At 51.2% G+C, this 128,282-nt stretch overlaps 1 protein-coding gene across 2 annotated transcripts; it reads right to left on the reverse strand.

Moving 5' to 3' along the window:
* Window positions 1–11,896: 11,896 nt before the first annotated feature.
* Window positions 11,897–104,857, reverse strand: ATXN10 (ataxin 10). 2 transcript variants are annotated; one of them, XM_036759150.1, is made up of 12 exons: window positions 104,453–104,857; window positions 92,444–92,635; window positions 86,935–87,017; window positions 72,368–72,464; window positions 71,466–71,627; window positions 61,648–61,728; window positions 51,240–51,405; window positions 46,403–46,511; window positions 44,721–44,890; window positions 29,277–29,340; window positions 13,428–13,614; window positions 11,897–12,168 (listed from the first exon to the last, which is right to left on the reverse strand). In XM_036759150.1, exons 1-12 carry the CDS (start codon window positions 104,602–104,604, stop codon window positions 12,162–12,164), a joined length of 1,470 nt encoding a protein of 489 aa, XP_036615045.1. In that variant the 5' UTR covers window positions 104,605–104,857; the 3' UTR covers window positions 11,897–12,161. The 2 variants fall into 2 exon arrangements, with proteins under 2 accessions (XP_036615045.1, XP_036615046.1); XM_036759151.1 differs by having other exon boundaries at window positions 11,897–12,108; window positions 104,453–104,710.
* Window positions 104,858–128,282: the final 23,425 nt, after the last annotated feature.

Below are 128,282 nucleotides of genomic sequence, written 5' to 3' on the forward strand. Positions count from 1 at the left end.
TGCCTCTCTCCCCCTGTTCCTCCCTCTCCTCCTCCCCTTCCCTCTCCCCTCCTCCCCCTTTCCCCCCTCCTCTTCCCCTCCTCCCTTCCTCCCCCTCCTTCTTCAACTGCTCCTCCCCCTCCTCTCCTCCCTGCCCAATCAATCACCCCCATATTCAGGACCCCAGGCCAAATACCACCAGGTGAGCTTGGAGTTACCATGCCACAGTGAGCAATTGTCAGAGGGTGCCATGGAGAAATCTAGTAGCCATACAATCTTCAGTTCTGTGGTGGGTTCCTGGGGTCATCACTTTAGAGCTGGAAGGACCTATCAAGGCCATGGAGTCCTCACTCTGCTCTAATTGGGAAAGAATCTGTTGCCTCCAGGATAAAATACACAAGCCCCTATTTGGCATTCAAAGCCCCCTCCTACCTCTGCTCCCTGCCCTGGCCCTGACACTCAGGTCTTACACCCCATCACACACACACACACACACACACACACACACACCTCAATCCCCTGCCTTCTGGCTGTTGCACCAACAGGACTCTCCATCTCTCAGCTCTGGGCTTCTCTCTGGCTGTCCCCCAGGCCTGGAAACCTTTCCCTCCTCCTCTCTGACAACTCACCTCCGCAACTTCCTTTAAGACCAAACCAAAATCCCAGCCCTGCTTAATTCCAGTGCCCTCCCTCTGTTAATTATCCCCTATTTACCCTGTATCTGGTTTGTTTTGTATATGTTTCCATGTCCCCCTCCCTCGCCATTAGCCTTCAAGCTCCTTGAGGGCAGGGACTGTCATCTGCCTTGGTATCCCCAGTGCCCAGTGCAGTGCCTGGCACACAGTAGGCACTTAGTGTTGTTTGATTGATTGATTGAAGCCAGAGGGGGGAAGTGCCCTGGCTAGTATACCACAGGGCCAGGAGCACTGGGACCTGGGCCTTCTGGCCCCAAACTGAGCGCTCCCTACCCACTGCTGAGAAGGCCCCGGGTCAGAGCCAGAGCCTCCTCCCTATGGGACAGTCCCATCCTGAGGTTCCAGGCCATGGGCTCCTCAGGCTCCTCCAGCCCCAGCATTTGGAGTCAGATGTGAAACCTGAATCCTGCTTTGGGTTATTTAAACATCACGCTCGCCTCTATGACAGTGGAATGTTTGCTTATGGCCCGTGAATCATCCGTGGTATTACCTAGGAAAACAGCTCCATCAGCCCGGTTACAGCATTATCCACTATGGCCAGACCCTGTAATCCACCCAAGGGAGGTGCAGTAGATGCCAGCCAGGACAGACCCTTACTTTTCTGCCCTCCATGCAAGGGCCTGCCCATGCCTCCAGTCTTATGGCAAGCATGGAGGCTACCAGACTGCCCCTCCTCACTTTGCCCCAGGTTAGTCCTGGGTACTGTGGTATCTCTGGAGGTCCTGGGGAGCAGGCAGCCTGAGCAAGTGCACCTCCCACACAAAGCAGGAGGACACTTCAGGGGTCACTGAGTCCCTGTAAGGTATCCCCTTCCAGAGGACACCTAGCCTCCTTGAACACCTCCAGGAATGGGGAGCTCAGTACCTGTCCGCCCCCCATGTCTACACCAGCCTCTGGTCCCCTGGATTCTATGGAAGCTTTTTTGTGACCCAGCCAATGGAGGAGACCTGAGCTAACTGGCCCACCCACGTGTTCCAAACTAGGATGGGATGTTTCTGGGATAAAACCCACACCAGCATTTGATTTTTCAAGTTCAGACAAGGTCTATTCCTGCCCCCCCCATGGGTGAGGCTAATCCTTTCTCACTGACTGACATGCCCTTAGTGAGGTGCAGAATCAATGTTAACATCTAGGAGGCAGGTGGGATGTGGGGGGGGGGAGCGGGCGCTATGGAGGACCCAGCAAACTCCCCAAAGGAGACCCCAAACTTGGGTACAAGAGTTCATTCATTATCTCCCCCCTTTCTACCTAGAGTACTTCCTCAGATCCCAATCTTCAACCAACACTATTCCAATCACCTCTGGAAAAGGTGGGTCAGCCTCCTCTCCATGGCCTCCTGACCCGCCCCGCCCAGACGGAGCTGCCTGTCTGTCTGTGCATCTGGCTAAACTGCCCTGGCCCTGGGCCTCACCATTCTCTTCCTCCCCCTAGGGAATGTTATTAACATGGCGTTGCCATGCCCATCTCTTTCCTATCCGTGATTTCTTTAAGTGTCTCTACCTTGTAGTTCATCCAAGTCCTAGATAAATAATAATAATAGGCTGCATTTATTGTGTTTAGGCATACACACACACACGCACGCACGCACGCACGCACGCACGCGCGCGCGCGAGCTCGAGAGAGAGAGAGAGAGAGAGAGAGAGAGAGAGAGAAAAGAGACAGACAGACAGACACAAAGAGAGAGACAGAGACAGAGAGAGAGAAGACACAGACAAAGAGAGGACACAGACAAAGAGGAGAGACAGAGACAGAGACAGAGACAGAGAGACAGAGACAGAGAGAGACAGAGAGACTGAGAGAGAGAGGACACAGAGACAAAGAGAGGAGAGAGAAAGAGAGACACTGAGAAAGAGAGAGAGAAAGACAGACACTGAGAGAGAGAGACACACAGAGAGAGAGGAGAGAGACAGAAAGAGACAGACAGAGAGAGAGAGAGAGAGAGAGAGAGGACACGGAGACAAAGAGGAGAGGGGGGAGGAGAGAGAGAGAGAGAGGACACGGAGACAAAGAGGAGAGGGGGGAGGAGAGAGAGACAGAGAGAGACAGAAAGAGAGAGAGAGGAGAGACACAGGGTGGGGGGAGGGAGAGGGGAGAGAGGGGGAAGGAGAGACAGAGAGAGAGAGACAGAGAGACATTCACTCAATCATCACACATGACCCTGGGAGGAGATTAATAAATGTTTGTGGAATTAAATGTGCTCTGACCCAGGACTGGGAGATGGAGAGCAGAGTCAGGTGTTTGGAGCTCCCTGAAGTCTCTTGAAGCCTCCAAATGGAATCATGGAATCTCATGGTGAGAAGGGGCTCAGACATCCTTCCCAGCATCCTGGTCTTCATGGCATGATGTCATGGGAAAACCACTGGAGTTGAAGCCACAACTTTCCTCCTAGCATATGGTGCCTTGAGCTGAACACTGCTCTGCCATTGTGGTCTGTCCATGTGTCCAGTGCATTGTACAGCCAGGCCACATGTGACTCCAATTGAGCTGGTGGTCAGTAAACTCATCTTCTCCAGATAGGCTGTCCCTCCCTGTTCTTCCTTCCCTCCTCTCCCCTCTTGTCCTCCTCCTCTTCCCCCTCCTCCTCCCCATCCCCCTCCTCCTCCTCCTCCTCCTCCTCTCTCTCTCTCTCTCTCTGTCTGTCTCTTTCTGTCTCTCTCTCTCTCTCTCTCTCTCTATTTCTCTCTCTCTCTCCCCTGTCTTTCTCTGTCTCTTCCTCTCTCTCTGTCACTTACTCATTCTCTCCCTCCCCCTCTCTTTCTCTCTTTCAGGCAGGCTTTGGTCCTGGGCAGTCTTTAAGAGGTCATTTCCATCATCAATAACATTTCCAATATTTTCAGGAAAGGCTTCTGGAGGCCAAAGGAAGGTACAATGCTCTCCAAATTTGACAAATGGTGCCTGTCCAAAATATGGCAAGTCTGGGAAGTCTGGGAGTGAGAATTAGCAGGGTCTGATGAATCACCAGTTTCTTTGTGAACTCCATCCCAGCTTGGGCCTCCAAATTCTGAGCCATTGGGTGATAAATTAGACCTCCTGCAGTCACCACTTCCTGAAGTGCTGCCATTATGTTTCCCCTGAAAGATCATTTTTCTCTCTCTTATGAACACGCCTGTCCACCATCCACAGACAAGTCCTGGTTGAGCTCCACCTTCCAAGTGTTCAGTAGACATGCACTGAGGGACTGTCGCCAGGAAGAAGGATAAATCTCATTCTGCTTAGCCTGGAGGATACAGGGCTGAAAGTCCCAGGGAGGCTGCCCCTGGTTGTCACCATCACAACTGACCCAGCCACATGTCCAGGCTGAGCAGGGCTGGACGACCTTCTTCCAGGGACCTGGCAGAATGCACTATGGGGTATACTCATGGGTTGGCTGCTGAGATTCTGAGCTGCCTGGGCTCCGTGGCTGCATTTGTGGCAGTGGCTGGTGGGCACACTTAAAAAAGGATATGTGACCAATGCAGTTGACAGCCACTGGGCCTCTTCCCTACTCTGACTCTTAGTGTGAACACAGTCCTTCCGTGTGTGTCCATTGAATCTTTGGAAGACAGAGCTCAGCTCTGGCTGCAGAGTGGAGATTGCCGTCCTCTGAGTTGGGAGGAACTGGCTTCTGAGCCTCACAGGTCACTTAATCTCTCAGAGCCCCAGGCTACCCTGTCTCTAACTTTGCCCAAAGGCAGCTGGTGGTGCAGCAGATGGAGTCTAGAAAACCTGAGTTCAAATCCAGCGAAAGATCCTTGCTAGCCAGGTGTCTCTGGGCAAGTCACTGAACCTCTGTCTCCCTGAGTTTCCCTATCCATCAAATGTTCTCACCCCAAGGTTGTTGTAAGGATCAAGTGAGTACATTTGTCGAGTGCTTGGCACGGTGTCTGGCACATAGAGCCTCCCAACAATGAGGAGGAAGGAAGCGTTAGTGAGATTATCCCAAGTTCCCTCCAAGGGGATCGAATTTGGCTTTGAGAGTAGAGGTCAAGGAGACTGTGTGGCCTTGTGGGAAGGGCCCTGGATGATCAAGAGGCAGAATTTGCTGATTTGAATCCTATCTTAAGCTGTATGTCCTTGAACGAGTCACATATCACAAAAGACAAGACAGACAATTTCATGGCATAAAACTTAAAAACCTTTTACAACAACAAAGTCAACAGAAAATTGCAGGAGAATTGCAGCAGCACACAGAATTTGCAGGATGGAGAAGCTCCAGTGCATGGAGGAATCTCCATTTTAATAAACCCAATAAGTGGTTGTCTAGCTTTTGTTTCAAGGCTTCCCTCCAAGGAGAGAGAGCCTGCCACTGTCATGTTGGGAGAGTTCAAACAGATTGGAAATATGTCCTGAAATGCAGCCTAAATTTGCCTCTGCAATTCCTACTCACTCCTCCTGGTTCTGTCGTTTCAGGCCAAGCAGAATGGGGTGAATCCCTTCTGCACATGGCAAATGCTTGAAGACGGCATTTTCCCCCTTCCCACCCCACTCTACCCCATCCCTCTCCTCTGTAGGCTAAAAATGCCCAGTGTCATCAGCCAATTCTCCTAAGACATAGTGGACTCAAGTTCTTCCACCAGCCCAGCTGCCATCCTTGGAACACTTCAGCTTACTTAAACTGCAGTGCTCAGAATGACCCTAGATGAGGTCTGATGAGGGCAGAGTAACTATGGCACTCTCTCTTCCTCCCTCTTCCTGGAAACTCTATCCCTCTTAATGTAGGCTGTTGGCCACCATACCCCAGTACTGATGCTAATTGGGTTTGCAGGTCATTCAAACCCCTAGAACCTTTCAGGACAATTGCTGTCTATCCATGCCCTTCCTCAGCTTATATTTCTGCAGTTTATTTTTCTATACCCAAGTACAAGACTTCAACAGTTTGAAGACTTTCATCTTCAACAGTTCAGGCCAGTGCTCTAGCCTGTCCAGAACCTCTTGGACCCCAAACCTTTCGACTACTGGTTCAGTTCTCCTGCCTTCCCAACTTTGTCTTCTGCAAATTTGACAAGCATGCCATCTATGCCTTTATCCAGTGATGACATGTAAAAGATCCATGTGGCACTCCACTAAAGACATGCCATAATGCCATGGAACCATTATCACTTTATTTTGGAGTCTGGCCATCCAACTAGCTTTGAATGTGTCTGATTCTATTATGGCCAAACCCACATCTCTCTATCTTCTCCATAACCATACTGTGGGGCAAAATCTAGGAAAATTATGTCCATAGCATTCCCTGCAACTATTTTTTAGTAATAAGAAAGAGTGAAAGAAGGAAGGAAGGAAGGAAGGAAGGAAGGGAGGGAGGGAGGGAGGGAGGAAAGAAAGAAAGAAAGAAAGAAAGGAAGGAAGGAAGGAAGGAAGGAAGAAAGGAAGAAAGGAAGGAAGAAAGAAAGAAAGAAAGAAAGAAAGAAAGAGAAAAATAAAATGATGTAAGGATTATTCTGCTTCCAGCTTCCATCTGAGAAATTTGTGGGAGAGAATGAGAGAAGGACTAGAGCTGAAAAAGAAGAAAAACATCTTGGTGACTTGGACAGGTTTGGATTAATGAAAGTCAGAGAGTGAATTTGGGGAGGAGAAATTTGGCAACATTTGGGGTAAACTGAGAAGAATTTGAAGGAAAACAACCCCCAGTCCTGGATACCCATCGATATTCTACTTCTGAATTGCAAGAGAAGCAGGAGCTTGGGTGACTTAGGAAGCTCCATAAGAGGCATAAGGAGAATTAAACAGGATTAGGGAGTAGAACCTGAAGAGGTGAACACAAAAAGAAAAAGGTAGTTGGCAAGGCAAGGCGACATTGCAGGGGAACCAAAGGATAAAGTGCATTGGTGGATGGTCAGAGAGGACAGAGGTGTTGGGCTGAAGGGGAGGCAGCGAATTTGAGTGGGGTTGTAAAGTGATCAGGATGTGGTTGGTTGGTTGTTGTCCTTCGGTCTCAGAGGACCAAAATGACATCACTATGCTAGAGTCAAGTTACATGTATCCGACTGTGGCTGATCAGACCAACATGAGCTCCAAATGCTCTACCACAGGTCAGGCACAAATAGTCTGTGTGAACATTTGGGATGGACTCTCTAAATTTGTGCATCTCTTGTTTCTTTTAAGCTACTTCAATTTTGCTTTGCTCATAGGGCACAGCACCTTCTCTGATGAGGGAACACCGTGTAGGCAGTCCTGTGCCAGTGTCTCCAATGTCGCACGATCAATTCCAAAGTTCTTCAGAGAGACCTTGAGAGTGTCCTTTTATTGCTTCTTCTGACCACCATGTGAGAGCGTGCCCTCTGTGAATTCTCCATAAAATAGTCTTTTGGGCAAGCATACGTTTTGCATTCAAAAAACATGGCCACCCCATCAGATTTGCACCTCCACACCCCCTTTGCCAGTGGGCAGCCCCCCTTCCCATGGGTTGGTCAGAGTGTCTGTAGGGGCTGGTGCCACCATGGTTATCAGGATGTGCTAGAAAACTGTAAGAGGAGTTTTGAGGCTGAAATGAGAAGAAAAGCTATCATCTGATAAAGTACTACTGAATCAAATATCTCTGATAGAGGTTTGATATACAACATGTTCAGGGATTTGGTACGAAAACATGAAACAAAGAGCCATTCCCCAGTTGTAAAACCATATGAAGTTTTCCGAAAAGGGAGTGCAAACTACTAACAACTATAAGAAAAACACTTCAAATCATTAACAGTAAATGAAAATTAAAACAATTCTGAGCTTTCCTCTGACACCCAGAAAAGATGATTAAAAAAGTAGAAGTAGCTGGTGTTGGAGAGCCTGTAGGAAAACAGATTGTTTCAACAATCTGGCTAGCAGCTTCTGTTGGGGGTGTAAGATCCACCCAAAGCCAGCACCCAGAAAGCTGCCAACGGCACAGGTTCTTTTGATCTGCTTAACTAAGGAAAGCAAGGTCAAGGGGTTGACAAGCTTACTTTAATTCAGCATACAAATATCATTCACTTAGTTCAGGGGGAAAAGCCAGCACACTGAACTTTCTGAGCAAAATACAAACAAATTACAAACATCAACAGACAGACCCAATCCAATTCATAGTTACCAACATCTAGGTTCAGCCCGGGAGTTCAGAACAAGGGCTGGCCCAGAGTCACGAGAGCCACCACTGCTGAGGCAAAGAGCTCCAGAGAAGAGGAGGCCAACCCCTTTTTTTATATCTTTTTCAGCGTCAGGGGTGAGTCACACATGCGACTCACCCACGTGACCTAGAATTGTCACAAAGAGGCGGACTTAAACCCACGTGGTCTAAAAGCCTCTGCTGTCCCAGACATGTAAACCAGGCCCTCCCTGGAGTTAGCCCCACCTTGGGCCCCTCCTTAGTTGCCAATCCACACCCACATAGGTTTTACACCTAATAGGGATTTGGGCCTGGGGCTTAGCACTTAGTAAGACTCAATGAAATACACTGAATTACTCAAAGCAAACAAAAGCCAAACTCTTCGCGGGCACTTGTTGAACTAAGTGCTAAGGAGCCCATTTTGCTTACCAACACACAGATGCACTATTACATTGTTAGTGGAGCTGTGAAGTGGTTCAACTATTCAAGAAAACAATGTGGAACTGTGATACCCTTTAACAGCGATGCTATGATGGGGAATCTACTTCAAGGAGGTATGGATGGATATATACCAAAATATTCCTAACAACACCATTTATGATGGCAAAAACTCGGAAACAAAGTGGGTTCCTGTCACTCGGTAAGTGGTTAAACAAGCTGTGGACATTAGTGTAATGTAATATGACTTCTCTGTAAGAAAAGACAAACAGGAGAAATTCAGAGGAACTTGGGAAGGCTTTCATGAAGTAACAACCAAGAGAATGGATACAATGGCCTCAGTGATGTAATGGAAGTACTATTAACACTAAAAGACATCTCAGACCAAAAGAACTCAAATCAATGCATTGACTACTCTTGATTCTGGAGAAAACATACTTCTCTCTTGACAGAGATGTGGTGGCTGACAGCTGTGGTTTGAAGCATATGCCATCAAGCATAGTACATCAGTTTGTGTTGCTTATCTGTATGGTTCTAAGGGACAGCAATAGCTCCCCCTCCCCCTTAAATAGGATATTAAAAAACTAAGTCCTATAACTTCTCTGGGTCTCAGTTTCCCTATATGTAAAATAAGTGGGCTGGTAGAGACATCTAATGTCTCCTCCATTCTAAATCCTGGGATGTGTAACTTTGTGAGCCTATAGAATGATCAGGACCTTGGACAGCACCCAGGGGACCCTATACAAGACAAGAACAGTGCTTGGATTCAGAAGCTAGTGGTGCCCCTACTCAATCTGGATCCGTTTGTCAGATTTTACCTTTACTCCACTGTCCCATACCTAAGCAAGTGCTATTTTCATGAACTTTACTTTCTAGGAACAGGGTAAAAGGGTAAAAGGAACACCTCCCCTACTGCCTCAACTGTAGAATGCATCCCAATGATGGTTCTCCCCCCAAGCCCTCATTTCTGGTCTGTTTTCTTTTTTTCCAGTAGTCTAAAGGGAGGGGCAGGGGACTCACAATCCATTTTCCTACGGTCTGACTGGGTGCTGGGTTTTTGAAAACAGCCTGGGCCTGGATCTGTGCAGGTCTGACCTTGCAGAAGGGGCCAATGGCAGACTGAGTTTTCCAAGGTAAACATGAATTCACAGTAATCAGCAACATCTTCCTTCCTCACTTGCCTGTGTATGTATTACATGTTCCCCCACCCCTGTTAACTCCAGGAAGCAGGGGCTGCCTCAGTGGAAAGAGGCCCCTTCTCCCTCTGAACTCATGTTCTCATACTTCAATGGTGGCTACTACCTAGTGGGCATGAGTGTTGGGAGAAAGTTGCTTTTAGGCACAAGCCAAGAATGAATTATTACAGGTTCTTTGTTAACTTTTGTGATGTTCCTCACACGCATCTAACTCACTAGCAAAGGGCTCTGTTTGCTGGATTACGTAAGAGACTTCCCCCCACCCCGGAATTCAACCACTAGGACACTGTCTCCTCCCTGTGTCCAAAATCCTGAAGTTGCTCTTCCCCAGCAGCTTTTGCACATGCTAAGTGCTTGATAAATGACTTTTCATTCGTTCATTCATTCATTCACTTATTCACTCATTCATTCACTCATTCATTCAGAGGACACATGCTGGTGGCCACTCTCCCTAAAGGACTGAAAGAAACCAAATCCTTCTGGAAATTCTTCCCCTCAGTAGAGCTATGGGATGCAGAGGTTAGTATGTACCTACTGTATGCTAGGCCCGGGGTAAGGTGGAAGGGGGCAGAGAGAGGAGAGGTCCCGGTTCTTGCTCTCAGAGAGCTCACAGCCTATTAGGGATGATATGACGTGATGGGATGGAGGCGAAGTGACAACGGAATATGGGGAGAGAGAAGACTATCGGCTGAGGCGAGGGGCAGCGCGAGGGAAGCAGGGGGAGTTTCGTTAGCAGGAAGACAATCCGTCTTCCCTGTTGCTTTCAAAATCAAAGAGGTTCCAAAATGGAGCTTGTTTGTCCGTGAGCTCTTGAAAGCAATAAGGCGGTCACAAGACTTGCTGAGGCAGCCCTGACCCTTCGCAAACTCTCCCAGGCTGCTCCCCCCTCGCCCCCTCCCCATTTTCTTGTTGGCGCATTAATCCCTCCCGGCGTGTAAGACAAGGGTCTCGGGGCTCCGGCTGCACCGCGGAGGCCCGGGCAGCTGTTGTCTCCGAAGAATTCATCTCTCCTAGGGAATCAAAAGCCGCTCACAATAGAGTCATCAGCATGTTTTCGCTCTGAAAGCCCCCCATTTCCTATTTAGAAAACACATAACTATTACCCCCCTCGTCCATTCCCAGAGGATTCGCTTTTGGCTATTTGTGCCGGCCATTATGTGGTTTATGTCCATGTTCGCGTGATTCTATTGGTGGCCAGACAACCATTGAGGCTAAAAAAAAAAAAGTGTCTATTGCAAACTCGTTAAAAAGGGAAAAAAAGAGACCCCCTCCGTCCCCCCTACTGTTTTTTTCCTCAGGCCAGGCTTCCATTTCGATTTGTTTTGTGGGTAGGATATTAACTCTCTGTGCCCTCAGAACAGAAGGGAATTCTTTGCGTTTTTATTTGCCTTGGTTTCTATCCTGAAAGAATGTCCTGGAGGTGATGAAAACGCTACTCTCAGTCTTTGGAGGAACCCCGCGGACTTGAAAGTGCTTCCTAAGCGTTAATACCCTGGGGCCATCACTTAGCGCCTCTGAAAGCTTTCACTGGATTCTTCCAAGTCTCCGGGTTTGTGAAAAAGCAATTTAGACATGGCTGCAAGGAGCCAGGGGCTATTCTGCTCCGAACAGCCGGGAGAGGGGTGTCTAACCTGTGGCCAGGGTTGGGTGGCTGGCTCGTTTCAAGATCAGCGACTGGCGTGGGAAAGAAGGAGCGGGACTAGGCACTGACTCCTAGGCTTCCTTTCGGTGACAACGTCGGAGAGGAGGCTTCTCCTATAGCTACCAGGCCCAGCCCTGGGAGGGAAGAGAGAGCGCTAGCGCAAGGATGATTGTTATTCCCCGTAAACAGACGAGGAAACAGCCTGAGAGGTGAAGGAACTTGCTCGGCATCTCTCGCAGCTAGAATGGCAGAGGGCCAAGGTCCTTTGGGTTTAAAACTGGAAGACCTGGGTTCGAATCTCAGCTCTCTTACTTGTTGCTGCGTGGCCTTGTGCCAGTCCCTTCCTCTCGGCTTACATTTCCTTATGCATAAAACAAAGAGGCTAAATGGTCTCTAAGGGCACTTCCAGATCTGATGCCTGGAATGACCGTTGCTGGAGACGGGATTCGAACCTCTGATTTCCCTGAGGACAAAGCTCAGTCCTTACACCTTGCTGTTCCCTCCTCTGCCAGACTGCCTGGAAGCAACGAGTCGAAGAGGTTGCCCTCTTGGTATTTGGAGTTTTAAAAGACAGCATGTATAGGTATTCTGTCCCAGCTCAGTAGAGCAGAACAGATGACCGGTGGCTAAGTTGGAGTGAGCTCTTAACTATCCAGGAAATGGACTCCAAGGGCCTCATTTCTCTGAAGCCCATTAAGGGTCAGAGGCATGAATCCCGCCCCTTGAATCTCTGGGCCCCATCATTCACCGCCAGCAAGGACAATAGAACTGGCTGCTTCCATTCGGCATCTCGCTGGAAGTGAGTCTTGTGCAGGTTTTGGAGAGGCAGGAACACTCAGGGAGTTCGGAACACCCAGCAGTGGAACCCCAAAGGGGGCAAACAAACATCCAGATCTTAGAGCACAAGAGGGCTGTGCCTCCCCAAACAGAAAACTTTATTATCTGAAGATGCAGTAAGTCTAGCTACCCATAAGGCACAAGCTGCCCAAAGTCCTCTGCAGGCATAGTTCCACTGGGGCCTGGGTGCATCTCATTCTGTTTTCCCCAAACTTCAGATGTTCTTGGCTTTGAGCTGGTTGGATATTCTTCACACCCTCCTTTCATGTCCTGCAGGAATGGCAAATCCCAGGAACCCATGAGCCAAGAGTCAGGTGGTGGTATTATTCACTAAGTGGTGGTGAGAGAAGAAATCCTGTTATCGCCAATGGCTCAGGCCCATTCCCAACTAAAAAACCCAACTACAGCTTCATCCCTACTGATAGTAAGTATACTTCCTACCTCACAGTTCTGAGGAAAATGTACCCCCAAATATTCACAGGAAAACTCTCTGGTAGCCAAACTGAGTGCCCCTTGATTGGGGAATGGCTGAATAAATTAATAATGTGATAAAAAGGATTCAGAGAAACTTGGGATAACTTGCATGAATAGATACAGATATGTGAACAGAAAACTCTACAATAATCAATGGAAGTAAATCCCGCGGAAGGATCAGATTGTTGCGATGACCAACTGTGCCAATGCCTTCAGACTTGGCCTGAGGCATGCCCCTACTCCTCAGCAGAGAGAGGGCAGACTACAGGTGAGGAGGGAGGTCAGCATGTCAGGGTGCTTCTTTGGTCTAAGGGAGAGAGTCCTATGGGGCTGGGGAATTTACTAGAAAAGATGTCAACTAAAATACTCATGAAGAAATATCAATGAAACACTGAAAAAAGTAAAACAAATTTCTATAAAGTTGGAATGATTTCTTTTCCTGAAAGTGGCAAACTTTCAGAAAGGTATTTGTTAAGGTGGCTTAACAAACTCCAGGTTGCATAACTGACAATTACTTTTGATGGTCAACCTTTTCTTCTCAAGGTGATATGGATAATTCTCCCTCTCACAGAAAAGATGGCAACCACCACCTAATCGATGCCCTGTCCTCCTGTTGACCCTCCATAGACAAGAAGCCCACCCAAGATTTGGGAAGCCTTCCTCTATGTTAGAGCAGATGGACTATCCATTTTCTATCCTTCAGTCAGGCCTCCAGACCAGCCCCACCCTGTGCTGGTCATACACCTTTTAGGCCCCTACTATGAGCAGATATTGGTGGGTAACAGTAGGCTACATCCATTACCTACTAAATTCTAGCTCTTCAGCACTGAGCAAAGTCATTTGTTCTTGGTAGATACCTAATCAATATCAGCTCAGTTTAATTAAACAGGCCACCTTTCCAATGCTGGGAGCTGGCTTGCTCCGGTGGAGGAAGGTGGGATTCTGAGCTCCTTCCACTGCTCCCAATCTTACCTGGACCTTCCTTTTTCCACCTCTCTTCTTCCTCTTTGCCCTGATGAGGTTTGGTCCAGGCGGGCTCAGCATCTTGCAATCTTAAGAGGGCTCAAGTTTCCCATTACTGCAGGTGCTGGAAGATTTTAGTTTGGTTAACTTACCAACTAGGACCTTTTCTTGTGGATCTCAAAGTAAGTTTCCCGTCTCGTTTTTCAACCTCAAGACCCATTTTCTTAAGCACTGCTGTATCTGCCAGCCCATGGTTCTCCATTTTTGCAATGAGCTCTTGGTTTCTTTTGTTGTGCTCAGTCAGATTTCGTATAGTGTATACTGCCCACTGATTCAGAACTAGAGCCCAGTTAAGGAATCATCCATGACTCTATGTCGCCATTGTACCCCAGGAAGACACGAAAGCACAGGAAAGGATATTCAGGAGGGTGCCCAATCCGATGGGAATTTACAATGAGCTGGGCTCCTGCTAACTAGAAATGCAGGCCTCTATGAACTAACTAGTATCTATTTACTGAGCATCCACATGCAACCGACACCTAGAAGCCCTCCCCATCTCTCTTTGTCTACACACACACACACACACACACACACACACACACACACACACACAAGACTATTGGCTACTTTTCTCCAACATTCTGATCTCTTTCCCTCCTTCACTCTCCCCTCGACCCCCCCACCCCCCCCACCCCCCCCCCCCCCCCCCCTCCCCCCGCCACTCCCCAGGTGAGTCAAAAGCTGCTAGAGGCCAGGACTGTTTGTTGATTGCCGCTCACAGTAGATGTTCATCAAACTACTGATTTCTGTAGACTTTCGCTGTTTTTTAATGTGTACCCAGAGAGATGAGTTGGCTTTTTAAAATCAGAAACAAAATCTTTTCCTAGCTAAGTGGCAAATGGATAGAGCCCTGGCCCTGGATTCAGGAAGACCCGAGTTTAAATGCAGTCTCAGACATGTCTTAGTTATGTGACCCTGGGCAAGTCACTGAATCTCTGCCTGCCTCAGTTTCTTCATCTGTAAAGTGGGGATTATAACAGTACTTCCCTCGCAGGGTTATTGTGAGGATCAAAGGAGGTATTTGTCAGTGGTCAGCACAGTGCCCGGCACACAGTAGGTTCTAAGTATATGTTTATTTCCATCCCTTCCCCTTTCCCTAGCAGGACAACTGCAAGGTGAGATTTTGTAACCACATCTTAAATCCTGAAGATCTGGTCCAATCAAGAAGTGCTTGATGGTGCAGTGAACACACCATTGAGCTTGGATTGGAGCCTGGCCTCCAATCCCAGTTCAGCCACTTTCCATCCACGTGCCTCAGTCTCCTCTAATGTAAAATGAGAGGTCAGACTCTACGGGTCTTGAAACCGATCTTGGGAGCCTTTCAAATGGTCTTTGTACTTCCTTCCCATTAAGAGTTCCTGTGGGTCCTAGTCCAGTGTTCTCTTAGCTGGTATTTATAGAGCATTTTATGGTTTCCAAAGCATTTTCCTCAGGAGACATTCCTCCCCCAAGCCCTCAATCACTTCATATCCATGTTGTGTCCCCCAATACTAATAATAACTAACACTTAAAGTCTGCAAAGATCATTACATATGTGCATATGGGTCAGCCAGTCAATAAGCATCTATTAAGCACCTACTACGTGCCAGGCACTAAGACTGGGGATATAAAGAAAGGCAAAAGACAGCGCCTGTGCTCACGGAGCTGACAATCTAATGGGGGAGACACCTTGCACAACTCTACACAAACAATTCGTATACAGGATCAACTGGCAGTAATAAACAGAGAAAGCACCAGAGGGGATGGGAAAAGGTACCTTGTAGAAGGTAGGATTTTAGGTGGGACTTGAAGGAAGCCTGGGAAGCCTGGAGGCAGAGATGAAGAGGGAGAGCACTCCAGGAAGGGAGGATGGCCCAAGAAAAGGCTTGTCAAGTGGGTGTTTGATTATCCCCTTTTCACAGAGGAAGAAAATGAGGATTGGTTAAGTGACTTGCCCAGGGTCACACAGCTAGGAAGCATCTGAGGAGGGATTTGAGTGACTCCAAGTTCACTGCTCTAGCCACTAAGCAATACTGCCTCCTAATATTATAGAATGCAAGTTCCTTAACAGCATGAATAATTTTGTTTTTGTCTTATGCCCCCAGGGCCTGGCACAAAGTAGGTGCTTAATAACTGCTGGTTGTTGAGGCAGGTGGGTTGCTGGGGGGGAGGGGAGGAGGGCTGGACTTGGAGTCAGGAGGTCCAGATGTAACCCTGGGAAAGTCGCAGAACCTTTTCCAGACACAGTTTCCTCATGTGTAAAATGCGAAAAATAATAGCCCCTACTTTGTGGAGCTCGACTGAGATAACGTGTATGTGAAGGGCGCTGGATCAAGGTCAGGGAGAGAGCCAGCACCTCCACTGTACAGAGAGGTAGACTGAGACGACTCTGTGGACCACCTCCCGAGGGTATACGGGCCAATAAGAGGCTTGCCCCACTAGCCCATACCCCGCTTTTCATCGTGGCCATCTCAGCAGCCACAGCCCAGATCCTGGGTTTCCAAGGTGGTTGTCATTTTAAAATGTCAGACCCGCAGGGAAAAAGAAAATGGAGATCGGGTGCTGCTCTAAGTGGCCACTCTCCAGGCCCCAGTGTGCAGCCCACGGCCACCAAGGGCCTCTGCAGCGCCACGTGCAGACCCCGCCAGGCCTACGGGTCACAGGAGATTAAGCGTGTCCCAGTTCACATTCACAGGGCCCCCTTGTTCCCTCCCTCTCCAAAGAGGCGGAGAGAGCAAGGAAGAAAGGAAGGAGAGAGGGAGAAAACGAAACATTTTCTCCATTCTCTAATCCTACCAAGACTAGAAGGGCTGCGTTGTCTGCTCCAGGGAGCTTCTGAGGTTGCTATGGCGACGACAGCTGGGCGGGCAACCTCGGGGCGGAGCTGCTCTGTTCACCCCGGAGGCCTAGTGAGGGACCGAAGTTAGCCGGCCAAGATGCCCCGGCACTGAGCGCCCCCCGCCCCGGAGGTGGAGGACCAAAGGGGTCATGTGGGGGGCTGGCATTTGTTCAAATATCAAAGTCCGGCTCATAACCGGAGCTAAGGCTCCTAAGGCCTGAAAAGTAGAACCCACGGCGTCTTTGGGGCTGAATGTTTAAGTAGTAGCAATTGGTGTTTTCACTTGAGAGCTCACAAAGCCTTCCACCGTCTCCGGGGATCTCTATAACCTTGGGCAGGGGCAATTACAGGTATTATGTGTAACCCCCACTTTACCGATGAAGAAACTGACCCTCAGAGAGAAGCGACTTGTCCAGGTAGGGCTTGAACCGAGGTCCCTCTCGACGCCAGACCCATATCAGTGACACCACGTGCCTCAGTCTTATGCTGTTGGGTGAGCTTGGAGAAATGCTCGCCAGGCTTGGGGCGGAGAAAGGGAAGTCGGGGACTTGTGGTCTATAGGGGCTGCCTGGTGGTGTGACCGGGACAGTGCCATTGCCCTTACCCTGATGTTTCCTACTCTGTAAAGCGAGGGGAGTGGATCATCACGGGTGTCTAAGGCCCCTCCCAGCTCGGACCCAGAGACAAGACTGCAATCAAGTCACGAGCCTTAGGAGAACTGACTCTTCTGAAGAGATCTGTTAACGGAGGAGAGACCAGCGAGGAGAGAGGGGAAGGATCGTGAACAAAGAAGAAATCCCTGAGACAACAGAGACTGATGGAAACAAAAGACTCTTCTCCGAGGAGTGGAAGCGCTGAGTCATCAAAATTCGCTCTGGGCTTCAATCCTGGCTATCGAAAATGTCTAAAGCCCTGTCTCACAAAATTTCATTGGCTTCAGGGAACCTCCGATGGCCTCAGAGCCAACACATCCAATCCTTTCCCTCTCAAGCTGAGAAGACGGTGGCGCCATGGATAAAGTTGACAGTAAAACTGGGAGAGCAGAACCTTGCGCCTGGATTCTTTGCCCTCACGTTCTAGGCTCTTTATCTGAGGGCTAGTACACTCCTCAAAGAAGCATTCGTGAGTTTCATCAACGCATTTGGGATCCAAAGTGGATCATCCGAAGGATGGTCAATAACACTGGATTAGAGGAGCCCCACAAGCTTGTGAAGTAACATCCCTCTCCATTTGGCATCATGGAGCTGCGTCATCATTTGCTGCATATCTTTCCGCTGCACTATGCTGCACTATGAGAGCAATGGTATTCATCCGCCGACGCCACAGGATTCTTGGGAAGATGGGGCTGACGAGATGCTTATTTCAGCGTGTTTCTGTCCCCTTCTGTCTGCCTGCCATGTTTCCCGTGCCCTCTGGAGGAAATGTGGAAGGAAGAAAGTGGGAGAGGTCATCCAGTCCTTCCAGAGGTGATTGCCCTGGGCTGGTCACTTTAGGACCTCCCACTCAGGTGGAAAAAGAAAGGGAGAGCGCCTGAACTTTTTTACGAGGACCACCGCCCTTTTCCTGGGCAGGGGGAAGCTGCTTCCGGAAAGTCTGACAGGTCCTTTTCTGCAGACGTTCTCTTTCTGCCTTCAACTGCAATCATGCTGTCTTCCCTGGACTTCCCTACGAAGGTCACTGAAAATGTGGACATAAGGAAAGCGACCTTTTCATTCCGAGGGGCAGCCCTCGACTGCATACTCACGATCTCCTTGGAGCCCCATCTATGTTAAAGAAACACCTCCGGCCAAGCCCCTTGGCTCTCTCTTCCTCCCTCAAACTGGTGGTTTATCTCGAGACCAAGTTTCCAAGGGAGGGAGGGATCGAGCACGTGGAGCCGAATATCGTCCTTTCACCTTGTGCAGGATAAGATGCTGGAGGCATTTCTTGGAGGGCTGCGGCTAGGCCGATTTAGAGCTAATTTGTAACAGAAGTGGCAAACAAACAAAACACTACAAGAGGGCAAACCCCCCTCGTATGCATCTACGAATTACCAAGGTTCTGAGAAGCTCCAAGAGCCTCAATGTTCCTAGATGTGCTGCAAGGGGCAAAAACTACGGAGATTCAGTTCAAAAGACTCCGGGTCTAGGAGAGTGCTGGGTCCCAGGAGCCTGAATCCCACCTCAAACTTCTACTGAGTTGGCTGGCCCTGGTTAAGTCACTGAACTTTTCTGAGACTCAGTTTCCTCATCTGTATGAGGGGATAATAATAGCACCTACTTCCTATGGTCCTTGTGAGGATCAAATGAGTTGATATGTGTAAAGTGCTTTGTCAGCCTGAAAAGTCTCTCTCCATACTGGCTCTTGCTACTATTATGATTGCCAGGGAAGTCTTTTCTAATTTATAAAATCTGGAGGCCAGATTCTGTGGATCTTTGAGGCCCCCTCTACCTCTAACATTTTAAATCTCAAGGCCCTTTCCAGCATCAGATTAATTTGGTGAGGAATTAGCTTAAGGAAATTGACACAGATAATCAATAAGAGAAATATTTCCAAATTAGGACAGATTTGCTCTAAATGAAGTTGCAACAGGTGGTCCCCTGAACACAAGCTGCACAAGCTTTCCTTCAGCTCACATGGCAGCCCACACAGCACAGTAAGCAGAGAGGCTAGGCATCAAAGCCAGGTCTTTGGGCTCCAACACCAGGGAGTTTTCTGTTTACGTGACAGACTATTTTTCCATTTGGTGATACCTATCCCAGCAGCAGGCACGGATGCTGGCTCTCCCTTGGATGTAGAGTTCCGTTGGCATTCCTAAACATGATCTTCTGAACTCAATCTCTTCAGCCTCAGCTCTGGAAAGTCTGTGTGGGAATACTCTTGGTGGAAGGGAAGCCTGGGGCAGTGACTTTGTCCCTGTTGTTCCAATGGTGAAGAATGACAGGGACTCTCTATTCTGCACTGGATCAATAAGTCCTCTTCTTTCCTCCCCATGGCCCTGGTCATTCCCCAGCATCGTCAAACATCAGCCTGTCACCTGAGCAGTGACCTGAGAGGGAAGGTATGATGTTTTCAGTTCCCAGCCAAGAGGTGGGCACCTCACATACACCATAGGTCAAGTCGCCCAGCTTGCAGCCATCTTGAAGGATCCCAAAGCACCCTTTCTGTCCACTCCATGTGCTGGAACCATTTTACCAACCACCTGAAAGCATCCCTTGGTGTATGAGTAACCATTAGGGCCTTGTATCAGCAGGACGCAAAAGGTTTTAGGGCTAAAAACAAATGCCACTTCTAATTTAAATGACTGGGCAGAACTTTAGGAACCAGGAAACAGTTTTGCATGCAATCTGGAGGGTGACCATTCCTATTTCAAACCCTCCTTGTTCATCAAACACCCAGACCCCCAGGTCATGGGACTGGCTGGAGTTCTGGGCTTGAAGCTCCAAATGGCCAGTTTGTGAAACTCCAAGCTTGCTTGTCAACTCCTGAACACCAGGAAAGGGAGCATGGACAGTGGACACTGGTCTCAGCATCACAAAACCTTGGTTAGAGTCTTGATCCTGAGCCTCACCTTGGACACATCACTTCTTCTTCTATGAACTGAGGGTGTTATCATTTGCACCATTGGCCACACATGGCCATAATGAAGGAAGGGCTTTATAGACATTCAAGGGAGATGGATAAGGAGATCTGGGAAACCCCTCCTCCCCTTCATTCAAAGCCTAGGTTGGTGCTGTCTTCTGTCCTGATGGCTTCCCCCATCTCAGAGCACTTGCTTCTTTGATGCTTATCCCATGGCATGATTGTCAGAGCTAGAAAGAGTCATGTGTGAGTTTGTGTCTTTGTTCTAGAGAACTCTTGCTCTTTCGTGTGTGTGCATGTGCATATGTGTGTGTTGCAGGTCTGTTGTTTTCTGAAGCAGTAGTATGGAAGCCATGCTCTTCTCTGTAGGCAGGTAGTATATTCATCCTCTTTCCAAATCAGTTCTGCTCATCTGTATTTCTTAGTGACTTTCCTTCTGTTCTTCCATGCATTTTAAAATGTTTCAAAGATCCTTTTTCCCTTTCTTTTTTATTATTTGAGTAGATCTGCCATTATTGACTACCCTTCCTAACTCTTTCCACCCCCAAATTGGAAGGGAGAAAAGCCATCCCCTTGTACTGTATGCACAGCCAAGGAAAACTAATTCCCCAAAGCTTCTGCCTCATTAGGCACCTTGTGTTCCTCACTTCTTGGCTGGGGGCGGGAAGCAGGTTTTCTCCTCAGTCCTCTGGAGTTCATTATGAACTCTTAAGTCTCCCAAAGTATAAGATGTTCCTGGTTCTGTTCACTTCACTACTTTGCTCTGCATCAGTTCACCCAAGTCTTCACAGGTTTCTCTTTAAACAATCCCTTTCATCATCTCTTATGATACAACGTTTCATGACACTTACATCCCACACTTTTCCTCAGCTGTTCTCCAATAGATGGGCACCCTATTCATTTCCAGTTCTTTGCCACCACAGAAAGAACTGCTATAAATCATTTCCTTTCTTCGACCTCTTTAGGGCGGAAGCCTCATACTGGTATCACTGGGTCAAGGGGGATACACAGTTTAGTAACACTTTAGATATCATCTCAAATTCCAAATGGGCCGATTCCCAGCTCCACCAGCAGTGCAGGGCAGTGTCTGTTTTCCTGAAGGCCGTTCAACAACAGTCTTTTGGGGTCATTTTTGCCAATCTGATGGGAGCAAGGTTGAACTCGAGTTGTTTGGAATTACTTTCTCTCATTATTAATGACATGGAGTATTTTCCACATGGCTGTTGATAGCTTGATGTTCTTCCTCTGGAAGCTATTTGATCAACATTTATCGGTTAGAACAAGAGGCTGTTAAAATGAGCCCACAGACTCAGTGACCCTGGCTGTCTCATTGCTCCCTTACAGCTCGATTCACACACCACCTCCTTTAGGAAATCCTCACTGATCCCTGGCATTGTCAAGGACCATTTAGCCCTCTGTACTTCAGCAATGAGTTCGCTCTCTGGGTTGGCTCTGACTAGACTGTGAGCTTCGTGAGGATAGGAAATCCTGCCCTCTCTCCCCCAGAGCCTATTGTAGGCCTTGGGGTAGCAGTGACAGAATGCCGGTACAGCCACTATGTCAGTTAAAAGGTTAACCAGGAAGCAGAATCCACAGGCCAATATGGACACTCTCCAATGTCAATTTGCCTTTTAGGGGAAGATAATCTGGAGGCCAGAAACCTCTCAGGATCTGGAACGGAAAGGGCCTCAGAGACCTCCTTTCCTCTTCTACCCATGAGCTAAGGACCCACCAGAGAGGGTCTGCCCAAGGCCACCCAGGTGTTGAGAAGCTGGTCCCCACCTCCAGGCTCCTGCAGACCACCCTATGACTGCATCTCCTGAGGTCTCAAATCACAGTGTTAGGAGCCCACAAGCAGTGGTTGGGCTGGAGCGCCAAGATGGGGGCAGGAGGGGGCCGAGATGTAATCTTTCAGGCAACTGAGTCCAAACCATATAGGAATTCAGAAATTGGAGCTGGGGCCTTGAAGTGCCCTGGAAGGAAGCACACAGGAAGCTCGTGGCGATGTTCACCCAAGGCCAAGTTGGCTCCTATGAAAGTCATTCTGTAGGGCTGGGGATTGGCTGCTGCTTCTCAGCAGACTGGATGGAGCAGACGTGTTTGTTTTTCAGGGCCAAGACTGATGACTGAATTGGTCCGATTTCCTGCTTGGTAGGTTCCCTGAACCTCACCACAACTGGCCCCCAAAAGCCAGTGCCCCTCCTTGCCCTTCACGGCATCTGAAGCTGAGGCTGCAGATAAACAGAAGTGGGGTGACTGCTGAACAAGCTCGAAGAGAGGCCTCATTCTTTTTCTTTTCAAAGGCATTCCAAATGATAAAACAAGCCAGTGATGACCATCTGTGGACCAGTAAGCGAATGGCTCAAAGTTCTGAGTTGGGATGCAAAGGGGAGCCCTAATATTGTTTTACAATTAAGCCATGAATTGTGGTGGGGGGAAGGGGGAGGAGCTGTAGCAGACACATGGCCCCAAGAACTGCCCTGGAATCCAGTTACTAGAACCAGAGGGACCTTACCCCTTCCCCACCAGTCTCCCAATGGGGTGAGAAGACAAAGACAAGAGTCATTGGGGAGGAAAAGGGTCAGAGGAAGACAGGGATGAGCAGGGATGTTGGGAACATCAGGTACTCAAGGATATTGAGGCAGCTAGCCCAAAAACAGCTGCAGAGACCTCTGCCGTCTTCCTGGGGTGTGGATCCAAGACATAACAGAGATCCTTTCAAGACTTGTTAAAAATGGAACCAAGAAAACATAACTGAAGACAATGAGGTCCTGGGCAGGCAAGTAAGGATCAGGGGATACTGGGCATATCTTCATCCCTGATATCCATGGAAGTCATAGGGTGCAGAAGAGAAAATTTGATCTGGTAATTAAGATTGATTTGGTAAGGTGGTAGCACCTGAGCTTGAGCCTGGGGCCCCTGAAAGGCCAGAGCAGGTCACCCGTAGAGGAATTCAGAGGACGATGGTAAAGCCCTGTGCAAATGTCAGGGGCACCAGGCCTCATAAGGAGGTGAGGCTGCCAGTGACAGTCTGGTGTTTTACCAGCTGTATTAGGAGAAGAGAGGGGCACAGATAAAGGGACATAGCCCCTACTTCAGGTAGATGGGCTAGTGATAACTAAACACAGGAAAGCAAAACTGTCCAAGACAGACTGAGCTTTTGTTTTCTCTGCTCATGAGAGTGATCTCCAGCTTTGAAATGACAGGATAAAAATCTTGAACAAGGAGTGACTACCTCAATTAAGTGAGGAGAGCATCAGGGGGTCCTTGGCTGCCTTGGCTCCTGAAGCACTGGTGGGACCATCACTCACAAGATCACGGAGCTGGGACAGAGACCTGGGGGTGGCCCAAAATGATCTGGACAAGGGCACTGAGGAGGCATGGTCAGCAGCCAGGAGAACCATGGGAGCAGCAAAGAGTGTGAGACATGAAGAAAGAGCAGTAACCAACAGGGATGGCCAATTTGGGGAGTCTGACTCAGAAAATGATGAATGCTGGATCTGCATTGGATCTCTCCAGGCTGTAGCTAAGTCAGCAATAAGAGGGGCTCCCAATCCGGGGTCCAAGAACTTTCAAAACCTCCATTTCACTGTAATTGCTTTTCTCTGTACTTCTCTGTATTTTAGTCTAAGCATTTAAAAATCTTATCCCAAGAAGAAGTCGGACAGCCAGAGAGACTTTCGTGCAGACAACAGAAGACCGGCCGGGTTAAGGGAAGTGGGGTCTGTGGTTAAAAGGAAGGACTCAAAGAAAGGACCTGAGCAGAGAAGTCGATGAAAGGAGAGTGAGAAAAGGCCCTGGAGGAACAAGGACCAGGGAAGGTCAGAGACCTGCCTGGTGGTGTCCCTTTCCTCAGGGGTGCTCAAGGGGCCCCAGGGCAGCTCTTCAGGGGAAAGCCAATGTGCCACGGGCTCAAGATCATGCAGGCAGGAAAAGGGAGGCCAGGGCAGGAATGGAGGGACAGGGAGACAAGGGCCTCTAGTGAGGCTGCAGAAACAGTGGAAGGGTGACAGCTTAGGATCCTGAAGGAATGTCAGCCTTCAGGATCAACATCTCCCCAGCATCATCAAAGAGGTCTTCAATTTACCCTTTTGCCCACATTCCACTGTCAGAAAACAGCTGGACTCATCTCCTCCGTTTGTCGTTCAGCAGTGAGCTCTCTGGGGATAGTGCCCACCACCCTTTTTTGGTTTCATGAAGGAGGCAACATTGCTCTTCCTCTCCCAACATCCTTCAATAATATCTTACAAAGGAATTTGTACTTAAACAAACGTCTCCTTAGCTGCCTCATTAGCCACATCACGGCCCCCAACTTTTGCGGCTCCCCAAGTGGGCCCTCTTCTCTTCTCCCCCTTTCTCTTAGTAACCCCTTCAGCTCCCAGGGGTTTAGCAATCATTTCTCCGCTGATGGCTCCAGATCTGGACCACCAGCTCCAAGCTTGTCCCTGTGATGTAGGCCTGTATCACCAACTGCTGGCCGGTAATTCCAGAGACACCGTCAACTCCATGTCCAAACGTAATTGACGTGGTTATCTTTGCTCCTTTTTTTAAAGGTTTCATTGCACATCAATCCCTGCCCTGCACTCTATGGTTGGTCTCTTCTTCCAAGCACTGCCTCCTCCAGGAAGCCTTTCTGATTTCCCCAAGCAGCCAGTGCCCTCCCTCCCAGACTGCCGTCTATTTCTGATGCTTTCTATTTCTCCGTCCAAATGGAGGGTTTCATTCTTTGTGCTCCTGCGTCCAGTACCTGCCACAGCACCTGGAACACCATAGGTGTCTAACAAATGCTTGCTTGATTAGCTGATTCCCTGCTGCATAAAGGAGGCATGACATGTGCATCACCTGCAGGTGCCACCTTCCACTGCGTTTTTCACTGTCCTTCTTTATGGCCACTCTGAGGGTCACCAGACACGGCCTCATCTGGATCCATGAGTTCTTGAGTCCCCTGTGGGCTTCACTCTCTCATCCTCTGCCCAATGGCTGTGGGTGTTTGGGATGCAAGACTCCCCGGGGCCTAATGCTGGCATTAGGCACAGACACCCCATGGTGACAACCGTCCCAGGAAGGGCCATCAGCCTCTCAGGCTTGGCCTGTCACCAGGAGCACATTCAAGGCCTTTCCAATGTGGTGGAAACTCCGTGACACAGCCTTCAAGGACCCCGCCAGGGGCCTCGGAGCAAGGGGTGTTGCTCCCACCTGCAGCTGTACTGGAATCCCCAGGGCACGTGTCCAGGTGTCAGCCCATGTCCTTTCTCAAGACAGCTGTGAGGATAAGCAAGCTTCTGCTGCGGCCCTGGGGAAGTCACCTTCTGAATCTTGCTGGGATGCAGAGTCTTATGCTGAAAAGAGGGGAGCTGCACAGGAGGGTCACGGAAGGCCCTTTCTGCTCTGCCCCCACAAGGGAAGGACCCTCCATTTGTCTTCCTCCCTGTTCGCTCTTTGGGGCCAAGTCATACAAATAAGACAAAGAGTAACTGCAACCTTTAAGATTTACACACATCACCCGCTGGATCTTCACAACAGTCTTGCAACATCAGGGCTGTTGTTATTTTCATCTTACACATGAGGGAACTGAGGCAAGCAGAGATGAGCCCCTGACTGGCCTAGGGTCACCCAGAGGCCAGATCTGAGTCTTCCTGCCACAGGAGGGGATCCCCTTCACAGATGGGAGGGCTGTTATTTTCATCTTACAGATGAGGGAACTGAAGCAAGCAGAGATGATCATTTCTTGATTTCTCATACAGTCACTAGCTTCCACTTGCTCCAGTCTAATTTTTAAGGTAGTATTTTCTTCAGTGGTCTTTTGGACCTCCTTTTCCATTTGGCTAATTCTGCCTTTCGAGGCATTCTTCTCCTCATTGGCTTTTTGGAGCTCTTTTGCCATTGGAGTTAGTCTATTTTTTAAGGTGTTGTTTTCTTCAGTATTTTTTGGGGTCTCCTTTAGCCAGTCATTGACTTGTTTTTCATGGTTTTCTCGCATCATTCTCATTTCTCTTCCCAATTTTTCCTCTACTTCTCTAACTTGCTTTTCCAAATCCTTTTTGAACTCTTCCATGGCCTGAGACCAGTTCACGTTTTTCTTGAAGGCTTTTGGTGTAGGCTCTTTGACTTTGACTTCTTCTGGCTGTGTGTTTTGGTCCTCTTTGTCACCAAAGAAAGATTCTAAAGTCTGAGTCTGAATCTGAGAGTGTTTTTGCTGCCTGGCCATGTTCCCAGCCAACTACTTGACCCTTGAGTTTTTCCTTGGGGTATAACTGCTTGTAGAGTAGAGAGTACTTTGTTCCAAGCTTGAGGGGATGCGTTGTTGTTTTCAGAGCTATTTCTATACAGCCAGCTCTGCCACCCCAGCCCTCCTCCTCCCCCAAGAACCACCAAAGTGGACCTGACTCAGATCTTAAGCAGTCTCTGCACTCCCGCTCTGCACTCGCCACTTAATTCCTCCCACCAGGTGGGCCTGGGGCTGGAAGCAACTGCAGCTGTAGTTCTGTAGCTGCACCTCCCTCACTGCCCCCGGGGTGGTGGCCGAACCCCAAACTCCAGCAAGCAGAGATGAACCCCTGACTGGCCTAGGGTCGTCCAGAGGCCAGATCTGAGTCTTTCTGCCTCCAGGTCCTGCCATAGGAGGGGGTCCCCTTCAGAGAAGGGAGGGCAGCAGCCTTCCTGCCCCCAGGTCAGTCATGTCCTAAGCCCTTGTCAAGCAAGGTCACCAGGCCTGTCTTGGGGGCCCCCTGCCCTCTTTAGTGTCTTCCCAACACACAGCACCCCGACCCAAGCAACTGCAGTGCTCGAGAGGTTTTCTGAGGAGGGCAGAGACCAAGATGGGAGGACCGGATGCAGTTGTTCAGGCCACTAACAGCTTCACTCTGTGGAGAATTCCTCCGAGAGGTTCTCCAAACCACATCAAGCCCATCCAGTTATATAATCCTGAGTTGTTTGACAATAGTTGTACCTGATCTGTCTTGGTCTGGCTGCTGCTGGGAGCCAAGTGCACATGCCTGGCTTCCCCTTAAGACAATTCCCTGTCTTGTTCCAGATGTCTCACAGGCTGATGGTCCCGGAAGGTACGAGAGTCTGCTTCCAAGGAAACTCCAAGGGGGCCAGGAACAGGCTTCACTCTGACTCTCCATGAAGGCTGTCCCTGTGCCCATGTCCACGGCCCAAACATGAGCCCTTTGCCCAGTCATGCTTGGACAGGCTGCTGCAAAGCCACACCACGTTCACATTGTTGGGGGGAAGCCAGAGCTGTAGCTAATTGTAAGGGTAGCTCCCCGAAGAGGGGGTGGAGGACTCAGTTTTCCCTTGTGTCCAAACAGCACAGGAGGCTCGATCCCCTGGCCCAAGGTGCTCTGATGTGCCTGCCTCCTCTGCCGACCCAGAGTCCAGGCGCAGGGGGCCACACGAGACAATTTAAGGCACCGCTGCTGCCATAGAAAACATTCACCTTCCCGTGATGGGGGGAACTGGCCCTCAAGCTGCAGATCCTGGGCCCAGCTCTGCATCCCTACAAGAAGCCTTTCCCACCCGGCCACCTCAGATGCATCTCAGACTCCACACACGCAAATGCTTTTCTTCTTCCACACTTGCTGATTTCTGTCAAAGGCACTGTCTCCACACCTCTCTCTCCCGCAGCCCCCAAATCTAATCAGTCACCTTAGCTCCCTTCATAGCCCCACCAGCACCCACACCATTCTCCCCATTCTCATAGTCAGTGGGGTGCTGGGCTCCACAATGCCTCTCACCTCGATCACTGCTAACTCTGCTTCCAGTCTTCCTCCATCCCAGAGCATTTCCTATGGAGCCGCCAAAGTGTTTCCTCACATGTGGGTCTGACCACATCACTCCCCTGGTTTGCCCGAGCTAGCCGCAAGCCACCTTTCCAGCCTCAGTGGACATTACCCTCATTCCCAACTCGGATACATCCAAACTGGCTTTCTTTTCACTTTGCACCCCATAGCCACCCCCATGTCGGAACACACCTCCCTCACTTCCCACTTCCTTAAGACTAAGCTGGGATGCCATCTTCTGCGTGAAGCCTTCTCCTCACCTGCTCAGGCCCTCTCACCATGGGCTGGGGCTAAGGGGAAGCCAGAGCCATGAGCAATTTGTGCACGGTGCCAGGCACAGTGCATGATTTCGGATCGATTGACTCATTAACAAAGGCTCAAAGAACAGACAAATTAGAAAAGGGTTAACTGGCCTTGCTATCAAGTGAACCTCTCCTCTTGTAAATGGTGCCTTCATTGCCACCACCACCCCCCTCCAATAAAAGAAAAGGAAAAGGAAAAACCACCTTCTTTTCTGTTCTCATGCTCATTCACCAAACAAAGCAAAACATCAAACCCACATCAAGGCCCACTGATCAAAACGAAGATCAAAAAGGGAAGAAAGGACAAACATTCCAAATAAAGTTCAGCTGGTTTCTGTTTGGAAACAACAAGCCGGATCCCACTCGCCACAATAAAACTGACAAATAAGAAATCGCCCGGGTGATGGTGGGTTGGGAAGGTTCCCATGGCACCAACAATTCTCGTTACCCAGCATCTGAAGGCCAGGCTGGCAAGTGAGCCATCTGTCACCTTGTGGAAAAGGCAGCTTTGCCTCCTGCTGCTGGCTGGCCACTACCTCTACGGGGCAGCTCATGAACAGCAGTACTCTTGCCCCCTCCCTCCTCCCCAGCAGATGCTCATTGGGTCACCTGTGCACATCCCCACCCTGACTAAGCCCCCTGGTCAAGGGGGCCAAGAGCCGAGTGGTAGGGGGTAGATTTGACTGCCAAGAGCTTTGAGGTCTTGGGATCATCGCTGGCAATAGCAATATGGCCAAGAACTCGTGAAGGAGGCCCAAATTTGTGTCCACACCCACTAGCCAAGCCTAATAATTCCCAACCTGTGAGAGTGACCTGGGTCCTGGAATGTCTTAGGTCCCTTCATTTCATAGACTTTAGCAAACATGGAAGAAGGAATGACAACCAAGGAATATCCAGTGGCACCTTCCTCTGCTCCCTCTACCTCCAAAGATGCCCCAGAGTTCTCAAGTCTCTACTGGCACAGAAAGCAGGCTCTGGGAAGAAGGCCTTAGCAGTTCACCAAAGTGTAGCATAGAGCATAGGCCTAGCTAGAAACTTGAGCTCTAACACTTAGGCCTCACTAACAGAAGGCTGGCTAAAGTCCTGACTCTTGGATACTTTAGTAAAGGACCTATCAGGTGGTAGAAAGCACTGGCTTTGGGATCCAAGGACGTGGATTCGGATCCTGGCTGTGCCCCTTTCTATCTGTGTTATCCTGGGCAAACCACTTACCTCCTATTTTCCCATCTATAAAATAAATGAATTAGACTAGATTTTTCTCTAAGATTCATTGTAAATCTATGATCCTATGGAAAGGCAGGGGGGTGGCCATTTTTCATGTATTCAGCTAATAAACATTTCTTGAAAGCCTAATAAACAAGCAGGGGAGATGAGCTAGGAACAGAAATCACAAATGGGCAGCACACACCCGGGTCATGACCCACCCCCACCCAGGGAGAACCACAGACGGACTTCCTCCTCAGCCAGTAAGGATACAGGGATTGTTGTCATCCACGCTGCAGTTGTCGAGAATCAAGGGAATGCCGTCCAATTCGTATACCTAACCAAGCGGACAGACAGAACAACATATTGTTAAAATCACTCCAGGAATGTTGAAGCCTTACACCCCACATGGAAACAGTTTTGATTCTTTTCTGTCAGTCTGATGCCTGGTGCTGTCTGTATGACAGGGGCACACGCAGTACATAAGCGGACATTTTCATGAAATTCAGTGACTGAACAAAGACATGGAAACCTAATTTCAGACTGAAATCCCATTGGCTATGAGAAGGAAGAGGGAGGCAGATTCCATGAAGCCATTTCCAATTGGGTTTACTCTAAGCCCGTGGGGATAGAAGCAGTGTATCTCACTATGAGGCGCTGAAGATAACAGTTGAAAAGTTTTACCCAAACTTTCTGAGGTGCCTCATTTCAGGTGGGGCCTAACCTAACCCAAAGTCCTACCAAAAGAGGCTGGTGGCTTCACAGCTTCATTAGCCTCCCCCCAGCCTCACTCCCACCCTCAGGGAGGCTGCCACCCAGACAAAACGCATTTTCAGGTGTGGCAACAACAAAAGAATTGGTGAGAATCAGCCCAGAAGGCCTGGAGAACCTAGGGCAGCCCAAGGCCTGTTCTGGGAGTTCCACTGTTTCTATGACTTCTGTTATCATTGGCCTGGATGAAAGCAGAAATGGTTGGCTTGCCAAACTAGACGATACTGCAGAGAGGGGTGGGATAACAGACATCACAGGATGCAAAACCCTAGACATGAAAAGATCTTGACAGGCTGGAAGGACAAATGGAATCTGATGAGACACAAGCCAAGAGGGCCAAATGCAAAGCCCCACCCTTGGGTCTGAGATATCCACGTGGCAAGGATAGGAGGGGTGAGGGGATGACCTGGCTAAATGACAGCCCCTGGCTTCTTCCCAGGGCTCTTCCTGGACCACTAGGTGACTACGGGTCTGCCAAAAGAGGGAACGCTGCTCAGCTGCATCAAGTCGGGCTGCCCTGAGCAGCCTCATCTAAAAGGGCCCATTCCATTCTGGCCACTACCTTTTAGTAAAGATGCAGACAAATGAGGGCATGTTCAGCACAGGATGACCAAGATGGTGAAGGCCCTCTGGGGGTCCAGTGAAGAAGCTGGAGGATGCTGAGCCTGCCTCTTGTCCGCACTGTGGTCACATTCCAGGTGTAACTTTGAGTCTGGGTCTCTGCCTCCCGCCGTTACAGGAAGGATCACTATCCCTCCAGGCAGATGACGCAGGCATTGAGAAGGCACTGGACAACATAACAGATGGTCTACGAGGCAGAGCAGGGCCAGGACCCAGGACTTTCTTTGAACTGAGGCCTTTGGACTCCCAGGCTTCTGCCTGTACTCTCCCCTACCATCCGTGCTCCTAGCACAGCTGGGTCTGAGTCTGTACAGCTCAGGCCACAAGCCTGCTCTTTTTGCATTAAGGGAACATTTACTGCTCTTCGGAAAACATTTTGTTCTTTTTTTTACAAATAAAAAATGAAATAACAAAGTTTTAAACCCTAGAAAAAAAGACAAAACCTTTTGCTCCTTGAAATTTCAGATTTCTGGTATGTGAAAGTGGGTTGTTTTTCCTTTGCAAGCAAATCGAGTCAACACTTTGCAATCTGAGATTTCAGCAGGTGGCAATAACTGAGAGATGCCTGGCAGCAGTGGCTAGGACAGGGTTGTGGCTTCCCTGAGGGGATGTTCATGAAAACAACTGCATGAGAAAGAAGCTTGGAAAGGAATCCTGGACTCGCAGACAGGCAGAGCAGGAGCTGGGGAGAGAGAGCCCTTTATCCAGCCCCTCCTTTCAGAAGAGGAAGCCAGCACTCAGAGAAGGCCTGGGCCAGGGCCTGACGTGACTCCTAGGCTGGACCCACAGTCAAGACAAAGCCAGGGCAGGCTGGTCAACAGTCAGGGCAACTGGGGTGGGGGGGACAGCGGGTGGCTCTGTGAAAGACCCAAGACCCAGAGGAGGCATCCCTCTGCCTCAGGGGCCACAAACCCTTTTGGATCCATTTCCTTTGTCATGCTATCTATTTTATGTTTTGCATTCAAAGATGTGCTTCTGAGGAGGGGTCCCCAGGCTGTGCTAGGGGTTCAGGGGGAGCAGCCTAGCCCCCGGACCAAGCTCCAGGGACCATATTCATTGGACTGAGCAGTCTGGTGCAGAGACTCACAGGACCTGAGCCAGGAGGGGCCTTATAGACTGAAACCTTAGTGCCCCCCTCTTCCCAGCAGACTCTCTAGGTTTCTGTCTCTTCCATGAGCTCCCTGCCATTCCAAGCTTCTTCCCTTAGGGGCCTCCCTTGCAGGCCGGGGCAGCCCGTGGAGGTGGAGGGACCACCAACGGCAAAAACACTTAGATGCTCAAGCTCCCTTCTGTTCACACATCATAAAACAAATGAGTTGTTTGTTTCTCTGCCTAACAAGTTGGGAATTGATTATGGGCCCACAACAAATGAGTCACGGGTTGTACTGCGTATGAAGGAGTCAAACTCTGTCAACACTTTTATAAGCGCAGCGCACAGGCAAGTTTCACTGAGTGAACACAGACCCCCTGAGCAGACTGCTAACACACCGTTGGGCTCACCCCTCCATCCAATGGCAGGGCTGGCTGATCACCGGGGTCCTTTCCTCACTTTTCTGATGACATGTGCTCCCAGTCTAATGTCTCAGCCAAGGCTGACCTCTGTATATGCTGTCTCAGAGTCTGGACTTGAAGCCACCCTCTGCTAAGGTAGGATTCGATCTCAGCTCTCCAGCTGACTAGTCAATGAAGACACTGCCAGAAAGGAGACCAAATAATGGGGACCAAAAGGTGCCCAGTGCCCTGCACAAAAACTGGGGCTTTAGAAATGATTGCTGAGTGCTGTTAAAGGAAAGAGAAGGAAACCCGGAATCATGATGCCCCGTGACTACAACAAAATCACATCCCATCTGTTCTAGGTGAGATCTTAGACACTAAGTCATTCCTTTTAGCAGAGTGGGAAACTGAGGCAGAGCGGGTATGCCCTTCTGTCAGCTGAGTGTCCACAGCCACCACAGAAGCCCGAAGAAAGGAGGACACATCTTGCATCAAACAGAGTGCTCTCCAATACTCCCTGCGCTGGGACAACAACCCACGCTCCTCAAGGGGCAGGGCTGGGGTCCACTTTGTGTCAGCTGCCTCCTGCCCAAGCTTGAGCTTCTGGGCCCTCTGCCTGTCTTCTTGTTCATGCTGACCTCTTGGCATCCAGCACTCAGAGACAAGTCCCACTTTGGACCTTCTTTTGGATCAGGGGGCTGTTGAACTACACCCCCCCCCAACCCAAGCACCACCGGGTATCGGCCTCATTCCACCCTACATGGGGAGGGCATCTGAGGGCTAGAGCACAGGACAGCACTGTCCTCAGTGCCGCTACCACTGGTTTACCACAAGGTGAATCACACAAGAATCAGCAAAAACCTCTGTCTACTGAAAATGACCCACAAATGGAACTTTCCATCAGCCTGGTCCTTCCTTTCAGGGGACTAACCAAGCAAACCAAACCATGACCAGTGAGGTGTTTAAAGGGTAAGATGAAGACCTGACATTTTAAGGTAAAGCCAAGAAAAAACGGGAGCTGAGAAGCTCAGGCACCCCCAGTCTTAGAGCGCATCGCTCCCACAAAGCCATGGGGAGAACCTGCAGGGGAGACAAAGCTGTCAGGGCAGGCTGCTTGGCACATCTGTGCTAACACCCAGAGCTCTCTTTACAAGAAAAACAACTCCCAGAGCCCATCGCAAACTCTGCATTCCACCTCTGCGCCTTGGGGTGGGATCTCCCCCCGGAATGCAGTTTTTGGTCACACTTCAGAGCTTCAATAAACAGGGTCCTCTCGAAAATCCCCAGCTCTCACAGTGGAACCCGCTCTCTGAATCTGCTACTGCACGGCCAGCCCCTTGCAGCCAGCTGGCCACACTGCCCAGGCTAACCCAGGAACAGGGGGGAAGGGAGGTGGGGCTGGGTCCATCTCACAGCATTGTCTCTAAAGCAGGCCTTCTGCCTGTGTAGAGAGAGCTCCAAGGAAAAGGAGAAGGGGTCAATACCGCCAACCCCCACCCCCGCAATGGGGTGGGGAGTCTAAGGACTCTCTCTGCTGAATGCAAAGTAAAGTGAAAAGGCCCATGCTAAGTGCTGGGGAAGATACCTAAAGAAGGCATCTCTGCCCTCTAGGGGAACAAATACAATTAATAAGAATAAAGTGTGTCAAGTATTTGGGGAAGCACAGAGTGTCCTGAGTGATTAATGGCAGGGCCTTCTCATGGTGGAAGACTTGGAGACCAGGGAAGGAGGCATAATTCAGAGCAGGAAGGGAGCCTCCTACAGCCAGATGCAGCCCAGAAAGAGAGTGCTGAGCCCACAGGTGCCAAGGAGCCCTGGGCGGGGCCTGGGGTGAGAGGCTGCTTGGTGGGCAATGGGTGGCTAAAATGGAACTGGGAAATGCTTCACACAACGAATAGATACAACAAAACATGGAAAATAGGACTGTGAATTAGCAGTCCCCATTTTTATCTGAGTCGGACACCACTGCTGCCAGTCAGTCTGTATGCTTTTGTGAAGCACCTACTACGCGTGGAGCACTGGCTAAGCACTGAGGAGACACAGAAAGGCATACAGGAATCCCTTCCAGGCTCGTGGCTGGGATGACCAGGCACCACATCATACACGGGACAGAGTCTCTGCAGCTGAGGCTGCAGTGGGGCGCATTTGTGCTGCATCTCACAAACACCTGCCACAGTGTAGCTGGCAGGTACAATCTGACACCAGGGACAAGGCCCACAGAGGGGAGGCTCAAACCTAGAAAGCCCTCTGCTTTAGGAGCCTGAAGCCCTTTCCTACCATTCCAGCCTTCTCATGTCTTCCTCCTGCTACCCACTACAATCCAGTGATGCTGGACACACCCACAGCCCTCCATCTCCCACCTCTGGGCCTTTGCATTGGCTGTTCCCCCTGCCTGGAAGGCACCGTCCCCTTCTCCCAGCCTTCACTTCCCCTGTTTTCTGCAGGGAAGTCTGTCCTGCTCCTCCAGCTACCAGAGTCTTTCCATCTCCTTCCATGCATCCTCTATTCCCCTCGTAATTTAAATGCTGTCTCCCTCACTGGCAGGTGAGCTTCTTGACGGAGGGATTGGCTCATCTTTCTGTTGTGCTGCCATGTGGTACGCCCAAGAAATACTTGGATGATGAGAGTGGTAGACCACCTTGTGAGGTTTTCATTCTGATGTAGAGATACTAGGGAGCCTCTGATGTTCACTGAATCAGGGAGGAGAGAGGGAGAGGCGCAGGGAAACAGCAGCAAGGTTATTACCATGGTCTGGTCGAGGGGTGGCCAGGGCTCTAGAAGGGCAGTCAAGGGGATGCACACAGGGGATGCTGGGGAAGTGGAATGGACAAGACTGGCAACTGAGAGGAGATGAGGGCTGACACAGAGGAAGGGATGGGTGACCAGAAGGAAGTAGGAGTGCACTGGAGGGCTGCGGTGAGGACAAGGAGTCCCACTCTGAGGCGCTTATGGGACATCCGGGTACTGATGTCCAGCACACAGCTGGCATGCAAGACTGTAGCTCAGGAAAGAGACCAGGGCTGGACAGACAAATCTAGGAACCATCTGCCAAGAGTGAGTAACAAAACCCATGTGAGCTGATGAAGTCACCAAGAGGTGGCAAGGGAGAAGAAGACACAGGACCCAGCCTTGAGGCACACCTTGGGGGGCAAGGGGGAGAAGATGGAGAGCCAGCAAAGAATATGGAGATGGAGCCATTGAAGAGAGCAGCCGAGAACCAGGAGGAGCAGGGCAACCAGACAGACAGAAGGGAGAAGGGAAGAGGGCATGGTGGCACTGAGTTCAGCTTCTTCATTGTTACAGGCAAGGAAACAGCACCAGAGGGAGAGTGGCTTACTCAGTGGGAGTTGGCACAGGCAGTAGTGTAAACAGGTTTCCTGACTCAAGGGAGAAGAGGAGGGACAGAGGGAAGGAAAGAGGGAGGTAAGGAGAGAGGAAAGGAGGGAGGGAAGGAGGGAGGGAGAGAGGGAAGGAGGGAGAGAATGAAGGAGGGAGGGAAAAAGGGAGGAAGGAAGGAAGGAAGGAAGGAAGGAAGGAAGGAAGGAAGGAAGGAAGGAAGGAAGGAAGGAAAAGAGGGAGGGAGAAAATCATTGTAATAAATTGTTCACTTGATGTCTATAAAACATATTTTGTACAGCACTAAGGCATGGAGACCATCCTATTCCCAAGCCCCAGCTCCTTCCAAATCCGTGCCCCGGTGACTCACATCATTCAAAAGGTACCTTCAGCGTGATGTACCTGAGGGGGCCAATGAGGAGACATCAGCACCAAGAATCAAGCCAAGGGAATCCCAGTATGGCCAGCCCTCCCTCTGCTTCTCTGCAGCAACTGCTTCCCTCAATCAGCTGGCATTGGTTTGGCCCTGCCCCCCACCTCTGTCAGTGAGCCTTTCTTGGAGAGTCACAGGGATGACTCTGACCAGAGAACACAAACTCTTCTTTCATTTTTACCAGCCCACTGTCCCAGATCCACGAGCCTCCCATGGCATGAATCATTCATCCATCTATTCATTCATTCATCCATCCTTTCAGGAAACGTTTATCAACTCAGAGAAAGCTGGAATAAGAATGCAAGCAGAGTGCAAGTCAGAGAAACAATTTAAAACTATTTTTTCTACTTCTTCCATAAAATGAGAAAGGTGAATCTCGGACTGGGATGGAATGGGGAAGGGCATCTAGTCCACCCTCGTGGTGACCAGGAATCCTCTCCCCCTCCCGCCTCCAAGTGGAGATGACCCTGGTGGCAAAGTTTTTTTGCCCCCTCTTGAGGTGCCTCCCATGGGAAGGAACCTCTTTTCCTTCCGAGGGGTTAGGATCTCTGCTCCGGGTTCTGCGTCATCAGGAGCACAACCTCTGGGGGAAAGTCAAACTCGGCTCTCCATCCTTCCCCCAGATCCCAGACCCAGCTCATTGCTAATGCGAAGGACACAGGCAGGTGCGTTTGGAAGAGCATGTGCAAACAGAGCCGCCAACGTTGTTAAGCCCAAATCTGTTTTCACAAGAACATCTGACCTGATATCAAGCACCGTGATGAGGAGACAATGCAAAGCCTCCCTCTGAAAGACAGGCTGGGCACAGGGTTGGCCATTTCTGGGCTCAGCAGGAAAACACCCCAACCCAAACTAAACAGTAACCTGGTTAAGCGTGAGGCTGAGCATAGCTGAGTGCATTAATCATCAGACAGGATAATAAAGGAAAATATGCCAACTATCTCCCAACTGTTTACCGCTTCTGTTTTTCTTGGAACAGAAACACATTTTCTATATTAGATGAACCTGTAAAAAACACATACCTGGTAAAGGAGCTGAACACGTTCTCTGTATCAGGAGCATGAAAACATGGAATATTCCATCATCCTGAAAGAATTCTGGGTTCACAAAGGTCCAAGCACCCACCCGACTCCAGCTATGGTAACAACGGCACAACAGAAACCAAACAGAGCGCTCTGCTCGGGGGATGAGCTGGCCGAGGGCCCGCCGGACGACCTTCAGAGAGGGCCTGGGAGGGCTCTGGCCCAGAGCAGCAGAAAGGCCTTCAGATGCGCTTCTGTTGTGGACAAGGAAGACGTGGGAAGAGAAAAGAACCACGGCCATGAATGCAGCCCATGATCCAGGCCCCTGACACTCGATAGGGCAATGGGACCTCCCCGCCCTATCACAGGTTGGGGTTTACAAAGCGTTTTTATAAGGAGAAATGGGGAGTTGCAGATGCTTCTCTGTTCAGCAGCCACTACGTGCCAAGCACCGTGCTAAGTGTCTAGGAGTGTGGCCTTATTTCACAAGAGAACTGAGGGAGCGCTTGTGTTCACACATCAAGTGAGGGATTCCGGGATTCGAACCCACAGCTGCCAACTTCAAGCTGAGCAGCTTCCTTCTCCGTGTCACACAATTCATCCTATCGCATGTTTAAGGTTCCGAGAGCTTATAAAATGTCTTCAGATAGTTTTTCACTTGACCCTGGGGGACTAAATGCAGATAGGAATGAAACTCCCCAGTTTTCTAAATGAGTTAACAGTGTCAGAGGAAGCAAGCACTCAGATTTGCACTCAGAAGATCTGGGCTTGAATCCTGACTCTGCTCCTTACTATCTGTGTGAACGTGAATGAGTGACTTCACTGGGGCAAACCTCAAAGAGCCTGCAAGGGCACATTCTAGATAGAAGCAGCGATTCACAGAGCTAAATAACGGCAGAGGTATTCATTGCTCATGGGTAGGCCAAGCCAATATAATAAAAATGACAACGCTCTCAAATGGATTCACTTCTTGGGTGCCACACCGAAGCCCAGAGGAGAGGAAGACGCTGTTCCCCAGCCCACCACGGGAGCCAGGCTTGAGCAGACCAGCGGAGGGGGCCAGGAGGGCCTGACGGGCGTGACTCACTAAGTCCACAGCTCCATGTTTGTGCAGAATAAAAACAGCTAAAGACTAACTAAATGTCACCGTTCTCAGGCCCTGCCACATTTGTGTTTTTCCACCCTGGGTCTTAATATCTTGCAACATCACGCTCCTGCTGTCCCCTGTGGGGACCATGGAAGCCAACAGTGTGGGGGCTCCCAGATCCCATGGGAAAAATGGGCCGGGCCGACAGGGGGCCAGCCGGCTTGGGGGCTGTCACATCTCTGCCCCCGCCTGGGCTCCAGGCTCACACACAAACACACTGCTTGCGGCCAGGTGCCCAGTGCCAGCTCCCACTTCCTACATCACTAGTGACTCACCTTTTCTGTGCCCAGGAGCTATTTCTGGGGCCTCCTGAGTGCACCCTGCCATCTCATCAAGCTCTGAGTGCCTCAGGGTCAGGGATAGAGAAACAAGATGCAGGTAGGAGTGGGACAGGACAGGGTTCCCAGGCTGGCATCCCAGAAGTGCCTCTCAATGTCCTTCGTGGAGACAGGAGACCCACCAGATCTGAGGTGACTCTGGCTAAGCTCCTCCTCAGTTAGGCAAGAAGCATGGGCCTATGGGAGCTCTGAGAGCCCCTGCCACTAGCTCTGTGTCCTCCTGGTGACACAGGCCTCCAAGACTTCTCTGACCCAACCACTCAGCCCAGGGGAGCTTTCTGCCCTCTCCTAGAATGGCTGGTCCTTTGCTTCTTAAAAAGTATTTCCTATTTATTTTATACTTTGCTCAGGTTCCCAGCGGGGCCAATCCAGAGGCACAGTGCCTACCAGTTCTGGCTGGTGCCCCATGGCACTGCACAGGGGACCGGGCCTTTCCCTCCCAGCCACCCTGTGCCCATTTACAGAGGACACTGAAGCCCAGAGAGGGGAGGGCCTGGCCCACAGTCACACAGCCAGGGCTGGGGCAGCTGGTCGATCTGAGCCTCAGACCATTAGTGAGCAGTAGAGCGAAGGCATCCAAGTTTGGGCAAACTCTCTGGACTGGGCAGCTAGTCAGTCAATAGCAGGCACCTGCTGTCTATACTGCCAGGAACAGCCCTGCCCATGACGGCTCAGTCTCAGACAAGTTACAAACCACATATGGCCAGGGCCAAGGGGGGAGAAGTGGTCAGTGAAGGAAAGGCTCAGTCCCTCCTGACCAAATTCCACAGGCAATGCGGGGGGAGGGGGCGGGTTGGAGCTCCTCATCTCAGTCTGACCCCACTGCAGCAGACAGATGGACAGATGGATGCCAGGCAGGCCAGGGCTGCTGGCTGAGCATGAAGTCTGTACAGACACCCTGGTGTTGAGCTCACCAGGACAGAAAAGAGATGAGCAGAAGTCAGAAAAGACAGCGCCCACAGCATGGCCATTAAGCTAGCTGCATCTATAAGGCTTCTCATTCACATGAATGACCACATGTCCTGTGTGAAGGAGAGGACAGAGAGGGGTGCTAGCAGGCATGAAGCAGAAGATTAATGAGACCCCCAGGGCCCAGAGGCCTTGGTCTCCCACCCCAGCCCCACTCTGCCGCTGCCGTCAAAGCCAAGGAGTTGGGCCAGCAGGTCTCCTGGGGCCTTCCCACCCCAAGGGCTGTGGATCCCAGGGGGCCTTCCAGACTAAGCACCAGCCATCTGGAATTTGTCCTAGTGGGGTTCAAAAGGTTTCTGCTCTGGGAGAAAATCTGTATATATGTGGATCATCCGGACAGAGGGAAGAAAGCCAGGCAAGCAGGGAAATGCCTAGGGGGTTGTTGTGTTGCTCCAGGTCTGTGTGCCTCCCTAACTGCCTTGTGCCCAGCCACTGCCCTTCTCACAGCCCAGGCTGGGTGCCATCAATCTTGCACATGTTCAAACGTTTTCCCCAGTCACTGCTTTGTTCTCTATCTACGGAGGTTGGGGAGGGACCCTTCTGGGAACCTCTCAGGGCTTCTCGTCGGGGGCGGGGGGTGCATCTTCTTCACAAATGCTTTGCTTTGTTTCCAACCAGGAACATTCACTAGTTCAAACATATGGTAAGTTCTCTGTAAAATACAATCAATACTAGAGAAGAGTATAGGGTGCCAAGCAGTGTGCCAGATGCTGGGGAGAGCCCCAGTCTGGCAGAAGGTTCCCAAACAGGGAATCAGGGAAGGCTCCCTGGAAGAGGCAGCCTTTGGTCGATGAGTGCTGCCCTGGGCTGGCAAGGGAGGGGAAGCACTGCTCCTTTATGGTACCCTCTGGGCAGAGTGGGGAAGGGCATGGGGCAAAGCTGACGTACAGGCCTCATGTTGATGTGGCCATTTGCTTATTGTTTCACTGAGGACAAGACCCTTTCTCCCACACTCACCTCATGCCCTACTCTGCTGGCCTCTGAGGCTTCCTGTGGCTCAGGGTCTCTGAGACCTCAGCCTGGGCATTCCCTGTGAGCCCAGCTCCCTGACTGGCAACTCACTCCACACACAGGGTGCAGAAGGCCCGTGGGATGGAGCTGGGCATATTCCCTGCCTACAGGTGGGGCCACGCCTCCATCAGCTCAGACAGGCACCGGCTGCACTGTAAGCCACTGAAAGCCCCATGAACTTCAGTCCTAAGCTCAGACACCAGCATGCATCATTTCTTCAGACTATATCTGACCATTTAACGACCTCTCCATCATGAGCGTATGATTTTGTTTTAACTTCAATTAAAGGCCACTCAGACAGATTTTTTTATTGTAATTACTAATAATCAACTGGGAAAAGGTAGGGGAGGGGCAGAGACAGAGAAATGCCCCCCCACCCCAACCCCCGTGTTCCCTTTCCACAAAGAAATGAAATGACTCAGGTTGGAATCCACTCTTCTTGGGCCTAGGTCCCGCAGGTGCCAACATGGCAGCTAGCATCCCAAGGTGGCACAAAGGGCAGTGATGATGCCATCATCCACAGGCAGACAAAAGTCTTCCATTGGCCTGACTTGGGCAGGAAGCCATGTTTGGCTCAGACATGCAAGAATTCAGGTGCGCCTGATGGCTATAAGAAGGCTCAAGGTCTAAGTCCAAGATAAGGGAGCGCTCTGAACAATGAAGCTTGTCTCCCCTGCCTCAGGGAGCCCCCCGTTGACTCCCTCTGGCAGTGCCCTTGCCATAGGCCATGGAAGGCTCTCTAAGATTGCCTGAAGAAGGCAGTAGAGCCTGCTCCTCATGGTGAAGACCAGGTAAAGCAGGATATGCTTGGACATCTCTCAACAGCCACCACCAAGGCTGGAGTTCCAGCCCATCTTCCTGGGCCTGGTGACTCTGGGGTGAAGGGGGAGGCTAAAGTTTGTTTCCCTCTGCTCCTGGCTGAGTCACAAGAGTGACTAGGCCAAGCCTGCTGCCGTCCCTGAACAAACACTTAGGGTGTGTACTTTCCTCATTGCTGGACAGGAGCGTCACCCTTGAGTGTGATGGCCAGTGAGTTGTCAATGTACCAACCCCACTGGGAAATGCCTTTTGTGAGCCAGCAAAACTGGGAGACGTGGGAAAGGTCAGACACAGGGCTTCACAAGGGGATAGGCAGCTGAGGCTACACAGGGGGACCTTCAAGTGGTCTAGAAGCCAGAGTTATGGCCCATGTGGCCGAGAGGCAGAAGGCCAGCTCTGGCCATCTGGAGATGCGCAGCCCACCAAGAAGGGTCTGGCTCAGGAAGAAATACCTCCCCTGGATCCTGAAGTTCAGAGAGTGTGAAGAGGCTGAGTAAAATCGAATGTAATGGGGTAGAGAAAAGGAAAAGCAGGGAGAACTTGTTACCCCTACAACTGAGGTATGTGAGAAGCAGATACAGACACGGAGGAAAGAGTGAGGAAGAGGAGGCCAAGGAGGGCTGAGCACACACTCAACAAAAACCAAGCAGGGCAATGTCGGAGGAAGAAGCCACGAGTGAGACAAACTTCCTGACCCTCAAAATGGGGAAAGAAAAGCCAAGAATTAGACCGCGGGGAGACACTCACGCTCAGGGGAAGGCTGAGTGCAAAAGCCTCAGAGAACACGGGCATCATCAGGAGCCAAGGCAGGAAGTGCACGGAATCGGGATCCATGTCCGCAAGGATGAGAAAGAGGGAAAGAAAGACAAGAAGCTGTCGGTGCCATGGCCCAAAGCACATCCACAGGGCCCCAGAAGGCACGCTGGCCTCTTCTACTGAGGTCACGGACCCAAGGCTTTTGCACACAGCCAATGCAGGGACTGAGTTTTCTGGACTACGCTTTGGTAGTTACCAAGGGGCCTTATTCTTTTCTCTTGGTTTTGAATTTAGGAGGCTGATGAGAGGGAGACTAGCAACAGTGACGGACAGAGAGGGACGGAGGGAAGGATGAAAGGAGAGAGAGAGGGTGGGAGAGGGAAAAAGGAAGACAGAGACAGAGAAAGAGTGAGGGGGAGAGAGACAGAGACAGTGACAAGAGAGCCATTGAAACATTTTTTAATGAGCACAGAAGGGAACAAGATGGCGTGTTCAGTGCAAAAACAACCCGGAGTCCCTACAAGTAGGGGAGAGAGCCACAGCCATCAAAGAATCCGGTCAGCGCCAAGGCCCTGACCCACAGGGAGCCACACGGGGAGGCCCGAGCCTGTCAGCGGGGGTGAGCCAGCTGGGGCCCTCACCAGTGGGGAGCCACACAAGGAGGCCCAGGGGATGGCTTCAGCTTGCCAGGGGGATGAGCCAGCCACCTAACACAGGAGGGCAGAGAGAAACCCCCAGAGGGGCAACAAGCCCAGCCATGGTAGATGTCCTCTGGACAGGAATTTTAATTTCATTTACTGTAACAGGAACTGTAAGTTAAGGAAACACATGGTGACAGCTTGATTTATGAATTTTGACATATTTCTTGAACTAGGATTACATGACAAAGAAGTGGAATTTTCAGCAAGCCAGATCTTGCCTGTACATCAGTCTCCCAATCAGAAAGCTGAGGCTCTGACAGAGAAGAAGCCTGTGGTCCGATAGAGCCAGAGCACACCAGCAGGGATGCACCAATGCTGAAGCTCAGAGAACCCTCCCCTCATCTGCCAGCACCAGAGGGGAGCATGGCTGGGGACCGGCCGGACTGCCCCGAGGAGGCAGTCTCATCTGCCCCAACACCTGCTGCTCCTGCTGCTCTGAAAGGCCACCAGAGACTGAGAGCTCACTACCTTCAGAGGCCACCCAGTGCTGTCCCTGCCCCCTCTGATTCTAAACCTCTCCCCACCCAAGGGCCACCGGCCTTCCCTTGACAAAGACCCTTTATAAAGACGGCTGCCCCCTGCTGTGTCACCAACCGAGGAAGGCCGCCCAGAGGCCAAAACAGAGCCCACCCTCAGGGAGTGGGGCCTCCCCCAAGATGCCAAGGGCAGGGCAGAGAGGACGTGGAGCCTGAGGCCTCCAGACAGCCTAGCCTGGAGGCCTGAGATCACCAGCATTGCCCCTGCACACCCATGTATGCACATGCTCAGATACATGTCTAAGCACATTCACTTGCACACGCACAGCGATACTATATATATAGACACAACACACAGCTGCACATGCCCTCACACCCCTCACACATACACTCACAGCCCTGTGCACACTCACACCTAGCTACAGACACTCATAGCACAGACACACACTCTCACATGCATGCACACACACATACACACTCACGCGCACCTCTGACATGTATACTCACACCCCCCATGCACACTCACACGCACCCAGACACACACACACACACATGCCACCTCCTGGAGCCCTCCATCTGATCTGGCCTCTTCCTCCTCTTCCCTGCTTTCCCTCACTCTCTCACCCTCCACCATCTTTCCCTAGGGATGCTCCAGGCCCAGAAGGGGCAGCAGGGATGGCGTCTGCTGTCATGGCTGGACTCCCAAGGCCTCGGGCCATGGCCATGGGCTCCTAATAAAATGGACAGACAGACCATGGCTGGGATGACTTGGGAGGCCATCACCCACCATCAATGCCCAGAAGACACCGAGCGCTGGTCCTACCACGGCCTCAGTTTCTGGCCCTGCCCTGTGTGGAGCACAAGGACTGGACCACGACTCTGCAGAGAAGGAAGCCTAGGCCCAAAGAGGGCAGAAGCCTTGCCTGAGGACAGAGAGCCAGTAAGTGCCAAGAGGGAATGGATGAATCAATACATTTTGCAATTGAGTAAACAACAACTGTCAGTTCAGTGAAGCCTCCCTCAGCCCCGGGGCTGACGGGCTCCATGACCTCTTTGGTGTCAGCCTGCCCTCCACTGATACAGATCATGGCCCCTCCAGCCTCGGCTGCTGAGCAGTCTCTGTGTCCTTTTACAAACCAGGAGAGCTGCTGATTGGGGGCCAGGGCTCCTCGGAGACCAGCTGGGCCAAGCCGCTCATTCCTCCCAACAAGGGGGGTCACTAGGACCTAGACTGGAGCAAACACAATGATCCCGATTCTCGGGGTGGGCGGGCTGTCTCTCCCAGGTAACTCCAGGCCTCTGGCTGCTCCTGGGCTCAGGGGGGAAGGTCCAGTTGGGGAGGCTTCCCCAGTCAGAATGGGACAGAATCATGTAGTCATGGGCCCAAAGAGAGCCCACTCAGTGTCCAGGGTACTCTCCCAGATGATCCAGCCAGAGAGCAGGTGCTCCCGTGCATCAGCCAAGGGGAGAGAGCTGTCCCACTGGGAAGTCATCACGGCAGCAGGTGGCTCCCTGGCAGCCTGTGAGGGGACTCACTTTGGTACACAGACAAAGGAGCTACCATCAGAGCCCCTGGGAAACTCCACCATCGAGCAGCCCCAGAGGCAGAGCAGGGAGGGAGCTCAGGGCAGTCTCCTCCATCCATCCCAAGGCCCAGAGAGGGAAAGGGACCAGCCCCACGTCACACCTCAGACTTCTGGCTCCTGATCTGGGGCACTCCCTCGGACACACAGCTGCGGCCCAGCCACGAACCAGGCCCCAAGATCAATGCCCAACCACCCTCCACAGTCTCCAGGATGCCACCCAGCCCCAGGCAGGCCTACCTTGTCCTGGTTTTCCGCATTCTTGTAGCAGAGGTTCCCAATCAAGCGAACAAGGTGGGACTTGAAGCCCATGACAGGGTTGGAGATGTCCCCATAGCCTTGCATACAAGAAGCAGCCGTGAAGACATTTGGGGTCTGCTTCCCAGCCAGGTGAGTCAGCTGCAAGATCTCTGTTAAGAAGGAAAAAAACTACGGTGAGAGAAAAGGCCATTGGGGCCTGAGACCCCCGGAGTGACCTACGGCAGGTGCCCAATCGGCGCTGGCTGAGCTGACCTACTGGGGCTGCACCCAAAGGCAGGGGGAAGGAGCTAAAGGACTTCCAGAAGATTCTTCAATGTAGGGAGTGTGATCAGCTGATGGGGTGGCGAGCCCCAGAGAGCCATCATGGCAGAGAGAGGGGAGCTCCTGGAAGAGCAGCCCTAATCTCAGGGGGAACCAAGCCCAAGCAACGGAGTCCAAAGACCTGGCCCTGGGACTCATCTCAAACAAGAAACACACCAAGAAAGGGAAAGAAACTCAGCCCTCACTGAGAGTCTAGCCAGGTTCCAAGGCAATGTATGAGGATCTCTGCATAAACCTCATGTGTCTATGGGAAAACATGTGGACGAATCTCAAATAGAGATACAATAAATGGCACTAAATACAGAGATGGCTCTTGACACACACAGTAGGCCCAGATGGCTCTGACTGTCCGGACACATACAGTAGGCCCAGATGGCTCTGTCCAGATACATATAGTAGGCCCAAACGGCTCTGTCTGGACACACACAGTAGGCCCAGATGGCTCTGTCTAGACACACACAGTAGGCCCAGATGGCTCTGTCTAGACACACACAGTAGGCCCAGATGGCTTTGTCCAGACACATATAGTAGGCCCAGATGGCTCTGACTGTCCAGACACACACAATAGGCCCAGATGGCTCTGACTGTGCGGACATACACAGTAGGACCAAATGGCTCTGACTATCCAGACACACACAGAAGGCCCAGATGGCTCTGACTGTCCGCACATACACAGAAGGCCCAGATGGCTCTGACTGTCCGGACACACACAGTAGGCCCAGATGGCTCAGTCCAGACACATACAGTATGGCTCTGTCTGGGCACACACAGTAGGCAGGAGATGGCTCTGTCTGGACACATATAGTAGGGCCAGATGGCTCCGCCCAGACACACACAGTGGGCAGCAGATGGCTCTGTCTGGACACACACTGTAAGCCCAGATGGCTCTGTCCTGACACACATAGTAGGCCCAGATGGCTCTGACTGTCCGGACATACACAGTAGGCCCAGATGGCTCTGACTGTCCAGACACATACAGCAGGCAGCAGATGGCTCTGTCTGGACACATATAGTAGGGCCAGATGGCTCCGCCCGGACACACATAGTAGGCCCAGGTGACTCTGTCCTGACACACACAGTAGGCCCAGATGGCTCTGTCTGGACACACACAGTAGGCCCAGATGGCTCTGACTGTCTTGATACACACAGTAGGCAGCAGATTTTTCTGACAATTACTCATTTTTTCTACTCAAAAGGAGACATTTGAGGACCAAGAATTGATGAGCCACTAATCCATTTTGGAGAGTCAAAAAAAACATGGCAGACAGGAGACTAGCTTCCCATTTAGCATGGATGGTGATCACATAACCAGTGACTTACAGAGACCAACATCTACTCACCAACCACTGTCTCGAGGAGCCCAGGGAATGCCTGTAAGGAGCCTAGCAGTTCACAGTTGGCGGTCATTTCACAAAGGACATGGAGAAGCCTAATTGTGGTCAGGGCTTCCTGCAAAGAAAAGTACATGCGCCTTTTAATTTAACCGCCGTGACTGTTTCCCATGCTCACCACCCAAGGGCTCACTGCGCAGCCCAGGGAAGCTGGTGTTTGCTCTACTTCGAGAAAGGGAAGGAAGAGCACTCTGAGAAGGCATCCATGTTCAACAGACCCAGAGACAATCCCGCTGCCAACAGCAGACGACTGCCCGCCACCATGAAGGTGGGATTAAGTATCCTCTGCAGCACAGAAAGCTGAGCCAGGACAGGCTATTATTCAAACACAGGCAGATACAGGCTGGCAATCATAGCTGTCTTTTACAAGGTTTCCCACCGTGCAAGGCCCATCAGAAAGCTACAAATGTCTTGTCCACAGGGGTGAGCTCCATCCACTGTGGAGGCGGAATGAACTCTGCCTGGAAGAAGAGGCATCACTCTTGGGTAAATATGCACTAGGGATTACACAGGCAATATTTTGGTTAGTCTGAAAAGACAATCTTACTTGACAATGTAAATTTGTCCAGCTACTCAACAATCCATCACTCTACAGACAGGCTCCCAAGCAAAGAAGCCTTGTGCCTGGGCTGGGGTCCTGGGAGTATGAGGCAGCCCCAGCCACAAAGCCTGACCCTGACAGCAGCCCCAAGGCTGATGATGCAACACCATCCAAGCTTGTCGACCATCTCCAACAGCAAATGGAGGAGACACCATCTTTTCTTATTCTACATCTTTGCCGAGTGGCTGGTACCAGAATAAGTCAATGTATTGTTCCAATCTTGAAATCATGAAATCCATCCCAAAGAGGCATGTGTGAGTGTTTGTGTGTGTGTGTGTGTGTGTGTGTGTGTGTGTGTGTGTGTGTGACAACTATACCTCTTATGAGTCTCCAATGTAAAACACAATTAAACAATTTTTAAGATTGGTTGTTTTGTGTTTTTGTATCTCACTGTGTGGGTACAAATTGGGATGAATTGTGTTTGGCTGAACAAAGTGGCCTGGACAAACCAAAATGATACCCAGGCCTGACCCTCCGTCACTGACACCCTCCAGCCATGGGGCACAAGGAGAGGCTCTGCCAAGCTGGCAATGCTGAGCACGGGAGGCAAGGAGACAATGTGCGCAGCCACAATGCTTATTCAGGGTGGACGCTAAGAACAAGGGCTTCCCTCTTTGACTTCTGTTCTCTCTAACAGACACAAGGACCCTCCCCAGGGCATCAGAGAGCTGTGGGGGCCAGAGATGTGGAGCTCCTTGCTTGAATAAAGACTGAGACCCAGAGGTTCTGGTTACCCCCAGAAACATGTGAATTTTCAGGCTTCCCTTTGGGAATGTTGGATATGAGAGAGAGCCCAAGGACACGAGGGACCAAGCAGAGGTTCCAATGGAGAGCACGGCACTTGCCTTTCATACACAGAAAGCAGAACTGAGAAAAGAATGAAGCCAGAAACTAGACCGATGGATAAGGACACCTACAGAGCACAATGTTCAGAACTCCTGAAAAGCTCCCCAGGAACGTCGAACCCACTTCCCTCACCTGGGAGACCACCTCATCTGACACCTCATTTTATGGATGAGGACAAAGAGAACCAGAGAAAGGAAGTGACCCATCCAAGGTCACACAGCCTTTATGTGGCAAAGCTGAGTTGAATCCATGCCTTCTGACTGGGGAAGCAGGGCCAGGGCCAGATGGGGAATAGGAAGAGGAGAGATCCTAAGAGCATAGATACTCCTCTGGCACTCCCTCCCTATTGTGAAGGTGATAGGACCCACAGCTTCTCATTCTTCCAAACACGGCCCACGGAGTGACTGTGGCTTCTAATTTCTCAGCTGTCCTGAATGATTCCAAGTAGGGACAGTGACCAAGCAAGGCCTTGAGCTTGCTTGCTTCTTTCCTTGCTTCCCTGCCTCCCTTCTTTCCTTCCTTCCTTCCTTCTTTCTCTCTAATCATATGGGGGAGTCATCCCAAGACCAGGGCAGCCTGGGGCAGTGCAGAGCTCCTCCTATTGGACAACACAGGCATCCACAGTCCCTCTCCAGACACAGGCCCCCAGCCTCCTGCCAGGTCTTCCTGCCTCCACCTTCTCCCCTCCCTCCAAACCGTTCTTCCTACCCCTGCCAGAACCTCCTTACTTACACAGACCCCGCTCCTCTGCAGTCATTCAATTCCTTTGCCATCTAGGCCACCCACAGCCTCCCCACTGTCCCAGCAACCTCTTCAGGGCAGGAACAATACCTCTATGAATGCCCTCCTTGTGTAATAATGTTAACTGTCACTATGGGTGGGGACAGCTTATCCCTCTGCTAGATGGCCTACCCTTTTAGGAACTGAAACTAGTGCCTAGTAAATGTTCCTCCAGTGGCATGATGGATGGATAGACAGATGGATGGATGGACAGATGGCTATACGGATAGATAGATGGATGAATGGATGGATGGACAGATGGATAAACAGATGGATGGATAGATGGATGGACAGATAAATGAACAGATAATTGGATGGATGGATAGATGATGGATGAATGGATGGATGGACTGATGGATAAACAGATGGATGGATAGATGGATGGACAGGTGTCTATATGGATAGAAAGAAGACAGATGGACAGATGGACAGATAGATGGATGGAAAGATGGACAGATGGCTATATGGACAGATAGATGATGGATGGATGGATGGATGGATGGATAGATGGATGGATAGATGAACAGATGGCTATATGGATAGATAGATGATGGATGGATGGATAGATGGATGGATAGATAGATGATGTTTGGATGAATGGATGGATATATGGATGTAAAGGGGTGGCTAATAAACAAAGCAAACTGGACATCTTTCCACGCAGAGGGAAGTGTGAGCTCACAGTGATCACTGAAGGATTCAAGTACATTCACAGACTACGTTGGAAAGGGCCCTGCCAGGTTCAGCTGAGCAGGTTGGGAGACTTGGCCCCGGTCACGTCAGCCATGAACAGCAGAGCACAGACTGGAACTCTGCCCCACTGGCTTTCAACCAAGGCTCTAGCCCCTGTACCATGCAGCCTTCACATGGAGTCCTCATCAGACCCATTATTCAGACAAAGAAAGTAGATGATAGGCCCTCTTCAAAAGAAACAAATTTCATAAAAAGAGGTTTTCCTTGATTCTTTTTTATCTGCTTCATTGGTGCCTATTAAAAATTTTAACCTCCCCATCATTTCCCCAGGATCCTCCCCCTCCCCCACCAAGAGAGCCAACCATATGTTTTTTTAAAGACCTTGGTTTGAAGGCAGGAGGGGGAAGGATAGGAAGACAGAGGGCCTGGTGCTCAACTCCTGGAGAAGGAAGAGAGAATGATCTGTGAGCTGATCGGCTGAAGTCGGCATCATTTGTATTGTGTAGAAAACTTTGGGTGAGTGGCCTTCAAAGGAGGAAAGCTGGCCGGTAATGGAGGTACAGGGAGAGCATGGAAAGCCAGGAGGGAGCCCAGGCTGCTCAGACTCCTCAACCCAGTGAGTGGGGAGGGAGGGGGCGGGCAGGGCAAGAATGTCTGCTGGTGCTGGAGTGGGGATGATCAGGATTATTCTTTTATCCATGAGCATGGTGCCAGGCACAGGAGATGGAGTGGCAAAATGATGAACAATTCTACTAGAGGAGGAGGCAGCAGGTGGAGAACATGCAGCTTCTCAACAAACATAAATAAATGCCACAGAATTTGGGGAGAGAGAGAGCATCTGCCTCCAAAGGAATCGGCCAAGACCTCCCTGTGGAGGCGGCAAGGCAGACACGAGGAAACCTGCTGCTGAAGGAAGATTCTGGGTTGGCTGAGAGAGCAGGGGGAGGGACAGGGGCCAGAAAGTTGGCGTGACAACTTTATAGCTTGGATACTTTGGAGACCATCTCAGTCCAAGCCGAGATTTTAGGGAGCAGCACACTGAGACCCAGAGAGCAGAAATGACCCAGTGAATGAGAGAAGTGGTGCACTTGTGGGCAATAGGGAGGCCCAGTGTGAGACATCCCTCTGCACGGAGAAGGTGGAGGAGATGGAGGGGCCCAGAGGGAGGGAGCATCTCTGTGAATATTACAGATCCTGGTATGAGGAAGAGCAGGAGGCAGGGAGGAGAGCCCAGGCACCACAGCTCATGGTGCAAGTTTCTCCTGCCCCTGCTGCTTCCCAGCCCCAGACCCGAAGAAAGGGATCATCCAGCAAAACTGAAAGGGAGAAGGAAGTAAAAAGGAGAGATGCAGTTGTTTCTGAAATAGGCATTGAGGAAGAAAAGGAGAAGCCACAGGAGAACTCAGAGATTTAGAGGAAGGACGTCCTTTCTGATGGTGGCGAGGGGAGATAACGGCCCCCACAAGATTTGAGGGAAGATTTCAGGTCACTACCAAGAAGGACTTTCTAACAATTGGAATGTCCTGCAATGGAATGTACTGCCTCCTAAGGCAGTGAGTTTCCCATCACTAGAGGTATTCATGCAGAAGCCAGTCCCATTGTAGGGACTTGGGCATCCACCCTTGTGGCAGTGGCATCTCAAGTCCTTTCTAAGCTGGAGATTGTGGTGCTCTAATATTAGCAGTGGGCAAAATGGGAGAGGGGGGTCAGGGCCAGGAGAATAGGAAAGGGTGGCACTGGTTGGCACTGAGGGACAGTGTCACAGAAGTGAACACAAGTGGGTAGCACCAGATCCAAGCTGGTGCCTTGAGCTTGACCTGGGCAACACCCTCCCTTCTTCCCTCCCAGGGCTTTCTGTATCCTGACCTCATCATTATCATGTCCAGCTGAGGCAAGCTTCAGCACAGACTTGCATTTTTCTTGGAAATTGCTTGCAACCAATTCAGCATGCCTTAGAAACGCAGCCAGCTCCTCTCTGGTCAGTGGCTTGTCCCCTATGAGCTTGGCTATCATGAGATCGAGGAACGCAACCCTAAAAAACATAAGGGAAGGAAGGAAGATTGTGTAAAGGGTCATGAGAGCTCTGGGTGGTTAGGGCTGAAGACACTGGAGAATTCCGGGTGCAAAAAGGGTAACCTCATTTTACAATTTCTTGTCTGAACCAACAAAGCTGCAGTTGGCAAATCCAATCACCTGACCCAGCGGCAGGAGCAGCAGTGGGCATAAAGGTGGGTCTGAGCCCAGAGGCCCCAGTGGTCTGAGGGCTGCCGTAACTCATAGCTCACTCCCTGCAGTTAAGCTGGCCCCTCTGCCAGGGCACTACTCTAGCTGGGAGGGCCCAGGGTCACCTTCCACCAAGAGCCTTCCCCAATGCCTTTGTAGGTGGCCTTACAGAAAATTAACAAGTATTCCCACCTGACAACCTCTTTTTCTTCAAAAGAAACATGAAGTAAACAGAGGACAATCCATTCCCAAGTCAAGTCAAACAGGGACCAATGGCTAGTGAGTGTTCAGGAACTCAGAATTAAATCTGGGGCTGTAAGTCCCACCCATGAGGTCCCAGAAATGGACACAATACTCTGATATAGCCTTAGCAGGGCAGAGGACCCTGGGCCTATCACTGAAGCCCCGGACCTCAGCAAAGAGGTCAACTGCTATGGAATTCTGACTCTGGAAAGGAAATCCTTTCCCTTCCTGGAGCCTCAGCTTCCCCTATAAATGCAGGCTAACAGTCCTTGCCCTCCTCCCCTTATACCAGCCTGAATGATGAGAAGGACATGAGATTGAGGTCCAGAGAAGGAAGTGGCCCAGACAGGATTCAAACCCAGGTCCTCAGACTCAAAACCTATCCCTCTTTCTACCACAGGATGATTTCTCTGTCTTCTCTGGGTAGGCTGTGGGTGAGAAGTCCCAGGAGCGCTCTTATTTTAGGGCTTGTCACTGCCTTTTGAGTGTCCTCTTTATGCCTATCATTTCCCAGTGTGCTCCCCCAGCCAAGAGGATGGAGGGATGTGGAGCATGGAGAGGTACGCTCCCCTCCCGCAGAACACTCATTTGCAGCAAAGAAAAATAATCATGAAAAAGCAGGAAGCTGGGAGATGAGGGAGAGGCCTATGGAAGAGCCCTTGAGACCCTTTGACGCTCTGCCCCATGTGACCCCCAAACCAGCCGGCTTCCCCATGCAGAAGAAACCTCCACCTGGTAAACTCCCTGACTCTCTGTTGCCAAAACTGAGAACTTCCCCTCATTTGTACCCTGCCAATTTCACTGGAAGAGGAGAATTAAAAAAAAAATAATTACTTGTTAAATTATCAAGTATTTCTTATTGTCTAGCCCTTTGGACACCCCCTCCCCATGAGCAAAGAAACAAAAACCAACCAGCCAACAAGCCTTGTAACAAATGAGCCTCACTGAGGAGAACAAATTCCAGAACGTGGCTCTTCTCGAGTGGCAAGCACACCCTCTCTCTCCTGCCCGGGTCACATGACTCTTCAGTCCTCTGGAATCCTTGGCGGTCACTCATTAAACACAGGTCTCTGCTCCTCTAAGATGCTCTGTTCTGAAGATGTGGCTGCTGCCTTCTACATCATCTGCCCCCCACTCCAGCTCTGCTCACCTCACTCGGCATCCATATACAGACATCCTCCCAGATTCCTATGGAACCTTTATCATTTCCTGCACTCCCTGCCTTCTTCAGAGTCCATCACAAAAGGGCTGCTCCCAGGGCCTCTTCCTCTTTCTTTGATCTCTCTGGGTGCAGGCCTAGCGGAGGTATCACCAAGTAAAAGGATGTTCATAGTTAATAACCTCAGGGTCAGTTGCAAACTGCTTTCCAGAACAGATGGCCAATCCAGAGCTCTCCCCACCACACATTAGTTAGGCCCCTCCAGCTTTCCGTGCTTCCCTTGGGGGGCAATTTGCTGGTCTGATGGGTGAGAGGTAGAAGGTTTCTCTGGTTATTAGAGATTTGGAGCATTTTTTCACGTGGCTGATGATGGCTTGGACTCTTCTGTTGAGGTTGCCTGTCCACACCCTTGGCCCATTTATCAGTCCAGGAATGACAGACAGCCTCTTTGGTGTAGAGACTCCATCGTGAGTAAAGTTTACTCCCTCCTCCGCTACCACGCCAGAAATTGTGCCCAGGAAGAATCCCCCCTCTTCTTTCCCAGGACACCATGCTCCACATCCTTCCCTCCTCTTGGCCAGGCTATTGGCCACCCTCCTTGCCACAGTAGGGGTATAGTAGGGGAATTCTCTGTCACTCTCACTCCTCCAGTTCTGGTTCAGGAGCCATGATCCACGATCAAGTCAACACTGCCATGACTCCTGAATGAGCAGTGTCCTTCTGGGCCCCAAGGGCCCTACTCCTCATCTCTGTCATCTTCCTGATGCTCCCTCTTTTCCTCCAGTGCTGAAGGGGATAGGGATAGTCTCCATTGCCACCATCACTATCAAGTGCCCACTCTAAGCAAGGCTCTGAAGAGGTAAAGGACTCAGGAGAAGAGTTGCACTTGTTCACTAAGACATCAACATGGGGCAATGAGAAGAGTGGAGTGAGAACTGAGGGGATCACAGCCTGGAGGCTGCAGGGGTGTAACCAGAATGGCCTTTGTTTTCTTTGAGTAATTCAGTGAGCCTTACTGGGTGCTAAGCCCCAGGCCCAAACCCCATCAGGTGTTAACTTAATCTATGTGGATGTGAACCTCCCAGGGTCCTAAGGGGAGGGGCCAACTCAACAACCAATCACCAGAGCCTGAGCTCTGGTGATTCAGATGATGTTTGATGATGTCTGAAGCCCTATAAGAAGGGAGGACAGAGCCATTTGTGTGGGGCTCTGGAGATGGTGTTGATGAGGAGACTCTGGGCAGCTGTAGCTAAGGAGCCCTCCAGCTTGTAAACCTGGATGCTGAGACTTTGTTGAACTCTGGTAACTATGTGTTGGGATTTGAATCAGACAGAGTCTGTCTGTTGATGTTTGTAATTTGTTTGCATTTTGTTTTGAAGTTCAGGGTGCTGGATTTTTCCCCTGAACTAGCTGAATGATATTTGAATGCTGAATTAAAAGTAAGCTTGTCAACCCCTTCACCTTGCTTTCCTTAATTAAGCAGATCAAAAGAACCTGTGCTGTTGGCAGCTTTCTGGGTGCTGGCTGTGGGTGAATCTTATACCCCTACAGACACTGCTAGCTGGAGTGTTAAAATATATGGTGTAGTTGGCAGGATCTGGCTTTAACAAGGAAGCATGGTGTGTTGGGGTACTGGGTTGGTTGAATGTTTCCCAGTTTTTGGATTGCCCTTTGTACTTGGAGTGGCTATGGTTCCATGCAGCCTCAGGAGCAACAAAGTCCTGAAGGAAAACAGGCCGGTGGAAGTGCTGGGCGTGGTTTCCCAGGGGCCCAGAGCAGGAGTTAATCCCTTCTTCCCAGGACTTAAGCTGATAAGCCTGGCCCTGGAGGACTGTGCTGAAAGGGTGAATGTCTTCAGATTATATTATATATGGAGTTTTGAAACAGGAGTGGAGAATGGCCTTCCTACAGATTTGGCAGGAGGGGCTGGTGAGGAGAAAGAAGAAGCAGACAGCGGCTGCCAAAATATTGATCCAAGAGACTGCCTGCATGAGAACTTTGGAAAGGTGAGAGCAGTGAGCTGCTTTCCAGCTGACTTTGGTGAGGTGAGCACAAAGATGGGGAACCACCTACATCCGGATTCCAGAAGAAGCCAGATGAGGCCAGCTGGAGTTGGAACCCAGGAGCCTGATGTCCAGCCCTGGGGCAAGATGGAAACTTTGCAGCAAGGCACTGAGTCTGCCTTTTTGGTCCCTTCAGCTTGGGCTGCTTGGGATCCAGGAGGGAGGCATGGATTTGTTTTTGTTGGGGTGGGGGAAGTGCCTTGGACCCCCAGGGACCCCACCCTGTTGGCTTTATTGCCCAGCGGACCCTCAGGACTTGGAACCGGGGACTGGAACTTAATGGGGAGAACAGACCCTAAAAGAACTTTGTTTGGACCCTTTCTTTAAAATTGGGACTTTGGGTGCCACGTGGAAGCCTGCAACGGCAGTTTGGGGAGGAGACATCCCCAAGAGAACTCTATTTGTTTGTCTGTTTGCTTTAGGACTTTACTAACTAAAGCATGCCCATGCCTCAGGGTACTGGGAAAAAGCCTTCGATGGCAGTGTGCTGCTGAAGAAGCACTTTATTTGGACACTTTATGAGCTTAAGACATTAACTTGCTTTGACCTAGGGGTGGGCATTTGAATAGTTAGCAATTATTTTGGGAATGATTGATTGAAGAAATTATCTTGCTGGGACCTAGGGGTGGGTCACATTTGAATTGTAAACCAATATTTAGGAATGTCACTGAATGATATGTTTTGCTTTATTATGAATGATATGTTTTAGTTTCCTTTGTAATTGGATCACAATGTATGTTCTAGGATACATGGCTGATTAGATTATGTATCCTAGAACAAGGGGTGGAGTGTAACCAGAATGGCCTTTGTTTTCTTTGAGTAATTCAGTGAGCCTTACTAGGTGCTAAGCCCCAGGCCCAAACCCCATCAGGTGTTAACTTAATCTATGTGGATGTGAACCTCCCAGGGTCCTAAGGGGAGGGGCCAACTCAACAACCAATCACCAGAGCCTGAGCTCTGGTGATTCAGATGATGTTTGATGATATCTGAAGCCCTATAAGAAGGGAGGACAGAGCCATTTGTGTGGGGCTCTGGAGCTGGTGTTGATGAGGAGACTCTGGGCAGCTGTAGCTAAGGAGTCCTCCAGCTTGTAAACCCGGATGCTGAGACTTTGTTGAACTCTGGTAACTGTGTATTGGGATTTGAATCAGACAGAGTCTGTCTGTTGATGTTTGTAATTTGTTTGCATTTTGTTTTGAAGTTCAGGGTGCTGGATTTTTCCCCTGAACTAACTGAATGATATTTGAATGCTGAATTAAAAGTAAGCTTGTCAACCCCTTCACCTTGCTTTCCTTAATTAAGCAGATCAAAAGAACCTGTGCTGTTGGCAGCTTTCTGGGTGCTGGCTGTGAGTGAATCTTATACCCCTACAGAAGCTGCTAGCTGGATTGTTAAAACAAGGGGCTGCATAGCAGAGAGTGGGGGGAATGACAATAGACTGTGACCATGAAATTGGAGGAGATGCATGTTGGCGTGGCATGACTCCCTCTATGTGTGGCTGAGGTGGAGAGGAGAAATAGGCCACGGGAACCACACATAGGATGAGCTTCTGTGAGGTCAGGGCATTGAAGGAAGTATCTGTAAGACTGTGAACCAGGCCCTAACTTGGGGGAGCCTGGCAGGGCCCAACAAACTTTGCGTCCCTCAGCATGGCCCTAGAAGGCCCAAGTTCACCTCCAGGCCATCATAAGTCCCTGAAGAAAGCCCTCAGTGAAGGCTTTTATCTTTTCATAAATCAAAAGAGCAGGAGTATAGCATGGCTCCTACCTTAACCCTCTAGGGACCAAATTTCAAATATACCCCCTATGGAAAGAGATGGCAGGACACTGTTAAGACAGATGCCAGTGGGCTTGCAGCAACACTTATGCAGCCCCAGAACAAGAGGAGGCTAGAGCCCTGGGAAGGATTGTCCCACCCAAGCATCTCAAAAGAGCTCCCTCCTTCCACGGCTAAAACCTTTACTTTTCACTTGTCTAGCTTTTGGTTAGAATTTTGTAGCTGGAGACTGAAAAGCATGCAGGTCCTTGAAAAGGGTCTCAGCAGAAGCATGGCAGATGAGGCATGGATGTCTTTATGGTTATCTTTATAAATGTCCTTCAAGAGGCCTGCAGGAGACCCTGTCTTCCAAAGACCAGGTTTGCTGGGTGCAGAGGGCAAGCTCCGCAGTGCTAACAGAGACCACCCACAAACATGTGGAAGGACTGTGGCCGCACTAGGTGGGGGAGCAGGCATCCTGCCATTCAACCACAGACCCTAATGATGAGCAGCATGCTCATCCCCAGAAGGCTGTCCGCCGAAGACAACACCAATCCGCAGGGCTAAGAAGAGTCTGCGGAAGCAGGAAAACATGGTATGGTCCTGCCACAAAGACTGTCAGGGCCCAAAGAGCAGTGCCAGGCATCGAGGTGGTGACAGAGAGAAGCAAGGGCTGGCCACATCTTTTTGAGCTCTGGGTTGTCTGTCAGAGAATGAGCTTTGCATTGCAAATGCTCCAAATAAAGCTGTTTCTGCAGGAGCTGCTAACAGAGAAATAAAGAGGGACCAGGATAGAGACAGCCCTTCCAGCGGTGGGCGCCAGAGAGTTAACACAACCAGTAAATGAGCCTGGCTAGCTGCTACCAGTAACACCACCAGGACTCTGGATGAAGGAGTAACGCTGAGGGTAGAAGGAGTGCAGATAGAGCCCCAGGGTCCAAGTGTGCCAACAGGAGACCAATAAGGTTGATGCAGATTCCTAGGGAATTCTAGAGGGAATGTGGGGACAACAGGCCAGGCCACACTCACTCTTCTTCATTGGCCACGGTAACTGATGACCTAGATTTTCAGCAAATTGTCTGACAGAGAATCTCATGCCAAGGAGGGTGATCCACCCAGAGATGGAAAGTTTCAGAATGTCCTGCCTGGCTTGAGTCTAACTTCGTGGGTGTGAAAAGCGTTTTGCGATTATCTTTGTAGAGTTCCTTGGCTTGTCTTGGCAGGGATTCCCAAGCATTTTATCTTGTTGGCAGGTATTTTAAATGGAATTTCTCTATTTCTCCCTGCTGAACTTGTTGGAAACATATAGAAGTGCAGGTGATGTGTGTAGGTTTATTTGCCAAAGTTGTTATTTCAACTAGTTTTTTAGTTGATTCTCTAGGATTCTTTAGGTGTACCATCATATCATCTGCAAAGAGTGATAGCTGTTACCTCATTGCCTATTTTAATTCATTTAATTTATTTTTCTTTTCTTATTGCTAAAGCTAACATTTCTAGAACAATACTGAGTAATGGGGGTGATAATGCGCATCTTTGCTTTATCCCTGATCTTACTGGGAAGGCTTCTAGCTTATCCCCATTACAGATAACACTTGCTGATGGTTTTAGATACTATTTATCATTTTAAGAAAAGCTCCATTGATTCTTATGCATTCTAGTGTTTTTAAGAGGAACAGTGTTGTACTTTGACAAAAGCCTTTTCTGAATGTATTAACATAATCAAATTATTTTTCTTGTTTTTATTGTTGATATGGTCAACTATGCTGATAGTTTTCCTAATATTGAACCAGTCCTGCATTCCTGGTATAAATCCCACCTGCTCACAGTGTATTATCCGGTGATATGTTGCTCTAATCTCCTTGCTACTATTTTATTTAAAATTTTTGTATCAATATTCATTAGGAAAATTGGGTCTATATTTTTCTTTCTCGGTTTGGGCTCTTCCTGGTTTAGGTATCAACACAATACTTGTGTTGTAAAAGGAATTTAGCAGGGTTCCTTCTTTGCCTACTTTCCCAAAAAGTGTATATGGTATTGGAATTAATTATTCTTTAAATCAGGGCTGTCCAACCTTGGGTTTTTATTGAAACAATAGACAATATATTTCAATTTGCCATTTTTGTGAGAGTTCTGCAGTAGCTCAGCTTCCTTTACTAAAGCATTTATATGTAAATTTCTATGCTTCTAGGCAGGCCTCATTTTGGACAGCCCTGCTTTAAATGTTTGGTAGAATTCACTTGTGAAGCCATCTGGCCCCAGAGGAATTCACTGATGGCTTGTTCAATTTCTTTTTCTAAAATAGGGTTATTTAGGTTTTCTATTTTCTCTTCTGTTAATCTGGGCAATTTAGCATGTCAGCCTTCAAGCAGCTCTCTAGACATGATTCACCAACCCTAACTCTGGACGTCAGCACTGGCCATCCTCCATGCTCAAAACATCCTCCCTCCTTACGTCTGCCCTGGAGACCCCTAGCTCCCTTCAAGGCCCACATCAGGTACTACCTTCTACATGAAACCTTTCCTGATCTCCCAAGATATGGACTATTCCCTGTCTCTTTCCCCTTTCTCTGTCTTTCTCTTCCTTTCTCCCTGTGTCTCTGCCTCTCTGTGTCTCTGTTTCTGTATGTCTGTCCGTCTCTCTCTGTCTCTCTCTGTCTCTGTCTTTCTTTCTCCCTGTCTGGTTCTTTGCCTCTCTGTGTCTGTTTCTCTGCCTCTGTGTGTGTCTCTTGTTTCTCTCTTTGTCTCTGTCTCTCTTCCGCCTCCCTCTCACACTCACTCTCTCTCATAGACGTTAGAGCAGTTGACATGCCCTTCTTTGTGTGCACGGTGTTTCCCCCCCGCAGAAGGCCAGCTATGTGAGGGCAGAGGCTATGCTGTGTCATCCTTGTGTGGCCAGCACCTTGCACACAGTAGGGCTTTGTGTGGCCAGCACCTTGCACACAGTAGGGCTTTGTGTGGCCAGCACCTCCCATAGCAACTGACACACAGTACAGGCTAAAATGTACTGAATTTACTAGTAACATTAAGAAGGAAATTTCTCCATTTTTCAAAGCATCCACAGAGCTATTATCTTTGATCACAACCAACTTCACTCTTCTTCTGTCTCTCCAGAATAAACTCTCTAAAAAAATAAGAGGATTAAAATCACGGAATCCTGGGCTTGAATCAGGTTCTAGCAATCATTATGGATGTGACCTTGGGCAAGTGACTCTCTCTGGACCTCAGTTTCCTCACCTGTAAAGTAAGAGGTGGACTGGAAGACCCCGCCCTGCCACCAGCAGCCATCAGTCCCTCAAACACTGTGTCCCAATGTAGTGACAATCTGCTAGCAGCTACTGTGGCTGTGTAAGACCAACAACAGCCAGCACACAGAAAGCTGCCAACACAGGTTCTTTGATCTGCTTTCCTTAGGAAAGCAACTTTAAGGGGTTAACAATCTCAGTTTAATCAAAATACATGTATCATTCACTTAGTTCAGGGGGAAAAGATCAGCTCCCCGAACTTCAAAGCAAATACAAACAGAAATTACAGACATCAACAGAACAGACCTTGTCTGATCCAAATCACAACTTATAGTTACCGGAGAAGCATCAATATCTATCTGGATTATCAAAGCTGGGGGGCAGTTACAATGGCTTGCCCACAGTGTCAACACTCCTTCCATGAGTAAGCTCCAAAAGTCAAACACCAAGCTCCCTTAAATTATATCCTGAGGCTGGGTGTATGAAAGTTCCCCATCCCCAGCATCACATCATATATAAGTCAATGACTCCTGATTGCCTCAGGGCTGAGAAATAGCTGAGAAATACTCCAAAACAAAGACAACAGAAGGTTTCCCACCCATTCAAACAAAGGGGAGACTTGATAGTCTTAGATAGACTAGATAGACTAGATAGATGGATAGATGGATAGATGGATAGATGGATAGATGGACAGATGGACAGAAGACTTGATAATCTTCCCAAAAAGGAAAAACAGGGAAAAGTCTGATTGCCTTAGCACCCAATGACCCTCATGAGTCACTGTGTCAGAGGGGATTTCTGGGGCCATCCTGTCCAGCCAGACCCTAACAAGTACTCTACCAAGTGGCCATCTGGGGAAAACAGGGCTGAGCTCAGAGTCTGGGAGCCACACTGCCCATGGCTTTTCTGAGGCAAAGGCCTTGCCTGCCATACCTCTGCAGAAGGAGAGAATGCGGCAGGGCCCACAACCCATCACACAGAGGGACCCTGGGAAGAATTGGGGCCACCCCCCGGTCTCCTGAGCCCCGCCGCCAGGGCTCTTTCCACTACCATGCAGACAGGTTTCCCATTCTGGATCTTTGATTGGGCAGTCTGCAAGGAAACAACAAAGTCCAGGACAAGTTCTGGGGTGTCCCTGGTGACAGGAAGAGCTGGGCAGCCAGGCACCAGAGAGGACAAACCCAAAGCAGGAGCGTGAGGGCTCGTCCTTCCTGAGTAATAGTACCAACCTGGACTCAGGCCCCACCACCACCCCAAATACCCCTGCGAGCTGTGGCGAGGCTGTAATGTTAACCGGCCAATTTAAAACCATTACTGACAAAGAAACACGCACTTAGAGATCCTGAGCCAGCACCGAAACTACACCGTTTTTCAATCATACAAACAGGACACTCTATGGAATGCTAACTACTCAAAACCACATTGTTTGGGGGCTCACCTTTCTGGATTACTTAGCTTGGTGTACATGGATTTCACCAGTTCTGGGCTTTTCAGCAGATAGTCTGAAATGATCAGGAAGCTGGAAAAACATACAAACAGGACACTCTATGGAATGCTAACTACTCAAAACCACATTGTTTGGGGGCTCACCTTTCTGGATTACTTAGCTTGGTGTACATGGATTTCACCAGTTCTGGGCTTTTCAGCAGATAGTCTGAAATGATCAGGAAGCTGGAAAAAGGGAGAAAATTTTCGTTATTACTAGAAATGGAGAAGCATTCAAGGTCCCCATAACTCAGGCACACAAATGCACGTGCGGTCATTTCTGGGGATTGCACTTTCACATTGTAGTTAAAATTGCACACGCTCTGCCCTCTGGCCAACTGGCCTGTTCCATAGTGCCCTTCCCACTGCCAGGCCTGTGCCGATGCCATTCCTGCCCAGGGAGAAGGTCCTTCCAGCCCATCTCTGAGCACTGAGGTCCTCCCCAGGCCATGTCAAACTCTCACCTTTCCCAGAACAAGGCCCCACCCTCTCTGCCACCCTCCCAGTCCTCAACCCAGAGTTCTAGCCTGGGAGTGCCTGCTGTGTGCAGAGCTTAGGGCTGGACCCTGGGAGATGGAGCTAAGATGAAGTTCAGCCATAGCACTTAGATCTAGCAGGAAGTGGGGCCCCACGCACTACAAGAGAGGGCAAAACGCTAGAACCCCTTGGAGGAATTTTGGTAGGATCCTTGAAGGAGCTGGCATCTGAGCTGGGCTTGAAAGAATGGGAAGGATTTCAGTGGAAAGAGAAGGCAGGCATCCAGGCCCAGACCACATGGTGAGCCAAGGCATGACCAGGTAATAATGCTGGAACAGCTCATTTAATTGGACTACAGGGGATGTGAAGGACAGAGACATGAGACAAGCCCAAAGTGGCAGGGACCTTGAATGCCAGGCAGAACATTCAGATCTTGACTTGGCAGACCACAGGGCTGCTGAAGATTTCTGGATAAAGGAATGTGCCAGTAAGAGTAGGCAGGATGGACTAGAACAGGTAGAGAGTGGCTGCTATGACGACCCAGGCGAGTCAGGATGAGATCCGATCCCAGGCTGGAAGCAGCAAGAAGAAACGAGTAGGGGATGGGTATCAAAGACCAAACAAGGTAGGATCTATTTGTACAAATATTTATAGCTGCTCTTTCTGTGGTGGCAAAGAATCAGAAATCCAAGGGATGCACATCGCTTGGAGAATGACTAAAGAAGCTGTGATATATAACTGTAAGGGAATATTATTGTGCTGTGAGGAATGACAAGCAGGAGGATTCCCAAAATCCTGGAAAGACTCCTGTGAACTGATGCAGAGTGAACAGAACCAGAGAATGCTGTATACAGTAACAGCAACACTGTACAGTGAAGAACCGGGGGTGACTCAGCTCTTCTCAGTCACACAGTGATCCGAGACAGCCTCAAAGGACTCATGATGAAGGAACTGATATTGACTGAATACAGACGGAAGCAGGCTAGTTTTCACTTTTGTTTTCTTTTATTCTAGTCTTGTTGTACAAAATGACTTACGTGGAAATGTTTTACATAATTGCACGTGTATAACCTATATCTGATTGCTGACTGTCTCAGGAAGGAGGGGAGGGAGGGATCAAATTTAGAACTCAGAACTTTAAATAAAAATATTTAAAAATTAAACAGTAGAGAGAGAGAGAGAGACAGAGAGAGAGAGAAAGAACGAACATGGAGACAAATGAACACCCAGGTAACTGCAGGTCTGGGAGAAATGAAGAGGAGAAGGGAGTTTATTGTGGCTCTAAGCTTAGGACTCTGAGAGAACAAGAGGAAGGCAGTCACACACACACTCACACTCTCAGACACACATACACTAACACACACACTCACACACACACCACACACACACACACACACACACACACACTCACTCTCGCACACACAGAGCGACTGCTTAGCATGTGACAGGCCTGGAAAGCATCATCTCTCAGGGCATGCTTACTGCATTCTGCACTGCTACCTCCTCTCCCTTGCCAGATGGCATTCTCCTTGAGGCCAGGGACTGTGTCTTGGTCGGGGCTGGGACCCAAGGAGGCACAGAATAAATGGCTACTGACCAGAGGACCATCAAAGCACGGGCCTGGAGCTGAAGTGAAGAGATGGGGGTGGGCAGGAGTGATCGCAAGGAGTCTGAGCTCAGGGCCAGGAGCCTGAGCTACCGAGTACAAGTAGGTGTGACCTAGAGATTCTGGATTTCTGCCTCCTCATCCTTCCAAAGAGGGAGGATGTTGGACAAATGGCCCATGGGCTCCCTTCCAGCTCTAAAACCCATGATTGTGTGGCTTAAAAACACCACATTCTATTTTTCTAATATCACCCAAAAAGTGGAAGCCAAGAAAAGATTTTTCACTGGGGTTTTTGGGAACTGGCTGGGTGCTTGAATACCTGTGGAGCTCAGGGGCCCCTAAAGCAGCCTGAGCCCATCCCCCACTCCTCATGATCCCTCCAATAGCGCCACCAAGGTGCTCAGCTTCCACTGACACATTCACTACACACCCTTTGTCCAATTCTAAAATAACCAAACTTTCTGGCAGCTCAAGCTCTAAAAGAGAATTCACTCTTTGACTGAATGTAGAAGCAAGCCTTCTTCTCCACCATGTTTGGGTGCTAAGATGAACCATTCAATCCCCTGCCAGCAACAGTGATTAAGGACCTCCTTTGGTGGGGGTCCACAGGCTCCCATGGCCCACTCTTGCCAAACATTTTCCTCACGATGATCCGAAGAAGACAGAGGGAAACATGATTTCGCTCCTTCTTCAGAGAAGGAAGCTGAGGTTCAAAGTCAATGTTTTGCACTTACCATCATAGGGCCCTGACCCTGGTTTCCTGTTCTACCCCCTGCCCCTCAGGGTGCAGCAAGCCCAATGGGAGGACAGCCTGTGAGTCATCAAAGGAGAGCCCAAGGCCAGTCTGATGAGGGAGCAACGTGGCCAGACTTCACAGAGGAGAGGTCCTGAGCTGGGGCCCCCTCCAAGATCCTAAAGGCAAATTCAAAGAGCACCCAGGCCCCCCTTGGGGCAGGCTTTGGCTTCACAGACAGCCTCCCTCTGGGCAACTCTCCCCGGCCTCTGAAGGGTTCCAGGAGACACTTGGGGTATGAGGCTCACTGTAGTGCTCTGAATGAACCATCTTTGGTCTTTCCCAGCATCCTCCCATCTCCAGCATGGGTAGGCACAGGGAAGCTGCCCGCAGCTGCCAGCCCTGCTCCTTCCCAGGGACCTGGGACTCAGCTTCCCATAAAACTCGACCCTCTCGTTTATAGAGGAACTCATTTCTATATGCGTGCACACGCACCCATACCCACATGAATAAAATGCAACTGTATTTTCTATGAAGGCCTTTCCAAGCTTATCCCAGGTACATCTTGTTTATAAATGGCTGTTTGCATATGGACCCCCTCATAAAGACTGTGAGAGCTCCTTGAAGCCACATGCATCCTACTGTGTGCTTGACACATAGTAGGTACTTACTAAATGTTCAATGATTGTCCAACTAATGTCCTGAAAATCAGCTCATGGTGTAGGACCAGCTTGAGAGCCAGGAAGACTCCTGTGTCTGACCCATCCTACTCTGTGACCCTGGGCAAGTCACTCCACTTTCCCAGTTCTCAGGCAGCTCTCTAAGACCTTATGTTCTAGACGGATGGTGATCAGTCTTTGGGGAAGTGTTCCCCACGCCAGTGAAATCACAAGTCTCCACTACCCTTCCCCTTAACCTCCAAATCAGAAAGACAATTTTTTTTAAAGGATCTGAAGAGGACCTTATGGCACTGACACCTGCAAGCACTATGGTGGCTTAAAAGTCAGAATTCTTAAATAAAGCTTCACAAATAGGCACTAAGTTCCTACTATGTGCCACACAATGGCGACACGAAGATGGAAAATAAAGTATCTGCATTCTACTAGGGAGAAACAGTGTTTGTGTGGGATGATGATGAGGAGCTACGTACGATCCATGCAGAGCATTTTGGGGAGAGTCCCAATATCTAGAGGACACGGGAAAAGGGCCCTTGTGGGCAACTCTGAAGCTGAATCCTGCAGGAAGCGAGGAGGGGGGGACTTCCTTCTCAGACACCCTCACAACCCATGCCAGTGGCCTCATTTTTCTTCATCAGGACTGACAGAAATGATTATTAAAGTCTCCCCTTTTTCTAAAGTCCTGGTTTCAACGCTCAGCCCCTGAAGGACAGGTTGGGTGGTGGCAGACAGGATTAACTTTCTCCTCACTTGGGACTGTTGCCCCACCCATCGCTCCAAGGAATTAACCTAAAGCGAAACTCCGGTCCACCTGTGGTGTTCAGGCCTGGGTGGGGAGATAGATCCTTTGTCTAGATTTCCCAGAGGCTGGAGTGATTTGGAAGTAAATGACAGGATGCAAGTTATGTCCCCCTCATTAGAATAGATCCACCTCTCCTGGTAACATTCACTCTTCCTCATTAATTGTTAACCACTCAGAGTTGATTGCCATCCTCAGTAACACCTGCTCTTCTCATAAACTGTGAGCCCACAGCCATGGGGAGTCTTTGGCATTTGAGAGTGTCACTGGCCCAATTTACTGGTATTATGCCAGAAACTATGTCTCTCAAACTTTTTAACTGTCACAGGAGGGCAAGCTGGAGGCAGGGGGAGGAGCACAGCACCACCAGCAATGATGGGGCCATACAGAGGGCATCAGCAGGCTGCTACCTCCCACCAGAGTCTTCTACTACTGCCCTGTCCTGGAGGGCTGCCCTCAATGGACCACAAGGCTTTCTGTGGCTCAGCACAACTCACTAAGAAGGCCCTCCCCATGTCAGCTGAACTGCCGTGACCCTCAGGCTGAAGAAATTCCCACCATGAGGGCACCTCGGATGCCTGCAGCCTTGAAGCTTCACTCCTTCCTGTCTTCTCCCAAAGCTGCCCACCCAGCCCAATTCCACTTGGCCTCTCCCTGGTTCTCCTCTTTCCCCTGGGCTCCTCCCCCACTTGCACTCTCTGCTGAATCAAACAAACAAACATTAGTATACTGGCTGCTTGGCACTGAGCCCTGAGCCAGGCCCCAGGAGAATAAGGTACTTCCACAAGGCACAATCAGAAAGATGAGACACAAACACACAGGATCTGTATGAGGGAAGTGGTTACAGATGAGGACTAGGAGGGAAGGCTTCCAGAAGGAGCCAGAGATTGTTAGAAGCCTGAAGAAGAGCAGGCATGCCAGCTGGATCCGAGGCCTTGACCAACATCATCTGGTAGAGGGAGCAGGTTGTCTCTGCAGGGCTTGAGGGGCAGACTCAGGGATGACAGGTGAGGGGAGATGCAGAGAGTCACAAGTAAGCTCCCTATCTCATGAACCATCCCAACTATCCAAGAGTCGGCTGTGTGGAAGGCGGTGAGGACTCAGAGGAAACCACTGAGAGCTTGCCCTTGACCAAGGATGCAGACCTGAGCAGCCCCCATCTGGAAAGCACTAGGCAGGAAATGCCATGGCCAAACTCCATTTGGGTTCTTTTTTTGGGTGGGGGGCGTTATTCTGATTTTAATTCTTCTAATTCTAATTTAATTTTCTTAATTACTTTTCTCCCTTTAACTCCGCCCCACCCACTTGGAAAAAAAGGAAAAGGAAGCCCTTGTAGCAGATATGAACAGTCAAGCATAAGAAATTCCCCTGCTGGCCTCGGGTCCCTCTGCCCGGTCTCTGGGTCAGCAGGCAGACAACGTACTCCATGTGTCTGCTGGAATCTGCTCCTGGCACTTCCATCTCTTCGAGGTGTCTTTGCAAGGCTGTTACTGGATGAACTGTTTCTTGGTTCTGCTCGTGGCTTCCCAGCTTCCTCTGAATCCATCCTCTTCAACACTTCTTACCGCACTATAATATTCCATCACATTTCTCTGCCATAATTGGCTTAGCCGGCTCCCGGTCTCCAATTCCTTGCCATCACAAGAGCTGCTATCATTATTTCTGCATACATGGGTCCTTTTCCTCTTTCTTTGATCCCTTCAGGGTATAGGCCAACAGCAGGCCAAAAGGCATGCCTAGTTTAGTGACTTTGGGGGCACAGTTCCAAACTGATTTCCAGAATGACCAGAGCAGGCCACAGCTCCACCAACCATGTACTAGTGCGGCTGTTTTCCCACTGCCCTTTTTTGTCCAGTCTGATGGGGGTGAGTTGTGTTAATGTCAGCATTTCAAAGCATTTTACATATGGCTGAAGGTAGCTCAGGTGTATTCCTCTGAAATCTGGTCCTGTCTTTGGGCCGTGCACTTTAGGGTGGCGTGTACCCGCTGTGCTCCAGCCATTATCCCTTCTGTTTTTTAACCCTTCTTGAGGCTGCCTTGCAGCCTACTTTGGGATCCGGGCTTGCTCAGCCCCCTTTATCTCCATGATAGGGAGCTGGACCAGAAGCCAGCGTGTGCCTGGCACACGGAGCCCTTGGCTGAAGCTGATGTCTTCTCCTTGACCCTGCCCTGGCTCCCCTCTCTCCTCATCACAAAGCCCCTCAATGTCGTGTGCTATTCACTCTCTGCTCCTTCATTCTGTCTCTGCACCCAGGGCCTCTGGCTCATGACTCCTCAGCCTCTGCCTCCATCATAATCATTAAGGAGACCTCGAGTTCATGTGCCAGGCACTACGCTACAGGCCTTACAATTATTATTATCTCACTTGGTCCTTACAGCCCTCCTGGGAGGAGAGGGCTATCATTATCACCTTTACAGATGAAGAAACTGAGGCAAGCCAGGCCCCAGTCTTGCCTACTCTTTTAACAACTTTGTTATTCCCTCACGCTCCCTTCCGTCCTCCCTTTCTCAGGCCAATCCTAGCAGAAGCTGCCCACATTCACTTCCTTTTCTGGCCTCTTCCTTCTCAGCTGGTGGTGGTCTGCCTTGACTCCACTGCAGCTGCTTTCTCCAAATTTACCAAATCTGCTGGACTAGTCAGCGGCTGCCCCCCACCCGCCCACGAAGTCTGCCTCTTCCAGCCAGATAAGAACGGCCCTTCTTTCCAGACACTTCAATCTGTACAGCATTGAATGTGTCCAAAAAGTACAGAGCCAGGAAGCACAAGAGGGAGTGCTTGCCCCCAGGGAACTTATCATCTCCTGGGCAGCTCCAGGCAGACAGGAGACAGAAGGAGAATGTTCTCCCCAGGCCTGGGGGAGGGCCTGGCTCCTGACCTACATGTTCTCCCCCAGCTCCCAACAGTCCCAGGTTCCAGTTCTTACAGTGCCCTGGGCTCCCTCACAAGATCTGACCCAGGGAGAAGGGGCCAGGGTCCCCAAGGGCCCTCCGGCCACATCCTCAATGGTCCTCAAGCCCAGGAGCTGATGTTGGGCAGTCACATAAGCCCAGGAATCCATGCCAAAGCCTCACTGGCCAATACCTCCTGGTGTCTACAATGTCCCCATATGAAAGCCCCGAAGGGACCGAATGACCCTTAACATTCAGCCTTTTCTGAAAACAAGGAAAAAACCAAGGAAACACCGACCTAGGCCTAGCCTCTCGGGGGCACCTTGTGAGCCTGGTCAGCTCGCCCACACACACGGGGAGGCACCAGCTTTCTAAGCACATTCTCTCCAGGCCGGGTCCATATTTTACGCTAAGGAAACACCCTCTTCGTGGAAAGAACAGACTGACTTCTATGGTCCTCTGCACCATGACAAGTCTCACCTTCATGGGAAGAAATGAACATTGAGCAGGCCCGAAGAAGGGGCCCTGCACAACATGGCTTCCTTCCACCTCTCCGTCCTCTCCTTCCACAAGCCGCCAGAGCCCCTCAGAAGGGGACCCCTCACCAGGGGCCAGTCCTGGCGCCCAGGCCTCTGTCTGCTCTCCTCTATCATCCAAATGACTGATAAAGCCGGGGGATGGGAAGGGCCCTGCTGGGCCATTACCAGGCCTGGCCTGGCCTGGCGGCTCTACTCACATCTGGAAATAAAGTAATAACCAACTCAATTACCTCCACCTCCACCCCTTGGCCCTCTGTTTATGCTGCAAGAGACCCAAATTAAAGACTCCACTTCTCACTTGTGGAGGAGAGTGTTGGGTTACCCAACATGGAGACTCTGAATATGCCATTGGAAACTATCTGTGCCCTAAACAAATTGACCACGAAATAGAAAACATGCCCATGGACAGATCACGAGCAAAAGCAAGGTAAAAACAACTGCCATTTCGTCATCCCCCACCCTTCTGGAAAACCCGCTTCTAGAGTCACGAACAGAGGAAGGGTCCAGAGAGGGGACCCAAGAGGCTGTGAGAAGGGGGAGACAGGGCTCCCCACGAAGGCTGGCCAGAGGCCCCAACATTGGACCCTGAGCCTTCTAGAGCTTCTAGAGTCACGAACAGAGGAAGGGTCCAGAGAGTGGACCCAAGAGGCGGTGAGAAGGAGGAGGCAGGGCTCCTCATGTGGGCCGGCCAGAGGCCCCAACATCAGATCCTGAGCCTTCTAGAGTGAATCATGAATGGAAGAAGGGTCCAGAGAGAGGGGACCCAGGAGGCAGTGAGAAGCGGGAGACTGGGCTCCTCATGTGGGCCGGCCAGAGGCCCCGACATCAGATCCTGAGCCTTCCAGAGCTTCTAGAGTCACGAACAGAGGAAGGGTCCAGAGAGGGGACCCAAGAGGCGGTGAGAAGGAGGAGACAGGGCTCCCCACGAAGGCTGGCCAGAGGCCCCAACATTGGACCCTGAGCCTTCTAGAGCTTCTAGAGTCATGAACAGAGGAAGGGTCCAGAGAGGGGACCCAAGAGGCAGTGAGAAGTGGGAGACAGGGCTCCTCATGTGGGCCGGCCAGAGGCCCCGACATCAGATCCTGAGCCTTCTAGAGCTTCTAAATCACAAATGGAGGAAAGGTTCAGAGAGAGGGGACACAGAAGGTGGCGAGGAAGGGGAGACGGGGCTCCCCATGTGGACCAGGTGGCCCAAGGCTCTCAATGCACTAGGCAGCTGCCCAGTCCTGGAGATCTGAGGGCCAGTGCTGAAGCCCTAAGTCACAAGCTCTACCACTGGAAAGTCCAACCTCATCGAGGCACAAAGTGGCTCAGGATTCAAACTGACCTCACAAAATACCTTAAGAACTTCCCCTCTGGGGAAGCATCTAAAAGGGAGGCGGCACTGGGAAGCATTTCCTCCATTGGAGTGAATGCTCTACAGTCTGCACCAGGCCAGGGGCCATGGATGACAAGGGACTGAGACTCCCACCTGCCCCCAGTGGTGGCTGGCTGGACATAAACTACTCGGTAAACTGAACCAGCGATGACAGCTGCCTTCCTCTATGGCCTCAGAGACGCATCCCACTGGGGAAACCCCCGCTTCTATGGGCAGGTGGCAGGGAAGATGTTCTTTGGTGCTGATCCATGATCTGGACAGCAGAGAAAAATTCTAGGGAGGGAACCACCTGCTCCGCCTGGGGAGGCAGAGAAAAGTGATGTGAGGCCAGAATGTGTCCAAGGTAGGATGGGAGGCAGGCCGGACTTCTGCTGAAGATATAAAAGGCTTGTGTCTCAGCCTCAGAGGGGGCAGCTACAACAAGACCATGTCACGTCCAGGCCCATGGACCAGAGGCCCAGTGCCCCGGTCAGACACTGAGTGGCTGGGCTGCCTCAGGCAGGCCCCCTCATTGGGCCAGGGGAGCTGCTGGGGTCCCCCACCAGCCTCAGGCCTCTGAAGCACCAGGATGAGCAGGAACCTGAAGAGGAGGAGACCTGGGAGGGCAGAGCCAGGATCAGAGGGACATTGCATTCAGGATTCCACGAGCAGAACATGCTGCCTTGGGAAGTAGTGAGCAGCCCATCGCCAGAGACAACAGAGCCTCCTTTCAGTCGAAGGTTAGGCTACAGGGCCCCGGGACCCCTCTCCTTAAGGTTTCCACCCACAGGGAAGGGGAGTGTCAGGGCCCACTGAGCCGATGGCCCCTGGCATGTTGATACTTACGTCCACTCAGACTCAGGCTGTTTCTGGTGGGCCTCGATGACCCTCAGAGCCACACCCAGGTTCTGGGTCTCCAGGTCTTTCAGCCGCTCAGTACTCAGGCATGTGAACAGGATCATGGAGGCATAGGCTACAACCTTCTCATCTGGATGGTGGAGGCAGTACCTGGGAGGACGGAGGGGAAGGCCACTGCTGCACAGAGCGGGCAGTGCCAGGCCGGCCTGACAGGGCCCTCGGAAGCAGCAAAGACGGTCTGAGCAGACCTTCCCTTCATTCTGGCACATGTGGGAGGAGATCTTAAAAACAGCAGAATGTGCAAGGAGTCTCCTTCTAGCTGGGGTCGGTGGACAGGGGCCAGGCTCCTGGTTCCTGAGGGCTGAGAGCTGGGATTGGGACCTGGGTCTGCCCAGCCCCAACCCAGGGCCTTTCCTCCCAAGGACTGTCTGGAGAGGGTTCATCTTCCCTCTGCCCTGATCTCCTACATGGTCACGAGGGCCCTAACATTCTGGGGACATGCCTGTCCCTCACTCACAGTCGGCTCCTGACCATCCCATGAGGGGCCGGGCTGGGGGGCCACCAGTCAGGAGGGACATCCCGGGGTGGGGGGGGGGGGGTGGAGGCTGGGAGGCAATGCAAGGCTGGGTCCTGGGTAGGGGCATGGCCTGACCAAGAGATGCTCAACTGGAGGTCGCCCATCACCTGTCTTTCTCCAGGAAAACGGCCTCCATCAGCTAAGCCTTTCTTCACCAAAAGATCAGGACCATGTTTCTGACCCAGACCTGGCTTGCAGGCTGAGGTAAGGCCCTTGTTGGCTACTCAGTGATGCCATTTGAGAGAGGTAGCCCATCGTGGGGGTGACCCACGTTCAAACTGACACAACCAACATCCCCCAAAAATGTACTCACAAGAAGAGATCCGGGAAGGCGTCCCTCCAGATGGCCTGCTGAGAAGCTGTGTTCCCCGCTGCAATGTTTCCCAAGAACTGCAGGCCGCAGCGAAAAGCTGATAAGACACCGGACACACAGTGAGAGAAGAGAGGGGAGATGGCTGGGTCTGCTGGCTTGTCTGAAGCCCCCTGGGACAACCATGCTGAAGTGAGTGTTTGTCAGGCTCATCCACAGAGCCAGGAAGAGTCCTCCTCCTGTACCTTCCATGTCCTCCTCCCCCTCCTCCTCCCATTCCTCCTCCCCCTCTATGTCTTCCATGTCCTCTTCTTCCTCTTCCCCCTCCTCTTTCTCTTCCCCCTTCTCCTCCTCCCCCTCTCCCTTCTCCCTCCCCCTCCTTCCCCTCCTTCTCTTCCTCTTCCTCCTCCTCAGTGTTATAGTCCTCATCCCAATCCGCCTCCTCCTCATATAACGGACCTTCTGAGGAGAGTTGTGGACAATAAGAAGGCTCATACCACTCTTTCAGCAAAGCTAACTTCCTAAAACACACTAGTTAATAGCTCTTCCCAGACTACCTTTAAAAGCAAATGGCTTTCATCCCGGAAGGGCATTTAAGGCTGGCTGGAAATAGCCAGCATTCTACCCGCCCCCAGGCCCACATCCAGCCTGCCCCTGCACTGAGCCTGCTTCCAGCAGCACAGATAGCTGACCCGTCTCCCCTCCCACCCTGTCCCCACTTCTGCCTCAGAGGCCCAAGGAGATTTTTCCCCACACTCCACATGACCTGAGGCAGCTCTCCTGCCCCTGGGCACCTCAATGGCTCCTCCTAGGGAATGCTCCTGGTGCCCTGTCCCTTGCAGGCTGCTGTCCTGATGACCTTTCTTGGTCCCTCCTCAAATATGAAGGTTGGCCTTCCAGTGTGGTCTGACCAGAAGGTCCACTGACCCGGCCTCTCTCTGTGTAGGCCATTACAGATATTTGTTATTGCTTCCCCCTCCCTGGTGCAGCGCATGATGGAACAATGAGGAGCTCACAGCATGTGGTGACCGGTGAACAACCACACTGGCTGATGGGTTGATGAAAGTATACAAACATCAGACTGATAAAACAGACAAGGGATCCCAGGAGATGATCCCATCCACCTCCGATAAGGCAGGGGGTGGGAGAGGGAAGGAGTAGGCCAAAGTGACACAGGGACAAAGATCAGAGTCCCCTCCCTGGCAGCCTCGGGAGTGTGCCTGGTCAGGCTGTGAGGGCCCGAAGGCAGAGACACAGCCTGATGTTCCTGCGGCCCAAGCGCAGAGGCACAGCCTGACATGGGGTGGGGAGGTGTTACTGAGGGAAAGGCTCTACGATGAAAACCAGAGCCACACTGGACTTTTCTGTCTAATGTTTTCATGACTGACTGGAACTTCTAGTGCATCCACAGCCATGGCTGAGAGCTGATATGAACTTAAAGCAGCTGCTTTGGACATCACCACCATAGGCATCAAGCACAGAGCAAAAGCCTCCTTCCAATGGGGGCCCCTGCATTGGGGTAGCACTGCTCTAGCCAAAGCCTCCCTGACTGGAATCAGCACTACCCCAGAGAAGCAGCTGGTCAACAAGCATTTATTAAGTGTTTACCGTATGCAGGGTGCTGTGCTAACCTCAGGGGATACAAGCACACTCACACACACCCTGGCAGAGGTGCACGGCCAAACCCCTCAGCTCCCATGGCCAACAGGGACACAATCAGAGCCTGCTTTCCTCGGGTGTGTACTCCATACTAGAGTCAAACACCTACTTACTACCATATTAAGTGCTAGGAGACAAAGAAAGGCAAAAGCCAAGGCCTGCCCTCAGGGAGCTTATGATCTAAAGGGAGAGACAAGCAAACAAATAGGTACAAACAGGTCACAAACAGGACAAATAGGAAATACTAACCAGATGGAAGGCACTGGAGTGAAAAGGGGCTGGGGGACACTTCTAGTCAAAGACGGATTTCAGTTCGAGGTCAGTAGTCAGAGAGCGTCCCAGGCATGGGGGACAACCAGAGAGAATGGAGGGTCTTGTTTGTGGAGCTGCCAGGAGGCCAGGATCACTGGATGGAAACGACGTGTTGGGGAAGGGGGTGTACAAAGACTGGAAAGGGAGGAGAGGCTTTGAATGCCAAAGTAGGTTGTATTTCACCCTGGAGATGATAGAGAGCACTGGACCTGTGCCTCGGAAAAAATCCCTTTGGTAGCTGAATGAAAGATGGACTGAAAAGGGAGTCTGAGGCAGGCAGATCACCGTCCACGTGTGAGGTGATGAGGGCCTGCAGCAGGTTGGGGGTTTTGTCAGGAGAAGAGGGGACATATTTGAGAGATGCTGCAGAGGTGAAATAGACAGGCCTTGGCACCATACTAAATATGAGGATGGGGTGGATGCCTCAGGTGGGAGCCTGAGGGGCAGGGAGGAAAGGAGGTACCTCAACTGTAACAGGAAAGGTGGCAGGGGGAGGATAACAAGTTCCACTTCGGACACACCAAGTTTAAGAATCTAGGAAACATCCAGTTGAAGATGTCCAAAAGGCAGCTGGAGATGAGAGACTGGGGCAGGACAGGCAGATTTGAGAATCGTCAGCGCAGAGATGGTCATTAAATCCGTGGGAGATGATGAGATCACCCAGTGAAGGAATCTAGGGGGAGAAGAGCAGAGGGCCCAGGTAGACCCCTGGGGACACCTCTGGTTACAGGGTGTGGCCTGGAGGAGGCTCCAGCAAAGGAGTGGTCAGAGAGGGAGGGGGAGAATCAGGAAAGGGGGAGAGAGGGTGTCCCAAAAACCCAGAGAAAAGAGAATGCCCAGCATGAGAGAGTGACCAACAGTGTCCAAGGCTGCAGAGATTTCGAGGAGAATGGGGCCTAAGCAAAGGCCACTACTAAGGGTGGAGAGGGCAGTTTTGGCAGAATGCTGAGTCAGAAGCTGGATTTTAGACGGTCAAGACAAAAGCGAGAGGAGAGAAGTGTTCTCAAGGACTTTCACTTCTCCTAGAGGGAGAAGATGATGGTTGGGGAGGATGGAGGGACCAACTAGGAACCATTTGTGAGGCAGGGCAGCCATGGGCATGATTCTGAGCAGGAGGGAAGGACCCAGAGACTGAAGACAAAAGACAGGCTGGGGGCAATGGAGGCCACAGCCTGGGCTCTGCTTGCCTTGGCCAGAGAAGGCCTCATGCTTGGGCCCACAGCATAATGGCAAAACCTGGCATTGCCCCTGCTCTCCCAGAGTTTACTGTCTCACAGGAGTCATGTCATCTGCGTAAAGAAAAACACATGAGAGAGACTGGCACAAAGCAAAGAAGACACAAAGGCTTTAGTTTGCCCTTCTGTCCAACGAGGGTCCTGGGTTGAAGGCTGTCCCAGCTCTAGCCCAACCGACCCTCTGATGGTGATGACTGACCAGCCTATGCTTCAGGCCTCTGCAGTGGGCTTAGCTGACCTCCCTACCCTTGGGGACAGGCAGCATCTTGGCTGGCCAGGCTGGTCTGGCTGGAGCCCCAGGGGAGAAGATGAGACCCAGGACTCTAGTTTCGAGGGAACGAAGAACTCTTCCTCCCTTCCAAGGCCTCACCCACCCCCTCTACCACCACCACCACTCTCAAAATGATTGCCAGTGAGTAGACTGCTTGTCCCCACCAACCTTGGGAGACGTGAGCACAAACTGAGTTGGCCGGTTCTGTTACGTGGTCTCTACCTGGATAGTTAACTCTTCAGGCAGACAGAAAATGTGAAGGAGCCCCCCAACCCCTGCCACAGGCATCTGCCCACTCATAGGCCTGGTGAAGACCAAGTGCTGCCACCAGGAAGGAGTGCTACTACTTCATCTCTATTTTTGGTGGCAGCCTAAAGCGGGCATTTTTCATTTAGAGCTAATATCAGGGAAGGTCAACGGTTTGGTTTTTTCTTTGAGTAATTTTTTTTCCATGCTTTCTCTGGACCCTCCCCTTGACCCTTTCAACATTTTCAAATGGAAAGAATATACTTATCTATAACTGCCTATTTATGGACACCCACATAGGACAATTTGCTCAAAGATTTCTGAACAAGTGGAGGACGCGTTTAATCGGAAACACCAAAAATAGTCTGATTCAGCACAAGGCCCCAGGGAGCCAAAAAAATATGGCTCAAAGACAATGATTCTGGTTCCTGTGCTGAGCGAGGGCAGGCCAAAGGGAGATTTATGCGGTGTGCATGCCAGCCCAAGCTAAGCAAACAATGAGGACACTCATTCCCTTGTTGAACAAGCCCTTATCAGGCACACGGTACACTCACAGCAGCTGAAAGCTGGGAGGAGCCTGAGAACACATCCATTTCACAGAAGAAGAAACTGAGGCCCAGAGTGGTGAACTGACTTGGCCACGGCACTGAGCAAGTGACTGATGGTGAGAGAGGAGCAGCCAGGCTCTTCCAAGCTCTGTGTGTGTGTGTGTGTGTGTGTGTGTGTGTGTGTCTGTGGGTCTGTGTATGTATGTGTTTCTCTCTCTCTGTCTCTCTACTTGCCCCTTCTATCTCTCTCTCCTCTCCCCTCTCCTCTTCTCTCCTCTCTTCTCCTCTCCTCTCCTTTCTCTCTCTCTCCCCCACTCCCTCCCTCTCCCTCTCCCTCCCTCCCTCCCTTCCTCCCTCCTGTCTCTCTCTCCCCCCACCAAGCCCTCATCCCACTCCCTTACATGGACAAGACCACACATTCTTGAATACATGATGCCACAAAGCACAGTCCTCAAGCAGGCAGGATGCAGAGGAAGGAACAAACATAGGGGGCAGCTCTAATTCTGCTCTGATCATCCCAGCAGTCAAAATTCTGTATTCCCACCCTGGGCCTTCCTGGACGATGGTCATTCTCTCTCACACCCACACTGCAGGAGCTCAGGCGATGCTGACCTCCTCCAGCATCTTTCTCTACGATGCTCTCTCCTCTGAGCCGGCCCTCATCCTCTCATGCCTGGATCATGGCAGGAGCTGCTGGGGACGGGGTGTGCCCACCCCGAGTCTCTCCCCCTCCCGGCTCCAGGCACCAAAGTGCAGGCCCACCCGCGTCAGCCCCCCATCCCCATCACCAGCGGCTCCCTGGAGCCTCCAGGAGCAGGTTTGACCAAAGCCCTCCTGCCTCTCCAGGCTTCAGTCCCAGGACTCCAGCCTCCCTGCCAACAGCTCAATCTCAGACCCTCTTCCGGCCATCCCCCGGGTCTAGCGCGCTCTCCCTCCTTCAGATGCCGCTTAAAATCCCACTTTCCGACAGCTGTCTTTTTGGAGCCTCCTTCCATCTGAGATCGCCTCCGCTCTGCCCCACCTGTATCTTGTTCATGCGTTACTGTCTGTATTTTGTCTCCCCTCCCCCGCCGGACTGTGAGCTCCCTGCTCAGAACACAGTAGGCGCTTAATAAATACTTGTTGCCTTGACTTGACTTTACTCACAGCAGGCATCAATAAGTGCGCTGAACAGATAAAGCGATGAATGGACGAATGAACAGACAGATGGACAGATGAACAGACGGAAGAACAAATGAACAGGCGAACAAACAGATAGATGGACAAACGAACCGATGAATGAACAGACGATGGATAAATGAACGGATGAATGAACACAGATGGACGGATGGACAAATGAATAGATGAATGAATAGACAGATGGACGGATGGACAAATGAACAGATGAATGAATAGAAAGATGGATGATGAATTGTCACCCAAATAGACTATAGCGCATTTTTAATCACTTTGTTTTCACTTTGTTTTGGTCTGCTTTGTTCAAACAAAAATCACCTATTAACAAAAGGAAATCTAGATAATTCGTCCCTCCCACCCACCCAAACCTGGGTCTCCCTATTTCGCCCAGGCTGACAGTGTGGAAGGCAGCCACCAGCCAGAGAGCTTCTCGAGCAGCCGGTGGCTGCCCAATCATAGGGGTTCACAATCTTGGTGCCAGGCTCGGTGGGGATACCTGATGAGCTTAGCTCTTCTGCCTTTAGAGACCTCAAGCTCAGATGATCCACCAGCCTCCACCTCCTGCTCGCTGGGATTACAGGGATACAGCGCACACACCTTAGGCATCCATCAAGTGCCTCCTACAAAGCGCTCCATCCCTGGTACTTGGAAAACCACAACAATCAGTAAGACATGCCCAGAGCCAAGTGGGGGAGATGGGGCCCACAATATCCACGGAGAACTGAGACCCTAGTCTGAGCATGGCAAATGCACAGAAGGAAGGGTCACTTCCAGACTGGTATTAGGAGAATTCAGTTCTATCCAACAGAGATGACTCAGGTTGGGGCCAGGCTGGGAGCTTCTCCAAAAGCAGATGGGCTTCCAAAGGGGTTTCCATATTTCCCTTCTCTAGCAGGTATGTGGGGACCTGTTAATGTGGCCTGGACAGGACATGGACAGTCGGACCAGAAGGGAGGACAGGCCTGGAATCTGTTGCCTGAGGACCAGCCAAGCCAAGGTCCAAAGCCTGGACCCAACAGCTTCTCACTTTTCACAAACACTAAGTTTCACAACAAATGCAATCCAAAGGATAAACAACAAAGGATATAAATGGCGACTCTGAAAACAACCTGGCCAGAAAACATCACACTAATGCTCTGACTCATCACATGACAACTATGGGGAGGAAAAGTTTCAAAGCTGTCCTGATGGAGAATGGAGCTGGGACACGAAACCAAAAAACGCCAACACAAGCAAAATTAACAATTACTTTTACCAGACAGTTTATCAACTGCTCTGTGAGTAACAAGAAAATCCCACTGTTATTTTTACAGATTGGAAATGAATCAAGACCAAAAACAACACGAAACATTCAAATACAAAACGCACGCTTGTGTTTACATTAAATTTGATGAGCATAATATATTCGTCACACTCCTGCAATTATTCCCTGAAAATAATACTATAAATATTATTTTGACAATGTAATTATAGCTATTCCTTCAACAGTGGTAGAAAAGTACTGGCGCTGATCCTCTGTCCCAAGCCTCTCAATACACAGAGAATGAGATTCTCACACAGAAAAAGTCAAAACCCAAAGACAAGGATGAGAGCATTACTGGTGAACTTAAATAATTTTTAAAGGCTATTTATGTGAGGATCAGGCTTATAGAATACAAAAAAAAAATCACAATCCTGACAAGTGAACACAGTCTAAAATGCAGCTTCAACAAGTTGCAGAGCCCTAAGTGCTAACCTGGGGTCCACAGACTAATGAGAGGCCCAAGGAGAGAGGGAGCAAGAACAAAGGGCACTGAACCCAGAACCCTGGTATGCAGCCCACTCCCCACTAGTGAAGAGGGGGTAAAAAACAAGAAGAGGAAAAAGTCTAAGACAATCCAGTGCACACAATCGATCAACTATCACAACTGGTAATGGAAATGGGATGAACTCACCTCCAAAATGAAAGAAGATGGCAGAAAAGATCAGAAACCAGAATCCAACAACAGGACATTTCTGAGAAACACACTTAAAGTATAAAGATTCACAGAGTTAGAATGAGGGGCTGGAGCAAGCAAAAAGGCAGGCATGGAAACACAGCAGATACAAGACTTTATTAGAAGAGGTAGTCAGGGAAATGACATTTTGCTGGAAGGTGCTGTAAATCAAGAATTAATATCAATACTAAACACATGTGCACCAAGCAGCATTGCATCTAAAGAAAAAGATGAAGAAGTTAAAGAGAGAAATAGACAGTAAAACTCTAATGGTGGGGGGATCTCAATATACCCCTTTCAGAGCTAAATGAGGAGGAGAGGGAGGAAGAGGAGGAGGAGGAGGAGAAGAGAATCTTGGAAAAGTTACCTATAATAGACCTCTGGTGATTACTTAATGGGAAGAGAAAGACGTGCGTGCGTGCGTGCGTGCGTGTGTCTGTGTCTGTGTGTCTGTGTGTCTGTCTCTGTCTCTCCCTCTCTCCATATTCTTCTCTATATTTCTCTCAGCTATGCATGGCACCTTTACAAACACTGACTATGTATTAGGGCATAAAAGCTTCAAAAACAATACAGAAAAGCTTTTACTGACCAAAATGAAATAAAAATTATGTTCAATAAAAGATTACTGAAAATAATTAAAAATTAATTGGAAACTAAATACCTTAATTCATATGGCTGGGTCGAAGGACAAATCATAAAAACAACAGTTAATTTCGTTAAAAATAATGACAATGACGAGATAGCATTTAAAAAATTGAAGGCCATAGCCCAAACAATCCTGAGGCAAAACAAAAATTCAAATAAATTACATATCTGAACACTTTCATCAGAAAGAGAGAAAATGGATAAATAAGGCATAAAAAACCTAAAAAACTAGAAAACCAACAAATTATGTTCCCTCTCTTCGTTAAACACCAAAATAGAAATCCTGAAACCCAAAGAAAAAATTAATAAAATTAAAAACTAAATATATAAAGTAGGAGCTGGAGTTTGTTTATTTTTTGTGTTTTGGAGGGGGGAAGGAGGGCAATTGGTGTTAAGTGACTTGCCCAAGGTCACGCAGTTAGTGTGTCAAGTGTCTGAGGCCAGATTTGAACTCACGTCCTCCTGACTCCAGGGCTGGTGCTCTACTTACTGTGCCACCTAGCTGTCCTTGGAGCTGGAGTTTTTAAGGGGGAAATTAGGTAAATTATTAGCTACTGTCATTTTTTAAAGGAAGAAAAAAACTTATCAGTATTAAAAATGAAAAGCCTAAATTCACAATGAATGAAAAAATAAAGAAAATTATTCTTAAAATACTTTATCCAATTATTTACCAATAATACTAATAATTTGCTGTTGTTCAGTCATTGTCAGTTGTGTCCCAACTCTTCGTGATCCCATTTGGGGTTTTCTTGGTAAAGATACTGGAGCAGTTTGCCATTTCCTTCTCCAGATCATTTTACAGGTGAGGAAATGGAAGTCTACAAGGTTAAGTGACTTGCCCAGGGTCACACAGCTACTAGGCGTTCTTTGGGGCTGATTTCAGTATTTATAATATTCAGAATAATTCAGTCATGCACAGTTGTTCTTCCAACAATATTGCTGTTACTGTATACAATGTTTTGCTCATTTCACTCTGCATCAGTTCACGCAGGTCTTTTCATGTTTTTCTAAAATCCACCCGCTCATCATTTCTTACAGCACAGTAGTATTCTATCACAATCACATAGCACAGCTTGTTCAACCATTGCCCACTGATGGCCATCCCCTCAGTTTCCAGTTCTCTGCCGCCCCAAAGGAAGCTGGTATAAATATTTTAGAACCTATCAGTTCTTTTCCTTTTTCTCTATTTCCTTGGGAAACAGACCTACCAGTGGTATTGCTAGGCCAAAGGGTATACACAGTTTTATCCCTCTTTGAGCATAATTCCAGACTGTTCTCCAAAATGGTTGGATCAGTTCACAACTCCACCAACGGTGTCCCATTATTTCCACATCCTTTCCAACACTTGTCATTTTCCCCTTCTATCATTTTAGCCAATCTGATAGGTGTGAGATGGTTCTTCAAAGTTGTTTTCATCTGCATTTCTCTAATCAATAATGATTGAGAGCATTTTTTCATATGACTATACATAGTTTTGGTTTCTTCCTCCAAAAACTGCCCCTTCATATGCTTTAACCATTTATCAACTGTGAAATGACTCATATTCTAATAAATTTGCCATAGTTCTCTATATAATTGAGATATGAGGCCCTGACTGAAGAAACTGTTCATAAATCTTCCCCGCAATGTTCTGCTTAGAATCCTTCTAATCTTGGCTACATTGGTTTTATTTGTACAAAACCCTTTTAATTTAATGTAATCAAAATTATCCATTTTGTATCTTACGATGCTTTCTATCTCTTGTTTATTCGTAAATTTTCTCCTATCAATAAATCTGATAGGTAATGTGTCCCATGTTCTTCTAATTTACTTAGGATATCTACCTTTATGTCTAAGACTAGGTCATGTATCCATTTTGATCTTATCTGGGCAAACGGTGTAAGATACTGGTCTATACCCAATTTCTGCCAGACTGCTTTCCAGTTTTCCCAACACTTTTTGTCGAACAGTAAATTCCTATCCTAAAAGCTTAAATCTCCACATTTATCAAACACAAGGTTACAAAAATCATTTATTACTGTGTACTGTATATCTACTCTATTTACCATTACTACACGACACGTGGTGCTAGAAATGTTAACAATAAGACAAGAAAAAGACATTGAGAGAATGAGAATAAGTAAAGAGGAAACAGTTGCCGCTTTTTGCAGATGATACAATGGTTTACTTAGAGAACCCAAAGAGTCGGCTAAAAATTTAAATGAAATAATAACTTCAGCAAAGTTGCAGGACATTAAATAAACCCACATAAATCATCAGTATTTCTGATTCTGATTTCTGTTACAAAGAAAACCCAACAAGAAGATGGCAAAAGGGAAATTTAATTTCAAATAACCACAGAATATACAAAATAAATGGGAGTCTGCCTGCTAAGACACATACAGGGACTTATGAATGCAACTATAAAAATACTTGACATAAATAAAGACCTAATTAATTAGAAAAATGTTCGTTATTCACGGGTAGGCTGAGCCAATATAATAATGACAGTATAGTTTAAATTAATTTGCTTACTGAGTGCCATACTAATGGAAGTATCAAAGGATTATTTTGTAGAGTTAGAAAAAATAATAATAAAATTCAACTAGAGGAACAAATTGTCAAGAATATCAAGGGAATTAATGGGGGAGATGGAGGAAGGAAGGGCACCTAGCAGCATGCAATTTCAAAATGCACACTGGTACTAGATAAGAAAAGAAAGGAACAGATTAGGCATGCAATATACAGAAGCAAATGAGGCTACTAGTCTAGTTTTTGGCAAACCCAAAGACCCCAACTACTGGGGTAAGGACTCATTACTACAAAAAAGCTGTTGGGAAACCTGGAAAACGGTCTGGCAAAAACTAAGTCTAAATCAACAACTCGTACTATCTACTAAGACAAGCTCCAAATGGGTACATGACTTAGACATAAAAGATGGCATCATAAATGAATCAGAGAAGCTGGGAAGAAATTCTCTCTCTAATCTAACAATAGAGGAAGAGTTCATGACCCAAGGAAAGGGAGAGTGAAGGATGATAAAATGGACAATTTTGATTATGTAAAATTTAAAAAGGTTTTCTACAAATAAAACCAATGTGGCTAAAATCAGAAGGGCAATAACTGGGAAAAAATTACTTGTAGCAAATTTTCCCAATAAAGATCCCATTTCAAAGACATGAGGGACAGATTCACATTTATAAAAATGAGATAAACAGTCAAAGGATACGAATAGACAATTTTCAGAAGAATTTCAGTATAAAAGAGTTCCACAAATCACCAGGAGCTAGAGAAATGCAAATTAAAACAACCCTGAGGCTCCCATCCATCAGATGGGCCAACTGCCAAAAAGGGAAAATGGCCAGTGCTGGAGGGTCTGTGGGGAAACAGTCACGCTAGTACATGGCTGGTGGAGCTGCGACATGGTCCAGCCAATATGGAAAGCAATCTGGAATTCACTAGGCCCCAAAGGTCACTTTGTATGGCTTTTGAGTTTGCTTCCTTCGGTACTCAGTTTGGCTATTAGGGCCTGAGGGAAGAGACATTTCATTTGTGTCTTCCTAGAGCTAGCTCAGGGCCTTGAGGGGACATCAGCCAATGTCAGCCAAGCTGAATTGTATTTTGGAACATACATGTGGGGACAAGCCATATGTGTCTCGTGCTCACCACCGCCCTCACATGGCTGATTACATCGTGTTTCTAATCAGAGAGAGATGCTGGAAGAGCTGCTCATCCTTCAAGGCCCAGCCCAGGCACTGCTACCCCCTCCAGGAAGCCTCCCCAGCTGAGCCCCGCCCCAGCTGGAAGGGCTCCCTCCCTCAGTCCACCAGGCTTCTCAGGGCTCATTCCTTCCCTCTGACACATCTTTGAGATGTCCCCTCTCTACAGAGGACAGACTTCCTGCAGTCACCCAGATGGGCAGGGTCCAGTACTGGTCTAGGTCAGATTGGTGCTAGGGGCAGCCTCAGAGGAGAGGGATTGAGTCCCCCTCCCCCCACTCCCACCACCCAGGTGAGGCCATGAGGCCCTGAGGGGGAGGAGGCTTGTCCATAGTCCCCTAGGGCAGGGCCAAGGTTCCGAGGAAATTTTCTGGTCCTTCTGCTCATGACAGACTTGGCCCAGTGTACCCCAAATCCTCATTCTTTGAGTTCTATCTTCTGGGCCCTAGGAGACTAGAACATCCCTGAGGGCAGAATCTCATCAGTTCTATCTCACAACATATACCCCAGGACCCTACATGAAGCTGGTGCTTAATACATGGATGTCACATGGGACTGGACTGCACATCTCTAACCATTAAGCAATACCTCTGGGTCAGATACAGGTGGCAAAGGCCAGGACCTCAGAATGCAGGCTGTACCCCAACCACAGGGGCCCTGAGCCACTCTGAGCCCTCAGGGGCTCTGCACTATCTATGGCCTGGGCCCTTCTCAGAAACACAGTCTTCAATGCACAGAACTGCACTGCCGTCACTTCTCAATTTACATTTTACCTTGAGTCAGAGGTCCAGGGTCCCAGGCTCAACTGTGCCACTCACTACCTGCCCTGAGCCTGGTCTAGGCCCAGTAACCCCTCCCCTGCCCCAGCTCACCAAGCAGGTGGCAGTAAGTCACCAGCTCTCAGACATGAGATCTCAGATCATGAGGCGGACATGGAGCCCAGCAGCATAGGCGTCTGGGTTTCATTTGCTGCCCCCTCACTATGGTAATCGTTATTTAATCACGGCATTTTGTTCAGCATTTCCTTTGGGGATGCTTTATTTAGTAATCCATCATTAAACGAAAAAATTGCTGCTCCCAACCACAGCTCTCGGGCTTCTGCCAGCGACGCCAGGGGAGATGACCCCGAGCCCCTCCCCTGGCTCCAGGACGTCAGGCAGAAACAGGATTCTCAGTGCCCACTGCTGAGCCCCTGTGGCTCAAACTGGCCTAAAACAGATGGGCTTTTTAAGTCACTGCCCAGACGTCCTTAAGTATGGATGACTGTCTTCTCAAAGAGGAGCAAGGACTATGCCCTATGGCCACTGCTGTGGCATCCCCAAGGATGGCCAGGCCAGCAGAGGAAGATCCTGGACAGGGAAAGAGAAGTGGGGCACAGGGCCCAGGAAAGTTGAGGGGGTTCCAAGCCCCTGACAGAGGCGAGATCCCCTTACCCCCAACAAGGACAGGGGCAGGGACATGGACCACCCTGGGTCACATGCAAGATGAAAAGGCTTTAGCCACACAAACAACATAGATGCTGATGAAAATAAGAGAAGCTCATGATACAGGAAAACCTCCACATCTGAAACACATGGGAAAGGGCCAAGAGTCAGGAAGCAGAGGAAACCCTAAGAGCCTCTGCCCACAAGAGCCTGGGGTCAGGGTGATGTCTCCAGAGGAAACACAAACGGATCAAAGGCCCCAAAGAGTGAGAGAAATCCCTTCAAAATCACCACTCGGGTTTCACATCAGCAAAGCAGGTGAGCAGCGATGACGTCAGAGAGCAGAAGCACCCAGACGCCCCCAGCAGCATGGCAGCTACGGGGCGGGGCGGGATGCGCAGGGCGAGGAGGAAACACATCCAGAGCCAGGAGGAGCAGGGCCAATCAAGAGGCAGGCAGGGACAGTGCCCAGGCCAAGGAAGACAGGCCTGCCCGCCCTCCTCCAAGGCCAGCCCAACGCACCATCCACCTGGCTCTCCTGTGGAGCACCTGCGAAGGAGGGTGCAATTCCAGTTGGGGAGAGGGAGAAAGGACAGACTATTTAAACATAAAAAGACCAGTGTGACAATAGGCAATGTAGGGGAGTGCTCCCTCAAGCACACTGGTGGCAAGCCTCTGGGAGCCCAGGCTCCTTTGCCTGACTGTGGTTCCCCCAACTGCCAGCATAGGCACAAGGGGGTGGGGCAGAGGAGCATCACCTCAGGGAGCCCGGGCTCCTCCACCTGCCCACGCTCCCTCCCACCCCGTGCACCTGCCAGCATGGGCATGAGGGGGGTGGGGCAGGGGCGCAGTACCCCAGGGAGCCCAGGGGAGCCCAGGCTCCTTCACCTGCCCCGCCAGCATGGGCAGCAGTATCAGGGGTACAGCACCAGTGAGCTGTTCAGAGGGGAATCCCTCACTCCCACCACAGGAGATCATCAAGATGACCTACTGAGGCATGGAGGGAAGGAATCAGCCCATCTCTGACTCTCATTTCTGTGAAACTAGGGGTGGCTCCTGGCGGGTCCCCACAACTCACAGTCAGGTCCTGTGCTTAGGTAATCGATTCTGTATGGATGACAAGCAGAGCTGGTGAGCCAGGAACACCCTGCACTTGGTCTCAGGCCCCAGAATCCCCTACCCCACATTTGTAAGAGCCTTGTCCTGCCGACCTGATGGTGCCATCTGAGCCCAGCATGCGGTACTCAAGGCCAGAAGGCTGCTGACAGCAGCTGGGGCCCTACCACAAAGCACCCCCTCCTCAGGAAAGAGAGAGGGGCTGGAGGATCGAGGAGTGACAGGAGCGCCAGGATGAGCACCCAGGGAGTGACTGCATCTTACCTATCAACTGGGATTCCTGCTCAGCATCCAGCTTCCGAAATAACTCAATCAGCTCCATGGTGGTGCCAATCAAATTCAAGTTCCTGTCAAAAGTTTTCAAAGAAAAGGCAAAGTTCAGTACTTGCCTGATTTAGACACCCCCATCTCCTCCTCAATGGCCCCCGTTACGGCTGCTCTTCCAGTGACTCTTCCAGTGAGGGGGGCACTCACTCTGCTCCTAGGGACAGGCCTCAGACACTGACTCAGTATGGAACCCTGGACAAGTCTCTTAACCTGGGGGGGGGGCCTCAGCTTCCCCACCTGCTCAATGGGGATCCTCGCTACACACCTCGAAAAGCACTTTGTCACCCACCAAAGTCTAACTTTAAGGTTGGGCTCTCCACTTAGTTGGCATCACAGCCCCTGTGGGCACCCAGGCTGAGGCCCCCCCCCCAGGTTAAGAGACTTGTCCAGGGTTCCATACACAGGGCCCCCTCTCAGAAAGTGGCTTGAAATGTGTAAAATAAAAAGCATAGGATTACCAAGGAAATCAATTCTACTGAAACAGTTATCAGTATTCAAATAAAATAAAATTCTTGACCCCAGGCTAAGAACTCTTACCTCCTTTGACCCAGAGTGTCCCTGCATTCTCTAAAGCTCTACCAGGAGACCTTGGCTCTCACAGGCCCTGGCAAGCTGGACAGGTCACAGACCTGGGCCAGGGAGGACCAAAGACCCCCTGAGGGCCAGCCTTAGCTCACAGGCCCTGGCAGCTAAACAGATTACAGATCTGGGCCAGAGAGGCCTATCTGAGGAGCCCCTGAGAGCCAGCCTCAGCTTGCAGGCCCTGGCAGGCTGGACTGGTCACAGACCTGGACCAGGGAGGACTGAGGTCCCCCTGAGAGCCAGCCTCAGTGAGTCTCAATGATTATAGATGGAGGCATCACCTACCACCCCACTGGGATTGGGGATGAGCAGAGATAAGCTCCCATCCTGGCTTCAGAGCTGGACAGAAGAAAGGGCCCTTGGAATTGTCACAGACTAGCAAAAGGACACCTCTGGACCCAGGCATCACTGCTGCTTTCTACCAACTGGAGCTCCCAGCACACCTGCCCCCCAAATGCCCTCAAAGCCTAATCGCCCCAGGGTCTTAGACCCCTCCCTGTCACATGACTTCCCTCTGACTCCAGCAATGCCATGCAGGCCTAGCTGCTGGCCACCACAGCTCAGAGTTTGGTCTGGTTCTCAAGAGGGGATGGCTGAGCCAGGGGGCAAGAGAAGCTCCAGGCCCAGAACATGGGCTGGCTTAACTCTGTACAACCCATCTGCCTCAGATGTTGAGAAGACAAGTGTATCCCCCAGAAGAGGCTGTGTCCAAGGCCTCAGGGACCCAACTGTCTCATTCTTAACACCATGTAGTGAAACAATTCACTGCTGAACCCATCATAGCCAACAGCCAAAGTCCAAAAATCCTAGGATTCAGAGCCAGGCATGTCCCTGGCCTGGTCAGCTCACCAGGAAAATTAGAAAGATACAGACATCATTTAGGTAGGAAACATCCCACCAGTGAAGCATGAGTACCCACTCAAAGCCCTGGGATCCAAATCAGCTCCTCTGGCTAATTACTCTCACTCCTCGAGGAGGCACCGATGCGGGGGAAAGCCAATAGAGCCAGGGGGTGCCCAAAATCCACCCCTCCCCAGGAGGGCTGAGCGAATGCCACGTGAGGGGCCACGGGGCGGGGGGGCAAAGGGGATCTCCAACAGGTCCCTTGATGAAAACACTCTGAAAAGGACAATTGGAAGAAAAAGAGCGGGCTCCCACAGCCTGGAAACAGTTCTGCGGAGGGATGCGTGCCCCGTCTGGGGGAATGAGATTCCTGGCATTCCTGGCTCGAGGATGGGTGATCTCACACATGAAGGATGGCCAACGGAAGGGGCACATAAATCAGACAGAAGCCTAACCTCCCCAGATTCCACCTGGCCGCCCCCAAAGACAGCCGCACTGCTCCGAATTCAATCCTCCCCTCGAGCCTCCCAAATCCCTGATTCGTCCTGCACTAAGCCACAGCCAGGAGCCTGGAGAGGCCCCGCTCCCTCCCTATCATGGACAGACATCCCTGCCCCGCCGAGGAGCCCACCAATGGGGGAGAGCGCTGACCCCCAGCTTGCCAAGTCAGCATGACTCATCCGTGCCCTCCCGGCCCTTTGCAATCACTAGTAATCAGTTGGGCACCGGTAACTTTCCATTAGCCTGAGAACATTGGGATTTCAAGCCTACTGAGCCAGCGTGCCAGTGCAGCTGACCCAATGTCCTCTAAGATGCGTCCAACGAGGGTCTGAGCCACACAGCCTTGACCTTCCAAGAGCTTGTGAGAGTGACCCACAGAAACTGCAGAAGGGGCATCCCCACGGACCCTGGAAGGAGGGATAGAGACAGATGGGCAGCAGCAGCCTCCAAAACTCTGCAGGGTGTGCTGTGGGGGCAGGAGACCAGGAGCTCCAATCAATGCAGACCTTCAAATAGCCTGGAGGGCTCAGCCAATTAACAGTCCCAGACTGGGACCGCTCTCCCTGACCAGAGGGTGCACCTGCATGCCCAAAAGCTTAAGAGTGGCATTTGTCACCGTTACACATACAAAAAGAGACCCAGCAGAAAGAACCAAACCCAGAGGAAAGGGGAGAGTAGGGAGCCCCTTGGTGGCATTCGGCCCCTCCTGGAGCCACCTCCAGGGAGCCCAACATGGACACTTTATTACTGAACTACTCGAAGCAATGACTTTCTCCCTCCAACCCCAAGCAGGTGCACAGGGGCAGATGAAGGGTCCCAGGGTAGTGCCAAGGCAGAATTAGCACATAGGCCTCCTCGCTTCACCCCCATCCTTTGCTTTGCCACATCCCCTCTCCTTGCCTCAACCATACAGAGCATCCTGAGCCAGGATAGGGCCTCCCTGGCCTTAGAGACTTGGCCCTGCCACTTACTGATCAGGACTGTTTCCACTCAGTCAATCAACAAGCATCTATTTTACTTGTGGACGCTAAGCACTAAAGCCCTTGCCCTAGAGGCTTCCACTCTACCCAGGAGCTAGGCAGACTAAGCTCACAGAGGTTTAGGAAGGGAGGGCCTGAAAAGGCTCTTGCAGGAGGTAGACATGAAGCTGGAGGCCAGGCCAGGCCAGACTGGTCCAGGCAAAGGGACAACCCCGATTTCATAAGCTAAAATGTAGGCATGAGGGGCCAGGGGATCTTGCAGGGCAGGCCTCAGCCACTGCCACACTCCAGGGGGGTCTGCCTCTGGAAGGGAGGGTTGGGCCCCAAATTCAGCACCTGCACAGGGGTGCCGCTGCCCTCTTACTGCATGGGGACTACAGGTCTTTGAACTGAAGACACACACAAGGCCCCAGCACAGGGACAACCCTGCTCTCTCTGAGGAGGACAGCACTTGGCTGATCTGCTCCCCCAGTCCCACCCTGCCTCTCTTCTAGAATGAAGGAGCCCCGTGAGGTCTGGGAACAGGCAGCCATGGCAGAGACCCAGCTGATGGCCCTCAGCGAGGAGGGGGGGCACTGCTTCTCCATCAGCCACAGGCAGGAATCACTTCAGGCTCATGGCCACTTTCCCCATGGACCAGGAGGTAGAGAGGAGAGTGGGCCCCACTTTGGGGAGACGGGCTTCCAACTTCTTAGCAAAGACCACTTTGGGAAAGCTAAGCCATTGGGGCAGCTCATCCAGTCTCAAGGAGACAGAGGTGTTAGAGGAGGCACATCTGGTGAGGGCTCAAGCCACTACCCAACACTCCCATACTCTGTGGACTGAATATCCCGCAAACCTGGGGGGCTGAGCACAGCAGCACAAGGTGAGCCCAGGCCAAGAAACACTGGAAAGTGCTCACCTCACAAGGCTGGGAGGCTGGGACCCATGAGATGGGGTAGTCCCCATAAAGCACCTGGTAAACCTGGAGCCAGAGATCTATGTGTGACCCTAAGGCTTCCTCAGAAGGGGCAGGATGGCCCATGCTCAGGGACACCCAGCTCCTCTCAAGTGCACTGAACAATCACCACTGTATACAGTCTCTGGGGGGGCTTCTCATTAGCCAGAAAGCAAGGACCCAAGAACTTTCCCAGGATGAAGCCCAAGAAGAAAAGGTGCCTCCTCATCTGTGGAAGGGAGCTCCAGGATGGGCTCAGGCTGAACATCAAACAAGTTTGTTCTTCAATATTCTAGAAGTTCTGGACACTTCGCCCACAAGGCCCTTGGCCAGGCAGCAGCCAGGGCTGGGCCTTGGCCTGGAGCTGGAAGAACAAGGGCCCCGAAGCAGGCTAAGCTAGCCTCGGCTACACATCACAGATGTCTGCGCGTGCTTGGGTGCTGCTCTGATCACAGGATGGCTCTGGGCCGGCGATCAGACAGCCAGCGATGGGTGCTGGCACGGGCCATCCTAGCCTTAGTTTCCCCATCTGAAAAACGAGAGGTCGAACTCTGAAGGGCCCTTCCAGCGATTGGAGGCAGGAGGAGAGCAGTGCAGTCTGTGAGCGGCTCCAAAGCGGAGGTGGCGAGGCTCCAGGATGGCTCTGCTTGGGCAAGGCATGGTCAGACTCACCTCCAGATCACAATCAGAGGTGAGGTTAGCTGGGCCCCATGCTCCATGGCCCACTCCCTCCCCTCTCCCCTTCTGACCCATGCTTGGACGTTACACCTTGGAACGTGCCTCTTGATTATTCAGTCATTCGCTAGGCCTCGTGTTTCCATTGGGGTTCTGGGAGCTCCCCCTGCCTCAGCTGAGACAAGTCTTCCTATATGCTGCTCAGCCCAGCTCCCTCCAGCCCTGCCCTGTGGGGGGCACTGCTCCTATCGAGGCCTTGGCAGACCTCCTTGGGGGCAGGTGTCTGGTGGTGGGATCTCTCTAGGTGCTGCTTCCCGTTAGGCCCCTCTGCTCTCCAGAAGGAGCTTCTTGGTCCTAAGAGTTGCTTGATGGGTGGGGGGAGGGAGATGGGGGGAAATGCGGGTGGCACAGGGAGTAGAGGCAGCAATAAGAACACCTTCACTCTGGCACTCCGCAGGGAGCCTAATGGACAGGACGCCTTCTGGACACCGGCCACCACTGGGGCCCCAGGAGGGGCTCAATGCCAACACTCGCCGGTACAGATCACAGCTGATTTCCGCTGCCACAGCTCCCCAGCAGAAGGGCCATGACAGGGCCCTCCCTCTCCAACCGCCACCTCCTCAAAGAAGATTGCAACTCCTGAGGCCACAGCCAGCTGGGCCCCTGTGGCTTTGGGGATCTGGGCCCCACTCAGGGCACACACTGAAGAAGGCGTTGTGTTACTCAATTGGTGGATGGTCAGGGAGAGTGTCAGTGCCGCCTGACCAGGAGAGGGTTGGCACCTCACCCCAGGTCGGTGCCATGTCTCCCGTAGCTTCTGCAGCACCACCACTCACCATCCTGGCAGGGCCAACCCCTGCCCTCTAGGTACAGCAGGCCCTGCTTTGGTGGATGGCCACATCCTCGGCCAGTGCCCACGTAGGCCTACCTGATCATGCCCTGGTTCCCAGGGCACTGCACACAGGCATTCCTCAGGCAGCGGAAGCACTCCGCGATGAGCTGCAGCTGAGGGTCCAGATGTGCCCGGCGGCTGGCATCCTGGCAGGCCAGCTCAACCTCAAGGGAGGATTTCATCAGGATCTGCTGGATGCTTTGGAAGACGCGCTCAGACGCAGTTTCTCTGAAACAAGAAGAGGACAGGGATAAATGGGAGTTGAGGAGGCCTGTGGGAGAACGCCCCAGCTGATGTACCTTTGGGGTTAGGGTCAGCACCACCTGAGCCCACACCAGGAAGCCTTCACAGGGAAGCGGGTAACCAAAGGGAGGGTCCCCAGAGCGAGAGCTGCTGCCTCAACATTTCAGCAACACCACAGACCAAGGGGCCAAAAACAGCTTGAAAAGAAATGCAATCCTCTGCAAGCCTGTAATACGATACAATATATACACATAAAAACACAAAAGTCTCTGATGTCTGAGGGAGGCAGCGGGAAGGGGACACAGACACCTGCAGGTCAAGTCCCGAGTCTGTGACCTTGGACAAGCATCTAGGACAAGGAGAGACGGAGACTGTGCCAGCCTGCACTGGTACAGAGAGCATCCTAACCCAGGAGTGCCCTGGAGCCTACCCTACCCCTGTAAACACAGCAGCCCCAAGCCACCAGTGCACCAGGGTGGGCCTGTTTCCTCATCTGTGGGTCCCTGCATGCTCCTGCTCCCTCAGACTACTCGGTCCGGGTGATGCGCTGGAACCCCAACGGCCTTAGTCCTCAGAGGATCACGGGCTTCTTGGCCTTTGTGTGACGGGGCAGCGGGGGGCTCAAGGGGCCAGCACGCCGTGTGTCAGGCTCAGCTGTGCTTCAGCTACTGGTTACAAGGGTATTCTTTTTTGTTCTTGTCCTCCAGGGCAGGGGCAAGATGGGAATGGGAGAAGGGAAAGAAAAGAAACACTTTTCAACTAAAAAAACACAAGTCTAGGACGACAAACAATGAGACGTACCAGTGTGCGCATCTGTGTGTACAGACACGTAGTGTACGGTACTGCACCATGGTATGATTACATTATAGGATGCTATGCGATATCACACCATGCATTATGCTATCACACCATATACTGGGCTATATTATATACCGTGCCTCGCCGCATCGTGTTACACTGTACCATACGCTGTACTGTATTAGACCAGGCCTGCAGCGGCCCACCAGCGCGCACCCGGAAAGTGTCATGTGCGAGCCTGTGTCTCCATCCTCCCCGTGTTTTGTGGGCCGCCCACGATGCTTGTGCAGGCCCGTACTAGACGATATTTGTATTGTATCATAACTGTATTACACCACGCGCTTTACTGTATGATACCGTGCACTAAGACCACATGTGCTGAATCACACCACGCTCTCGTGCTGCGTTATTACACGTGACACTACAGCGTACGTTGGACTGCGTTCCATTCCATATTATACTGTACGTCACACCGTGTAACACTATTTTATTGTATCCTATGTACAGTGTGCTGTGTATCACAGACAACACTGAACTACACTGGACCATTATTTTATACCACACACTCTATAATCTGCTATAGCGGGCTACATGATATTACGTTGCATTAGGTCGCATCAGGCCGTAGGCTATACTATACATTACACTGAATGCCACTATGTTACACTGCACCATACTGTACCACATTATGCTATGCTACATTTTATCACATTACCCACCACACTATATTACACTTAGACATTCTATTGTAGTAGATTGTATCAAATTATCTCTTCACAACCACCCATTTTACAGATGAGAACGCTGAGGCTCAGAGCGCCTAAGTGACTTGCCCAGAGTCAGATACCTAGGAAGTGCTGAACCAGCCAGCCTTCCTCTCGAGTCCACAGCTCTGACCATTAACACCACTAACAGTACGAGCGGTCACCACAAACACCGTCGTCCCCCCCCCACACACACACACACTTCCCATTCTTTCCTAATATTTCACAAATTTGAAAAGCTGCGCTCTGGCAAGAAGGACCCCAGAACTCGCCAATGCCAACGTTCCCAAATCAAGACCAACTGCAGATAGTGAAATCAGAACACGGGGAGGAAACTTCGGCAAGGGGCCGTGAGCAGGCTCATCGGGTCCCAATTGGGCAAGCCCTCACTTCCCCAGTAATGAGGCGGGTGGTCAGCCACACTGAGACTGAGCCTCTGAGGATCACAAAGACACTGGAGAACAGCCTGCAGCAGCTCCTATCAGATCGGGAAGGAATGTATACCCTGAATACAAGGCACAGATGAAACACCACACGGCAGAACAAAAAATCCTTTGAATCATACAAAAGGTAGAATTTCCCTTCCGTCAAGTTTGAACAGATCTGGAGGTTTAATCTAGGCAAGCCCGGTTGGGCTAAAATGAAAGAAAAGAACAGCTGAGAGGAATTGAAGGCCACCAGGAGATCCACTCACACAGAATTCATCCAGGGGCCTCCTACTCAGGGAAACCAAGGCCAGTCACTTGCTATCCTGCTAAGGCCAGGGCCTTCCAAGGCACTCAAAAATGGATCCCAATGCCTTAACTCTGATTCCCCAGGGGCAGATTCAGGGCTTGGTGAGAGATTCTGTCTGGAGGTGACCTAAGCCCTCACCCCCGCTTTCCCAGCCTGCCAGCACAGGGGCCCCCCGAATCTTCTTGGGAACCTCAGGGGCCAAGGGTCCCCACTTCTGGCCCCGCCCCCTCTCCAGATCCATGCCAGACTGACCCTCGGCCTTCCTCTGCTCACTCTCCAAAAGGGTCCCTTGTGCCAACATCTGCATCAACTTCTCTCTGCTCCAGCCAGCTCCTCCTACTCTCCCTGCTGGGCCACATCAAAGAGGGTCCACTCTCCAAAGAGGGGCCCTCTCTCCTGATTGGTCATTCAGTGGGGCAATCAGACAAAGGCCTGCAGCAAGGTAGGAGAAAGCAGGTGGGGGGGGAGTGAAGGGCTAACGAGAAATGCTCCAGTTTGGCTATGGGGGGGCAGGGGAGGTGGCAAGCCCGGGTGAGAGAGATGGCAATGCCCTCAATGGCAACAGGCAAGTCAGGAAGAGGGGATGGTTCAGGGGAAAGAGGAAGAGTTTAAGCTTGAGACACCTATGAGAAATCTGGGCAGAGATGCCCAAGAGAGAGTTGGCAACGTGAGACTGGGGTTCAGAAGAGATTTGCTGTTACTGCTGCTGTTCAGGCATTTTCAGCCATGTCAGACTCTCCGTGACCCCATCCGGAGGGGTTTGCCATTTCCTTCTCCACTTCACTGTACAGATGAGGGAACTGAGGCAAACAGGGCTAAGTGACTTGCCAGGGTCACACCGCTAGTGAATGTCAAGGCTGGATCTGAATTCAGGTTTTCCCGACTCCAGACCCAGCACTCTATCCACTGGGCCACCTCACTGTCAAGGAGAGAGACTGTAGCTCTGCCCAGAGAGAAGAACTGAAACCATGGGAGGTGAGGATGTCACCAAGTAAGATGACCCAAACCCTACAAGAGAAGGAGGCCCAGGATGGAGTTAGCTAGTGGGACCCAGCTGAAGATGCCCCCAAGAGCCCAGGGAGGAGAGGGCAATCCCCAACATCCAGGGTAGCACACACAGCCAAAGTCCAGAAGGAGGACCAAGAAAAGACTAGCAGAAGTGGAGAGGGCAGCAGCCAGACCGCAGAGGGTTAGTAGCCAAGGACTCCTAGCCTCTCTCACCAACGGCCATGAATCCGCTTCATTCTCTCTTCCCCTGACCATTCCTGTCCCTCAGGCTCCCCAACTTCTGTCTGAGGCACCATTCCCCATCCAAGCTCTTCCCTGCCCCCTCCCACTCCCACTCAGGCAGGGGGAGGTCCTCGGCCTCCTAATCCATCTCCCAGCCCTAATTCTTTTCTTGCCACTGGGTTCAAATGGATGTCTACTGCTGTGGCCCTGAGCCAGCTCCTGGCCTCCTCAGGTCTCTCTCACTGCATGGCAGGCCTCCCGTTCCTGGGGTGCCTTCTCCCTCACCTCTGCCTCGAGAAGGTGAAGCTCAGTCCCCACCTTCCACAGGAAAGCTTTCCTGATCCGCCCAAGCTGCTGGACAGTTCCTTCCCTCATCAGGTGAGAGTCCATAGCACTGACTGTGATTAATCTATAAACTCCGATAGACACATCCTACCTCCCTCCAAGAGCAGGAGGAGAATGGAAGCTCCTGGAGGGCAGGATCTGCTTCATCCTGGCCTAGGTATCATCTCCAGCACCTGGCATCCCCCTATGTGCCTGGACCAGAGGAGGTGCTTAATACATGCCTGTGGATTGACAAACAAGCAACCAGGAAAGAAAGGGAAAAGCCTTAAAGCTCATGAGAAACTCACCTTTTCCCATTTAACTCTCAAAGAAAAACTACAGAGACATGAGCAAAACTCGGAGCAACTACTTGTGGGAAAGAAGAAAAAGGTGCCCAACACAGGGGCCCTTCCCCTAGTCTGTGCCCTGGTGAAGCCTGGGGACCCACCCCTTCACTATGAAAAGTGTTTCAAATGCATGCAAGAAAGCACACAGGGTCACCAGAGAAGCCACGGTCAGGAAAGATAAAGTTATTTTTCCACCCACATTCACACATCCCTCATAATCTCCCCACAGGCTAGTGGACATGGATACAACCCTTGCCCTAAGAGAAGCCACCAAGTTTTATTGATTCTTTCTTTTATTGATCCTTTCCATTCCCAATGCTGCCACCCTGATTCAGGCCTTCTTAGCTCCTTCCCTGGACACCTGGATGCTTCTCCTGTCTCCTGCACCTCCCCCTCCAATTTGTCCCTAGCCCTTCCCTTTGACTGACAGGATCCTGCTCAGAAACCATCCATGGCTCCCCACTGACTATAGGGCAAAGTCCCAACCTTTAGCTGTAGGCGTGCAGGGACTCATACAATCCGGCCATGGGGCTCACTGCCCTGACCTTCCTCAACACAAACTGCAGCAACTCCATTGATAGCGAGCTTTTTAAGACTCACAAAAGGCTTTACAGCTCAGAGCTCATTTGAACCTCACCCCACACACCTGTGGGTAGGAAACGGATGATTATCTCCATTTTATAGATGAGGTAACTGAGGCCCAGAGGGTAAGTGACTTTGCCTGGCTCCTACCCCAGGATACCTCCCCTCTCCTCTTTTCTATGTGTCTCAAGGCTTTCCACTCTCCTTCTTCATCTGACCACTGTGGCCAAATGCAACAATCACAGGCTGGGCAGAAACCATCATCAGAAGTGACAAAAGTCTATGCCTTCTCACCCCAGCTAGACCAAAAGTTCCCTGGCAAGTGAAGTAGGTGAAAGGTTAGTAAATTAAATCATGGCCAATACAGACATACCAGGACCAACCCACGTCCATGCACATCACTGAGACAAGGCCATGAAACGGTCCTGACTAGCCATAGCCAGGTCACCTAGCACCCTAACATCACATGAGAAAGGAGATAACGCCAATCTAGCCCAGAAGGGCCAGGTGCCGACTGGCAACTCTGTCACCACTCCTCACTTCTGGATCACAGATGCCAGGAAGCCTAAGGAGGGGGCCTTCAGCTGGAGATGGTGTGCCAGGAGGAGCAGCCACAGGCCATGCCCTGTGCACTGAGCAAGAATCGAGCTCAAAGGCAAGCAGCAGCTGAAGCAAAGAAAAGATACTCCAAGGAGCCAAAAAGAAAGAATTAGTGAGTAGCCACAGATTTAGCAGCCTCCACTATGAAAGAACAGAGAGCTTGGAATAAGGTATTCTGGAATCAAAGGATATGGGCTTACAGACAAGAACAACTTACCAGCAAAGCCAAGGATAATCCCTCAGGGAAAAAAATGGAGCATTAATGAAACAGAGGTCTTCCAAGCATTCCTGCAGAAAAGACCAGAGCTGCAGAGAAACTTTGAAATACTAACAGAGGAGTAAAGAGAAACATAAAAAGGCAAAGATAAGGAATAAACAAGGACAAATTGCTTATGTTCTATCATGAAGAAATAAATAAATTCTATTACATAAATGTGATGGAATACTATTACGCTGAGATGAGGACAGGGATGGTTTCAGAGAAACCTGGGAAGATTTGTATTAATCGATGAGTGGTGAAGTGATCAGAAGTAGAACAATGTACATAATGACAAAGAAATGTAAAGACAGATAACTTTTTAAGATGTGGGAGCTCTGATGAATTCAATGACCAGCAAGGATTCCAGAGGACTCATGAGGAACCATGCTGCCAACCTCCTAATAAGAGGGGAAAAGAGCTCAGGACAGAGAATAGGATATGTTACCTTTTGGACATGGCCAAAGAATAAATTTATTTTGCTTGACCACACATGTTTGTAACAAGGATTTTGTTTTCTTTCCTTTTCAACTGAAGTGGTGGTGGGAGACAGCAAAGTTAGATTTCTGCTGATTTAAAAAAAATCATTTATTTTTAGAAAAAGAGAATGTTACTAAACTCCCTTGAGGCAGAGGAGTTACTATCTTTCTTCTAATGCCTGACCTAGTCATCAGACACAGAGGTAACCTGCAACCATTAGTAATCATCCCTCTCAGCACTCAGCTTCTACCAAGACCTTGAAAATGAAGAAAAGAGATAAGGAAAACCAGACCAAGTGAGGTGTCGGCAAGCCTATCCCACATGACAGGTTACATGCATAAATAATATCTTGTCTCAAATTCCTAAGATGGAAAAGGAGTTGGGGTGACTAGGGGCTCCTCGGTCCACAGAACCACACAAAGAAGCCTGGCTATCTAGGGGCACAGCATGAAGCACTTTCTGGGAGCCATCTGAGTGGCCCTGGGCAGCACTGTGACTCAGCTGCCAGTACACCAATTAAGCCACACTATAAAAAGAAGGCACTTTCATAGCTTCAGGGCAATTGCCTTTATTTTTCCCAAGGCCACAGCTTGGAGGAGCACATGGAACCATTTGCTAAGGGATTCTGAGTCAACTTCGAAATATAGAAAACAGTGGTCAGTGGGAACCACCCCTTACTAGCCCACCACACTCAATTATGTTGGATGAATAAAACAGACAGGAAGCAACTCAAGCCATGATCTCAAAACAAACAGGTCACAGGAGATGGGGAGTGCAGCTCTCAGCTCAGTCCCCTTCAAGAGTGGTTTCGTGCCTCCTCCCTGACCCCCAGGGGCCTGGCCTATCATTCAGCAGCAGAGCATCCTGGCAAGGGTTGGCAGAGAGATCAACCATCCCCAGGGGGTGTGAGTCATGGCAAGGCACACGGTCCTTTGGATTCACCCAAGCCAGGCCCCAAAGGCCTCCACCTGATAGTGGCTTAACAGGAGTCACAAGCAAGAACCCTTCGTTTATGTTTAGTCTAGTTTGGTTTTTCACTGAGTAAGCATGAAGTGAGCTCCCTACTGCCTACTATCCAGAGAGATCTAGGGCTGGAAGGAGCCTGAGGAAACTCAGAAGGGAGGAGACCTGCCACAAAGGAAAGTCCTTGCCTTCTAGTGAAGAGAAAGCCGAGGGCCAGACACCCCAAATGATGCCTGGAGCTGCCCAAGAGGTACAGGATGGGGGGAGGGCACTGGCATTCCTGGATCCTGGCCCAATACTCACAACTTCCCAAAGACACAATTGTTGGCATTTTTGCTCACATTTCTGATGTAACACAGTGGATGGAGCACTGGCCTTGGGCTTGGACAGGTTACATCCCTTCTCAGGGCTCTGGGTTGCTCTTCAAGGTGATCAAAAAGGAGGTAGAAAAGGCCTCCCTGGGTAGTCCCTCTAGCCCACAGAGCCATGGGTCCAGATTGGGGGGAAAAACAGATAATGCGCTTTCAGTGTTCTGGTTTTTTAAGAAAATGCCACTGGAAAGACCTAAGTGAAGAAGTAGGTTGTGGCTCTCTGATTTGCCTGTCAGGCTACTCTGGCTTCATCAGGCTGGCCTCTCACAAGAGGCACCCGCTGGCCTCCCCACAGGGCGCAAGCCAAAGAGCCGCCTTGCCTTCACAACTGATTCCTGGTCAGGTCTCTGAGCTAAGTCTGCATCACATGGAAAGAGCTCTTGGATCCTGCCCTGCTCCCTCCAGGCCCACCCTGGAACCACGCCAGAAAAGCTCTGGGAGTCTGCCGTTGAAGGGTCAGCCTCAGACTCTTGGGAGAGATGCACTGCCGAGGGGCCAGTCAAAGGAGATGAGTGATTTTGGCTCCAGAGACTCCACAAGGCCATGGAGGGGCTGTAAGGGGTGGAAGCAGGCACAGTGACTAAACAAACCACAGACTTTTTCAAGGTACAAATTTCTCAATTTAGCAAAAGGAAAAAACAAAGCCCAGCGCATTTGGCGTCAGAAGGCTGAGTCTGAATCCCAGCTCTGCTCTATTCTCCCTCTATGGTGTTAAAGCAAGTCACTCCCCCCCCAGGCCTCGGTTTCCTGACCTGTCAAAGAGGCAGGGCAAGAGGGCTGATTTCTACACCCTATGATTCGATTACACCCCCAAGGTCAGGGAGATGAAGATAGATCCATAAAGCTCTGCTGGTTTTAATGCCAAGCAGCCTGTTTCTGCTTTCAAAGGAGGCATCTGAGACAGGAATCTGGTAGGCACTGTCACTGAAGTCCAATCATATGGTAACTCACAGCACCAACTTTCTATTGTGATTTTTCAGCCTTCATCCCAGATTACATTACCATAGTTTCTATGAGGAACTCGAATGTTGGCCAGACAGCGAAAGGTACTCTTCACCCAAGGAGGCCCCAATTTCTGACCACATGAAGTGCCCATGAATTCTCACCAAGGTAGCACTGAAACGAGACCAGTCTGCTGCATGGGCTGCTTCCCACCCCTCTTCGTCCATCCCTTGGATCTGATCTGATCCAATCTGATCATGGTTCTCTCCACACCAGCCTCGGAGCAGGATCTAAGTCCTGATGGCACACCTGGACCCAGGAGGCTGAACTGCCTCAGCATTTCAAAAAAGGGATTGCTGAGAGACTGCACAGGGGCAGGGGGCCTGGGAATAAGGAGGTCTCAGATTCAGCACCAGAGGCTGGCAAAAAAAGATATCCCAGCCATCTCAGCCACCAGGGATGCCAAGGTGCCTTGACCTTGTGAGCCTCAAGGGAAAAGGGCAGGGAGACCCACTCAATTAGAGGAGGTGAAATTTCCTGTGTCATAGCCTCATTGGCCTCCCCTGACCTCATTTCCATTTTTTCTGGCTCTGTCTCAGCCAGTGACCCTTCCTTCACACACCTAACTCAGTCGGGAAATGGAGAAGAGCCCTGTCTGGGCAAGATGAAAATGAGGCACAGGCTTGAGGCCCTGGCGTGCTGATCTCTGGAGACAATGCATCAGATTCTGCCTCGTTTCTTCTTATGCCGATGTGGAAGATTGTTTTACCAGGGAGAAAACCCCAGCTTCAGGAGGCCCGGGGATGGACGGAGGAGCCCAGGGTGGCCCACACCTGGGGTTTCCTGGGGCCCCCCAAAACTCAAAGACAAGTGAAAAGCCGCCCCTGCACCATGAAAAGGAGTGGGCTCATGGCAGGAGGAGGGGGCAGACAGTGAAGGACGGGAACCAAGTAGAGGAAGAGGTGAACAGAAGAGGGAGTGAAGACATCCTTCTTCAAAGACACAGAAGGCGGGAAGGGCAGAGGAGGCTCTTGAGTGTGCATGTGTACACATGAGCAGGAATGTGCATGTGTTCATGAGTATGTGTGTACTTATGGGTGTGTTTGTGGAATATGTGCGTGAATGTGTGTGTGGGGGGTGTCTTAGCAGGACCTGTCCCTGCCTCCTCCCCACCCCTGCCAGAGCCACCCCAAGGCCCCTAGTGTCCCTTCATCCCCCGGGTGCCCCATTAGGTAGCAGAAGGCACCTTTCCTGGTGTCCCCCATCACAGGCTATGCACAGCCAAGCTGCAATCCCACACCCGAGCTCTCTCCCCACTCCCAGCTTGGGAAACCTCCCCTCCCAGCACTCTCTCACATCAAGCCTGCTGGAGCAGGTCTTGAGGGCCTCGCCAGGACAGGGATGTGCAGCCTAGAGGAGGGAAGGCCAAGGGGCCCACAACAGCTGTGTTCAAGTAACTAAAAAGGAACAACAATGGTTCTGTCCAAGCCCAGAGGGCAGAACTCAGAGTCCAGGTTGGCAATACAGAGGCAGAGCAGTGCCCAGCCTACCAAAAGCACTGAATAAATGTTCTATACATCCATATATCCATCCATCCATCCATCCGTCCGTCCATCTATCCATCTGTCCATCCATCCGTCTGTCCATCTATCCATTCTTCCATTTGTCCATCCATCCATCCATCCATCCATCCATCCGTCTATCCACTCATCCATTTGTCCATCCATCCATCCATCCATCCGTCTATCCACTCATCCATTTGTCCATCCATCCATCCATCCATCTGTCTATCCAATCATCCATTTGTCTATCCATCCATCCATCCATCCATCCATCCATCCATCCATCATCTATCCATCATGCATCCCTCTATCCATCATCTCTATGTCCATCCATCCATCTCTCTATCTATCCATCCACCCACATGAGGAAAAATTCCAACTCTTAGCTATGCCACAGTAGAAGGGGCTGCCTTGGGAGGCAGTGGGCTGGCTTTCCCACCTTATTACACATCACAACCATTTGCTTATTCAATAGCCTACTGGAGATTGCTCACACACAACCTCCCATTTGCCATCTTTGTGCATTTTCAGGGTCCATCTCCCATTCCCAGGAAGCTCCTCCACCTCTCATCCCCTTCTCAGAATCCCTGGTTTCCTCTGAAGCCCGACCTTGAACCCTGTACACACCAAGCCCAGCTAGCACTTCCTCTCCACCCTCCTCTCCAAATCACCTTGAAATAACTTTAGATAGGTGTGTGGGGGTGATGTTCTCCTGGACAGACCCTAAAAGCCTTGAAGGCAAGGTCTGCCTGTTCACATCTGCATTCCCAGCCCCACAGCCACAGGCTGGGGATGCATCAAAAGTAGCCAGAGAAACCTGCTTGTGTTAAATTTTGTTCCAGGCCGATTAGGCCAGGATTCTGTACTCAGCTCCCACGGAGACGGCTTTGGGCTTGGACATTAGGAATCTGAATAAATAAAAACTCACTTCCAAAAATGTGAGCAAGCTAATAAAATAATTGAAGAAACAGTGGAGAGAACCATAGAACCGACCATTCCCATCAGGATAAAGCCCATCATTCAATGGGAAACTACAGCCAAACAGGAGCCACGGCCCCAGTGTTTACAGAGCGAGCTTCCACTCCCAAAAGGGGCATATCACCTGACATTTCAGGGGCCAGGGCAGAGAGCTGGAGACAAGGTACTGGGGGGGAGGAAGAAAGCATTCCTACAGGCCTACTGTGTGCCTGGCACCTGCCAAGCCTGGCAGCCCCTCGGTAGAGGGCATCCCTCCCCCCAACCACCCCCTGCCCCAGAGAGTCTGCTAGGGAGCCCCTGTGGCACGGCCATGCTTCAAGGCAGAAAGAGGGGGGCCCAAATGACTCCCACAGGTCAGAGGCACCAGGAGGGGCTCAGAGAGAGGTAGAGCATGGTCCCTCTCCCACACCATCGAGAGGGCTGGGAGGGCAGGAAAGAAAATGAGGCTCACGGGGCACCCAGAGCAATGCAGCAGGCCCACACCCGGGAGGAGGGAGAACCAGGGCCCAGGTCCAGCCTGGCTGGCTCAGCCCCAGAATGCTAGAGGGACAGTTAATGACGTAACTAGTGTCAATGATCTCAATTTCCTTCTAGTCAGCCCAAGAAAGGTCAGAGCTGGGAGAGGGCTCAGAACAAGGGATGTCAGAGCTGGGAGGGGCCTCAGAACAGGGGATGTCAGAGCTGGGAGGGGCCTTAGAACAGGGGATGTCAGAGCTGGGAGGGGCCTGAGAACAAGGGATGTCAGAGCTGGGAGGGGCCATTCCTGGGGCGGGGCCTCTGCCTCTCCGCTCCTGCCTCCGGGACACCGCGCCCCTCCCCCTCCCCGCGGGTCCCTGCCTCAGTTTCCCCTCCTGTCGGCCCCTCCGTTACCGGTGCTGCTGCTCCCGGAGCAGCAACATGATCTCCCGAAGCCGCTCCAGCCGCCTGCCCGGCTCCTCATCGGCTTCCAGAGCCGCCAGCGCCGCCTCTACCGGCCCGGAGTTGAAGCCCGCACGGAACGAGTCCTCACTGGACGCCGCCATCTTCCGCGAAAGGGCGGGCCCCGCGCTCAGGAAACCGCCCCACAACGGCCTTCTCTCCAATCCGCTGCGCGCTTCCGACCCAGAGCCCGCCCCTAGGAGCTCGAGCCCCGCCTTCAACGGCTTTTCTCCCAATCGGATGTCTCTCTCCTCCTCCCCCACCGCCTCCTTCACGGCTCGAATCCCGCCCTCAACGTCTCCGCCGCCAATCCTGGGCGACCTCCTGCTCCCGTCCGCCCTGTCAGCCTCGCGAGCCCCAGCCAATCCGGTCCCTTGGCCCCGCCCCTTACACGCCCCTGACCTCGGGCTCCTCCCCAAAGGCCTGAGTGCCGAATCCCCTGCGCTTTGCGTTCCCGGAGTCAGCCCCGCCCCCCCTCCCCCCACCTCCCCCACCCCGCTCCGGGGGCTGCGCTTCCCCAGGTGCGTTGGTCTTTTCCCGGACGGCGCGGTAGTCTCATGGGACAGCGCGACGTGCGCCCCCTGCCCTGAAGTCCACCAATCGTCCCTCCAGTGGCCAAGCCGCAGGCCAAGAGCAGGGCTGGAGGTGCCGGGGATGCCGTGTCTGTGAATGAACTCCAGGAGCCTGTCCTTTGGCAGGGGGCGAAGAGTGCGAAGTCCAGCCTTGAGGGCCCCTGCACAAGCAGCGCCTGAGGTCTGGGGCACGCCCTGGCGGCGTCGCTTCCAAGGCGGAAGGGACCTCAGAGGCGCCCGACCCAGCGCCTCCTTCTTTTCCTTCTTTCTCTCTTTTTCTCTTTCTTTCTTTCCCTACATGCGCTCTCTTTCTTTCGTTCTTCTTTTCTCTTCCTTCCTTCCTTCTTTTCTTTCTTTTTTTCTTCTTCCGTTCTTTCTTTTTCTTTCTTTCTTTCATTTTTGTTAAGAGGAGGTAACTGAGGAATAATAGAAGCAGGATTTGAACCTGGGTCCTCTGACTCAGAATCAGAGGTCTTTCCACCAGCCTGCCAAATCCATCAGTAAATCATTCCTTTTTGTTATTTTTTGTGGATCATGAATAAAGATTTTCACCACGTGAGGCGTCCATTTTTGACACGTTCACCTGTTAGGGGTCCACTGACTGAAAACAAGGAAGGAAGAAAAGGGTTCTAATTGGATAAATCCACACTGGCCAGACTGCCCTCTAACGAGGAAGTAGTTGCCGCCCACAAGGACAGAGCTGAGGCCTCGAGGTGCCACGGCTCTCAGAGACCCAGAGAAAGCAGCATGCTTCCCGAGCACCTCCATGGCTGGGTGAAGCGCCCAGCCCAGGAGGAGCGCAGCATCTCCTTCCGTGGGCTGACAGGAGTCAGGCAAATGGGCACATTAGGTACTCCCTGGTGGTGAAAAAAAGACGGGGAGAGGGGAGGGGGAGGGGCATTTTTAAGGCAGCAAAGAAAGAGTGAGAAGAAAGAGACTGAAGAAGAGATAGCGATCAGTGGGGCCCCCAAGCGCCCAAGAAAGGTGAGAGGAGGTGGGGTGGAGGCGTGGTCTTGGCTAAAAGAGCCAGCCCTCCCTTGAAGCCCGGAGGAAAGGAGGTGCAGACAGAAAAGGAAAAGAGTACTCTCCTACCTCACCTTTTCTATGCCCCTTCGCCTTGTGTACCCCAAAGTGTAATCTATAGCTAATTGCTTGCCTTTTCAAGGACGGAAGGAGGGAATTTATAACTCAAATTCTAAAAAAAGAATTAAGAATTCTTTTTACTAGAAATTGAGAAAAAACAACAACCCTCAAGCCGACGTGCTGTGTTTGCGTCTTGTGTCCCTACTCCTAGGTGAGCTCCCTGAGGGCAGGGACTGTAGGCTCGGCCAGACGCCCTGAGGGAGAAACCCGGCTCCTGGCAGCAGTGCTATGTTTGGGATTTGTAATGAAAGGTAATTAGACTGGAGAGCCGGAGCTTCCGAGCTGGAACAAAGCGGGTTTCCACCCAGGTCTGCTGCTCTCCAGCTGTGAGACCTTGGGCCACTCCCCTCCCATCTCGGGGTCTCCATTTCCCACTGAAAGCTAGGAGGCGGGACACAAGGACCTCCCATAACCTTCGGACTCTGGATGGCGGAATCAGCATCGATGTGACCAAAGCCAAAGCTGCTTCTCCTCCCTCTCCTTCCAGAGGACAGAGAGCCCCAGGAGCGTGACCTGGATGAGAAGAGGAGGTCGGAGAGAGGGCCGGGCTGGGGAAGGGGCTGGAGCCGCTCGTCGGAGACATTCCTGGTCCCGACTCTGCCGCCAGACAAGCCTAGCTTCTCCCTCGTCTGCCTGGGAGCTAGAGCCCACATACCTTTCCTGACACCTGGAATGCTTCCTATCTCCACCTTCCTCTCTGCCAAACCCTCCTCCCAAACTGCATTCGGCTCTCCTCTCCTCCGAGGAGGGAGTCTCTCAAGCCAATGGGGCGCTCCATCAACTCGCTGCCTTCTCCTTCAGCCTGCCCCCGTCACCCCTCCACACGCACCTTGACTTATTACACCTGACAACTGGCAGCCTCTCCTCTAGGCTGGGGCTGGGGGTAAGGTCTTCCTGGGTTTAAAAGTGCTATTGATATGGAGCTCCTGCTTTGGGGTTACTCCCCACCCTCCACTCTCTCTGACAAGCCAGGGCGCCAGGGCATGGTTGCCAAGCCCCCGCAAGGTTCTAGAGGTAGCTCAGAGAGGTGGAGGGGAGCCGGCTTTCTAGTGCTATTACTCAAGCCCGGACCAGTGCCCTTCCTGTCCTGATTATGGGTCAGCTAGACTCTACTGGTTTTTAGAAAGGGGCATTTACTAAGGTGATACAGTAAGAAAGGCTAGTATGAGACATACCCCCTCCCAAGTCTGTGACACACTTTCCCAGCAGCAGACACAGAGTCCAAGGGAAAAGGGTAGAGAGCACATGTACCAGAGGGGCTTTTCTCCCCTTTGTGGGGTGCTCATGAGGCTCCCCTTGGGCATAGGGGCCATCTCTGCTGGGCTCTTTGCCAAGGGATGAGTCTGCCTTCCAAATCCCATCCAGTCTTTGCTGGTGGGCAACCCCAAATCCTCTGGACTCTTCAAAGCTCACCAAGTCCTCCAGCTGACAGAAAGGGAGGGGCACCTAGACTGAGGTCAGATCCAAGACCTCTCCTCCCCCCAAGTGGCTCCTCCTTTGGAATCACCTGTCTGACAGATGACCCCTAGGGGCACAAACCAATTCCTGGACAGCTGGAAAGTCTCCCTTGGCCCAAAGACTGCGATTGATTGACCAACTGAAGCCAAAGTCCTTCTCAGCCCCTCTCTGTAGGGATGGCAGGTACAACTGAGTTAAGTGGGGCACAGTGACTCAGGTGCCTAACTCCTCAGCATGTTGGATGGGTCGGCTCATCTAATCCAACCCCTTCCTTTTACAGATGAGGAAACTGAGACCCAGAGAGGGGAGCCCAGAATGCAAGGAAGTGAGGGAGAGAGAGGGGGTCAAACCCAAACCATTCTGCAACCAGCATCTGTGTGCCAGGAACGAGACCCAGAGGGTGGAGAAATGAGAAAGAAACCACCCCTGGCCTCAAGGAGCTTATAATCTATGGCAAAAAAAAAATACACAGAGAAGTAAATGCAAACTATAAATAAATTAAAGGGGGGGTGGGCACTGGCGATGGGGGAGCTGGAGGGCCTCGGTACAGATTGCCCACGCCACACTGCCATCTCCCTGGCATGCTGACTTGAGCACACATCCTGTGGGAGCACCCTTGGCTCCCTTGGGCCTGGGCCAGACTTAGGGAAACCACGAGATACTGACTAGTCAAGGTCTTCCTGTTCTTACCAGCCTATTCAACCTATAAGGCCCTAGTGTGTGCCCCGCGCTGTCCTAGGTGCTGGAGACACAACAAAATCAAAATAGGTCACTGCCTTCACGGAGCTTCCATTCTATCAGGGGAGACAATGAGTGCACAGAGAAGGAACGAGGTGATCTGAGCGGGGAGCCAGCGCTAATGAATAGACAGATCGAGAGAGACTTCCTGGGTGAGAAGGCACTAAGGAAGGATTCCAAGCATGGGAAGGGGTGCAGAGGCAGGGGCTGGATTGTCTCATTTGGACAACAGCAAATAAGGAAGATTGATGGCGATGTGGTGGCGACAATGCCGACAATGGCAGCTAACATTCATATAGCACCATAAGGCTTGCCAAGCACTCTTCAGGTACCATCCATCTGAGCCTCACCACAGCCTTATGCTATCATTATATGCATTTTACAGATGAGGAAACTGAGTAAGGCAGAAGCGAAGTGTCCAGGATCACACAGCTAGGAAGCATCAGGCTGGATTTGAATTTCAGGCTCCCCAATGCCAGGCCTCCACCCTGTATCCCCTGCACCCCCAGAATGTCCACTTGGGATGAAGAACAGAGTGTATGAAAGGGAGTTGTGAAGTAAGTCTGAAAAGGTAGACGGGAGCCAGATTGCTCCTGACACTGGGCAGAAGAGTTTGTACACACACACCACCACCCTGCCCAGGCAGGGAGCAGAGGAAAGCACTGTAGCACTTGATCAGGAATGCCAGGGCTCCAAGAAGCTCTGATTTCTGTCCTCTCTGTGAAGCATATTATAATCCTTCCACAATTTAGAAGATGATCTTGCAAGGGGTGGGGGTTGCTTGCAAAAAGTCCATGCCCTGGAAGTCAAGCCTTGGGTGCTGATGAGAATGAATTTAGGGAATAAATCTGTGCTGATAACCCTTGGCTGAGCTGGTCCTGGGGATGGCAGACATTTCAAGTCCAACCTTTCACTGAGGGACAAACTGAGGCACAGAGAAATGAGCAGATTTGTCCAAGACTGCCAGCTTGTGAGAGGCAGGCCTGGCATGGGAGCTCTGGCGCTCCAGCTCCATTCACTGCACAGCAACCTCAAAGCCTTCCCCACTCAGTGGGACCTCAGCAGAGCCTGTGTTCCTTGGGCAGCACCATTGAGAGCCTTGGGTCACCTTCACACCCTCAAGAATGTCAGGGGACCTCTAGCAGAGGTTGCTCATGGAAGCTGATAGGAACCCTGGGAAATACATTGACACAGTACTGAGTGGCTAGGGAGCTGGCCTGGGAGCCAGGAAGATCTGGATTCAAGTCCCATCTCTGGCACGCAGGACAAGTGCTCCATACACTGGAGAGAAAGTGCAGGTGGGGTTTCCATGCCTAGATGTTCCACAGAACCATGAGACCCCAGGTCTTGCCTCTGTCCCCTCCCCAGAATGTCCCATTGATGCTGCATGGCCAAGACTTGGCAGAGCATTCAGGTTCTCCAGAGAATCCCAACTCTAGGAGGACTAGGGGTGGGAGGAATGACACCCCATGGCCACAAACTGGCTTTGGAGTCAGGGCTCTGGTCTCAGGGGAGCAGGTCACAGAAGGGCCACTACTGACCAGTTAGTGGGCTGCTCTCCAATCAACAAAGGTCAGGTCATTCGGAAACGGTAGAAAACAGTGGCAGAGATCGAGGATCGTAGGGAAGAATGGAGCTTCCAACACCCACTGAATGAATGCCTACCCTACCCCTCTGAAGACACCCATCAGGAAAGCATTGGCTCAGACCAGACTAGACAGTCAGCACTCGCAGCCGCAGAGTGACATCTAGTGGAAAGAAGCACAAAAACCTTTTTCTTCAGGGCCAAGTTCAAAGGCATTTTCCAGCAGGCTTTTGGACCTTGAGTGCCAGGGGCAACAGGTAGGCTCACTGCTAACCTCACCAAGTCCTGGGCATGTCAGTCGCCTCAACGCAAAAAGAAGCCCGTCCATGAAGAGCCCCGTATCACCACGTGCCTTCCCACCGAAATCACTGTTTCGGTTTTGTATTGAAGGTTCTCCCCTCTCCTAGAATGGAAGCTCCTTGAGGTCAGGGGCACTTTCATTTCTACCTTTGTGACCTCAGCACCTCAGACAATGCCTCGCACACGAAAGCACTTGACGAATCCACATCAAATGAACAAATAAATCCTATGGTTGTTCTGACTCCACAAATAATCACTTGGTACCTAATATTTGTTACGTGAAGTTTAGATTCAGTCAAAAGTCTACACTTGAGGACCTATATGGGCTCGGGAGGCCGAAGGTTCCCCACCTCCGGGCTGGGCTTTCTGCCCAGCTCCCCAGGGAGCCAGCAGTGAAAAAGTTGGCTGCCCCCCAGGGAAGACAGACCAATACTGAGGAGTTGAGGGTGAGACGAAATGGAATCTGGGCAAAGGAAAAACTGGCAGAGAGAGAAGAGTCTGAGGGGACCTGGGTTCGAATCCCACATCTGGGGCTCACTGTCTGCATGTGGAAGGTTGGGCAAGCCACTGACCCTCCATGGCTGCCATCTTCAGTGGCCAGAGAATATTTTGGGGGCTCAGCCACGCCTGTCAGTGATAATGACTTGTTACAAGTATATTTTATCTATCCTTATTGAAATAGATGATCTAATCCCGAAACTGCCCTAGAACTGCATCCTAAACGCCAGAGGACCTAAGAACAGACACTGTCAGAGAGGAAGAGGGACCTAGAACATATTCTAGGTTAGTCAGAACTGGGAGGGAGGTTAGACAATAGGACATGGACTCTCAGAGCTAGAAGGGCCCCTGGTAACCTGGCCTGACAGAGAAGAGTCCCAAAGTCCCTAGAAGAAGTAAGATACAAACGTCCACAGTTTCATAGTGAAATCAGATCTAGTTTTACGGGGGGGAGCGAGGGCGGGGACTGAGGCCCAGAGAGGCTGTGCCCTGACCAACGTCACACAGCTAGCTAGCCTTCTGTCTCCAAATCTTAGCCTTCCCATGGCCTTCCTCGCATCATGTGAGGATTTAAAACGATTCGTCTCTAACCCCTCTGGGTGGACGGCCCTACCTCCAAGGAAGCTCGGGACCAGAGTGCGGCCGCTGCGCCCCGCCCACGCCTCCACTCCCGGCCTGGGTCTCCCCTTCCGCCAGGGCCCGGAGCTGGCCGCGGCCCCCTCCCCTCCGCAGAGATCTGGAACAAAGGCTCGGTCCAGAGCGCGCGCTCTCTGAAGGGGCGCTTTGTCCCAGCGACCATTGGGATCATTTTTCAGGGGCTCGGGTTACCTCGGGAAGATTTTTTAGGAAGCTTCCTGATACAGGGAACATTGTTTCTCTATCAGCAGCTCCTTGACTTGGGCTTTCGGGCCAGATTCAGAGATTAGCGCTGGCCTGTGCCTCTCCCAGGTTGCCCCGACTCCCGCACTCCCCCTGACCACAGATGACCCAGGAACAGAAACTCATTCTTTAAACCCTCTGGAGAAAAGGCATTTTAAAAAGGAAAGAAAATCATGCTTTTTAGAGGGATTTCTTTTTTTTTTCCCAGTGGAAAAACATTTCTGGGACTCTTCCTCCTGTTCTCGTGGTCCTTATTGTTAGGGTGATTATTCCCAAGAGGTGAGGAGCGCTGCCTCTTCACAGAGACAGGAGCGACCAGGGAAGCCCCGGGAGAGAAGAGCAAATACTCTCATTTCTCTGCTGGGAAAGGTGAGAGCCTGGAGCGGGGGGCAGGGGTGCAGGATGCTGCATGTCCTCCTCGAAGCTGGGGGGAAGTTTGCCAGGCCAACCCCTGCTAGTACCCGGACCACAGGAGGTACTGAATAACAGCTGACTTGTTAAAGGCCTCATCTACTGTTCCGTGCTGTCGATGCGTTTGCTGCTAAAGCCATAGAGGTGTGGACCCTAACCCTCTGGAGGTAGAGGACCTGTATTCAAATCCTGCCTTTGACACTTACCACTTGTACATCTGTGGGCGAGGTCCTTCCTCCCCCCCCCCCCACCCCGGGACTCTGTTTCCTCCATTGTAAAATGAGAAAGTTGGATTGGACAGTCAGGGAGGTCCCTAGGCTCCTAGATGGGAAGGCTCAGCAGCAGGGGCATACACCCAGAGGTGACTTGATGGAACAACACAAGCTAGGGCCATGCCCAAAGAGCTCCATTTGAGGGCAGTCCCCAGCTCTCGGGCTGCCCTGCAACGTCACCACTGGAAACAACATGGAGATGGGCTCAACCTTTGTCCTGATTTGGATGCATTCATCATGTCAGGCTCCTGGAAAATTTTTTCTCTGGAGATATGGCTAGATTTTGGTACTCACGGGACCTGGGTTCAAATCTTAGCTCTTCCCCTTACTGTGTGACCAAGCTATCAAATCTCTTTCCTCATCAGTAAGTGAAGGGGGTGGGCTAGATGCCCTGGTAGGGCCCTCCCAGTTTCTGGCCTCTGGCTTTCCCCACAGAGAATACACACCCTTGGATGCTTCGGGGATCTGGAGGAGACCTCTTGGCTCCAGGGATGCCTTCCTTCATTCCTGGGCAAATAGGAATTTATGATAAATCATATCTCAAGTGCTGCAAATGAAAAGTAAGCGAACCCTCGCCCGAGGGAACCTGTCCAATTTGTCAGCTCGGATGATGGGCTCCCACTGGGGAACAAGCCCCTGCATGTTGGGCGCTCACTAATTACCTCTGGAAAGAATCCACTCAGGCAGAGTGGCCTGGAAGGGTGAGGCCAGGAGGCAGGAGAGGGGAGGTGGGGCTGGGGATTCAGCCTCCAAATCCATCTCCAGCCCTGGACTCCAATCCAGTCTCAGCCAAGGCAAAAGAAGGCACATCATCCGGCCATGGAGAACAGCCCCAGAACTGCTTCTATCCAGGCAGAAGAGATGATGCCCATGAGGCCCCAGAGAGAACTCAGTCATTCATCCACTCATGTATTTACTCACTCACTCATTCACTCACTCATTCATTCTCTCACTCACTCATTCAGTCACTCATTCAGTCACTCATTCACTCATTCATTCAGTCACTCATTCAGTCACTCATTCACTCATTCATTCATTCACTCACTTATGCATTCACTCATTGATTCACTCACTCATGCATTCTCTCACTCACTCATTCACACATGCACTCACTCCCTCACTCATGCATTTACTCACTCACTCATTTATACACTCATTCCTTCACTCACTCCCTCATTTATTCATTTACTCATTCATTCACTCACTCACTCATTCATTCATTCCATCACTCATGCATTCATTCCCTCACTCATTCACTCATTCATTCATTCATTCCCTCACTCATTCACTCACTCATGCATTCATTCTCTCACTCACTCATGCATTCACTCATTCATTCACTCACTCATTCAGTCACTCCCTCATTCCTTCACTCACTCCCTCATTTATTCATTTACTCATTCATTCACTCTCTCACTCATTCATGCATTCACTCACTCATTCATGCATTCACTCACTCATTCATTCACTCATTCATTCAGTCACTTATTCATTCACTCACTCATTCATTTGTTCATTCATTCATTGCTTCTATTGAGTCACAAGTTCATCTATTAGACCCTGGCCATGGAGTCAGGCTCTCTGTCTACAGACTCAAGGGAGAGCCAGTGGCCTGGGGCCTGCCCTACTGAGATGCTCAGGCTAAGAGGGACATCACTCCCCCTTTAACCTCCTCACACACGTGTGTATGGACCAGGCCTGGGAGAAGCACAAAACTCCATGGAATGGTCAAACTCCAGATTGAAAGAAGAGGAGCAGGTTTCACCACCAAGGTTAGAGCCTGTGGACCTGGAAGGCCAAAGGTTGAGATCAGAGGCCTCATCCTGCTGTGGCCTGTCAGTGAGACCTTGGACATGTCAGCTTCCCTTACTGATGCCTCAGCTTCTTCTTTTGTAAAAGGAGGGAGATGGAACACAATCGCCAAGACCATCCTGGCTATGATATTCACATTATCTGTTCTAGGTTGCCTTCTATCTCTGACCTTCCCTGTTCTCAGGGCCTTCCAAGCCCTAATATCCCATGTTCTCAGGCCCCTTCCAGCTCTGACATCCCCTGTCCTCAGACCCCTACAGCCCTGACAGTCTGAGCTCCATCTCTGTTGACTCCGGGCCTCCCTGGGAGCAGGAGAATAGCGTATCTTCCCATCAGACCCCAAATCTACATGGAAGTACAGGGATAGTTTCTTTTCCATAAAATAACCACTAAAGAGATTTCCAAGATGAGGGGGAGAACGTGGCTTCCTTCTCTGACAGGGGCCCCTCATGATGGGGCAGGCCTGGGCTTGAGGTCTATTTCCAGGTATGGGAGACCGGCCCCTCCATCCATGCCCTGAGGGAGCCCAGAGCCCTGGTCCAACAGGCCCAGACTCTGGGCCTCAGTCTCCTCCTCTATAAAATGGGAAACCTATGGTGCCTATCATTTTGTGACGATCCAATGGGAGATATTTGGAAGGCACTTTCCAGACCTCAAAGCACCACATGACCCACACAATCAGCCCTGGGGGCCTGGAGCCCTTGCCAGTTGTCTGCAGGCAGTGGGTGTGAAGAGAGGTGCTCTGAGCAGACCTGCTGCCTCTCTCACCCTGAGCTCTGTGCCTCAGTTTACTCTGCAGTAAAATGAAGGGAGTGGCCCTTCTGAGGTCTTTTCAGCTCTGGATTTAGGATCCTGCTGGTGACTCTGGGCAAGGTCATCTTCCCTCATCAGGACTCTAGTCTCCTCATGGAGAGGGAGAGCAGGGCCAACTGGCCAATAAGGTTCCTTCTTCATGGACTCCTAGGACCAGGCCCCCTCCCCTCCAGGGCAAGCTCTAGAATAGATGGGAGCAGAGGAAGGGGCTCATGCCCAGCTAGCCAGTCCAGCCCATCCTCCAGGAGAGGATAGACCAGCATCAAATGGGAGAAAACAGCTCTTGGCACTGATGAGGCTCCATCTGAACCCTGTGGTGGCTGCAGACCTAGGGAACCCCCATATGCACCCCAGGTGTAAGAATATCCGCACAGTATTGGGGAAAGGGGAGAGAGGTGTGTCTCAATGATGGGCCCTGGGAAAGGCAGGGGCAGGGAAGTAGAGAGTAGAGAGAGTAGGAGTAGAGAAGAACCCAGGTCCAGCCTCTCCGGCTGTTCCAGACTGGGTTCCTGTGACTTCACTCCCCCTCCTCCATCCATGCCTTTATCCCTGACCATCTCCAAGGGACTGCCTGGGTGCCCCTGACCACAGGGGCATCTTTACAAGCTGAGGGGGTGGGCATTGCCGAATTCTCCTGCCAGATTCCTCATTCATCAAATCAAGAGCTTCATCTCACTAGACCTAGTCCTAGCCTTACGGAGGAGACCCAGAGACAAGTGTGGGATAATAGGATCATTGGTCCAGAGCGAGAAAGGGCTTTGAAGCCAACCCTGAGACCCTCACTCCTACACCACGCTGCCCTGGTCTTGTGGAGCTCCAGAGCCCTCTCCTCTGGACCCCGGAATGGGACCCATGCCAGCTCAGGGCAGCGGCACAAAGGGGAACGTTCACCTCTCAGTGACCCAAGGGCCCGGCAGCCAGTCACAGGAGGCAATGCTGACTCATCCTGACCCAGCTTGACAGCATGGCACTCACCATGGGTGTTGCAACAAGGAGGCCGCCAGCTCTGGGCTTTGTCTGAGCCTGGGCTTCTGGCTCTGCCCTGCCTGGCCCTGGCATTTGGGGCTGGCTCTGCCTGCCCTTCCCTGACCTTGCCCCTCACCAGCCCCTGTCCCTGTGCCAGCTCCAGCCCCAGTCCCGGCCCCTTGAGCACAGCCACTCATGGGGCCTCTCCCTAGTCCTCTTTCCTCTTGGTCTTTCTGCTCCACCTGGGTCATCCCCGTCCTTCCAAAAGTGTGCCTCCATGATCCCGGTCCCCCGGAAGAGTCTGGCCAGGGCAGATGGCCTCACCCCATTTGGAACATCCCATATCTCAGGGAGCTGGAATCCACATTCACTGGGTCACTTTCCAGTGTTTGATTTGGACATGGTTCTCGAGGACCCAGGCCCCTCCAAAGAGCAAAGGGCCCATTCTTCTGGCTCGTCCTCCCTCTTTCTTTGATCCAAGGAAAGCCAAGAGCCAGTGTTCCCCCATGTCCAGAGAGGGAGGCAAAAGCCCCCGGAGCCAGCCCCAAAGTGGTGGGCCAAGTGTTTGTTTTTCGATGAAAGAAAACTTCTGAAAAATGGGAACTCAAAGTCAGACTGTGCCAGTCTCTCCCAAGGCCATCAATAATCAGCTTTGGAATTAATGATTTACTCCTGGCCCATTCGGCTGTTTGCTTTGCTCTTCACACCAAGGGGCTCCCTTAGCAACTCAGCCATCACCAGCCTCCGGCTCTCCTTGAACCCGGGGCACCCTCTTAAGGAAGTGCCCCCAGGCCTCACAGGGCACCAGCCTCTCCTCAGTGTTTGCCCAAGTGAAAGGGATGAATCAGTCCGTCCTCAATGGCCTACTTTACCTCCTGCCTCTCCATCCCCTGCTGATGAAAGGCGCTGTTTGCCGCCCACTATGTCAACATCTGCTGCTACCATCCTTTCCTGAGTAGGCTGCGGAGGGCCACCATCCCACTTCTCCGGGATGCCAGCACACACGGAGATAGGGCTTCAGGCCTCCACCCCTCCCTGACTGGGCCCACCTAGGATAGGCCTGCTGCCCAGAATGAGCCAGCCCTATGGGCAGGGCCCCCAGTCTGCAATCCTTCCAGCCACGGCCCCTGCCAAGGAGGGTCCCCGAGGTAGAGGGGGGCCGCTGGGATCTGGACCAGCCGAGGAAACCAGGGCTCCCAAAGACATTGCCAATACTGACACAGCTTCAGTAATGATGGTGCGACTCAACTGTGCTGGCCATCCCCAAGAAAAGGGCAAGGCAGGGCGAGGTGGGGGCCGAGTCATCCCAGGTCCCCAGGTTCCCTTCTGGAGCATCTGCCAATTCCCAGAGAGTTTCCCTCCCATCCTGGGAGTCAGGTGCTGCCAGATAGACATGATGGAGGGAGAAACCGAGTCTCCAGCAGGGTCCCCCATGGCCACAGGCCGGATTCACACCCAGGCCTCGACACCACAGCTCTTGCTTTTCCCACTGAAGCCGAGCTGTTTGGCTAAGTATGAGAACGGAGGTGGGAAAGAGCTTTCAGGGACCCCAGAGGCCATCTAGCCCAGCTCCTTCCTTTGACGGAGAGGCAACCTGAGGCCCAGAGAGGACAAGTGACTTGCCCAAGGTAACACAGAATTCAGGTCCTCTGACTTGAGACTCTGTTCTCTCTCTCTACCATATGCAAAGCACAGTACAAAGTCATCAGTTAGATGATATGGGAAGTGGGGGCAGACCTGGGGCTTCCTTGATCTGGGCGACCCCTAGGTGAGGACACTCCCTCTTCCAATGCAGACTGCTTCCCAGGTTCCCACGGCAAAATGTGGGAGGCAGCACTGGCACCCGAGGGTTCCTGACCCAGAACCTGTTCTCTCTGACTCCGTATGTCTCCTCTAGCATCTCCCCTAGCACAGGTGTGGGAGGCCATGGGTGTGTGGGGGGGGTCACGAGTGTGGGGGGCCGTGGGTGTGGAAGGCAGCGCTGGCACCCGAGGGTTCCTGACCCTGAGCCTGTTCTCTCTGACTCTGGTATGTCTCCTTGAGCATCTGGGTAAACAGAGATGACTAAAAACAGGTCACCAGAGATGAGTCCCCGCCCTCTATCAGTGACACCTTCTGGGGGCCAGTACCACCAGCCCAATGACTCTTGTCAGAAGGAGCAGACCAGGTTTGCTACATGCACAGCCTTCAATTGCTGTTTGTGGAATGGAAATGGGGCCTAAGAGCCCCCATAGAGAGACACTGACCAAGCTTGGCTCCCCAGAAGACTGGAGAATGCCCCTCCCTCTCCTCTTTGCATAAGTGGGGGGCTACAGGTATGGGGGGCCACAGGTGTGGGATTCTGCATCTCTTGTGAGGATGATGCTGATGGAGCTAGTCCTGTTTCTGTCTCTCCTCTTCCCCCTCTGTCTGTCCCTCTCTCCCACTTCTCTCCTCTGTTTCCTCTGTCTCTCTCTCTCTTCCCCCTCCCCCCTCCCCTTCTCTCCCGTGTTTCACTGTATGACCACATTAGGAAATAGAGAAGATTATGTTAAAAATGGAAGTGATGTGAAAGAAATCAACATTTGTCGGATTGAGCTGAATTCGTGGCCAGGCTGCTGGTTTTTCTAGAGGAGAAAGTGTGCTGGGTTTTGGACCAGGAAACCTAGACTCAGGCTGGATTTGCCATCAATGCAGACCCCAGTTCAAATGTGGTCTCAGACCCTTCCTGGCTGTGGGACCCTGGGCAAGTCCCTTAACCGATGTCTGCCTCGGTTTCCTCCACTGTGAACCAGGGCTCCGACCAGCCCCTCCCTCCTACCGCTGCGGGAAGGATGAAATGAGATCATATCTGCAAACCCTAACACACGACCTCAAAGCTATTGTTATCACGATATCCGAGGCAGGGCTTTGCCACTGCGTGGCCCCGGGCACCTCTGTCTCTCTCTGCCCCCGGAGTCTTCCTCTGAGGGACGTGGGCCTCTCTTACAAGGTCATCGCGTGGCCAGAAATCCTCTGCCAAGCTTTGGCCGCCGGACGAAGCTGACCCGCCGGGCAGGGCACCTCCCTGTGCCGATGACAATGGCGAAGCTGCCGTCCGCTCCTGCGGAGCCCCCCATTCCAGGCTGAACCAGCCCGCAGCGTCACACGCTCATTATCTCATGTTTTCCATGCAGATGCAGGTGAGCAAAGTAGGCCAGGCAAGAATGAACACGCACCTGGGCAGACACGGGAAATCTTGTGTTTGCTTGGCCGGGGCTTGTGGGGCTCAGTCCGTCAGTCAGTCCGTCCGTCCTCCGTCCGTGGGGGTAGGTTTTCCTCCCTCGGTCTCCTGCTGTTCTCTCGGGGCTGGTGGAGAGAGGCAGAGTTGGGCCTTTGAAGACTGTGGAGCAGCACCTGCAGGACCGACTCTGGGGACGGGGCTGTGATCCAGGCTTTGCTTCTCGCTACCTGGGTGGCCCCACCTGCTTCTCCGCTGTAGAACATGACAGGAATGGGCCAGCTAAGGGCCGGCTTTCAAGTCTGTTTTTCTATGAACTTCTAAATGTTGGTCCCATTTCCTCCCTGAGTGGTATCAGGTGCTAGAAATGGTGTAGCCAAAAGCCAGAGGCTAGGAGAAAAGGGAACTGGACCAGTCCCAGCTCAGCAACTTGCTGTGTGGCTTTGGGCAAGTCACTATCCCTCTCTGGGCCTTGGTTTCCAAATCTGTAAAATGAGGAGGTCAAGGAGCCTTCCAGCTCCAGATCTCATGCATTTATGGTCTCATTACATGCATGTGAGGACATGTAAAATGCACATATGTGCTGTTTGTATGCCAGCACATATCTGGACAAACAGCGCTCCTCCCTGTTCCCCACTCACAATGCCCCATCTCCAGCCTCCCAGTCTTTGCAGTGACCTGGAATGCCCTCCCTCCTGCCCAGCCTCCCTCCTAAGCTGCCTTGTGTTCACTGTGTGTACATCTCATGCACCTACTGATGTGTGATATATGTGCATGTTGTAGCCTCTACTAGAAAAGGAACAAGTCCTGGGAGACAGGGTCTGTTTTTGCCCATGTATGCCCAGCTCCTGGCACACATCAGACACTTAATAAATGCTTGCTTGATTCCTTGAATTGCTGAGCCTTTAACTGGCAGAGGCCTGGACAGCAGGTGAGCAGAGGCTGCCGGTTTGGGGGGATGGGGAAGAAAAACAATGCTGCTCTGGCCCTAGGGAGGTATGGACGGACCACAGCTCCCAGGATGGGCAGCTCTCTGAGGGACCCCAGGCCAATCCTGCCCAAAAAAGGAGTCCCAGCCTCTGCTTGGATATGCCCAGGGATGGGGCACTCCCTTTCTCCCTCCAGGCCTCCTTGACTTTGCTCTTGAAAACCCTCTCCTTCCCTCAAGGGGCCCACATTTCATTCTGCCTCAGTTGGTCCAGAGCAAACAAACCCCTCTTTGTTCAGCCCCTCCCTCACTTCTCCCCAGAAGCCTCTAATCCCTACAGGGGCTTCCCCCTGGACTCAGGAGGACAGAACTATAGGGGTGGGGGAAGGAGGGAGCATCCCAGAAACAGAGAGCAACTGGGGCAGACAGCCACCCTCAGGCATGAGGCCCAGACGGAAGTGCCAAGGAAGTCCTCCTACCCAGAAGGCCTAGCGGGGTGGGGGTGGGAGAAGAGATCCAGACTTTGGCCAGGAGCAGAGGCCCCTTTCATGAAGGAGGGGGTGCCATCTGCCCGCAGGGAGATCGGCGCTCTGACCACTGCTGGGGGCAATGGGCAGAGTGCTGGTTTGGCATTCAGGGCTTCCCAACTGCAGACTCCTTTCTTTCCACCACTGCACTGTCCCCTCCCTGAGCCCCTCCCTCATAGAAACAGCCTGGTGTGGTAAAGAGAGCCCCAGATTTGGAGTCATGAACTTGGGTTTGCTGCTTCCTATAGATGTGACCTTAGGTAAGTCCCTTCCCTCTTCTGTACAACAAGGGATTTGGGCAACATCATCTACTGGATCTCCTCTGGTTCTCCTCCCCTCACTAGACTGTGAGCAGTAGGAGGGCAGGAGCTAGATCTGACCTAACCTCTGAGACTCTTCCATCCCTGAGCACAGCCCTGTCTGCACACAGTAGGCACAAAACTCTGACTCCCCTCCATCCCTGAGCACAGGCCTATCCAAATACAGTAGGTATTTAATAAAGGCTCACAGACTGGGGTTGGCCCCCATGCCCCGACCACAGAGAGGCCCAGATCTGAGGCTTTGGGTACCATGACAGCAGCCCACCGTCCCTGTAAACAAACCCCACCCAAGCTTCCAGCAGAGCCCCCTCCATGGCCCTCATCGGTCTCCTCGGAAGAGTGATTTCCCCAGCAACCACAGATCTAACTGCAGAAACCTCAGGGCAGGAGGTTGACATTAGTTCTGGGGAAAGAAGCCATCTCCCCTTGGAGAGAGCTGGGTCCCCAAGCGAGCGAGCGAGCAAGCAGCAAGCAATGGAGGGAGGGACTAAGTGAGCGGCTGGCCGGCAGGAGGCTGGGAGGGGTCCAAAGCTAGGGGCCTGGGGCTTTTGGCAACAGTCCAGAGACTCCACTTTCTTGGAAACGGGAGAGGGCAGAGTTCGAGCAAGCCTCCCAGAAGTCTGGGCACAAGGTCTGATACAAACATGTGGGTTCTGACTGAGGGCCCTCAGTCAAAAATGAGTGTCTTTTAGTGACTGGTTGAGACCCCGTCTATCATTCCCCATTGATACGCACCTATTCCGCATCTCTGAGTGCCCAGGTGCTGTGCTAAGTCAGCTTGGGGGCTACAGAGGCAGAGAATGAAGCCAGCCAGCCCTGCTCTCAGGAAGTTTACATTCTGTTGGAGGAGACAATGTGTGCACCTATAGGGGTATTTTTAAAATACCAGATGGTCTAGGGCAAGGATGGGGAGGAGATCAGGAACAGCTTCACAAAGATGGCACCAGCCAGTACAAAGTCTCAGAGGTGGGAGATTTGTGTGGGAGCAGTTTGGCTGGTCTGGGCTGTGTCTGAAGGAGAGTTATGGATAAGGAGGCTGCAAAGCTAAGCTGGAGCCAGCTTACAAAGCCTTAAAGGCTTTGCTTGAGATCATGGGGGCAGCAGGAAGCTAGCCAGGGTTACTGGGCAGAGGAGAGCAGAGGTTGGACTGGAAGGAGGAAGGGCAGAGTCCATGAGGGCCTGGCCTGGGGGGTGGTGATGTCAGAGGACAAAAGGGGGATCTCCAAATGTGCCATTTGGGTTTGTGTCTTATCTGGGCTCCCAGAGAGCAGGGACACCATGGGCTTTCCACCTCCATGGAGGAATGCATGGTGAGCACGCTGAACCAACACAGGGCCTCAATGGTGATGAGCTGCTTCAATTATGAAAAGGAAGAGAGACAGTAAGCCCAGGTCCAGAGTGGAAAGCACTGGATGCCTGCATTCAGACGCTGACCTTGTGGCCATGGCCACTTTAGCCACACCTCCCCCAGCCCCAATTTCCACACACTTTGCCCTGTTGACCTGGCAAGATTGGTGGGTCACTGCTGTTGTGAAAGCCCACAGAGGGACTGGGTGGGCAGTGCCAGGCAGCCAGTGAATGGCCAAGTGTCCATTCATATTTAGAAGTTCCAACATGCCCCCCCACAAGGAGCCTGTGGGCTATTTCATAACAGGACTATTAGGCCCAAGATAGAGATGAACAAACTGATGCCCCCAGAGTGAAGAAGTCTTGAAGGTCAGACATTTCTGAGTGCCAGAGTGGGGTGAGTGTTCTTCTCCCCACTGGCTAGACAAGGATACCAGGTAAGTGATTTGCCGAAGATCTTGCAGTGAGGGAGGCTCAGAGCAGAGCATGCTTCATTAACCCCATTCTGCAGATACGGAGGCTGAGGCCCCAGAGAGAACATGACTCACCCATAGCTACCATCCAGCTGGTGACAGAGCCCGGATTCCCAGGCAGGCCCTTTCTGAAATGCCCGAACCCCCTCTGGGAGCCAGAAGGGGACTCTTACAAATGAGAACAGTGAGGCCCAGGGAAGGTCCCCCAGCTGGGCAGCGCCAGAGCTAGGGTTCAAGCCAAGGTCTGTTGACTCCAAGCCAGCCCTCTCTGAGCCCCACCCAGCTCCTGCCTTTGCTTCCTGGAGAGCCTGAGTCCCACAGATGCTCCTGGAGGCCTGCCCACACATCTGATGCCTGGCACAGAGAGCAGCCATCAGGCGAGGCTCCACCCCACCCCTTCTTTTAATTAGGCCTGATTGTGGCGGCCCTCCAAACTGCCCGCCAAGCATGAGGCTTGCCCCCACCCAGCTGGGCCACCGATCAAGGCCTAGTTGGGACATGTGCTTCAGGCAGAAGGTGGCATCTAGGAACTGCAGATGAGTGGTGCCCGCCCTGCCCCCTGTGAGGTGTACCAGGTGGGACTGACCAGAGTGGCGACCCCTGGTCAGAGAGGCCCGGGCTGGCCTTGCCGGGTGAAGGAAACTTTTCCTGCTCCAAAGTGGAGAACATTCCTTTTTAATTTCCCAATCCCACAGGGCAGGCTTCAGGCAAAGTCTCCCCTGCTCCTCAGGCTTAGCCAGGCTTGTTCAGCAGCCAGCCTTCCCCAAACCTCAGCTGGAGTGCCAGGGCGAGGTATCCATTTCAGGCTGCTCCCTTGTCCCCCAGAACACTGGCCACAGCCTCTCGAGCCCCGGGTGGTCCAGCCTTCAGGCTGGGCTGAGGTCACTGGGGTGGGGGGCAGGGCATGTTGGCAGGCGCTGCTAGGATTTCTGGACCCCACCAGGAACTTCCCTTCCTCCTTCCTCCCAGGAGGGGCAGTACATGTCAAGGACTGCAGGGAGGTGAGGCCAGGGCACCGGGGATGGAACGGCAGGTTCGTTCCGGGGAGCCTCGGCAGAGATTCCATCCGGTGTCATGTTGGGCTGGTTTGTCCAGCTCGTTTTTGGGAGCAGGAGGTGGATGTAGGTCTGACATCAGGAAAGGGCTCATAGCTAAAAGACAGGGAGACCTGAGCATGCTGATCCAAAGAAACCCAGACAAGCCCAGAGTTGGAGGGAGTTAAACTGCCAAGCTAAGAATGGCAGCAGGGGCAGGGAGCTCCAGGGTGGGCTGGTCTAACCTGCAGACTCAGGGCAATCTAAGAGATGGCCCGGCTCCAGCCTCTCACTGTTTACAGGGAGGGAAACTGAGGTTCCCTGAGGAGCGGCGATTGCCCAGGTCACCCTGGGAGTTGAAGATCTGGGACTGAGTCTGGAGCCCCTGCCCAAGAACCCTCCTGTCCAACCTTTCTTGAACTGACGAAGAAGAACTGCTTGCTGGTGGATATAAGAGCTATTGAGAGCCTTCAGGGGGCGGGGAGGGGGGACCAGAACTGGGAGATCACATCTAAGCTCAGAGGCAAAAGCGCCGGGGAAAGGTTCCTAGAGGGAGGGGCCTCTGAGCTTGGCCTTCAAGGCTGGCCTGAGGGGACACGGAGAGGAAGGGAAGCAGATTCTGCAGGGTCTCAAATAGGAGGGTGGATCTCTGCAGCATCTCTCTCCTCCTCCTCCTCTCTGCTCACACAGGTCCTTGGCACCTTCCACCTGGAATATGGTGATAGCCTCCCACTTGGTCTCCTTGTCTCATCTCCCACTGCCCAATGCTGTTCTGAAGGTGCAGGTCTGAGCAGAGACCCTTCCTCCTCTGCCTCAGGGACAAAAGGGAAGCTATGTTACAGGTGGGTTCCATGGGATTCTAGGAGATAGTGATTTCTCTATCACTGCAGGTATGCCAGTGAAGATTAGACAGATGTCTGGTCAAAGAGGCCTTAAAGGAGATCTTTACTCCCCTGGGCGTGTGGTGGGAGGTGAGAGAAGGGTAGCACTAAGTCATCTCTGCGGTCCCATCTAGCGGTGGTGCCCTGAGATGCGGTAACTGCGCAAAAGCATCTAGGACAGATCAGGGCACGAGCTAGCTGCTCCGAGACCAAGATATGGAGATGGAGACTTTCCATGGTCATAGGTCCATGTACCCCAGCCCCACCCCCTCCTTTTATAGCCAAGGAAACTGAGGCCTGGATGGGCAAGAGACTTGTCCAAGGTCACACAGATAGACATCAGTAAGGTGAGATCTGAAGCCAGGACTTCCCCCCCAGGGCGCTTTCACTGCAGCAGGCTGTCCTCTCAGACCTGAATTAATGAGGTCATTCCAACGCCAGTAAGTGAGGGATACTGATTCTCGCTGAACCAGCCGGGGGAGGGACGGCTCTAAAATCAACAGGTGCCCTTCCCGAGGGCCTTATGAGGATTCCTAATTAAAGGGTGGCCCCTTGACCCGGCTGGGAATTAGAGAGTCATCCTTGTGATGGAGGAGTCTCCTCAGGCAGCACGGCCTCCTGAACAGAGTGCTGGCCTCCCGAGTCAGGAGGAGCTGGGTTCTAATCCTGCCTCAGACACACACTGGCTGAGGTACTGGGGGCAAACAGCTCCACTTCTCTGAGGACCCCGAATCACGAAGGGGTCTCTATGGTTGGTAAGAGAAGGAGGTCAGAGGCCCTTACTGGGGGGCCTCCTTTCACTGACGGTTACAGGCCTTTCCTTAGGAGCCTACATTTGCAGAGCAGTCACCAGGCAGATATCGGTGCCTGGGGCGGTGGCTCAGGCACAGAGAGCACCTGTCTCCCCCGAAGTTTGTGGTCCCTTTAGTGTTCTTCTTACAAAAACCTTCGGATGAGCAAGCAGAGGTTATGGTTCCCATTTTATAGATCAGAAAACCAAGGTGGTGAGAGGTGGCTGGGACTGACTAGCCCTTTCTTTCCTCTGGGGAGGTCAGCCCTTGCTGCAGAGCTGGGCTAGGGGAGGGTTAGAGGGATGCCCAGAAGACAAACAGACATCATCCTGGCAGAGTCAGAAGGGCCTTCTCTCTCAGACCTTCCACAGTACTTGGGGCATCTTTCTACTTAGGGAAGTAGCCACATAGGACTTTAAAGTTTGTAAAACACTTACCTTATTTGATCCTCACAACACCTTGGGAGCTAGGTGCCTGGTTATCCTCATTTTTAGATGAGAGAGGGTTAATGACTCCCCCATGGTCACATAGCTCAACTGATGTCTGAGTAAGGATTCGCATGCAGGTTTTCCATTGCATTGTCTAGATACCTCACGAGGTCAGTGACTGTTGCTTTAAACCTCACCTTCCCCTCCCATTTTGCAACAGTGCTTTACACACAGTAGGCTCTTGGTAAATGATTTTTGAAGAAAAGGATGAGAGACTATGAGAAGCAAATGCAAACCCTTAGGCACACACTGGCACTTGAGGGTGCCTGGGGAAGCATGGAATTGCAAACTGAGCTAGACTTGAAGCCTGGGGACCCAGGTTTGGATCCCATCCCTTCAGACCTTGGACAGTAATGGGACCAGGGGCACGTTCTTAAACCTCACACAGTCCCATTTTCCTCATCTGTACAATATTCTCTGCCTCCTTGGATTTGTGTGAGGAACACACTTGGTGGCATCCTTTAGTGTTTGCTTGCAATGGGGATTGTCCTTATCCCCAAACTTTACACCCTGCTAATCTGGCTCTTCTTTTCCTACCAAGACCCCACCCTGAAGGTCGTCCCCTCCCAGTTTGATTTTTTTTTCTTTTTTTCTAATTAAAGGGGCCATCCCCTGACTCACTTTTATAGCTCTGGAGGAGAAAGTGAGGCTGGTGACCTTGCACAGCCCTCCCTCACTCAAATCCAAGTCAACTGCAAGAGGTGTCATCATCTCCCTGATGCCATGGTCCTCTTCAAAAATGAAGGACAAGCACAAGGACTTTGGGGGGAGGGGCACAGCTCCCACAGCTGTCCCTGCTCCGATCCAGCTGACGAGGCTTCAGGGCTCATTGTGAAACTCGGCTGCGCCCGGAACAACGCCTTATCAGGGAGCAACCGGGTCTCCCTTTCTCTTAATGAGCTTTGGAGAGCTCCCATCCCCTGAGGGAGAGCAGAGCCATAATGAGCAACTGGGGCTCTTGGGGCTCTGTCAGCTTTGTAATTCAAGGTGTGAAAATGATAGGAGTAATTAAGACAAATTCAGTTGAGTGGGTGGGAGAATTCCTCACCTGGTGACTTCTAACTGCTACAGTCAGCCACAATCAACGAGCTTCTGTTTAGCCTCACTAGGCAGCCCCCACCTGGGTCCAACATCTGGTGCCCCCTAAATTCCAGCATCCTGGGACAAAGCCCTGGAGGCTCTGCCATAGGTATGGCTATGTGGACCAGGGAGGTGGCGTCTTTCCCACCCACCCCGCCATGTGCTTGCAGGAATGGTTCAATAGAAAGGGCTCTGAATTTGAAGTCAGAGGCCCTGTGTTCAAATCCTGATACCCACTAGCTTTGTGACCTTGAGCAAGTGGCTCAGCCTCTCTGAACCTCGGTTTCTTCATCTCTAAAATGGGGAGAACAGTACCTGCCCCAGTTACCTCACAGGACTATTGTGAGGAGAGAGCTTTTAAACAAAGCCTGACAGACATATGGGCAGTTATAAGTACCTATAACAATCGTACTTCCCACTCAAAGCCTTGGCTACAAAGCTTGTCTCCAAGCCATGCAAAATGATATAAATATAATATACCCAGGTCCTCCTTAAAACTCAGTCTCTGTACCTTTGCACCTCCAGGGTCCAGCTGCTTCTAAACCCAACACAGAACTCACCTTCCAGAATCTCTAAGCTGGGTGTGTCCTCAGGGGGCATCTAGGCCAGCCCTTGACTTGAAGAATCCTCATTATAATTCCCTCTGATCTCTAACAGGGGCCATCTCGGTTCTGCTCTAAGGTCTCTGGGGACCCATGCTCATGATCTCCTCAGCCAGCCCACTCGATCATGGAACTGCTTCAATTAAGAGAAACATCTTCCATCTGCTGAGCTTAGACAGGGTGTATCTCATATACCTCACAACCTTCCATGGCTCCCCTCTGTTCTGATTCAAATGAGACAATGGACTTCGGCCAGTGGTCAACCAGAAAGTGCTGAAGTCTAGGTCCCTTCTTCCTGACACCAACTGGGGCAGCCCATGAGGTCCCCCTGCTCCAGCTCCCACCTCCTGCCCTTCAGACCCTGCACATCCCAGCCTGTTGCCCATTCCCCTATCTCATCCTGTGTCTATGCCTTGTCTTTGCCATCCCCCATGCCCAAGATCTCTGCCTCTCCCATCTCCATGGACTCTGATCCTCAAGACCCAGCTGAGGGCCCATCTCCTCCATGAAGCCTCCCAGAATTTCCTTCTAGGCTGTCCCAGGGACTTGCCTGGATCTCTCCTTTCTGCACTCTCTCTTATATGGTGGAGATTTCTGGCCATGGCCCATGAGGCTGTGGGCTAATTCTCACTGACCTTCCAGGCTCCTCTGATTCCTCTGCATGG

Source organism: Trichosurus vulpecula, chromosome 5 (genome assembly GCF_011100635.1).
Source record: "Trichosurus vulpecula isolate mTriVul1 chromosome 5, mTriVul1.pri, whole genome shotgun sequence".
Lineage (NCBI taxonomy): Eukaryota > Metazoa > Chordata > Mammalia > Diprotodontia > Phalangeridae > Trichosurus > Trichosurus vulpecula.

Excerpts from the sequence above, each read along its gene's own strand:
- ATXN10 (XM_036759150.1), bottom strand. The coding sequence starts at position 104,604 with ATGGCGGCGTCCAGTGAGGACTCGTTCCGTGCGGGCTTCAACTCCGGG. Across the intron at positions 61,729-71,465 it reads CAGCCTGAGTCTGAGTGGAC|CTTCCTGATCATTTCAGACT; the intron begins GTAAGTATCAAC and ends CCCTTTTTCCAG. Across the intron at positions 13,615-29,276 it reads CGTGGATGACAACAATCCCT|TTCTGAATCAGTGGGCAGTA; the intron begins GTATCCTTACTG and ends ACTGGGCTCTAG.